The 144,179-nt window shown below is 37.3% G+C and overlaps 2 long non-coding RNA genes across 10 annotated transcripts; both read left to right on the forward strand.

Moving 5' to 3' along the window:
• The first annotated feature begins 22,456 nt into the window (after positions 1-22,456).
• On the forward strand, positions 22,457-114,740 carry LOC147996159 (uncharacterized). Of its 9 annotated transcripts, none has more exons than XR_015671262.1 (6): positions 22,457-22,608; positions 29,195-29,329; positions 34,664-34,716; positions 77,186-77,281; positions 79,683-79,945; positions 114,120-114,740. It is a non-coding gene; the product is annotated as an uncharacterized LOC147996159 (long non-coding RNA). The 9 variants fall into 9 exon arrangements; XR_015671264.1 differs by having other exon boundaries at positions 114,318-114,740; XR_015671268.1 differs by lacking the exon at positions 22,457-22,608 and adding an exon at positions 23,726-23,904.
• A 10,158-nt stretch (positions 114,741-124,898) lies between these two features.
• LOC147996160 (uncharacterized) lies at positions 124,899-128,396 on the forward strand. The gene is made up of 2 exons (XR_015671275.1): positions 124,899-125,732; positions 126,433-128,396. It is a non-coding gene; the product is annotated as an uncharacterized LOC147996160 (long non-coding RNA).
• Positions 128,397-144,179: the final 15,783 nt, after the last annotated feature.

The following is a 144,179-nucleotide window of genomic DNA, read 5'->3' on the forward strand; positions in this document are numbered from 1 at the left end:
TCTTTTTGTTCTAGATCTTTTAGGTGTGCTGTCAAGCTGCTGACATATGCTCTTTCCTGTTTCTTTCTGCAGGCACTCAGCGCTATGACTTTTCCTCTTAGCTCAGCTTTCATTGTGTCCCATAAGTTTGGGTATGTTGTAACTTCATTTTCATAAATTCTAAAAAGTTTTAATTTCTTTCTTTATTTCATCCTTGACCAGGTTATCATTGAGTAGAGCATTGTTCAATTTCCACGTATATGTGGGCATTCTTCCCTTATTGTTATTGAAGACCAGTTTTAGGCCGTGGTGGTCTGATAGCACGCATGGGATTATTTCTATTTTTCTGTACCAGTTGAGGCCCGTTTTTTGACCAATTATATGGTCAATTTTGGAGAAAGTACCAGGAGGAGCTGAGAGGAAGGTATATCCTTTTGCTTTAGGATAGAATGTTCTATAAATATCTGTTAAGTCCATTTGGCTCATGACTTCTCTTAGTCTGTCTACATCTCTGTTTAATTTCTGTTTCCATGATCTGTCCATTGATGCGAGTGGGGTGTTGAAAGCTCCTACTATTATTTTGTGAGGTGCAATGTGTGTTTTGAGCTTTAGTAACGTTTCTTTTTCGTATGTAGGTGCCCTTGTATTTGGGGCATAGATATTTAGGATTGAGAGTTCATCTTGGTGGATTTTTCCTTTGATGAATATGAAGTGTCCTTCCTTATCTTTTTTGATGACTTTTAGTTGAAAATTGATTTTATCTGATATTAGAATGGCTACTCCAGCTTGCTTCTTCTGACCATTTGTTGGAAAGTTCTTTTCCAGCCTTTCACTCTGAGGTAGTGTCTGTCTTTGTCTCTGAGGTGTGTTTCCTGTAGGCAGCAGAATGTAGGGTCCTCATTGTGTATCCAGTTTGTTAATCTATGTCTTTTTATTGGGGAGTTGAGGCCATTGATGTTGAGAGATATTAAGGAATAGTGATGATTGCTTCCTGTTATATTCATATTTGGATATGAGTTTATGTTTGTGTGCTTTTCTTCTCTTTGTTTTGTTGCCAAGATGATTAGTTTTTTGCTTCTTCTAGGGTATAGCTTGCCTCCTTATGTTGGGCTTTACCATTTATTATCCTTTGTAGTGCTGGATTTGTAGAAAGATATTGTGTTAATTTGGTTTTGTCATGGAATATCTTGGTTACTCCATCTATGTTAATTGAGAGTTTTGCAGGATACATTAACCTGGGCTGGCATTTGTGTTCTCTTAGTGTCTCTATGACATTCGTCCAGGACCTTCTGGCCTTCATAGTTTCTGGCGAAAAGTCTGGTGTGATTCTGATAGGTCTGCCTTTATATGTTACTTGACCTTTTTCCCTTACTGCTTTTAATATTCTTTCTTTATTTTGTGCGTTTGGTGTTTTGACTATTATGCGACGGGAGGAGTTTCTTTTCTGGTCCAATCTATTTGGAGTTCTGTAGGCTTCTTGTATGCCTATGGGTATCTCTTTTTTTAGGTTAGGGAAGTTTTCTTGTATGATTTTGTTGAAGATATTTACTGGTCCTTTGAGCTGGGAACAAAATACTCACAGGAGGAAATATGGAGACCAAGTGTAGAGCAGAGACTGAAGGAAAGGCCGTCCAGAGACTGCCCCACCTTGGGATTCACCCCCTATACAGTCACCAAACCCACTCACTATTGGAGATGACAAGAGGTGCATGCTGACAGGAGCCTGATAGCTGCCTCCTGAGAGGCTCTGTCAGAGTCTGACAAATACAGAGGTGAATACTCACAGCCAACCATTGTACTGAGAAATGGGTCCCCAATGGAGGAGTTAGAGAAAGGACTGAGGTAACTGAGGGGTTTGGCAGCCACATAGGAAGAACAACATTATCAACAAATCAGACACCCCAGAGATTCCAGGGACTAAACCACAAATCAGTGTACACGTGGAGCAACCCATGGCTCCAGCCACATATACAGCCGAGGATGGGTCTTGTTGGGCATTAATGGGAGAGGAGGCCCTTAGTCCTATAGTGGCTCAATGCCCCAGTATAGGAGAATGCCAAGGTCGGGAGGCAGGGAGGTGGAGATGCAGGAAGGAATAGGTGGATGGGTCAGGGAGCACCCTCATGGCTACAGGGTGTGGGGGATGGAATGCAGATGTTCTGGAGGGGAAACCTGGGAAAGGGATAACATTTGAAATGTAAGTTAAGAAAAAATATATATCGAGAGACATGGTTAGGTTTGATAATTTGATATACAAATGGAGATTACTCCCAAATACATATTATATATTTGGTACTTTTTAAAGAAGAAAATAGAGGAGCTGTAGAAATGCAGTGTGTGTGTGTGTGTGTGTGTGTGTGTGTGTGTGTGTGTGTGTGTGTGTGTTAATAGCACTTACAACTCTTATGGACTTGAGTTCAGTTCTCTACTCTCTTATATTGGCTCACAGCCTTGTGAAGCTCCAGTACCAGGACTCTAACACCTTCTTTTACCTTTGTGACCACTGCACACAGACAGTGTACACATTTGCAATGAGGTATAGGCTCACACACGCATACACACACACACACATACCCTTACACACACACTTAATAAAATATGTAGATATATTTAAACAATAAAAAAATGAAGTGAATTGCATGGGGCAACTCATTCAAAAATCTTCCAGAAATAACAATAACTACAACTAAAAATAAATGTTGAGTTACAAATATCGTTTACTCAGTGTTTTGACTGAACTCTTTTGTTTTGTGATAGTATCTATAGCATCATTTCAAACTCCAACACTTGCTAGACTTTACTTACTCACAGTTAGTTAATTAATCCTGGTTACTTACATATGCACAGGAATACCTGCCTTACTACCTATGCTAATCAGATGTGGTGGGTACTGTTAATCCTTCAAATGGACCTGGTCAGGAATAACCTTGTCAAGCCTTCAGGTATATTCAAGAGGAATTATTTGGCCTTTGGTAATGTTTGTGAAGGATGTTGTTAATTGTGCTAAAACCATCATTATTTGTGATTGATTTAGCCCTGTGAACTGTCAGCCACAAGGATTCTTTTCCTCATTTGGGATTTTGGTCAGGGTATTCTATCATAGCAATAAAAAAAGAAACTAAGATACTAACCAAGTATCTCAGAATAAAAATCCCATTAACTTTCAGTCACCCCAGCAAGCATTGTTATACTGCAGATTTAGGAATAACTTGGGGCTTAAGTTCAATAGATATGTGTTTGCAGATAATTATAGAGCACAAATATTAGACTCTTACTTTTTTTTTATTAACTTGAGTATTTCTTATATACATTTCAACAAGTGTTATTCCCTTTCCCGGTATCCGGGCAAACATCCCCCTCCCCCCTCCCCTTCCTTATGGGTGTTCCCCTCCCAACCCTCCCCCCATTGCCGCCCTCCCCCCACCAGTCTAGTTCACTGGGGGTTCAGTCTTAGCAGGACCCAGGGCTTCCCCTTCCACTGGTGCTCTTACTAGGATATGCATTGCTACCTATGAGGTCAGAGTCCAGGGTCAGTCCATGTATAGTCTTTGGGTAGGGGCTTAGCCCTGGAAGCTCTGGTTGCTTGGCATTGTTGTACATATGGAGTCTCGAGCCCCTTCAAGCTCTTCCAGTTCTTTCTCTGATTCCTTCAACGGGGGTCCTATTCTCAGTTCAGTGGTTTGCTGCTGGAATTCGCCTCTGTATTTGCTGTATTCTGGCTGTGTCTCTCAGGAGCGATCTACATCCGGCTCCTGTCGGTCTGCTCTTCTTTGCTTCATCCATCTTGTCTAATTGGGTGGCTCTATATGTATGGGCCACCTGTGGGGCAGACTCTGAATGGGTGTTCCTTCAGTCTCTGTTTTAATCTTTGCCTCTCTCTTCCCTGCCAAGGGTATTCTTGTTCCCCTTTTAAAGAAGGAGTGAAGCATTCACATTTTGATCATCCGTCTTGAGTTTCATTTGCTCTAGGCATCTAGGGTAATTCAAGCATTTGGGCTAATAGCCACTTATCAATGAGTGCATACCATGTATGTCTTTCTGTGATTGGGTTAGCTCACTCAGGATGATGTTTTCCAGTTCCAACCATTTGCCTACGAATTTCATAAACTCGTTGTTTTTGATAGCTGAGTAATATTCCATTGTGTAGATGTACCACATTTTCTGTATCCATTCCTCTGTTGAAGGGCATCTGGGTTCTTTCCAGCTTCTGGCTATTATAAATAAGGCTGCAATGAACATAGTGGAGCACGTGTCTTTTTTATATGTTGGGGCATCTTTTGGGTATATGCCCAAGAGAGGTATAGCTGGATCCTCAGGCACTTCAATGTCCAATTTTCTGAGGAACCTCCAGACTGATTTCCAGAATGGTTGTACCAGTTTGCAATCCCACCAACAATGGAGGAGTGTTCCTCTTCCTCCACATCCTCGCCAGCATCTGTTGTCCCCTGAGTTTTTGATCTTAGCCATTCTCACTGGTGTGAGGTGAAATCTCAGGGTTGTTTTGATTTGCATTTCCCTTATGACTAAAGATGTTGAACATTTCTTTAGGTGTTTCTCAGCCATTTGTCATTCCTCAGGTGTGAATTCTTTGTTTAGCTCTGAACCCCATTTTTTAATAGGGTTATTTGTTTCCCTGCAGTCTAACTTCTTGAGTTCTTTGTATATTTTGGATATAAGGCCTCTATCTGTTATAGGATTGGTAAAGATCTTTTCCCAATCTGTTGGTTGCTGTTTTGTCCTAACCACAGTGTCCTTTGCCTTACAGAAGCTTTGCAGTTTTATGAGATCCCATTTGTCGATTCTTGATCTTAGAGCATAAGCCATTGGTGTTTTGTTTAGGAAATTTTTTCCAGTGCCCATGTGTTCCAGATGCTTCCCTATAGACTCTTACTTTTAATCTACGTGAGAATATAGGATCGATATATGAGTTTCCAAGTTTCTTAACCATGATTATTATTTGCCATTTCTGATTTATCATTTTTATTTTCAAAACTCTTCAATTTTACCTTCCCTTTGTACATTCTTCAAAGCTATACATTCAAGATGTACAAATGAACATTTGACTACAATTTTAGTCTTTTCTATATTTCTATATTTCTATATTTCTAATATTTTTCTTTCTCATTACATTTTAGTTAGTTTCACTTTGGTAATTTTCATCTCTGGATAATTATTTGAGAAGTACTGTGTATTGAGGAGAGTTCCCTTGAACTCTCCTTGAAGGTGCCTTGAACATAGCTCCTGGTCCAATTTGTCTTTAGAACTGTGTGTGTGATGACCTCCCCTTTCATTTTGGTCTTCCTTTCAGATGTTCTCTTCCTTACTAGCAGTGAGGAATTTACCTTCCAGTGTCACAGGTTCTTCTCAGAGAATAGTAAGAGTGCAATGGCAACTCTTCCCTCTTTCTTCCTTAGAGACTAGGGAAGATGAGGTATGGTGCTACAGTGAACCTTGGCTAGTTTTGCTTTTCTTTTTTCTTTTCTTTTAACAGAATGACAGCACTTGTCTACTCTCAAAGCTATTACTGAATCTAGTAACATATAATTTTTATACTTGCTTAAGGAAGTGACTATCAACTGAGTACTTGAGAATGTTGTACAATGTATAACACAAAAAAATCCAGTGCTGAAAGAAAATTAAGAATAAATATCTTTTTGTGGGTTCTCCATGAATTGAGCACTGAATTTATAGTGTGATTGCTGTCCATTTTCCTGGCTAAGATAATTTAGAACCAATCCTTCAAAGAGCTAATGTTTAAGCCATTTTTCATGTAGGTAACTTATGATGAATTTCATTGTAAGACTTTGGATAAAAGATCCATTAATCACTGACTGATGGCTTCTTCTAAACAGTAGTGATTCCTTGGCAATTCCAGCTGATTGACATGAGGACAAAGAGGGTCAAGTAGTCAAAGAAAGGTCTTGGTCAAAGTCACAAATGTTTGCTCTTAGAAACAAGTGAGTCTTGTTGCAAAGGAGGGTTACAAGCCAAGGGCAATGAATAGTTCATGCTCAGACAATAACATAATAGTAAAGGAAAAGAAAAAAACATATATAAACAAACTAAGCAAACAACAAAAAATGACTAGAAGCTTCGAATAATCACAACAGGTTTCAAAAATGTTAGTTCTAAAAAAAATTCTCTACTTTATGAATAAAATTCAATTTATTTGGTTTCTGTATAAATATTCTTCATTTTTATTAATGTACATAGAAGTATTAATAATTAATTTAAATACAAATATCCTTGCCTATTTAAAGTACACAATGAAAAATGATGTTTCATAGTGTTTTTTAAGATAATAACTATAAAACAATATTCTGACAATTGTTATCAATGTTCTATCACTTCTTTCTATATCAGTATCCTGTAATTACTATGTATTTTTTGAAGATTCTGAATTTGCTTATTGTATTTGCTGTAGTCAGTTTAGAAATTTGAGATAAACTACTTCCAAAAGTTGAAAAGCTACCCAAGGTTTGGGGCTGAAGTGATGTTTCTGTGGTTTAATGTTTTCTTGTTTCTCCAGAGGACTGAGTTGGTTCCCTACACTCATATTGGGCATACAGCACTCCAGAATTCAAATTGCAGGGGATCTGACACACTTTCTTGGGCTCCATGGGCACCATATCGCATGTTAGAAATACATAGACACATGCATACATACAGTAATCAACATAGTCTCATAATGTATAATATCATGGGAGACATATTTAAGGCTGTGAGCATCTTTGGACATATCCTCAGTTCATGATCCTTCCGAATGAAATCATCTTGAAATAATCTTTATACCTCACAACATCTAAGCCTAGTGGAGTGACATATGCATTTTCTATATTTGATTAGAGAACAGTGTGGTCAAACCAATCTGTATATTACAGTTAGATCTCCTGGTCATATATCCAGATGATGCTCCAACATTTAACAGGAACACATGCTCCATTATGTTAATAACAGTCTTATTTATAATAACCAGAAGCTGGGAACAATCCAGAAGTCCCTCAACAGAGGAATGGATACAGAAAATGTGGTACATTTACACAGTGGAGTACTACTCAGCTATTAAAAGCAATGATTTCATGAAATTCTTAGGCAATGGATGGAATTACAAAATATTGTCTTGAATGAGGTAACCCAGTCCCAAAGAGCACTCATGGTATACACTCACTGGCAAGTGTTTAATAGCCCAAAAGCTCAGAATACCCAAGATATAATTCACAGACCACATGAAGTTCAAGAAAAAGGAAGGCAAGAACTTGGGTGCTTCAGACCTTTTTAGAAGGGGGCCACAAATACTCAAGGGAGGAAATATGGAGCAAAGTGTGGAGCAAAGACTGAAGGAATGGCCATCCAAAGACTGCCACACATGGGAATCTATCCCATATACAGACACCAAACCCAGACACTATTGATGATGCCAAGAGGTGCTTGCTGACAGGAACCTGATATAGCTATCGCCTGAGAGGCTTTGTCAGAGCCTGACAAATACAGATGCAGATGCTCTCAGCCAACCATTAGACTGAGCATAGGAATCAAAAAGGAAGAATGAGGAAAAGAACTGAAGGAGCTGAAGGGGTTAGCAACCCCATAGGAAGAACAACAATATCAACCAATTAGACTCCTCAGAGCTCCCAGGGACTAAACCATCAACCAAAGAGTATACGCGGAGGGACACATGGTTTTAGCTGCATGTGCAGCAGAGGATTGCTTATTTGGTATCAATGGGAGGAGAGGCCCTTGGTACTGTCAAGGCTAGATGCCCCAATGTAGGGAAATGCCAGGGCTGGGAGGTGGAAGTGGTTGGGTGGGAGGGCACTCTCATAGAATCAGTGAGAGGGGGATGAGATACGGGGTTTCCAAAGGGGAAACAGGGAAATAGGATAACATTTGACATGTAAATATATAAAATATTCAATAAAAATAGTTTTGAAAAAATACTTGAACTTATCTTTAAAAAGAACTATTATACCATTCCAGTATTTCCTACCTTTAGTACCAGAACTCAGGAGGCTGAAGTTGGCCACAACCTGAGATACCTAGCAAGACTCTGTCCTTAAGAAAACAAAAAATAATTGAGAGACATGACAAATAAGCATCACGGAGGCTTCTCACGAGCTTCCAAGTCTGATTTTTCTTGGTTTGATCTTTGGGACCAACTATGTAAAAGCAGAGAAAATTATCCTATAAGATGTGCTCTAACTACCACACATGAGCTACAGCATCCCCCAAACTAACAAGTAATTTAAAAGACACACAGAGAATTGTTGGTTGGAAAGTTAACTCTAAAAACCAATCCATATGTGTCATTTGCTTTGCCTTCTGGAACAAAGTTATAAAATGAAGAATGTAGTTTATATGACAGACTACTAACAGAATGAAGGCAGGAGCTGATAATATTGAGAATCCCATTTTATCCTTGCACATTATAAACAAATGATTCTTTTCAGAAAATGCCTACTGCTATTCATTTTGGTGATACACCATGTAAAGCTATCTTGTTAATCCCATAGCTCCTAGGTTTAGTAGTCAAATCTAGAGTAAAAGTAAACAAAAGGATGTTTCTAGGTACTTTCTGATTTTAAAAATATTTAATTATTTTTGTTCTATGCATGTGGGTGTTGAGTTAAGCCTGCAAGTGTGTTTGCTCACCACATGTACGTAGTGCATAAAGGTCAGAAGAGAGTGACAGATGCTCGGGAACTGGAGTTACTTGTGCTTGTTGGCTGCCATGTGGGCTCTTGGAACTGAATCCTGGCCCCAATAAGAGAAACAACTGTTTTTAACTATAAAGCCAACTCTTTAAACTATACTGTCATTTTTTATATACATCCATTATACTCTTTATCTGTTTTCGTATTTTAAAGATCGGTACATTTTATTTATATATTTTCATACACATTCATATGTGTGTATATAATGCTAATAACTATGGAAAGACATGTTTCACCTTGAGAGTAGGTGGGATATAGAAAACATTGGAGGGAGAGTACCTAGGAGGATCTGGAGGAATGAAAAGAAGATAAGGCTATCTTATATGTACTTATATTTAAACTAAAAACATTTAAAAATAATAACAAATATATATAAATTGTATGTATATGTGACAGTGCACATGACTGCAATCACCTCTGGAGGCCAGAGAGAGTGTCAGTTAGCTCATCGTGGAGTTACAAAGGATATGAACCTCCTTATATGAGCAAGCAACCAATGTAGGGCTGTGGAAAGAATTAAATGCTTTTAACTACAGGGATATCTCTCCAGCCCATAATCATCTCCATATTTATCAATAAATAACCCTACTAGAGTAATAAGGTTCTCATAAGTATCACTGAACAGCAAAATTGTAGGAAGTGTATTTTCCAGGATTTTTTTTTTTATTAACTTGAGTATTTCTTATATACATTTCGAGTGTTATTCCCTTTCCCGGTTTCCGGGCAAACATCCCTCTAATCCCTCCCCCACCCCTTCTTTATGGCTGTTCCCCTCCCCATCCTCCCCCCATTGCCGCCCTCCCCCCAAAAATCTAGTTCACTGGGGGTTCAGTCTTAGCAGGACCAAGGGCTTCCCCTTCCACTGGTGATCTTACTAGAATATTCATTGCTACCTACGAGGTCAGAGTCCAGGGTCAGTCCATGTATAGTCCTTAGGCAGTGGTTTAGTCCCTGGAAGCTCTGGTTGCTTAGCATTGTTGTACATATGGAGTCTCGAGCCCCTTCAAGCTCTTCCAGTTCTTTCTCTGATTCCTTCAACGGGGGTCTTATTCTCAGTTCAGTGGTTTGCTGCTGGAATTCGCCTCTGTATTTGCTGTATTGTGGCTGTGTCTCTCAGGAGCGATCTACATCCGGCTCCTGTCGGCCTGCACTTCTTTGCTTCATCTATCTTGTCTAATTGGATGGCTGTATATGTGTGGGCCACATGTGGGTCAGGCTCTGAATGGGTGTTCCTTCTGTGTCTGTTTTAATCTTTGCCTCTCTATTCCCTGCCAATGGTATTCTTGTTCCCCTTTTAAAGAAGGAGTGAAGCATTTACATTTTGATCATCCGTCTTGAGTTTCATGTGTTCTAGGCATCTAGGGTAATTGAAGCATTTGGGCTAATAGCCACTTATCAATGAATGCATACCATGTGTGTTTTTCTGTGATTGGGTTAACTCACTTAGGATGATATTTTCCAGTTCCAACCATTTGCCTACGAATTTCATAAAGTCATTGTTTTTGATAGCTGAGTAATATTCCATTGTGTAGATGTACCACATTTTCTGTATCCATTCCTCTGTTGAAAGGCATCTGGGTTCTTTCCAGCTTCTGGCTATTATAAATAAGGCTGCGATGAACATAGTGGAGCACATGTCTTTTTTATATGTTGGGGCATTGGTGTTTTGTTCAGGAAATTTTTTCCAGTGCCCATGTGTTCCAGATGCTTCCCTAGTTTTTCTTCTATTAGTTTGAGTGTGTCTGGTTTGATGTGGAGGTCCTTGATCCACTTGGACTTAAGCTTTGTACAGGGTGATAAGCATGGATCGATCTGCATTCTTCTACATGTTGCCCTACAGTTGAACCAGCACCATTTGCTGAAAATGCTATCTTTTTTCCATTGGATGGTTTTGGCTCCTTTGTCAATTCAAGTGCCCATAGGTGTGTGGGTTCATTTCTGGGTGTTCAATTCTGTTTCATTGGTCTATCTGTCTGTCTCTGTACCAATACCATGCAGTTTTTATCACTATTGCTCTGTAATACTGCTTGAGTTCAGGGATAGTGATTCCCCCTGAAGTCCTTTTATTGTTGAGGATAGTTTTAGCTATCCTGGGTTTTTTGTTATTCCAGATGAATTTGCAAATTGTTCTGTCTAGCTCTTTGAAGAATTGGATTGGTATTTTGATGGGGATTGCATTGAATCTGTAGATTGCTTTTGGTAAAATGGCCATTTTTACTATATTAATCCTGCCAATCCATGAGCATGGGAGATCTTTCCATCTTCTGAGGTCTTCTTCAATTTCTTTCTTCAGAGTCTTGAAGTTCTTATTGTACAAATCTTTTACTTGCTTGTTTAAAGTCACACCGAGATACTTTATATTATTTGGGTCTATTATGAAGGGTGTCGTTTCCCTAATTTCTTTCTCGGCTTGTTTCTCTTTTGTGTAGAGGAAGGCTACTAATTTATTTGAGTTAATTTTATACCCAGCCACTTTGCTGAAGTTGTTTATCAGCTTTAGTAGTTCTCTGGTGGAACTTTTGGGATCACTTAAATATACAATCATATCATCTGCAAATAGTGATATTTTGACTTCTTCTTTTCCGATCTGTATCCCCTTGACCTCCTTTTGTTGTCTGATTGCTCTGGCTAGAACTTCAAAAACTATATTGAATAAGTAGGGAGAGAGTGGGCAGCCTTGTCTAGTCCCTGATTTTAGTGGGATTGCTTCAAGTTTCTCTCCATTTAGTTTAATATTAGCTACTCGTTTGCTGTATATTGCTTTTATTATATTTAGGTATGGGCCTTGGATTCCTGAACTTTTCAAGTGTTTTAACATGAGGGAAGGTTGAATTTTGTCAAATGGTGTTTTGACTATTATGTGACGGGAGGAGTTTCTTTTCTGGTCCAATCTATTTGGAGTTCTGTATGCTTCTTGTATGCTTATGGGTATCTCTTTCTTTAGGTTAGGGAAGTTTTCTTCTATGATTTTTGTTGAAGATATTTACTGGTCCTTTGAGCTGGGAGTCTTCACTCTCTTCTATACCTATTATCCTTAGGTTTGATCTTCTCATTGAGTCCAGATTTCCTGTTTGTTTTGGACCAGTAACTTTTTCTGCTTTACATTATCTTTGACAGTTGAGTCAATGATTTCTATGGAATCTTCTGCTCCTGGGATTCTCTCTTCCATCTCTTGTATTCTGTTGGTGAAGCTTGTATCTACAGCTCCTTGTCTCTTCTTTTGGTTTTCTATATCCAGGGTTGTTTCCATGTGTTCTTTCTTGATTGCTTCTATTTCCATTTTTAATTCCTTCAGCTGTTTGATTGTGTTTTCCTGGAATTCTTTCAGGGATTTTTGTGACTCCTCTCTATGGGCTTCTACATGTTTATTTATGTTTTCCTGGAATTCTTTCAGGGATTTTTGTGACTCCTCTCTATGGGGTTCTACATGTTTATTTATGTTTTCCTGGAATTCTTTCAGGGATTTTTGCGATTCTTCTCTGCAGGCTTCTACTTGTTCTCTAAGGGAGTTCTTCACGTCTTTCTTAAAGTCCTCCAGCATCATGATCAAATATGATTTTGAAACTAGATCTTGCTTTTCTGGTGTGTTTAGATATTCCGTGTTTGCTTTGGTGGGAGAATTGGGCTCTGATGATGCCATGTAGTCTCGGTTTCTGTTGCTTAGGTTCCTGCGCTTGCCTCTCGCCATCAGATTATCTCTAGTGTTACTTTGTTCTGCTATTTCTGACAGTGGCTAGACTGTCCTATAAGCCTATGTGTCAGGAGTGCTGTAGAGCTGTTTACCTGTTTTCTTTCAGCCAGTTGTGGGGACAGAGTGTTCTGCTTTCGGGCGTGTAGTTTTTCCTCTCTACAGGTCTTCAGCTGTTCCTGTGGGCCTCTGTCTTGAGTTCACCAGGCAGGTCGCTTGCAGCAGAAAAGTTGTCTTACCTGTGGTCCCGAGGCTCAAGTTTGCTCAGGATTTTTATAGAAACAATATTCTTTCTATAAGAATATAGCAATGTTACCTGTGTATTTGATTTTTATTCAAATATGAACAGAATAGTTGATAAATACTATTTTTCACTAGTATTAGATTTATAAATTTCAAATTAATTATGCTTGAGATATATAATTGACTAGTAATTTATTGGTTCTTGATAATTTGTTACTCCTGATTTATACTCTATAGTTGATCAAAACATAGAAACAAATTAAGCCCTAATCATCAGGGATCAAAGCATATACTGCAACTTAGGGTGTATTATGATTTCTTTTTCTGAGAAATTTGCATGTACTTCTTTAGTGCAATTTTAATATACATAAAAACATTTTTCAAAAAGTATTGTTAATTATCTAGCTCTAAAACTTACACTGTTTATGTAGGCTAGTTGTTCACATTCTTACTTTGACAGCATAAAATTGCATTATATTTGAGAAATAACTTAAGGTTTTCAAGAGTTTGAACATTTGTAAAAGCAAACTAAAGAGTTTAACAAACTGAGTCAGTCTAAATGTAAGCTCATTGAGAGTGAAATAAGTGGAAAACACAATAATGGCCAAGTCTATAAGGTGAATACAATGTGTGTATGTGTGTGTGGGCCACATGTATATATAGTCACAATGAGGTTGAAGATAATATGCTTCTCATTAACAGAATTTGACCTCACATCTATACTGTCCTTACACTGGTGACTCAACTCAGTGACTGGGGAGGGGTAGGGTGGTAAACTAATGCAATTCCTACCACATTTGTACCCACTAGTATACTGTGTAGAATTATGATTGTAGCAATGTGATTTACCTTCAGTTCAAGGCACAGAAGGGTCAAGAAAAAATTGCCTCAGAGAATTGTATTGCATTTGATGAGCAATGAAAAAAAGCATTTCATTGAAACTGAATCGACTGTTTAAATGAATTACCCATTTATTAGTGACTCTACTCTGATGCCTAAAAACATCTATGTAGCTCTATGCCTAATAGGTCCAAAAATGATTCTGATGAAATTGAATTTGTGGATTAAAAGATATATGTGCATTTTCTTATGTGTGTTTATTACTATAGTAGACATAGCATGCTACATAAACACTCACTCTGCCGTGGATGACCTATCTATTTATTTATTTCAGAATGAGATGAAACATTATTGAAAATCAGTTTTCAAAATTCCTCTATCTTTGCTTTTAAAGAATAAAGGGTAACATATGTAAAATGTTAAACTTAGTAAATATCCAATCTTTAACATAAAGGTTTTAGAAACTAATATTTTTTAAAATTTCAAAATACTATCTCATAAATAATTAAGTAAATCTGATTCTATTTACTTTATATGCAATGATCTATATGCATTTACTAATCAACCTACACAGTGATTAAATATATAACATTCACTTGTTAATCAAGCTATAAAATTCATCTTTCTGCAAAATAAGGCTGAGAGAGCTCATAGCCTGTGATGAAATTGATGTTCTCAAAACTTGTATCTCTAGGAACCTGACAAGCTTCTTAATTTTTGTTTACAGATTTGCTTTACTTTTAAAAATTCATTGTTTTTAATATTATCCCATGAAATTAAAATATTTTGAAATATTTTACATGCATATATTACGTGAGGAACTTTTTAACAATGAAATTTCATGCTATGTGTTTTCCTTCTCTGTAGGATTTCACTTGGTAGTTTTCAAGCATGTATTAGCAGATTGCTGTAAAAAAGAGTAAGAAACAAATAAAACCACTTACTTTTTCCATTTCGTAAGCATTAGATTTTAATTAAAATTTATTACGAGTTTGATTTTAATAATAATCTTCACATGATATGAGGGTTGCTATTTATTCTTGACAGAATTTTTGACGATCATTAAATACGTTAGGGTAATTTTTCTTTGGTAAATATGAACCTTATATATGCAACATACTGTGAAAACAATCACTAATCTATCTATGTAAACATTTGTTTCTCTACTGAATGCATTTTGTATTTATTTTCAATAATGAGTACTTGAAAAGTAATAACAGAAATTAATTATACAGCATTCATTGTACGTATTTATTAAATTCAAATATTTTTGAGATCCAGAGAATAATTTCCTTACCTTAGGCAGAATGTTTCACCCTTGATTTCTGTAATAAAATGAAAAAAGCTTTAAAAATATAAAAATTTTATTCAAATATTAGTATGTCAGTAATGCCTTTTTGTATAAACATACATCTCCATTGTTCAGTCTTTAGGACAATTTCAGACATTACAAATTGCTGTAAAAGTCACATAATACAAACTAATCACCACACTTCAACAAAAGAGTTCTTTGCAAATGTCTTTTCTTTGAAGTATGGCCCTGTCCTAGCTGAATGATGACAGGTAGGGTTGTACTAGATGAGGAGCAATAACAGAGAATCACTAACATTATATAAGGATCAAAATGTACTGTTTCTCGTTTTTCTCAAATACAGGCAAAAACTATATGTGATAGTTACTGAAAATTACATCATTTTGAATATGTATACTCAAATTTTGTTTAAAATATAAAGTATCTGTTATATTTGTGATAGACAGGATTATTTTTCTATTCAAAAATCATGCCTGGAATAAAGGACATTCATGCTGTACCTCCTCCTCCTCCTCCTCCTCCTCCTCCTCCACCTCCTCCTCCTCCTCCTCCTCTTCCTCCTCCTCCTCCGTTATACAAAATAGAAAGCTAGGATTTAATGAAAATACACTATGCTAAGTAATAGCTATTAGAGAAGAGGGCAGAATCAGAGTAACTGTACAATGCTCTATGCAAATTCATTGTCCATAGAGGTGTATTTGTACAATAATATTTTTGTTCATTAGTTTATTTATTCATTTTGCATCTTAATCACAGCCCTCCCAGTACCATCCTCCCATTGCCCTTCTCCCATTCCACCCTCCCCTTTTCTCCAGAGACTCCTAGCTAGAGACACCTCCGCTCCAGTTGTTGGGGGAACCCACATGAAGTCCAAGATACTCATCTGTTACCTATGCATAGGGCGTCTGGATCCAATCCATGCCTGCTCTTTGGTTTGTGGTGCAGGTTCTGTGAGCCTTCATTGACCTAGGTTAAATGGCTTTACATGTAAGTCTTCTGGTGGTGTCCTTGACCCCTTAGACTCCCTCAATCCTCACCCCTGCCCCAACTCTTCTACAGGATTCCTCAAGCTCCTAATTTTGGTTGTGGGTCTCTGAATCTGTTTCTGTCAGTTGCTGCATAAAGCCTCTCAGACTTGCTAGGCTCCTGTCTGCAAGAATAACAGAATATCATTAATAATGTCAGTAGTCAGCTCTCTCCTATAGCATGAGTCTCAAGTTGGGCACACCATTCCCTCAGTTTCTGCTCCATCTCTATTCCTGCACATCTTGAAGGCGGTACAAATTTCCAATCGAAGGTTTTGTGGGTGAGTTAGTGTCCCTCTTCCTCCACTGGAAGTTCTCTCTGGCAACCAGAGGTTTCGACTTCAGGCTCCGCATCCCCTCAGCTAGGGTCATCCCCATATCCTTCAAGGAGCCTCTGCAGTCTCAGGTATCCAGCTTGTCCTACAGATGCCCCCACTCCCACCAATTTCACTTCAGCTCTCTGAGCCCTCTCACCTTTACTCCTCTCTCCACAACAGATCCTGCCTCTCTTCCAAAACCCTCTCCCACCAAGTTCCCTCTCCCCATCTACTTCTGATCTCTGTTTTATTTCCCCTTCTAAGTGAGATTCAAGCATTCTCCCCTGGGTCCTCCTTATTTGTTAGCTTTTACTGGCTGCTTAGTTTAGTATAGTTATCCTGTAGTTTATGGCTAATATCCTCTTCTAAGTGAGGATTATTTCACTCAGGATCATATATCCTAGTTCCATCCTTTTGTGGGAAATTTTCATGATAACCTTATGTTTTTTCTCCATCTTTATTAACTTGGGTATTTCTTATTTACATTTCAATTGTTATTCATTTTCCCGGTTTCCTGGCCAACATCCCCCTAACTCCTCCCCCTCCCCTTCTATATGAGTGTTTCCCTCCCCATCCTCCCCCCATTACTGCCCTCCTCCCAACTATCACGTTCACTGGGGGTTCAGTCTTGGCAGGACCCAGGGCTTCCCCTTCCACTGGTGCTCTTACTAGGCTATTCATCGCTACCTATGCAGTTGGAGCCCAGGGTCAGTCCATGTATAATCTTTGGGTAGTGGCTTAGTCCCTGGAAGCTGTGGTTGGTTGGCATTGTTGATAACCTTATTTTTAATAGCTGAGTAGCATCCCATGTGTATATATGAACTACATTTCCTTTATCCATTCTTCAGTTGAGGAACATCTGGATTGTTTCCAGTTTCCAGCTATTATAAATAAAGCTTTATGAACATAGTTGAGTCCTTGTTGTATTGTGGAGCATCATATATAATATATATATTCATATATATATATATATATATATATATATATATGCCTCAGAGTGGTCTAGCTGTGTTTTGAAGTAGAACTCTTCCAAATTTTCTGAGAAACTGACAAATCGATTTCTAAAGTATTTATATAAATTTGTACTCCCACTAGTAACGGTGCAATGTTCCTCTTTCTCCACATCCTTGCCAGCATCTGCTGTCACCTGAGTTTTTGATCTTAGTCATTCTGATTGGTGTATGGTGATATCTCAGGGTCGTTTTGACTTGCATTTCCATGATGATTGAGGATATTGAACATTTCTCTAAGTGCTTCTCTGCCATTAGAGATTTCCCCTTTTGAGGATTCTATGTTTAGCTCTATACCGCATTTTTGTAATTAGGTATTTGGCTTTTTGGTGTTTGACTTCTTTAGTTCTTTATATATTTTTGATATTACCTCTCTCAGAGGCAGGGTTTCTGAAGATATTTTCCCATTCTGCAGGCTTCCATTTTGTCCTATTGGCAGTATCCTTTGCCTTACAGAAGCTTTCCAGTTTCATGAGGTCCCAATTATTTATTGTTGATTAGATTTAAGTGTTGTTTATATTGAGATCTTTGATTCACTTGAATTTGTGTACTTTTCTTGCTTCTCCCAGACAAGAGGTTTCCTGGTGTTTTACCTGCTCTGGATTAGGGGCTTGGTCTAACTCTTGCTTCCTGCCAAACACTATATTTAAAACGTGTTCACGAGGACCATGCATTCTACAGAACTGTGCATCTCATCAGAGTGCATCTATTTCACTGTGGGCAGCTAGTTTCTTTTTTATTGTTCTTCCCTTGCAGAATATCCAGCTGATACAGGATGGAGAAAACACACAGTTCTGTCTGCTCCATGCAGCTTACATCATGTCTCTTCTCAGAAATTCCTCTCCAGCTTTGAAGATACTTTTAATTTTCTCAGTTTCCAGTTTGGTCCTTGTCATCCTCTTTGCCACCTTTTCTGAATCTTTGTTAATATTCAATTTGGGTGTCAATCTCTTCTGTGTCCTGGTTTGATAGATTTGTAGACTTACTTTGGGCTCCTTGTCTCCTCTTCTCATTTCTCCTCTTTTCTTCTGGCTTCCATTCCTTGCCTCCTTATGTTGGCACTGAGCTATTCCGCATGCAGCTCACATCCATCCATCTGGCTCCTGTGTGGATAGCATGCTTTCACTCTAAGTAAAGCAATGTGATTGTCTAAAGGACATCCTGTGTAGAAAATAATGCTGGGTTTCACACAGACAGTTCTACACATTTTCAATAATTCTCTTTGGAAATTTTGTTTCTTTGTGTCTTACAATTTTTTAGTCATACAAAGGAAAATAAAGGAGGCCTTAGTTCCAGTGGATCTGGAAGTCAGGGTGAATTGGTAGTACTTGTGAAGCAGGTTTCCAGTTTCTTTAATTGAGCTCATACTTGTTTCTAGATTGTTCTCTGTTGTAGCCTGATAGCTTTCATCCTAACTGTTTTGTTTCTTCCCCGTTCTCATTTATAGTGTCAACTTACATTTAGGGTGGTGAGAGTTAACTTGCACAGTGTGACATGGCAATCAATTAATCACCTTTAGATTTCCTTTCTGCATTCCTATTGGCCAGATTATAATTGAGCTATTGGCAAAAGGCATTTCCAGCCACTGCCTGACAGCTTGTTCAGCAGTTAATTTATTAGTTTGTTAAGACGACCTTTTCACAGTAACATCTGATCAAAAACACCTAGTTTCACATACAGTGAGATTACTTAGAAATATACATCTGGATTCTACATGGCCAGAAATAATGGGCAGAGAGTTGTTTTGGGGGAACTAGAAATAGAAACATAGAATGAAGTCACATGATCACCAAAATCCAGGACAATTATTGATAAAGACCATAATATATGAGGCTGGTGGTCCCTAAGTACATCAAAGAAAGAAATATGTTTTATCCTTGCTTACAATAGGACAACTGTTGATGAAGACCATAATGTATGAGGCTTGTGGTCTCTAAATACATCAAAAAAAGGAAATATGTTTTATCTTAGCCTACAACTTTATTATATGATCTCAAAATACCAAACTATGGGTATTTAAGGTTTTTATAATACTCAAGTTAATAAAGATGGAAAAAAGTTTTTTATTAAAGCACTATATTTTGTGCAGAATTTCATCTTTGTACTTTATGGTGTTTAATAACTAGTGGAATTATCCTGTTTCTCTCTTCTTATATAACCAAATCACCATTTTGGCAAAATGCCTCATTTTCTTAAACTTTAAAGAAATAATATGAATCTCTTCTATGATAATGGTTTCTTTTACTGGACAGTGGGGATCCATGTGTCCTTAGGGAAACATCTCCAACACTCTAGTGGTTCACTACCACTCCACATAGATCTGCTTTTTGCCAGTACAGCCACAGAACGGGATGGGAGAGCATTCTCTCAGATATAGGCTGACATTTCCCTTTCAGAAAGTGTGATTGTCCTGTTTGTATATGAATGTAAACTCTATTTGTTTTACACACTCGGTGTACAATCAAAGAAAAGGCTTATTTTTAATGTTCATGTGCCTTTGTAAAAACTGTGCTAAGATTCACTTTGTACTAGTCTTCGGACACCCATCTTGGTAAGCTGCTCTTTTCATACCAAGGAAGCATTCCTACAAGAGAATGGTGATCTGTGGAGAAAATGGTCACTCCATCATTTTCCCACTTTGAATTATCCTTTTCATCCTGTCTCCCTTCACTTTTGTGGTACAAACTGCTGGCAGAAGGCTTCTGCTGATGGCACCTGCCTTGGATACAAAGAACATACTCATTATGGTCCTACATCTCTGGAAATATCCAACAAAATGGTCTATATTTTCTTGATATTAAGCAGGTACTTTTAAGTCATATTACATGCGTACTTTCTGGACATGAGATATAAATATTTTCTTCATATTTTTATTCACATTATATCATATTAACTTGGTCGCAAAGAAGTGGGCTTTTGGAAATTATTGTGGGAAAACACTAAAGCAACCAGTGTTACCCTAAAGTGGTCTACAATAACAATTATGGTTTGTCAGTCTAAGGCCATCATATATACCTATTGTTTAATTTCTCATTGTGCATAGGATTGTCCCTGCAAGTCTCCTATTTAATTTAAATCTTTTTGGGTTAAAAAAAAGTTTTGTTGTTATCTCCAATTCTTTTTATACCTTATTCTAATGACTTTGGAACAATTAACTTTTGCATGAAATTATCTCTAATATTCTACAATGTTGATTTCTTTGATTATGTATCTGTAGACAGCAAATGTTCTCTGACATCTTCCAAAAGGAAGTCCATTACTTTTATCTATTAATATAATTTTCTAAACAGTTTATTCCCATATGCTACTTCATGGTGCAGGATGCTTCAAATGATTTATATTTAAGATAAATTTTCTCAAGTCAAAGGCTTGAATTTTTCTTCTCTTTTATTAGTAATTACACGAAACAATTCATGCATTTGCTTCTTAGCAAATATGAGCAGCGACTGAAGAAATTTTGCTTAAAGTATTTCATAAATGCCCCATTTACATGGTTTTTATTTAATTTCATATTCAACTGTATCTTCTATAGATAGTATGCTTCATTTTATTCCATTCTATGATTTTATACATGCTTAGAACTCACATCTATCTTGGAAGTCAGCATTGTGTTATCCCATTTCAAGCACAGGGAACTTGAGGTAAGACTACTCCACTCACCTGATTATTCCCAGGACCATGAGACCCTGTAACACAGCATCTTCTGCATTTCTGTGATTCTTTGCATTAAGAACAGCTTAGTCCTCAGTGCATGCCTTACTCCCTGTCATCACAGCTGTCCTCCAGAGAAAATTGCCGGCTTTTTTGAACTCAAATGCAAGAATATATTTAGTCAAACTCATTAATAACTTGTCAAACTGGCTTAGCATAATGTCTGTGTTTTCAGGTTTTCATTGTTCACCAGCTATGCTTGGAAGGAAGATGGGTGTCTGCCTACTGAGGTGTGGTATACTAAAAGACCATTTTCTGAATTAAAGAAAAACAGAACACCACCACCAAGAAAAGACAAGGTCAATGGAAATAGAATACAGTTTAACATACATTGAAATAATATGTTGTTATGTTTATGTCCAACTTCTTTCCACAAAGGGGTTTTCTTGCCTTTTCATGTACATAGAACACAGCTTTTTCTGACATTACAAAAGTCATAAACAGGCCATTCCTTTTGGTAGAAGCAGTGAGAATTACATATGAATTCTGTCTGTTTGGAATAACCTACTTAACGTTTCCTCTGTGGATCTTAACATAAAAGAGAGGTTCACTCTTAGATGTCACAAAATTAGTATATGGATACAGCTGACTCACAGCAGTTCTCAAAAGTTGCTGGATATTAGCATCACTCTTTTACTGTATCACTCCCCCTGCCAGTAAAACTCAGTGAGCTCTGGTGTATGCATTTTCAATTTTCTTGAACTTGTTGAATTTCCCTTTCCTTATATTAAAGGCAAGAGATAATTCTATTATAAATTTATTACATTGCTATATGTATTAAATAAATATTTAAATTTTACTGAGGTGTTGGTATACAAAGTGAATGTTTGTATATTTTCCCCAAAAGTCCACAGCAGACAAACACACACACACACACACACACACACACACACACACACACACACACACACACACACGTGTATGTGTTTAGACTTAAGGTTAGGTACTCTTGTAAGCAATGAATTATAAAATGAATAAAAAAATAAACACAATCAAAGATGTTCACTGGATTTTAGTGTTATTCCTTTTTTCTTAGCTAAATTCTTTTTTCATTTTTTGACAAAGTATGTTTTTATGGCAATTTAAATAAAGCCTGGTTTCCTTCTGTGTAATTCTTGACTATATAACTTATAAATACATTACATGCCTCACTGAATAAATATACATCATACAAACAAATGCATTCAAGCACCTGGAGAATTCTAGGAAAACGAAGTAATAAATGGAAGGTGAAGCAGAAAGGAAGTCTGCAAGCTGCCCTGTGAAACTGTGGGTGCACAAAGCTTGCTTTTGAATAGGGAGGCAGTTCTCACACTCTCTGCAGTTGAAACTTAATCCACCATTATGATTCAAACCCAAGGTCTAACAAGAGGGAAGAGGGGCTGAGCAGTGTTAGGGTGTTATTCTTTCAATAACACACAAATAACAGACAGGAACTATAATGCAATTATTTGGAGAATTCCAGCCACAATAAACAAAGGCTCTTCCTCAAGTATGCCTCAATGTGAAGGTAATATCTTCACTTTCTGTTCTCAGCTTTTCAAATTGATTTCTCTTACTCCTACATTTTCTTAAGCAAACAACTGCATTAAAAGAAGTCCTTTCAGCTGCTGAGCACTTAGAACAGCATCTGCCTGTTTTCAGAGGCAGAACAAGGTTAATGCAGGCAGATTGGCACCCTAATGATTCCTGACAAGGTAAGCAAGCGCTCCTTAGGAACAGTCAGGAGAAAGGGGCCACATTGGATGGTATAACCTAGCAAGGAGCCAAAGGTATGTTAAGTAAACAGTCTTTTGTACTTCAAATGTAAAAATGATAAATAAGATCAAAGCCTTTAAAGGTAATGGTGTTGTCAAAATTATTCATAGTATTAACCTACAAACAAACTATAAGTGGCTTTCAAATTAAAATGCACTCAACAACAATGTTAGGCTGAATGTGTTAAATCCTGAGCCTGTGGGACATGTTTAAAATGTTAAATGCCTTTCATTTAATAGAATGATATAAGTAACAGGTGTTCTTTACTTTCTAAAATGTGTAATAATACAATAGTAATAATAATAACGTGTAACTGTTAATTTTGTTATTTCTGTGAGTGTGTCTCAGAGACAGAGAGAGAGAGACAGCGACAGAGACAGAGGCAGAGAGAGAGAGAGACAGAGAGAGACAGAGACAGAAACAGAGACAGAGAGAGACAGAGCGAGCATATGTGTCACAAGACTTCATGTGAAGGTCAGAGGACAACCTTTGAAATCTGGTTTCTCCCTTCTACCATAGCTTGCAAGGATCATACTTAGGTAGTCAGTATTGCACAGCACACATTTTTCCTACTAAGCCACATTGCTGACCCTATTTTTTTTATTTTTAATCACGATTTAGTATATTAGGAAATGAAAATAATGCAGTTATCCACAAAGTCTGACCAACATGGCAATGGGAAAGAATATTTTAAACTCACAGTTTCATTCTTAAATCATAATTTGATAAACTGATTTTTTTCTAAATAGAAACTTTAGATTTTGCTAAGAACACTTCTAAATTATATACATATTTTAGAAGTCCTGTGACAAACTCACTTGCAGATTATTTTGAACTTGTCATATAAAATATTTTAATAACTTTTGAGCTCTCAGCATTTCATGTTAAGGTCAGTCTTAAATGGTTGATAGACTTCTCAAGGAGCTACAGTATTGCAACATTATAAAAGAATAATTATAAATTTGGGCTTGTTAAATCCTGCAATTCACCAGAAAAACTAACTCCACTATTATGCTCCAAGTTTGAAGCAAGTACTTCTTAAATATTAAATACTGACCAAAAGATGGACTTTGGTCAGAACCATTTTGTAGCTGAGAATGCCTTCAAGCTAGGTGTTGCAGGGACTTAGGAGAGCCTACAGGCCACTGTACTTTCTCATGACTTGTTTTTCTTGTTATTTCCCTGGAACTACAATTCCTAGTATTCTAGAAGCGATGTGATTCCTGGGCAGGGCAATGGATGTTAAATTTCTGTTCTTATACAGCTCATGGGGGTTTTGTTTTCTTCAATGCTCTTATTGAACAGCATTTGTAAGTAAAATTCTTTATTTCTTTAGCATATAGGGTACAAGCTGATAACCCTAACCCTTATTTGTTTGAATCATTTATAAGCCTGCACCACATGCATTAAAAGAACAATAGTGTTCTGCCCTTGTTGCAGCAGATCCACTGAGGACTTTGCAGAATTCAAGTCTAAATTCCAAATGTAGTTACAAAGTATGGCATGCTATATTGAAATGCTACATACTTTTGACACGTACTGTCACCAAATTAGACTATAGGTAAGTGGCATCCTATAATAAGCAATGTAATATTAGCTTGAACAAAGTCGATTTGGCTGCCAAATAATGTATCATGAACACTGAACAATGACAGGTTTAACCTTCACTAGGAAGCAGGTGCTCCATCACAGTTCCCTGTCTTACTTACAGGATGAGTCTTCATCTCCTAACGATGCACCTGTGTTGCTGTTGTTGGCGTGTTTGTGTTTTTGTCAATAAGCTTTTACTCTGTATTGTGCTGTACAGTTAATATTTGAGTATTTATTCAATATTCTTTACTACATTGGTACCTACATTGATACCTACATTGATACCTTCCCCTGTGTTCTGGAATTGCTCCTGATTTTGACGTTTTGACAATAAGATTTAAAGTATTATGCTTTATTCTAAAGTCTTTTTTTTTCATCCTTGGATCTTTTGCATTTCATGAGTACTTTCTTCTGCTTCCTCATAACTCATTCACATTAAATGAAGAGTATGTTCTCTCCTTAGTACACCTTATTGAGTGTTTCAGCATAATGTACTCTTTTATTCTACAGTTAATAATCATTGAGAACTGCTTAAGTTTTAATCAATTGAAATTTGATATGTATGCATATGTTCTGAAAATTTTATTTCATGCTACATATTTCATTTCATTTTGTAGATAAATAAGAGTAGAATTTCTTGTTCATGATGCATACTATTGTGCAGTTTTATTATATGACATTAACAAATATTTTCTAAACATCTACTATTTTACATTGATATTACTAAAATATGGGAAATATAACCACGCTATAGCCGGTGCTTTGGATGAATTTTGGCCATCCTATTGATACTATGTATCGACTCACTAAACTTCTAACTTGATGTTGACTAATGATGTTGAGCAAAATTTTGATAGTCATGTATTTATTTTCTTGGTAGTTATGTGTGTATTGTTTATATTCTATAAAGCATGCCCTATTATAGCTTGGTAAATTTTTATTTCAATAAATTTGTTATTTAATTGTAAAATTATTATAAGAAGAATTTTATACCATTAATAGCCTCTTTTTATAACATTTAACTAGTGAGAATGAACTCTAGGGCAAACAACTTGATAACCTTTAAACAGTTTCTTTTTGTATAATCCTAGATTTAAAAAATCCTATATAATTCAGTTAAACCTATGTATTTTATTCAATTTTATTTCATAATAAAAGCTTCCATAGTATCATGAGATAAAAAAATAAATAAGATCGACACCTATACCATCTAAAATATTTATATTTTATGCATTTTTGTAAAATGTCAATTTGTGTAGTCAATTTTTACATATCCATATTTTTAAATAATGGTGTCACCTTTTTTCTTTTAATATTGTTAGCCAGTAATTAGTTTGTCTATCAACCCTGCCCCTTGTAACATTCTTGGTAAATATTGAACAGCAGTTTTATTCTTTTATTAGTCTATATTAAGTCCACAAAATAGAGTCTCATTAGAACTTTAATCATAATTTGGTCCTGTTCATTCCTTGCATTCTTGTCACTTATATTTCCTCTATTCCCTTAATATTGTGTTTGCACGTGCACATGTGTGTGTATGCATGAGATTATGGGTGTTGCTCTTGAACTTTGGATCTTTCTGCCTTCATCTCTATTCCTAAGTGGCTATACAATTTTTATGTTGAATATTTTCCTTAAAAAAAGTTTAGTTGTATACAATCTTGCCTTTTTAAAAATTTACTTTGCAATATATTATTTATGTAAATTATCTGTTGTACCTTCAAGTATTATTATATTTCTTTGCAAAAAAAATCCATTTTCTAATAGATGGAGATGCCTCTGTTGTATCTGCCAGCTTCTTTCATTGTGGAGGAGCCACTTTTGCTACCCAGTGCCATTAACCTTGCTTTCTGATCCTTGAGGGTAGCGACCAATTTCCTAATACTCTTTCCCTCTTCACATGGCTGAACAGTGATTATCAGAAAAGTAAAGAGTATCTTTGTTGGCAAAAAGTGGTGTGTTAGATTTTCCATAGCCATTTTCCTTTCATGTACTTCTGAGACCACAGTTTTATAATTTTTGAAGTTACAAGGTATCGTGGAAAGCTCTGATCTTCCTCCTTTTTCTATGGAATGGAGAATCATCTTGTGCGTTGGTAAAACGCATATATTTCTAGAGCCACCTGACTCAGAACTTAAACGCTCCAGTCATAAATGTACTAGCATTGAGAACCCTATAAAAATTACTTGGAAAAAGTGGGGAAATACTGCACACTGTCTTTGAGATGGATTTCCCAGGTTTCTATGCTGTTATGCCAAGGAGCATGTGATGATCTAAATATTAAATACCAGTTTACTTTCTCTTTGATCCATTCATTAAAAGTTGTATCTACATCAGGGTTGTTTCTGGCTTCTGACTATTATAAATAAGGCTACTATAAAGATAGTGGAGCATGTGTCCTTGTTATATGTTGGAGCCTCTTTGGGTATATGCCCAGTAGTGGTATAGCTAGGTCTTCAGGCAGAACTACTTCCAATTTTCTGAGGAACCACTGGACTGATTTCCAGAGTGGTTGTACCAGCTTGCAATCCCACCAGAAATCAAGGAATGTTCATCTTTCTCCACATCCTCGCCAGCATCTGTTGCACCTGAATTTTTGATCTTAGCCATTCTGACTGGTATGAGGTGAAATCTTGGGGTCATTTTGATTTCTATTTCCCTGATGACTAAGGATGTTTCTAAATCTTTAAGTACTTCTCAGCCATGTGAGATTCCTCAGTTGAGAATTCTCTGATTAGCTCTGTATCCCATTTTTAATAGGGTTATTTAGCTCTCTGGAGTTTAACTTCTTAAGTTCTTTCTATTTTTTGGATATTAGCCCTCTATCTGGTCTTGGTAAAGATTTTTTCCAATCTGTCAGTTGCCATTTCATTCTATGGACTGTGTCTTTTGCCTTATAGATGCTTTTCAATTTTATGAGGTCCCATTTGTCAAATTTTGATTTTAGAGCATAAGCCATTGGTGTTTTTTTTCAAAAAATTTTCTCCTGTGCCCATGTGGTTGAGGTCCTTCCCCACTGTCTCTTGTATTAAATTAAGTGTATCTGATTTTACACGGAGGGTCTTGATCTTGGACTTGAGCTTTGTGCAAGGATATAAAAATAGGTCAACTTGCATTCCTCTACATGCAGACTGCCAGTTGAACCAGCACCATTTGTTGAAAATGCTGTCTTTTTTCCACTGGATGGTTTTGGCTCCTTTGTCCGAATCAAGGGACCATTGGTGTGTGTGTTCATTTCTGGGTCTTCAATTCTAGTTCATTGATCTACCTTCTTGTCTTTGTACCACACACTATTGTTTTATAGTACAGCTCTATAGTACACTTGCTGTATAGTACAGCTTGAGGTCAAGGTAGGGTTTTTCCCGGAAGTACTTATATGGTTGAGAATAGTTTTCACAACCTTGGGATTTTTGTTATTCCAAATAAAATTTCAAATTGGTCTATTTAGATATTAAAAATAATGACTTTATGAAATTTGCAGATAAGTGGATGGAACTATAAAATATCATCCTATGTCAGGTAAACCAGTCACAAAAGAACACATACAGTTCGTACTCACTAATAAGTTGATATTCATACAAAAAACTCACAATGCCCTGGATACAACTGACACAGATCACATGGAGCTTAGGAAGAAGGAAGACCAGGGTGTGGATGCTTCTATCCTGCACTGTGGGGGGAACAGGATGATAGCAGGAGGTGGAGGAGGGACTTGGAAGGGAGAGAGGAGGGGGAGGAAATAGACGGGACAGTGTGAGGTACTAAAGTAGACATGGAGAGTTACAGAAGGACAGGAAATTGAATAAAAATATGTAACGCTGAGGGATGAGGAAATGGGGATAGCCACTGGAGAGTCCCAGATGCTAGGGAAATGGGAGGCTCCCAGGACCAAATAGGGATGTTATTAACAGAGAAGTGAAGATAGAACCTTTAGGCACCACCTCCAGTAGATAGGCATAGCCCCTGGTGGAGGAATGGGGCTGCACACCCATCTCAAAGTTTTTAACCGAGAAATGTTTCTGTCCAATGGAAGGTTGGGGGTGGGGGGAAGGAGCAGAGACTAAAGAAAAGGTCATCTGCACCACCTGGAGATTCATCCTGTTTTCATACACCAAACCTGACAATGTTGCAGTTGCCAAGAGGCACTTGCTGACAGGAATCATGTATGAGTGCTCCTTCGGAGGTGCAGCCAGCAAATGAACAATGCAGATGTGGATGCTTGGAGCCAACCATCAGACTGAGCTCAGGAACCCCAGTGGGGTAGCTGGTGGAAGAACTGGAAGAGCTGAGGGGGATTGCAACCCCATAGGAAAAACGTCAGCTGGCTGGGCCACCCAGGGCTCCCAGGTGTTAGAACACCAACTAAGGAGTGTATAGGGCTACAGATATATTTGTAGCAGAGGATGCCCTTGTCTGACATCAATGGGAAGGGAGGTTCTAGGTCCTGTGGAAGTTTGAGGCTCCAGTGTAGGGAGATGCTGGAGGGATGGAAGAGGAGCAGGTCGGTGGGTGTAGTGAGCGCCTTCATTGAGGCAAATGGGAGGTAGGAGAGGGAGGTTGTGGAATGTGGGGCTTGTTGAGAGGTAACTGTGAAGTGGGATATAATTTGATATGTACGTGAATGGGATGATTAATAAAAAAATTTTAAAAATCTAAAAAATGTTAGATTCATTATAGCAAACTTGTGAAAATATCATACAAGAAAAAGACATCTGTGTTCTTTTGCTAGAAAGATAGAAAGGATGCATTAATCTTTATAACTTCATGTCCACATATATATTTGCTCATTCAGTCCTTGGAGTTACTAATAATTCTCCAAAGCATTGGTGTCTTAGCCTCCCCATCAATTAAGCCTGTCAATTAGTAGCTGCTGCCTACCTTGTTGCTCAGAATGTGGGTTTTGTCTTTTGCTTATCCTTACTTTAGGCTATTGAAGCCTTTTTAAATTTAAATTGATTTTAGTCCTTAAGCCATGTAAACTATGCTTCTGTGCTTTTTCCTTCACCTCAGGCTCTCGAAAACAAATCAGAACCTGCCAAACCATGTACAGCACTGTGCTGGCCTTCAAGTCTACATGAATCTCCCGACACATGTCTTCTTTTAGAATGCTGTAAACTACACTCAACGATTGTTTTCTAGAAAAGTGTGAGTAGTAGATTCTCTAATGACCTTTGCTACATCTTACTCTCTATGTTTTTGGTAGTTCCATTGAGGATGCTTCATGTAGCTGTTCAAACTATTAATTTCATTTTAGGCTGAACTCTAGTTTGCTCTTTTACGTCAACAGCAATCATAGCAGACATTAACTCAGCAGCACTACTCATTTCCTCCACTTAAGATAGTTAGATGAAGAACAAAAACAAAATTAGGCAACAGTTATTTTAACTATTGATTCACCCTTTATTCTTTCCTTGACAAGCTGTATCATATGACTTTATATCTCTCCTCCTAAGTATCCAGCAGTTTTTCAAATTAAAGCAACTATCACCAATGAAAGCTACAGCATGTCTGTCTATCTCTGTTTCTGTTTTCTACTTACTGGAAGAATAGAGTGCTAATAAAAGGATTCAGGTTCATGTGTCCCTAATGAATCCCAGAGTTATGTGTATTATGCTACTTATGTGAATGTATGTTTCTTATTCTAAAAGGTAAAGACAGCAGCCTTAAAAGGGGTATAATTACATAATCCAGGTAGCGCAGTCCCAGATAGGAAGCAGTGCAGGAACTAATACAGCCTGACTAGCAGTCTCCAAGTATTTCCTGACTTCACATCACATCCTTTCTCAGGTTAATATGTTCATACAACCAGAACAGATGGAGGCAGGCCCTAGGGGAGGCCAGTGCCCTGAAGGTGAATGAAGGAAGGGTGAATGAGACCAGATTGCAGTTTCCATGACCTACGATAGCCAGCAGAAAGGAAGAGAGATAGCCTATAGCCGAGATGAAAATGCGAATGGACATGCACCAAAGAAAATTAACTATGAGACCACATCACAAGAATTATGTCTGACATAATTTTTAATAGTATAATTTATAGCTCCAGTAAGAATCAGATATAGCACATTAATTTTTCTCAAATTCCTTCCTTTCTCCAAAACCAAATTTGTGAAATTTTCTATCTGCAAAAAAGAAAAATAAAAAATTAATAGCTATACTCCCAAGAATTTCTCTAATCTTATTCTCTTTCTCTGTCACATACCTATTCAACTCACTACCATTTAATTAGCACAGTATTTTTGAAAACCATTTATCAGGAATAAACATATAACCTTACATATATTCATATATGAATAAACACATGTGTTTCTGCAATAAACACACGATAGGTAATTACTAGATTTTGTAAACCAAGGAATATTTATATTTAAATAGAAATAATTTTTCAACTCTAGGTCAAGTGTTTGATGCATACTTCATGCTCAATAAATGTTAATTTCATTTAATCTCATGGCCTTTAGAATAGAGATATAAAAAGAACTCAGAGTATTCATTTATCAAGCAAGTTGCAAAAATAATATGCCCTGTAAATACATCAGGAATAGACATATTGACAAAAATATATTCATGAAAATCTAACATATCTAACTGATAATTTTTCCTGAAGCCTGAATATAATTTTTAAAATCAGAACAAATGTCAGAAAAATGTTATAATTTCAAATTACCACTAAATAAAAATACATTTCTTTTTTTTTTTCTACTAAGAATTCTTTAAAAGGGGAACAAGAATACCCTTGGGAGGGAATAGGGAGGCAAAGTTTAGAACAAAGGCAGAAGGAACACCCATTCAGAGCTTGCCCCACATGTGGCCCATACATATACAGTCACCAAACTAGATAAGATGGATGAAGCAAAGTAGTGCAGGCTGACAGGAACCGGATGTAGATCTGTCCTGAGAGACACAGCCAGAATACAGCAAACACATAAGCGAATACCATCATTAAACCACTGAATTGAGAACAGGACCCCATTGAAGGAATCAGAGAAAGAACTGAAAGAGCTTGAAGGGGCTTGAGACCCCATATAAACAACAATGCCAACCAACCAGGGATTCCAGGGACTAAGCCACTACCCAAAGACTATACATGGACTGACCCTGGGCTCCAACCTTATAGGTAGCAATGAATAGCCTAGTAAGAGCATCAGTGGAAGGGGAAGCCCTTGGTCCTGCCAAGACTGAACCCCCAGTGAATGTGATTGTTGGGGGAAGGGCGGTAATGAAGGGAGGATGGGAAAGGGAGGGTGATAGGGGGATGTTGACCGGAAAGGTAAGGGGATAACAATCGAAATGTAAATAAGAAATACCCAAGTCAATAAAGATGAAAAAAAGGAAAGAAAGAATTAATAATGTGAAAGGTTAACATGTACTTCTTTGCATAGCCACAAAAGCCAACCTGGCAAGACCTCAAAATCAATACAGGCACTGGAAAAAAGTTACAGCTCATGGCCACAAGCCAAAGCTGGGCCATAACACCAAATTGTGCCATCTGGGCAAAGAAGAGGGGAGAACCAAAGTGAAGGGTAGCTTAGAACCTTGCATGCACACAACTTCACAGAAACATTTATTGAAAACTTGCTATTATCCATGTCATTATATTTGTCATTCCCATCCTAAGCACATGTGATATTTTTAAAAAAACCTCAATTAAGTTCTAAAATGTCAAATTTTAATTTTTTCAGGTTTATCATTAGCCATCTTGGATAATATTAAACTTTTAACATTTTCATATGATTATTATAAAAACTTCTTTATCTGTGCATAGGGCACAATTACTTGCTAGTCTCTCTCCCTCCCTCTCTCTCTCTCTCTCACTCACACACACACACACACACACAAACACACACACACACGCACGCACACACACACACACAAATACACACAGGGAGAGAGAGAGAGAAAAGAGAGAGAGAGAGAGAGAGAGAGAGAGAGAGAGAGAGAGAGAGAGGTTATTAAGGAGTATATGCAGAACCTTCTAAATGATATGAGATCTCTTTTACTTAGAAACAGCTTAATGCCCCGTCCCATTTTTGTCTTTCAGGAATGTATTAATATGCAACTGTGTTCATGGCGTGTATCACTGTGTGTATGAGAATGAATATTGCTTCATTAAGGAGAATGATTTCTGTTGTACCACAACACCATTCTCTCTCTTAAACAAACAAACCAACTAAAAAGGCAGTTAGTTCATGGATTCATCTTACATTATTCTGAAAACTTTCTACACTCCACCTGTTAACTGTTTTTCATAATTCTGAGATTTAAAAAGATGAATCTGATCATTGATCACTTATGAATAAACAATAAATAAAAACTGCATTTTTGACATTTTAATCATTAAAATACTGTATTTAATTTTCATTTGTGATTATAGTATGTTTGGATCCAAACTATCTGATTCCTTCACTCTTTCAATTCTTTCTCTTTTCTTCCTTCCCCTCTCTTTCTGTTTTTAACTTAATGGATTTTTTTGTCCACTTAGTGCTCCCTTTATGAGCATAGATGTAGGACCAGCTACCAGAGCATAGTATTTGCCACTCTGGGCAAACAGCCAAGAAGAAAAGTGACTCTACCTTCCTCACGAGGTCTCTAGCATAGTACTTCTCACAAAGTAGAGGGATTTGATTAACCCTACCCTATTTGTATTTGGATTATCATTGGCTTGATCTTGTTCAAAGCTTGTGCATGTGTTTTCTGCCCTTGTGAGTTCACATGTGCATCTGTGCCAACACTTCATATGTAGTGAATAAGAGATTGATATGTTCTCATCTTTAAATGGAATATCTCCATCACATTTCTCTATAGAAGTCTCAGGGTCCATCATGGAAGAGGAAATAGAAAGAAAAAAACCCAAGGGATTAGATGTCTATAGAAAATACAATCTAAAAGGTAGAGTTTCTGAAAGGTGACTTTAGAGTATACTGATTAATATTTGGTTAGAATATTCCATCGAAAATAAAAGTAAGCCATTCAGCATTTAGCATATCAAGAATTTACCACACATAATGAAGTATTTATAAGCACACTAATGAATATTTGTACTTGGGAACACATGAATAAATAAAAGGATGGCTTAGTGAATAAAATGTATACTAAATCATGGGAAATTAGATTTTTAATTTTATTTTTTCATTTGAGTGACTTTAAATTTGACATATGTAAAGCTGACTCTATTGCTATGATTAAGAGCTATCTTATACCTTTTCATTAGATATAAATATGAGTAAAATTTACACTAAAAGAATAAAGGGCTCTTAAATAAATGATTTACACTAAAATTAGAGAAAATAACAAAACATTCAGTTAAAAATGTAAAAGATCACAGGGACCATTCCAGTCTCCATCTGCACCCAGAGCTAAGACTGTACCACAGCCCTCTGGACCCAAAACCTGCCTGGAGAGAACTGATCTCCCAGGAGTACTCTCACTCTTAAGATCAAAAGCTCAGAGGCCCACAGGAGGGCCAAGCTCCAGTCAGAAACAGTAAGATCAACTAACATCAGGGATAACCAGATGGTGAGAGGCAAGCACAAGAAACTAAGCAACAGAAACCAAGACTACTTGACATCATCAGAACCCAGTTCTCCCACAACAGGAAGTTCTGGATATCCCAACTCACCATAAAAGAAAGATTTGTATTTAAAAGACATCTCAAGATGATGACAGAGAAATCTGAGAAGGACATAAATAACTCCCTTAAAGAAATACAAAACACAGGTAAACAAGTAGACGCCCTTAAAGAGGAAACACTAAAATACCTTAAAGAATTACAGAAAAACACAACTAAATGAGTGAAGGAATTGAACAAAACCATTCATGATCTAAAACTGGAAATAGAAACAATGAAAAGAATACAGAAATCAAAAAGAGAGATAACCCCTGGAGATAGAAAACCTAGGAAAGAGAACAGGAGTCCTAGATGCAAGCATCACCAACAGAATACAAGAGACTGAAGAGAGAATCTCAGGGGCAGAAGATACCATAGAAAACATCGACACAACAGTCAAAGAAAATGCAAAAAGCAAGCATCTCCTCACCCAAAACTTCCAGGAAATCTGGGACACAATGAGAAGACCAACCCTAAGCATAGTAAATGTAGAAGAGAGCAATAATTCCCAACTCAAAGGGCCAGTGAATATCTTCAACAAAATTTTAGAAGAAACTTACCTAATCTAAAGAATGAGATGCCCCTGAACATTCTAGAAATCTACAGAACTCAAAATAGGTTGGACCATAAAAAAATTACTACCATCACATAATAGTCAAAATACAAAATCCATAAAAAAAGAAAGGATAGTAAGAGCAGTAAGGGGGAAGGACCAAGTAATACATAAAGGCAGACCTATCAGAATTTTTTGTTGCTGTTGTCATCATCATTGTAGTTAAATGGGAACCACACTCTACATTTTATTTCATGTGTGTTTTTTGTTTTTGTTTTTGTTTTTGTTTTTGTTTTTGTTTTTGTTTTTGTTTTTTAAACAGGAAGATTCACCTACATTGTTAGGAGTCCTAGAAGTTCAGGAATTGCTATTGGTGTAAGTATAAAATGAATTCTACTTAGTCTTGGTAAACATACATGTTGTGTACCTACTGGCTAATATGTATGATACTGCTCAAATGTTTCATTATATTCAAGTATGGCCATCATGTATGTTTACAGGTACAAGAAAAGTTTTCTGGGCCACAGGATATCTGGAATCCAGTTGGAGAAACAATCTTCTTCAGTTGTTTCAGTTTATTATATCACTTCTTATTGTACAAGTCATTCCATGACTTATGAACATTTAAAACACTGATAAATTTTTCTCTCTTTTTCTCTCTGATTGAGGAATAATAATATCTCATGATGGATTTGTCTCTTACTTATTGGATAGCTAAAGAACTCTATAACATTTTCTTATTTCATCACTTGACTCTTTTCTCTTTTCGAGATAGTTAAAGTTGTAGTGGTTGAGAATTTCATATGTTGTTTTTGCTCATATTCATTCTTACCTCCCAGTTTCTCTCAGACCAACTCCCCTTCCTACTCACCCAAATTGTGTTCCCTTTCATTTTATGTAATGACAGTTTAAAATATCTCTTTCCTATTTCATTGAGAGTTTCAGAGTTTACATTTGTTTTTAAAAGTTACAACTTTTTCCGTAAAGTTTAAACATATGAATTATGTGCATAAAAGAGAGCTGCATATATTCTTCATTATAAACATTAAGAAATACACCCATTATAGATGTAATTTTTATAGATCCCACTATTATGGGTTTAGGGAATGGTTTTATATTTGTAATTGAAAAAGAAATTTATATGATACATTCTGATTGTGGTTTGACCTTCTGCAACTTCTCTCAAATGCTTCCTGCCTACCACCTACCTATATCCATTCCTTTTATTTCTCATTTTAGAAACCAAACAGACATGAAAGTAACAACACTAAAATCAATTAAAGGATAATTAAAAAACAGAAAATGCACAACACACACCACGCATGCACACACACACACACACACACACACACACACACACACACGATAAAAACAAAAAATCAAACATAAAACACAAAAGAATAAGACTAATAAAACAAAAATACAATAATAAATGAACCATCATGAGACAAGAAGTCCACAAAAATATTACTGAGTTCATTTTGTGCTGACCGTCTAGCAGTTGTCATGGTTGATGGTTTAAACTTACCTAAGTCCTCTCCTAAGAGTGACCTTTTAGGTCACCTGTTGTTCTTTTTCAATTTTTATTTTTGTGGTTCTCAAAAGAGTTCTCCTCTCTAAGAATCACTCCTGCATTATCTTGAAGCCTGTAATACAAACTAAATAAATAGATGGTTAAGAAGTGATAGCCAACATCAGCAGTCTTATGGAAGACTGGAAAATAAAATAATATACAAAAATACATGCATTTTCAAAGCACACAACCAGTTAAGATTCATGCTGTTATAGTTGGTATCTATTCATATTCTCATACAATTCTATGTTAAGTATCTTACTAATAATTATTCTATCTGAAAATAAAGTATAAGATGATTATTAAGTAAACTTATCAAAATTAGTTGAGGTACACACTTCATATTCTCTTTATTCTATTTTAAACACTGAAAATTTAATTTAAACAAGAAAAAGGATTACTAAATTGGAGTAATGTGGAGTTTAGTTTGGAATATTTTGTGTAATTAAAGTATAAGCATATAAACAGGTTTAATTATGAAACAGAAAACTATGTTTTTAAGAGATATATTAGGAAAATTAATTGACTTTATCACTAAGCTTCGTGGATGTACTGAAAGTTAAACAGTAATAAACTTTTAATGAATGTTTTCTATAATTCAGAGGTCTAATGTATGCACATTTATGTAGATGTGGTCTTGAATTAAGGAGGGACATCAGAGGTTATTTGTCTTACTTTGATGACTTAAGATCCAGTTGCCTGGCCTCTGTATATTATCTGTATAACTTAAAGAAAGGTATATGACCATTTGCAAATAAAATTATGAAACTTTTAAAATCTTGTAGGATCAAAAACTACATTTCAGAATCTGTATGTCATTGAGATTTCAACACCCCACTCTCATCGATGGACAAATCATGGAAACAGAAACTAAACAGAGACACAGTGGAACTAAGAGAAATCATGAACCAAATAGATTTACCAGACATTAATAGAACATCTCATCCTAAAACAAAAGAAACGCATGCTACTGTTTCAAAAATTGAGCATATAATTCATCAGAACATAGGCCTCAATAGATAAAATGAGATTGAAATAATTCCATGCAATCTAACAGATTACCATGGACTAAGGGTGGTCTTAAATAACAACAAAAACATCAGAAAGCCCACAAACATATGGAAGCTGAACAACACTTTACTCCATGACAACTTGGTCTAGGAAGGAATAAAGAAATAAAAGACTTTTTAGAATTTAATGAAAATGAAGGCACAGCGTACCCCAAATTACAGACACAAGAAAGCTGTGCCAAAAGGAAAAGTAAGAGCTCTGAGTGCCTCCAAAAAGAAATTGGAGAGAGAAGATACACTAACAGCTTGACCGCACACCTGAAAGCTCTAGATGAAAAAGATGTAAGTTCACCCAAAAGGAGTAGAGAGCAGGAAATAATCAAACTCAGAGCTGAAATCAACCAAGTAGAAACAAAAAGGGCTATACAAAAAATCAACAAAACCAAGAGCTGGTTCTTTGAGGATATCAACAAAATAGATAAACCCTTATTCAGAGTAAACAGAGAGCACAGAAACAGTATCCAAATTAACAAAGTCAGAAATTAAAAGGGAGACATAACAACAGAATCTGAATAAATTCAAACTATCATCAGATTCTACTACAAAAGCCTATATACAACAAAACTGAAAACTCTAGATGAAATGGACAATATTTTAAGCAGATACTAGGTACCAAATTAAAATCAGGATCATATAAACCAACTAAACAGTCCCATAAGCCCTAAAGAAATTGAAGCAGTAAATAAAAGTCTCCCAAAAATAAATAAATAAATAAATAAATAAATAAATAAATAAATAAATAACCAGGACCAGATTGGTCTAGTGCAGAATTCTATCATACCTTCAAAAAAGACCTAAGAGCAATACTCTTCAAACTACTCCACAAAATATAAACAGAAGGAACACTACCCAATTCATTCTTTGAAATTATAATTATGCTTATACTTAAACCACATAAATACTGAACATAGAAATAGAACTTCAGACCAATTTTCCTCATGAATAGTGATGCAAAAATACTCAATAAAATTCTCACAAACAAATTCAAGAACATATCAAAATTATCACTCACTATGATCAAGTAAGCTTCAACCCAAAGATGTAGGGATGATTCAATACATGGAAATCTATCAATGTTATCCACTATATAGAGAAACTCAAACACAAGAAAAAATGATCATCTCATTAGATTCTGAGAAAGCATTTGACAAGATTCAACACACCTCCATAATAAAATTCTTGTAAAAATCAGAACTTCAAAGCCCTTTGGAAAACATAGTAAGAACAATATCCATCAAATCAGTAGCCAACATCAAACTAAATGGAGATAAACTTCAAGCAATCCCACTAAAATAAGGGACTAAGCAAGGCTTACCATTCTTTCCCGACCTATTTAATATACTAATAGTATAGTACTAGTATAGTATAGTCCTAGCCAGAGCTATTAGACAATGAAAAGAGGTCAACAGGATACAAATTGGAAAGGAAGAAGTCAAAATATCACTATTTGCAGATGGTACGATAGTGTACTTAAGTGACCCCAAAAATTCCACCAGAGAACTCCTATAGCTGACACACAACTTCAGCGAAGTGGCTAGATTGAAAATTAACTGAAACAGATAAGTAGCCTTCCTCTACTCAAAGGATATCTGGGCTGAGAAAGAAATTAGAGAAATGATACCTTTTATACTAGTCACAAATAATATAAAAAACCTTGGTGTAACTCTAACAAAGCAAGTGAAAGATCTGTATAACAAAAATTTTAAGTCTCTGAAGAAAGAAATAGATGAAGATCTCAGAAAATGGAAAGATCTTCCAAGCTCATGGATTGGCAAGATTAATATAGAAAAAATTGCCATCTTGCCAAATAATCTACAGATAAAATGTAATCCACATCTAAATTCCAACTCAATTCTTCCTAGAGTTAGGAACAGCAATTTTCAAATTCATTTGGAATAACAAAAAGGGTTGGATAGTGAGGACTATTTGAACAATAAAAGAACTTCTGGGGGAATCAACATCTCTGTTCTCAAGCAGTATTACAGAGCAATCATGATAAGAACTGCATAGTATTGGTAAACACACAGGCAGGTAGATCAATGGAATGGAATTGAAGACCCAGAAATGAACCCACACACATCTATGGTCAATTGATCTTTGAGGAAGGATTTAAAACCATCCAGTAGGAAAAGGACAGTGTATTCAAAAATTGGTGCTGGTTCAACAGAATGTCACCATGTAGAATGCAAATCTACCCATTCTTATCTCCTTGTACAAAGCTCAAGTCCACATGGATCAAGAACCTGTCATGTTATGTCTAGTGGGGAAATAATAAACACTTAAGACTCATTATCATGCTGCTGATAAATGTGGGGTTCTATTTTTAAGTAGTGAACCCATAATTCAACATGGCCTTCACTTATTAACTGAATGAAATTTCTTGTTCACTGCTTTGATGAAGAAACATGAGAAATAGAAAGCAATATTTTAGCACAATAATACTACAGAGGAAGAAAGGTATTTATGTTTCCCAGAAAAATTTATTTTTAAAAATTAACATGACAAAAATGGAGATTAGAAGATGTATTCATCATATACATATATGTGATGCATACATATCATGTATATACATATGATACATCCCTACTCCTTCATCTCTAGGAGTCCCAACAGTTTATCTTCTTTTAACCCATTTGATGCATCTGTATCCTTCAACTCAAGCAAACTCTCCCTGGGAACCCACAAGCTACTTTGATCATGAGAGCAAGTAGGCTAACTGCAGATCTGCACCCCTCCGTCCATTCCTCCAAGTCCAATCCCTCACTCTCATCCCAGCTCTATAATAGACCTTCTGCTGAGACTTCTCCTCGCTGTCCCCATTCCTTGACAAATACTTAAGCAACAGATGCTGGTGGAACACCTCACTTTTCACCCATGTGTGAAAGCACATATTCATTCCTATATCCCAATAACCAGAAACATATTTTACCTGGAATCCCCAGGGCCCACACCTATCAGGATCTCAGAAGATTTTCCTATAGACAACATATAAGAACTACACTCACCTAAGAAGCAGAGAGGAAACACAAATCAAGAAATAAAACACCCACCGAAAAAAGAAAAGGCAAATATTAGTGCCTAGAATTACAATCTCTAAAAATGCTTAACCTAAATAAGGAGATTCATATCTGAGCACAAGCAGCATATAGAATACCAAATAGATTGCACCAGAAAAAATTTTTTTCCCTTGGCACATAATTTTCAAATAGTATAATACTAAAAGGAAAGAATTTTTGAAGCTATAAGGAAAAAAGACTATGTAACATGCAGCGGCAGACCTGAATCCTCAATGAAAATTCTAAAAGCCAGAAAGGTGTGGACAGAGGTCCTGTAGAATCTAAGAGACCACAAATGCTTGCCTCCAGCCCAGACTACTATATCCAGCAAAACTTTCAATCACCATAGATGCAGAAAATACAACATTCCATGACAAAATTGAATGTAAGCAATATCTATCTGCGAATTTACCCCATCTCTTGCGTTCTTTTTCTTCTCTTGGCTTACTTTTTCCAAATTAGCTGTGATAGGTTTCTGTGTTCTGTTATATTTTGTTTTGTTGTGCTATTTCTTAGAGAGTGTCTTTTTTACTGAAAGACAGAAAAGGAGTCGATCTGAAGGGGAGCGTGAGAGAGGTAAGCAAGGAATGGGAGAAGTAGAGGAAGACGAAACTGTAATTATGAGATTTTGGATGAGAAAACTCTATTTTCTGACTAACCTCCAAATTGATTTCCAGAGTGGTTGTAACAGTTTGCAACCCCACCAACTATGGAGGAGTGTTCCTCTTTCTCCATATCCTCTGCAACATGTGTTGTCACATGTTAAGTTTTGTTCTTAGCCATTCTGATTGTGTAAGGTAGAATCACAGGTTTGCTTGATTTGCATTTCTCTGATCACTGAGGAATTTGAACATTTTTTTTAGGTGCTTCTCTGCCATTTGAGATTCCTCTCTTTTGAATAGTTGGTTTAGTTCCATACCCCATGTTTTGATTGAATTGTTTGGGTTGTTTGGTGGTTTGTTTCTAGAGTTCTTTATTTATTTTCAATATTATCCCTATATCAGATGTGGGATTTTCACAATTTGTAGGATGCCATTTTTTCTTATTGAGTATGTCCTTTGCCTTACAGAAGCTTTCCAGTTTCATGAGATCCCATGTATCAATTCTTGGTCTTAGAGCCTGCGCCACTGGAGTTTTGTTTAGGAAATTCCCCCTGTGCCAATGAGTTCAAGGCTCTTTCCCACTTTAGCTTCTATTAGATTTAGTGTATCGGTTTTATTGAGGTCCTTGATCCACTTGTACTTGAGCTTTGTTCATGTTGAAAATATGGCTATTTTTTTGCCATTGGATGGTTTTAACTCCTTTGTCAAAAACCAAGTAACCATAGGTGTGTGGGTCCATTTTTGGATTTTCAATTCTATTCCACTGGTCTATCTGCCTGTTTCTGTACCAATACCGTACAGTTTTCATCACTATTGCTCTGTAATTCTGCTTAAGTTCAGGGATAGTTATTCCCCCGGAAGTCCTTTTATTGTTGAAGATAATTTTAGCTCTCCTGGGCTGTGTTATTCCAGATAAATTTGCAATTTTTTTTTGTCTAACTTTATGAAGAATTGGATTGGAATTTTGATGGGGATTGCATGTGAACCTATAGATCGCTTTTGGTAAAATGACCATTATTCCTATATTAATCCTGCCAATACACAAGCATGGGAGATCTTTCCATCTTCTGAGATCTTTTTCAATTTCTTTCTTCAGAGAATAGAAGTTATGATCATACAGATCTTTCACTTGCTTGGTTAAAGTAACACCAAGGTATTGTACAATGCTTGGTACTATTATGAAGGGTGTCATTTCCCTAATTTCTTTATCTAGCTGTTTATCGTTTGTGTAGAGGAAGGCTACTGATTTGATTGAGTTAATTTTACACCCAGCCACTTGCTGAAGTTGTTAATCACGCTTAGTAGCTCTCAGGTGGAACTTTTGGAGTCACTTAAGTATACTATCGTATCATCTGCGAATAGAGATATTTTGACTACTTCCTTTCCAATTCGTATCCCTTTGACCTTCTTTCATTGTCTGATTGCTGTGGCTAGGACTTAAAGAACTATATTGAAAAAATAAGGAGAGAATGGGCAGCCTTATCTAGTTCCCGATTTTAATGGGATTGCATCAAGTTTCTCTTCATTTAGTTTAATGTTAGCTACTGGTTTGTTTTATATGGATTTATTATGTTTAGGTATGGGCCTTGAACTACTGATCTTTCCAGGACATTTATTGTGAAGCGGTGTTGAATTTTTTCAAGTGCTTTTTCAGCATGTAATGAAATGATCATGTGGTTTTTATATTTCGGTTTGTTTATATAGTGGATTACATTGATGGTTTTCCATATATTGAAGCATCCCTGCATACCTGGGATAAAGCCTACTTGATCATGATGGATGATCTTTGATGCGGTCTAGAAATTCAGTTTGCAAGAATTTTTTTTTTTTTTTTTGGTTCTTTTTTTCGGAGCTGGGGACCGAACCCAGGGCCTTGCGCTTCCTAGGCAAGCGCTCTACCACTGAGCTAAATCCCCAACCCCAATTTGCAAGAATTTTATTGAGTATTTTTGCGTCAATATTCATAAGGGATATTGGTCTGAAGTTCTCTTTGTTTGTTGGGTCTTTGTGTGGTTTAGGTATAAGAGTAATTATGGCTTCATAGAAGGAATTCAGTAGTGCTATGTTTGTTTCAGTTGTGTGGAATAGTTTGGACAGTATTGGTATGAGGTCTTCTCTGAAGGTCTTATAAAATTCTGCCCTAATCTCATCTGTTCCTGGGCTCTTTTTGGTTGGGAGACTTTTAATGACTGCTTCTATTTCTTTAGGTGTTATAGGGTTGTTTAGATTGTTTATCTGTTCCTGATTTAACTTTGGTACCTGATTTTTGTCTAGAAAATTTTCTATTTCTTCCATATTTTCAAGTTTTGTTGAATATAGACTTTTATAGGAGGATCTGATGATATTTTAATTTCCTTTGATTCTGTTGTTATGTCTCTCTTTTCATTTCTGATTTTGTAAATTTGGACACACATTCTGTGCCCTCTGAGTGGCATGGCTAAGGGTTTATCTATCTTGTTGATTTTCTCAAAGAACCAGATTTTGATTCTATTGATTCTTTGTATAGTCCTTTTTAATTCTACTTGGTACATTTGAGCCCTGAGTTTGATTATTTCCTGCCTTCGACTCCTCCTGGGTGTTTTTGATTCTTTTTGTTCTAGAGCTTTTAGGTGTGTTGTCAAGCTGCTGATATATGCTCCCTCCCATTTCTTTCTGCAGGCACTCAGAGCTATGAGTTTTCCTCTTACCACAGCTTTCATTGTGTCCCATAAGTTTGGGTATGTTGTACCTTCATTTTCATTAAATTCTAAGAAGTCTTTAATTTCTTTTGTTATTTCTTCCTTGACCATTTATCATTGATTAGAACATTGTTCAACTTCCATGTATATGCGGGTGTTCTTTCCTTATTGTTGTTATTGAAGGCCATCTTTAGCCTGTGGTGGTCTGATAGGACACATGGGATTATTTCTCTCTTTCTGTATCTGTTGAGGTCTCTTTTGTGCCTGATTATATGGTCAGTTTTGGAGAATATATGATGAGGTGATGAGAAGAAGGTATATCCTTTTGTTTTAGGATAGAATGTTCTATAAATATATGTTAAGTCCCTTTGGTTCATGACTTCTCTTAGTCTGTCTATGTCTCTGTTTAATTTCTGTTTCCTTGATCTGTCCATTGATGAGAGTGGGGTGTTGAAATATCCTACTATTATTGTGTGAGGTGCAGTACTTTGAGCTTTAATAAGGTTTCTTTTATGTACATAGGTGCCCTTGTATTTGGAGCATAGATATTTAGGATTGAGAGTTCATCTTGGTGGATTTTTCCTTTGATGATTATGAAGTGTCCTTCCTTATTTTTTTGATGACTTTTGGTTGAAAATCGATTTTATTTGATATTAGAATGGCGACTCCAGCTTGATTCCTCAGACCTTTTGCTTGGAAAGTTGTTTTCCAGCCTTTCATTCTGAGGTAGTGTCTGTCTTTGTCTCTGAGGTGTGTTTCCTGTAGGCAGCAGAATGCAGGGTCCTCATTGTGTATCCAGTTTGTTAATCTATGTCTTTTTATTGGGGAATTAAGTCCATTGATGTTGAGAGATATTAAGGAATAGTGATTGTTTCTTCCTGTTATATTCATATTTGGATGTGAGATTATGTTTGTGCAATTTTCTTCTCTTTGTTTTGTTGCTAAGATGATTAGTTTCTTGCTTTTTCTAGGGTGTAGCTTGCCTCCTTTTTTTTTTTTTTTTTTTTTATTAACTTGAGTATTTCTTATATACATTTCGAGTGTTATTCCCTTTCCCGGTTTCCGGGCAAACATCCCCCTCCCCCCTCCCCTTCCTTATGGGTGTTCCCCTCCCAACACTCCCCCCATTGCCGCCCTCCCCCCATAGACTAGTTCACTGTGGGTTCAGTCTTAGCAGGACCCAGGGCTTCCCCTTCCACTGGTGCTCTTACTAGGATATTCATTGCTACCTATGGGGTCAGAGTCCAGGGTCAGTCCATGTATAGTCTTTAGGTAGTGGCTTAGTCCCTGGAAGCTCTGGTTGCTTGGCATTGTTGTACTTTTGGGGTCGCAGGCCCCTTCAAGCTCTTCCACTTCTTTCTCTGATTCCTTCAATAGGGGACCTATTCTCAGTTCAGTGGTTTGCTGCTGGCATTCGCCTCTATATTTGCTGTATTCTGGCTGTGTCTCTCAGGAGCGATCTACATCCGGCTCCTGTCGGTCTGCACTTCTTTGCTTCATCCATCTTGTCTAATTGGGTGGCTGTATATGTATGGGCCACATGTGGGGCAGGCTCTGAATGGGTGTTCCTTCAGTCTCTGTTTTAATCTTTGCCTCTCCCTTCCCTGCCAAGGGTATTCTTTTTCCTCATTTAAAGAAGGAGTGAAGCATTCACATTTTGATCATCCGTCTTGAGTTTCCTTTGTTCTAGGGATCTAGGGTAATTCAAGCATTTGGGCTAATAGCCACTTATCAATGAGTGCATACCATGTATGTCTTTCTGTGATTGGGTTAGCTCACTCAGGATGATATTTTCCAGTTCCAACCATTTGCCTACGAATTTCATAAACTCGTTGTTTTTGATAGCTGAGTAATATTCCATTGTGTAGATGTACCACATTTTCTGTATCCATTCCTCTGTTGAAGGGCATCTGGGTTCTTTCCATTTTCTGGCTATTATAAATAAGGCTGCGATGAACATAGTGGAGCACGTGTCTCTTTTATATGTTGAGGCATCTTTTGGGTATATGCCCAAGAGAGGTATAGCTGGATCATCAGGCAGTTCAATGTCCAATTTTCTGAGGATCCTCCAGACTGATTTCCAGAATGGTTTTACCAGTCTGCAATCCCACCAACAATGGAGGAGTGTTCCTCTTTCTCCACATCCTCGCCAGCATCTGCTGTCACCTGAGTTTTTGATCTTAGCCAATCGCACTGGTGTGAGGTGAAATCTCAGGGTTGTTTTGATTTGCATTTCCCTTATGACTAAAGATGTTGAACATTTCTTTAGGTGTTTCTCAGCCATTCGGCATTCCTCAGCTGTGAATTCTTTGTTTAGCTCTGAACCCCATTTTTTAATAGGGTTATTTGTTTCCCTGCGGTCTAACTTCTTGAGTTCTTTGTATATTTTGGAAATAAGGCCTCTATCTGTTGTAGGATTGGTAAAGATCTTTTCCCAATCTATTGGTTGCCGTTTTGTCCTAACCACAGTGTCCTTTGCCTTACAGAAGCTTTGCAGTTTTATGAGATCCCATTTGTCGATTCTTGATCTTAGAGCATAAGCCATTGGTGTTTTGTTCAGGAAATTTTTTCCAGTGCCCATGTGTTCCAGATGCTTCCCTAGTTTTTCTTCTATTAGTTTGAGTGTGTCTGGTTTGATGTGGAGGTCCTTGATCCACTTGGACTTAAGCTTTGTACAGGGTGATAAGGATGGATCGATCTGCATTCTTCTACATGTTGCCCTCCAGTTGAACCAGCACCATTTGCTGAAAATACTATCTTTTTTCCATTGGATGGTTTTGGCTCCTTTGTCAAAAATCAAGTGACCATAGGTGTGTGGGTTCATTTCTGGGTCTTCAATTCTATTCCATTGGTCTATCTGTCTGTCTCTGTACCAATACCATGCAGTTTTTATCACTATTGCTCTGTAATACTGCTTGAGTTCAGGGATAGTGATTCCCCCTGAAGTCCTTTTATTGTTGAGGATAGCTTTAGCTATCCTGGGTTTCTTGTTATTCCAGATGAATTTGCAAATTGTTCTGTCTAACTCTTTGAAGAATTGGATTGGTATTTTGATGGGGATTGCATTGAATCTGTAGATTGCTTTTGGTAAAATGGCCATTTTTACCATATTAATCCTGCCAATCCATGAGCATGGGAGATCTTTCCATCTTCTGAGGTCTTCTTCAATTTCTTTCCTCAGTGTCTTGAAGTTCTTATTGTACAGATCTTTTACTTGCTTGGTTAAAGTCACACCGAGGTACTTTATATTATTTGGGTCTATTATGAAGGGTGTCGTTTCCCTAATATCTTTCTCGGCTTGTTTCTCTTTTGTATAGAGGAAGGCAACTGATTTATTTGAGTTAATTTTATACCCAGCCACTTTGCTGAAGTTGTTTATCAGCTTTAGTAGTTCTCTGGTGGAACTTTTGGGATCACTTAAATATACTATCATGTCATCTGCAAATAGTGATATTTTGACCTCTTCTTTTCCGATCTGTATCCCTTTGATCTCCTTTTGTTGTCTGATTGCTCTAGCTAGAACTTCAAGAACTATATTGAATAAGTAGGGAGAGAGTGGGCAGCCTTGTCTAGTACCTGATTTTAGTGGGATTGCTTCAAGTTTCTCTCCATTTAGTTTAATGTTAGCAACTGGTTTGCTGTATATGGTTTTTACTATGTTTAGGTATGGGCCTTGAATTCCTATTCTTTCCAGGACTTTTATCATGAAGGGGTGTTGAATTTTGTCAAATGCTTTCTCAGCATCTAATGAAATGATCATGTGGTTCTGTTCTTTCAGTTTGTTTATATAATGGATCACGTTGATGGTTTTCCGTATATTAAACCATCCCTGCATGCCTGGGATGAAGCCTACTTGATCATGGTGGATGATTGTTTTGATGTGCTCTTGAATTCGGTTTGCCAGAATTTTATTGAGTATTTTTGCGTCGATATTCATAAGGGAAATTGGTCTGAAGTTCTCTTTCTTTGTTGTGTCTTTGTGTGGTTTAGGTATAAGAGTAATTGTGGCTTCATAGAAGGAATTCGGTAGGGCTCCATCTGTTTCAATTTTGTGGAATAGTTTGGATAATATTGGTATGAGGTCTTCTATGAAGGTTTGATAGAATTCTGCACTAAACCCGTCTGGACCTGGGCTCTTTTTGGTTGGGAGACCTTTAATGACTGCTTCTATTTCCTTAGGAGTTATGGGGTTGTTTAACTGGTTTATCTGTTCCTGATTTAACTTCGATACCTGGTATCTGTCTAGGAAATTGTCCATTTCCTGAAGATTTTCAAATTTTGTTGAATATAGGTTTTTATAGTAAGATCTGATGATTTTTTGAATTTCCTCCGAATCTGTAGTTATGTCTCCCTTTTCATTTCTGATTTTGTTAATTTGGACACACTCTCTGTGTCCTCTCGTTAGTCTGGCTAAGGGTTTATCTATCTTGTTGATTTTCTCAAAGAACCAACTTTTGGTTCTGTTGATTCTTTCTATGGTCCTTTTTGTTTCTACTTGGTTGATTTCAGCTCTGAGTTTGATTATTTCCTGCCTTCTACTCCTCCTGGGTGTATTTGCTTCTTTTTGTTCTAGAGCTTTTAGGTGTGCTGTCAAGCTGCTGACATATGCTCTTTCCTGTTTCTTTCTGCAGGCACTCAGCGCTATGAGTTTTCCTCTTAGCACAGCTTTCATTGTGTCCCATAAGTTTGAGTATGTTGTATCTTCATTTTCATTAAATTCTAAAAAGTTTTTAATTTCTTTCTTTATTTCTTCCTTGACCAGGTTATCATTGAGTAGAGCATTGTTCAATTTCCACGTATATGTGGGCATTCTTCCCTTATTGTTATTGAAGACCAGTTTTAGGCCGTGGTGGTCCGATAGCACGCATGGGATTATTTCTATCTTTCTGTACCTGTTGAGGCCCGTTTTTTGACCAATTATATGGTCAATTTTGGAGAAAGTACCATGAGGAGCTGAGAAGAAGGTATATCCTTTTGCTTTAGGATAGAATGTTCTATAAATATCCGTTAAGTCCATTTGGCTCATGACTTCTCTTAGTCTGTCTACATCACTGTTTAATTTCTGTTTCCATGATCTGTCCATTGATGAGAGAGGGGTGTTGAAATCTCCCACTATTATTGTGTGAGGTGCAATGTGTGTTTTGAACTTTAGTAAGGTTTCTTTTACGTATGTAGGTGCCCTTGTATTTGGGGCATAGATATTTAGGATTGAGAGTTCATCTTGGTGGATTTTTCCTTTGATGAATATGAAGTGTCCTTCCTTATCTTTTTTGATGACTTTTAGTTGAAAATTGATTTTATTTGATATTAGAATGGCTACTCCAGCTTGCTTCTTCTGACCATTTGCTTGGAAAGTTGTTTTCCAGCCTTTCACTCTGAGGTAGTGTCTGTCTTTGTCTCTGAGGTGTGTTTCCTGTAGGCAGCAGAATGCAGGGTCCTCGTTGCGTATCCAGTTTGTTAATCTATGTCTTTTTATTGGGGAGTTGAGGCCATTGATATTGAGAGATATTAAGGAATAGTGATTATTGATTCCCGTTATATTCATATTTGATGTGAGGTTATGTTTGTGTGCTTTCATTCTCTTTGTTTTGTTGCCAAGACGATTAGTTTCTTGCTTCTTCTAGGGTATAGCTTGCCTCCTTATGTTGGGCTTTACCATTTATTATCCTTTGTAGTGCTGGATTTGTAGAAAGATATTGTGTAAATTTGTTTTTGTCATGGAATATCTTGGTTTCTCCATCAATGTTAATTGAGAGTTTTGCTGGATACAGTAATCTGGGCTGGCATTTGTGTTCTCTTAGGGTCTGTATAACATCAGTCCAGGATCTTCTGGCCTTCATAGTTTCTGGCGAGAAGTCTGGTGTGATTCTGATAGGTCTCCCTTTATATGTTACTTGACCTTTTTCCCTTACTGCTTTTAATATTCTTTCTTTATTTTGTGCGTTTGGTGTTTTGACAATTATGTGATGGGAGGTGTTTCTTTTCTGGTCCAATCTATTTGGAGTTCTGTAGGCTTCCTGTATGTCTATGGGTATCTCTTTTTTTAGGTTAGGGAAGTTTTCTTCTATGATTTTGTTGAAGATATTTACTGGTCCTTTGAGCTGGGAGTCTTCACTCTCTTCTATACCTATTATCCTTAGGTTTGATCTTCTCATTGAGTCCTGGATTTCCTGTATGTTTTGGACCAGTAGCTTTTTCCGCTTTACATTATCTTTGACAGTTGAGTCAATGATTTCTATGGAATCTTCTGCTCCTGAGATTCTCTCTTCCATCTCTTGTATTCTGTTGGTGAAGCTTGTATCTACAGCTCCTTGTCTCTTCTTTTGGTTTTCTATATCCAGGGTTGTTTCCATGTGTTCTTTCTTGATTGCTTCTATTTCCATTTTTAATTCCTTCAACTGTTTGATTGTGTTTTCCTGGAATTCTTTCAGGGATTTTTGCGATTCCTCTCTGTAGGCTTTTACTTGTTTATTAATGTTTTCCTGTGCTTCCCTAAGTGTGTTCAGGTCTTTCCTGAAGTCCTCCAGCATCATGATCAAATATGATTTTGAAACTAGATCTTGCTTTTCTGGTGTGTTTGGATATTCCATGTTTGTTTTGGTGGGAGAATTGGGCTCCGATGATGGCATGTAGTCTTGGTTTCTGTTGCTTGGTTTCCTGCGCTTGCCTCTCGCCATCAGATTATCTCTAGTGTTACTTTGTTCTGCTATTTCTGACAGTGGCTAGACTGTCCTATAAGCCTGTGTGTCAGGAGTGCTGTAGACCTGTTTTCCTCTCTTTCAGTCAGTTATGGGGACAGAGTGTTCTGCTTTCGGGCGTGTAGTTTTTCCTCTCTACAGGTCTTCAGCTGTTCCTGTGGGCCTGTGTCTTGAGTTCACCAGGCAGCTTTCTTGCAGCAGAAAATTTGGTCTTACCTGTGGTCCCGAGGCTCAGGTTTGCTCGTGGGGTGCTGTCCAGGGGCTCTCTGCAGCGGCAGCAACCAGGAAGACCTGTGCCGCCCCTTCCGGGAGCTTCAGTGCACCAGGGTTCCAGATGGTCTTTGGCTTTTTCCTCTGGCGTCCGAGATGTGTGTGCAGGCAGCAGTCTCTTCTGGTTTCCCAGGCCTGTCTGCCTCTCTGAAGGTTTAGCTCTCCCTCCCACAGGATTTGGGTGCAGAGAACTGTTTATCTGGTCTGTTTCCTTCAGGGTCCGGCGGTGTCTCCGGCAGGGGTCCTGCCGCTCCTGGGCCCTCCCCCACGGGAGCCCAGAGGCCTTATACAGTTTCCTCTTGGGCCAGGGATGTGGGCAGGGGTGAGCAGTGTTGGTGGTCTCTTCCGCTCTGCAGCCTCAGGAGTGCCCACCTGACCAGGCGGTTGGGTCTCTCTCTCACCAGGTCTGGGAGCAGAGAGCTGCTGCGGGCCGGGATCCGCGGGTGTGGGACTTCCGGTAAACACAGAACGTGCCCGGTTCTAGAGAAATTCTGCTTCTGTGTGTCCCAAGCTCACCAGGCAGCTTTCTTGCAGCAGAAAATTTGGTCTTACCTGTGGTCCCGAGGCTCAAGTTCGCTCGTGGGGTGCTGCCCAGGGGCTCTCTGCAGCGGCAGCAACCAGGAAGACCTGTGCCGCCCCTTCCGGGAGCTTCAGTGCCGTAGCTTGCCTCCTTATGTTGGGCTTTACTATTTATTATCCTTTGTAGTGCTGGATTTGTAGAAAGATATTGTGTAAATTTGGTTTTGTCATGGAATATATTGGCTTCTCTATCTATGTTAATTGAGAGTTTTGCAGGATACAGTAACCTGGGCTGGCATTTGTGTTCTCTTAGGGTCTGTATGACATCTGTCCAGGATCTTCTAGCTTTCATAGTCTGTGGTGAGAAGTCTGGTATGATTCTGATAGGTCTACCTTTATATGTTACTTGACCTTTTTCCCTTACTGCTTTTAATATCCTTTCTTTATTTTGTGCATTTGGTGTTTTGACTATTATGTGACAGGAGGAGTTTCTTTTCTGGTCCAATCTATTTGGAGTTCTGTAGGCTTCTTGTATGTTTATGGGCATCTCTTTCTTTAGGTTAGGGAAGTTTTCTTCTACGATTTTGTTGAAGATATTTACTGGTCCTTTGAGTTGGGAGTCTTCACTCTCTTCTATACATTTTATCCTTAGGTTTGATCTTCTCATTGTGTCCTGGATTTCCTGTGTGTTTTGCGCCTGTAGGTTTTTCCATTCTGCATTATCTTTGACAGTTTTATCAATGATTTCTATGGAATCTTCTGCTCCTGAGATTCTCTCTTCTATCTCTTGTATTCTGTTGGTGATGCTCGCATCTGTGACTCCTGATCTCTTTCCTAGGTTTTCTATCTCCAGGGTCGTCTCCCTTTGTGCTTTTTTTTACTGTTTCTATTTCCATTTTTAACTCCTGGATGTATTTGTTCATTTTGTTCTCCTGTTTTGTTGTTTTATCCAGTAGTTCTTTAAGAGGTTTTTGTGTTTCCTCTTTAAGGGCTTCTAGTTGTTTACTTGTGTTGTCCTGTATTTCTTTAAGGGAGGTTTTTATGACCTTAAGGTCCTCCATCACCATGATAAAAATATGATTTTAAATCTAGATCTTGCTTTTCTGGTGTGTTTGGATATCCAGTGTTTGCTTTGGTGGGAAAATTGTGCTCTGATGATGCCAAGTAGTGTTGATTTCTGTTGCTTGGGTTCCTGTACTTGCCTCTCATCATCAGGTTGTGTCTGGTGTTAGCTTGTCTCACTGTTTCTGATGGTGGCTTGACTCTCCTGTTGGCCTGTCTGTCAGCACTGCTGTAGACCTGTTTTCCTGTTTTCTTTCAGCCGGTTATGAGAGCTGAGTGTTCTGCTCTCAAGATTGTTGTTGTTCCTGTTGGCTGGCTTTCAGCTCTCTGTGGTGGCAGTAACCAGAAGGGCCCTGCTCCTACTTCTCCTAGGTCCCTGTGCACAGTGGGCACTGATGGCACAATGCGTTTTCCTCTTGAGTTGGGAATGTGAGTGGAGAATAGTCTCCTCTGGTTTTAAAAGAGTCTCTGTCCCTCTGATGGTCTAGCTCCACACACACCCCCAGTGGGATTTGGGTGCAGGGAGCTATTTGAGCAGTTCAGTTCAGATTTGGGTGCAGTCTGGACTGCTGGGCTCCTTCAGGTTGACTGCTCCTATATTACTGTGTCCAGAGGCACTATGCAATTTCCTCTTGGGCGAAGGATGTGGGCAAAGGTGGGCAGAATTGGCAGTATCTCCTGCCCTGGAGTCTCAGGATTGCCTGCACTTCTGGGTGTTCAGCTCGCTCTCTCCACAGGATTTAGGAACAGGGATCTGTGGGCAGGGATCAGAGAGGTTTGGCCTCAGTTAGAAACCAGAAATGCCCGGTCCCAGAGGTATGCTCCCTTTGTGTATCCTGAATCCACCAGGCAGGTCACTTGGAGCAGAAAAGTTGGTCTTACCTCTGCTATCAGGCACGTATGTAGTCGCTCCTTGTGGCTGACTTTCATCTCTCCCTCAGGGCAGCAACCAGAGGGTTCCTGCCACTACTGATCCTAGGTCCCTATGCGCAGGAGGCCCAGATTGCACTAGGCATTTTCCTCCTGAGTCTGGAATGTGAGCAGAGTTCTCCCTCTGATGGTATAGCTCCTTCCCCTTCCCCCCAGGATTTGGGTGTAGGGAGCTGTTTGACCAGGTCAGTTCAGATCAGGGCAGAGTCTGGACCATGGCCTCCTACAACTTGACTGCTCCTTTGTTCCTGTGTCCAGAGGCATTATGCAGTTTCCTCTGGGCCTGGGAGGTAGGCAAATGAGGGCAGAAGTGGCAGTCTCTCCTACCCTGCAGTCTCCGAATTGCCTGCATTTCTGGATGTTCAGTTCTCTCTCCCATGGGATTTGGGAGCAGGGAGCTATGGGCTGGGATTAGAGAGGTTTTGGGCCCCAGCTAGTGGATGCTCATTTTTACTGTGCTACTTCTGCCAATCTATGAGCATGGGAGATCTTTTCATTTTCTGAGATCTTCTTTGATTTCTTTCTTGTGAGATTGAAGTTCTTAGCATACAGATCTTTCACTTGATTGATTTCAGTTACCCCAAGATATTTTATATTATCTGTGGCTAAATAAAAGGGAGTTGTTTCCTTAATTTCTTTCTCAGCCTTTTTTTCATGTGTACAATGGAAGGCTACTCATTTATTTGAATGAATTTTATATCCAGCCACTTGGCTGAAGCTGTTTGTCAGCTGAAGAAGTTAACTGGTAGAATTTTTGTAGTCGCTTATGTATACTAGCATACCATCTGCAAATAGTGATAATTTAATTTTTCTTTGACAATTTGTTTCCCCTTTATCTCTTTGTCATTTTATTGTTCTGGCTAGCACTTCAATTACTATATTGAATAGGTATAGGGAAAGTGGGCATCCTTGTCTTGTCCCTGATTTTAGTGGAATTCCTCCTACTATCTCTCCACTTATTGCTACATATTGGCTGTTGGTATGCAGTAAATTGCTTTCATTATGTTCAGGTATGAGCCTTGAATTCCTGATCCTGGTGATATTTAAACATGAAAAGGTGCTATATTTTGTCAAATGCTTTCTCTGCATCTCAGGGGATGGTTATCTGATTTTTTTTCTTTGAGTTTGTTTATATGGTGGATTAGGTTAATGGATTTTCACATGTTGGACTACTCTTTCATCCCTGGGATGAAGTCTACTTGATCATGATGATTGATGGTTTGATGGTTCTTGAATTCAGTTCGTAAAAACTGTATTGAGTATATTTGCACCGATATTCCTAAGCAAGGTTGGTCTGAAATTCTCTTTTGTGGTAGAGTCCATGTGTGTTTTAGGTATCAAAGTAACTGTGGCTTCACAGAATGAATTAGGTAGTGTCACTTCTGTTTTTATTTTATGGAATCATTTGAGTTATATTAGATATATTAGTATCAGGTCTTCTTTGAAGGTCTGGTAGAATTCTTAACTAAATTTAATTGGCCCTGGCCTTTTATTGGTTGGGAGGATTTTAATGATTTCTTCTATTTCCTTATTGGATATGGGCCCAGTTAGAAAGTTTGCCTGCTCTTGATTTAACTTTGATATGTGGCATTTCTCTAGAAAACTATCCACTTCATCTAAATTTATCCAGTTTTGTTGAGTATAGGCTTTTGTACTAGGATCTGATAATTTTTTGAATTTTCTCCATTTCTGTTTCTATGTCTCAATTTTCATTTCTGATTTTGTTCATTTGGTTATAGCCTCTGGGCCCTTTAGTTAGTTTGGCTATGAGTTTATCTATCTTGTTGATTCTCTCAAACAACCAACTTTTGGTTTTGCTGATTCTTTGTATCATTCTCTTTGTTTCTATTTGGTTGATTTCATCCCTGAGTTTGGGTCTACTCCTTTTAAGTGAGTTTGCTTCTTTTTTGTTCTAGAGCTCTCAGGTGTACTATTAATTTGATATATAAGATATCTCGTTTCTTTACCAGTATACTTAGTGCTATGAATTTTCTTCTTAGCATTGTTTTCATGCTTCTGTCTCATAAGTTTGAATATGATGTGTCAACATTTTCATTAAATTTTAGAAAGTCTCTAATTTCTTTATTTCATCTGTGACCAAATTATCATTGAGCATATAGTTGTTAAGGTTCCACATGTATAGGGATTTTCTGTTGCTTTTGCTGTTATTGAAGTCCAGTTTTAGGTCATGGGTCTGATAGGATGCATATGGTTATTTCAATCTGCTTGTATCCACCAAGGCCTATTTTGTGGCTTATTATAAGATTAATTTTGGAGAAAGTATCATGAGATGCTGAAAAGAAGGTATATTCTTTTGTTTAATGATGAAATGTTCTGCAGATATCTGTTAAATTCATTTGGTTCATAACCTATATTAGTTTCAATTTATGTCTGTTTAATTTCTGTTTCAATGACCTGTCTATTGGTGAGAGAGGGATGTTGAAATCTCCCACTATTATTGTGTGAGTTTCAATATGTGTTTTTGAACTTTAGTAAAGTTTCTTTTGCAAATGTGGGTGCCCTTGCATTTGGGGCATAGATGTTCAGAATTGAAACTTTCTCTTGGTAGATTTTCCCTTTGATGAATATGAAGTGTCCTTCCTCATCATGCATGATAACTTTTGGTTGAAAGTCTATTTTATTGGACATTACTATAGCAACTTCAGGTTGTTTCTTGGGACCATTTGCTTGGAAAAATTTTCCATCTTTTTACTCTGAGATAATACCTGTCTTTGTTATTGAGGTGTGTTTCTTGTATGCAACATCATGCTGGATGTTGTTTGCATATCCGATCTGCTAGCTTATGCCTTTGATAAGTAAGTTGAATCCATTAATATTGAGAGGTATTAAAGACAGATGACTGTTGGTTCCTGTTATATTTGTTTTTATAGGGAGTTTTATGTGCTTGTGGTTCTCTCCATTTTGCTTTGTTGTGACATGCTTAATATCTTATCTTTTCTTTGGTGTAGGTATCTTCCTTGCATTTGAGAGTCCCTTATACTATCCTCTGTAGGGCTGGATTGGTAGATAGATATGGTTTGGTTGTGGTGTCAGATGCCCTGGTGTCAGATTCTGTTGGGCTCCCTTAGTGTTTTCCCCTTGGTGAGCCTTGCTGACACATGTGGAAACTTTTGTTTTTAAGAAAAGAACATTGGCCTTTGCTCTTTGGCTGATGAGCAGTAACACCGCTGAGTCAGTTCCTGTTTTTATCCTGAGAACGTAAACTTGTTTTTGTCATTTCCATGTTCCTCTTTTTTTTTTTTTACTGAGTAGGTAAACTTGTTTTTCCATTATGCTTCCAGAGTTTTTCCACTCTGTGGACTTGGTGTATACATTCTGTGAACCTCAGTAAATCTTTGACATTCTCATAGCAAGAATGACCCAAGTATCTGTCTTTTGTTAAATTGTTAAATGTCCCAGATAGTGTGGCAGCATTAGTACCATCACCCTAGATGTAGCAGTTCTCCTCGGATGCCTCAGGGTGTGGTATCAAATGTTCTGAGTGCAGCAGATTCTCTGGTATGCTTCAGAATATAGCATCTTCTGAAAAGAAGACTAGATAGCAGTCTGTCCCAGCAGAAAGGACCAAGCAGATGGGGATTGGTATTCAGCAGGTGGAGGGTTTTGGGAAATGGTGGCTCCCAGAGTCCACTGGCTCTCAGCAAGAGCTGGAAGACTTTGAGAGTTAGGATCTTACCAAATGTTTAGTGCAGCGAATCCTCTGGTATGCCTAAGAATACTATAGCTTTTTCCAGGGAGCATACTAGCTAGCAGTCTCCTGAAATGTTTTGTTTATTTTTTATATTGTTTTCTTTTGTTTAGTGGGGAGGTAGAAAATTCAGAGGGCATATATGAAGGAATGGGAAAATGAGTAGAATTGTAATACATGATGTCAATTTCATAAAGTACCAATAAAAATAACAAAATACAGTTTAAAAAGTGAACACAATAAAAATCAACTTAGGCAATGTGTCACCACCAGTGACCAGCTATCATACTACAGCAAGCACTAAATTTTGCTATACACATGGAGCACAAACAGATCTTAAAACCAACTTTATGATGCTAATAGAGGTCCTTAAAGAAGTGATTAAATCTTTTAAAGCAATCAAGGAAGCAACAAACAAAAAGTTGAAGGAGATGCAACGAAAATAGTCCAAGTAGTCTATATAAAGTAAGATCTAGTAGAATTAAACCAGATTTCTCAATGGAGACTCTAAAAGACAGAAGGGCCTAGACAAATTTCCATCTGATTAGAGGCAACAGATCTCAGCCCATAAATATATACCCAGCAACACTTTCAATCAACAAAAGAAGGGAAAACAAAATATTTTATGATAAAGTCATATTTAAATAATATTTATCTATTTATCCAGCCCTACAGAAGATATGAGAAAGAAAACTCAAAAAAAGAAAACCGCAACAGAAAATATATAATTTCACACCAGAGCGAGAGAGAGAGAGAGAGAGAGAGAGAGAGACATGCACAGAGAAAGACACAAAAACTCCCAGAGAGAGACAGAGACAGAGACAGAGAGACAGAGAGAGAGCATTACCACAACCAACAACACAAGAAATTAACAATCATTGATATCTTTGAATCTCAATAGACTCAATTACCCAGTAAAAAGACATATCTTAACAGAATGAATGCAAAACCAGGATTCATCCTTCTGCTGTACACAAGATACACATCTCAACATCAAAGATTAACATTATTTGAAAGTAAGAGCTTCGAAAAAAACATTTTTAAGCAAATACACATAGGAAGCAAGCTTCTGTAGTCATTCAATCTCACAAAATAAACTTTGAACCAAAATGAATCAAAAGAGACAGAGTAGCGCTTCCTGCTTGCTGCTGGCACGGAGAGCTCGTAAGCAGCACCCCATGAGGAAACTTGAGCCTCGGGACCACAGGTAAGACCAACTTTTCTGCTGCAAGCGACCTGCCTAGTGAACTCCGGACACACAGAGGCAAAATTCCTCTAGGACCGGGCACTTCTGGTATTTAGCGGGGGAAGGGGGGGGGGCGGAGAGGGAGTCCCAAACCCACGGATCCCTGCCTGCAGCAGCTCCCTGCTCCCAAACCCCATGGGAGAGAGACCTCACCGCCTGGTCAGGTGGGCACTCCTGAGGCTGCAGAGCGGAAGAGACCACCAACACTGCTCACCCCTGCTCACATCCCTGGCCCAAGAGGAAACTGTATACGGCCTCTAGGTCCCCTTGGAGGAGGGCCCAGGAGCAGCAGATCCACTGCGTCTGAGACACCACCAGAACCTGAAGGGACCAACCAGATAAACAGTTCTCTGCACCCAAATCCCGTGGGAGGGAGAGCTAAACCTTCAGAGAGGCAGACACGCCTGGGAAACCAGAAGAGACTGCACTCTGCACACATCTCTGACGCCAGAGGAAAACACCAAACGCCATGTGGAACCCTGGTGCACAGAAGCTCCTGGAAAGGGTGGCGCAGATCTTCCTGGTTGCTGCCGCCACGGAGAGCTCTTAGGCAGCACCCCACGAGCAAACTTGAACCTCGGGACCACAGGTAAGACCAAATTTTCTGCTGCAAGCAACCTGCCTGGTGAACTCAAGACACAGGCCACAGGAACAGCTGAAGACCTGTAGATAGGAAAAACTACACGCCCGAAAGCAGAACACTCTGTCTTCATAACTGGCTGAAAGAAAACAGGAAAACAGGTCTAAACCACGCCTGACACACAGGCTTATAGGACAGTCTAGCCACTGTCAGAAATAGAAGAACAAAGTAACACTAGAGATAATCTGATGGCGAGAGGCAAGCGCAGGAACCCAAGCAAGAGAAACCAAGACTACATGGCATCATCGAAGCCCAATACTCCCACCAAAGCAAACACGGAATATCCTAACACACCAGAAAAGCAAGATCTAGTTTCAAAATCATATTTGATCATGATGGTGGAGGATTTCAAGAAAGACATGAAGAACTCCCTTAGAGAAACACAGGAAAACATTAATAAACAAGTAGAAGCCTGCAGAGAAGAATCGCAAAAATCCCTGAAAGAATTCCAGGAAAACACAATCAAACACTTGAAGGAATTAAAAATGGAAATAGAAACAATCAAGAAAGAACATATGGAAACAACCCTGGATATAGAAAACCAAAAGAAGAGAGAAGGAGCTGTAGATACGAGCTTCACCAACAGAATACAAGAGATGGAAGAGAGAATCTCAGGAGCAGAAGATTCCATAGAAATCATTGACTCAACTGTCAAAGATAATGAAAAGCAGAAAAAGCTACTGGTCCAAAACATACAGGAAATCCAGCACTCAATGAGAAGATCAACCTAAGGATAATAGGTATAGAAGAGAGTGAAGACTCCCACTCAAAGGACCAGTAAATATCTTCAACAAAATCATAGAAGAAAACTTCCCTAACCTAAAGAACGAGATACCCATAAGCATACAGGTAGCCTACAGAACTCCAAATAGATTGGACCAGAAAAGGAACTCCTCATGTCACATAATAGTCAAACCACCAAACACACAAAATAAAGAAAGAATATTAAAAGCAGTAAGGGAAAATGGTCAAGTAACATATAAAGGTAGACCTATCAGAATCACACCAGACTTTTCGCCAGAAACTATGAAAGCCAGAAGATCCTGGACAGATGTCATACAGACCCTAAGAGAACACAAATGCCAGCCCAGGTTACTGTATCCTGCAAAACTCTCAATTAACATAGATGGAGAAACCAAGATATTCCATGACAACACCAAATTTACACAATATAATTCTACAAATCCAGCACTACAAAGGATAATAAATGGTAAAGCCCAACATAAGGAGGCAAGCTATACCCTAGAAGAAGAAAGAAACTAATCGTCTTGGCAACAAAACAAAGAGAACAAAAGCACACAAACACAATCTCACATACAAATATGAATATAACAGGAAGCAATCATCACTATTCCTTAATATCTCTCAATATCAATGGCCTCAACTCCCCAATAAAAAGACATAGATTAACAAACTGGATACAGAACGAGGACCCTGCATTCTGCTGCCTACCGGAAACACAACTCAGAGACAAAGACAGACACGACCTCAGAGTAAAAGGCTGGAAAACAACTTTCCAAGCAAATGGTCGGAAGAAGCAAGCTGGAGTACCCATTCTAATATCAAATAAAATCAATTTTCAACTAAAAGTCATCAAAAAAGATAAGGAAGGACACTTCATATTCATCAAAGGAAAAATCCACCAAGATGAACTCTCAATCCTAAATATCTATGCTCCAAGTACAAGGGCACCCACATACGTAAAAGAAACCTTACTAAAGTTCAAAACACACATTGCACCTCACACAAAAATAGTAGGAGATTTCAACACCCGACTCTCATCAATGGACAGATCATGGAAACAGAAATTAAACAGAGACGTAGACAGACTAAGAGAAGTCATGAGCCAAATGGACTTAACAGATATTTATAGAACATTCTATCCTAAAGCAAAAGGATATACCTTCTTCTCAGCTCCTCATGGTACTTTCTCCAAAATTGACCATATAATTGGTCAAAAAACGGGGCACAACAGGTACAGAAAGATAGAAATAATCCCATGCGTGCTATCAGACCACCACAGCCTAAAGATGGTCTTCAATAACAATAAGGGAAGAATGCCCACATATACGTGGAAATTGAACAATGCTCTACTCAATGATAACCTGGTCAAGGATGAAATAAAGAAAGAAATTAAAACTTTTTAGAATTTATGAAAATGAAGATACAACATACCCAAATTTATGGGACACAATGAAAGCTGAGCTAAGAGGAAAAGTCATAGCGCTGAGTGCCTGCAGAAAGAAACAGGAAAGAGCATATGTCACCTGCTTGACAACACACCTAAAAACTCTAGGACAAAAAGAAGCAAACACACCCAGGAGGAGTAGAAGGCAGGAAATAATTAAACTCAGAGCTGAAATCAACCAAGTAGAAACAAAAAGGACCATAGGAAGAATCTACAGAACCAAAAGTTGGTTCTTTGAGAAAATCAGCAAGATAGATAAACCCTTAGCCAGACTAACGAGAGGACCCAGAGAGTGTGTCCAAATTAACAAAATCAGAAGTGAAAAGGGAGACATATCTCCAGATTCAGAGGAAATTCAAAAAATCATCAGATCTTACTATAAAAGCCGATATTCAACAAAACTTGAAAGTCTGCAGGAAATGGACAATTTCCTAGACAGATACCAGGTACCAAAGTTAAATCAGGAACAGATAATCCAGGTAAACAACCCCATAACTCCTAAGGAAATAGAAGCAGTCATTAAAGGTCTCCCAACCAAAAAGCGCCCAGGTCCAGACGGGTTTAGTGCAGAATTCTATCAGACCTTCATAGAAGACCTCATACCAATATTATCCAAACTATTCCACAAAATTGAAACAGATGGAGCACTACCGAATTCCTTTTATGAAGCCACAATCACTCTTATACCTAAACCACAGAAAGACCCAACAAAGAAAGAGAACTTCAGACCAATTTCCCTTCTGAATATCGACGCAGAAATACTCAATAAAATTCTGGCAAACCTAATAAAAGAGCACATCAAAACAATCATTCCCCATGATCAAGTAGGCTTCATCCCACGCAGGCAGGGATGGTTTAATATACGGAAAACCATCAACGTGCTCCATTATATGAACAAACTGAAAGAACAAAACCACATGATCATTTCATTAGATGCTGAGAAAGCATTTGACAAAATTCAACACTGCTTCATGATAAAAGTCCTGGAAAGAATAGGAATTCAAGGCCCATACCTAAACATAGTAAAAGCCATATACATCAAACCAGTTGCTAACATTAAACTAAATGGAGAGAAACTTGCAGGAATCCAACTAAAATCAGGGACCAGACAAGGCTGCCCACTCTCTCCCTACTTATTCAATATAGTTCTTGAAGTTCTAGCCAGAGCAATCAGACAACAAAAGGAGGTCAAAAGGATACAGATCGGAAAAGAAGAGGTCAAAATATCACTATTTGCAGATGATATGATAGTATATTTAAGTGATCCCAAAAGCTCCACCAGAGAACTACTAAAGCTGATAAACAACTTCAGCAAAGTGGCTGGGTATAAAATTAACTCAAATAAATCAGTAGCCTTCCTCTACACAAAAGAGAAACAAGCCGAGAAAGAAATTAGGGAAACGACACCCTTCATAATAGACCCAAATAATATAAAGTACCTCGGTGTGACTTTAACCAAGCAAGTAAAAGATCTATAAAATAAGTACTTCAAGACACTGAAGAAAGAAATTGAAGAAGACCTCAGAAGATGGAAAGATCTCCCATGCTCATGAATTGGCAGGATTAATATAGTAAAAATGGCCATTTTACCAAAAGCGATCTGCATATTCAATGCAATCCCCATCAAAATACCAATCCAATTATTCAAAAGCTAGACAGAACAATTTGCAAATTCATCTGGAATAACAAAAAACCCAAGATAGCTAAAACTATCCTCAACAATAAAAGGACTTCAGGGGGAATCACTATCCCTGAACTCAAGCAATATTACAGAGAAATAGTGATAAAAACTGCATGGTATTGGTACAGAGACAGACAGATAGACCAATGGAACAGAGTTGAAGACCCAGAAATGAACCCACACACCTATGGTCACTTGATTTTTGACAAAGGAGCCAAAACCATCAAATGGAAAAAAGACAGCATTTTCAGCAAATGGTGCTGGTTCAACTGGAGGTCAACTTGTAGAAGAATGCAGATCGATCCATGTTTATCACCCTGTACAAAGCTTAGGTCCAAGTGGATCAAGGACCTCCACATCAAACCAGATACACTCAAAGTAATAGAAGAAAAACTAGGGAAGCATCTGGAACACATGGGCACTGGAAAAAATTTCCTGAACAAAACACCAATGGCTTATGCTCTAAGATCAAGAATTTACAAATGGGATCTCATAAAACTGCAAAGCTTCTGTAAGGCAAAGGACACTGTGGTTAGGACAAAACGGCAACCAACAGATTGGGAAAAGATCTTTACCATTTCTACAACAGATAGAGGCCTTATATCCAAAATATACCAAGAACTCAAGAAGTTAGACTGCACGGAGACAAATAACCCTATTAAAAATGGGGTTCAGAGCTAAACAAAGAATTCACAGCTGAGGAATGCTGAGTGGCTGAGAAACACCTAAAGAAATGTTCAACATCTTTAGTCATAAGGGAAATGCAAATCAAAACAACCATGAGATTTCACCTCACACCAGTGAGAATGGCTAAGATCAAAAACTCAGATGACAGCAGATGCTGGCGAGGATGCGGAGAAAGAGGAACACTCCTCCATTGTTGATGGTATTGCAGACTGGTACAACCATTCTGGAAATCAGTCTGGAGGTTCCTCAGAAAATTGGATATTGAACTGCCTGAGGATCCAGCTATACCTCTCTTGGGCATATACCCACAAGATGCCCCAACATATAAATAAGACACGTGCTCCACTATGTTCATCGCAGCCTTATTTATAATAGCCAGAAGCTGAAAGAACCCAGATGCCCTTCAACAGAGGAATGGATATAGAAAATGTGGTACATCTACACAATGGAATATTACTCAGCTATCAAAAACAAAGACTTTATGAAATTCGTAGCCAAATGGTTGGAACTGGAAAATATCATCCTAAGTGAGGTAACCCAATCACAGAAAAACACACATGGTATGCACTCATTGATAAGTGGCTAACTTCAGGCAGAGCTCCACACCAGAGGAAGAGGAAGCATTGTAGAATCCAGAGGGTCAAGAAAACCAGAAGAACATGTCCTACAAAATCATCTAAGCAGTGTACATGAAGCAGCAATCAGAAAGCCTATGTGGGTCTGCATTAGCTCCTCTACATATATGCTGCAGTTTCCTAGTTTGAGGTTTTTATGGAATTTCTAATAATTTGAGTGGTAGTATCTCTGATTCTTTTGCCTGCTCATGGCACCTATTTCCTCTTACTGGGTTGCCTTGACAAGGCTTGTTATGAGAATATAGGCCTAAGCTTATTGTATCTTTTTTGTTATCATGAGTTCACTTGACACCTAAAGGCAAGCTATTTTCTGAAGGGAGACAAAGAAGCAGTATATCTGGGGGAGTTGGTAGGTGAGGAAGGATTGGGAGGGGAATAAGGAGGGATCCTGTGGTTGGGATTTATCATATGAGAGAAAAACATAAACAAGCAAACAAAAGGTAAAACCTGTATTCCCCCAATATTATTTTTATAAAGTCTAAAAGAAGTGGATAATTTTCTTTATATTCAAAATCTTCCAAAGCTAAATTAAGATCAGATAAGCACTTAAAAAAACCTATAACACCAGACATAAAAGTCACTGTAATTTTCCCAATGAAAGAATATGGGAAAGCATATGGTTTTAATATAAAACTCTACTAAATTTTCAAAACGATTTAATGCCAATATTCCTCAAATTATTTTAAAAAGCAGAAATAAAAGTAATAATGCCCAATTTATTTTCTGAGGCCATCCTTACCCTGATTTCTAAAACATAAAGACTTAAGAACAAATGAAAACTACATATCAGTCTATTTTATAAAAATGACTTCCAAAGTACTCAATAAAATACTTGTAAATCAAATCTAAGAAAACACCAAAAGATCATCCATCATGATCAAATAAACTTCACCCCAGAAATGCAGGGATAGCACAATGTATGAAAATCAATAAATATAATCTGCAATATAAACTCACTGAAAGTAAAAATTCAAATGATCATCTCCATAGATACAGAAAAGGACATTGACAAAAATCCAACACTACTTTATGGTAAAAGTCATAAAAACATTAAGGATACAAAGGACTTACCTAATTATAATAAAGGCAGTTTATAAACAGCCTATGGCCAACACCAAATTAAATCAGGGAAATTCAAGGCAATTTCATTAAAATCAGGAACAAGGCAAAGTTTTTCATTTTCAAGATATGTATTCAATATAGTACCTAAATTCTTAGCTAGAGACATACTACAACTGAAAGAGATAAGGGGATACTAATTGTAAAGGAAAAAGTTAAAGTTATCTTTCTTTGTAGATGACATGATAATGTATTTAAAATATCCTAAAAATTCCACCAAAACTACTATAGCTGATAAACATTTTTAACAAAGTAACTACAAAAAAATTAAGTCATAGAAATCACTAGCCCTCCTATACACAAATTACAGACTGAGAAAGAAATCATGGAAACAACGCCCTTCACAATAGCTTCAAATAATATAAAATGTAGGGTCATTCTAACCAAACAAGTGGAAGATCTTATGACAAACTTCAAGTATTTGAAGAAAGATACTGAAAAAGATAGCAAAAGATGAAAAGATCTTCTATGTTCATAGATCAGTAGGATTAAGAGTAAAAATATAATCTACAGATTCAATGAGGTCTCCATCAAAATACCAGCATAATTCTTCACATACCTGGAAAGGACAATTTTTACCTTTATTCAGTCACAGGAAAAAAATACCAGGACAGGTAAAATCCATGCATAAAACCATAAAAGAACTGCTGGAGATATGTCACAGAACTTTGAGAAGAACTACAAAACTGTCATAATAAAACCAGCATGGTATTTGCACAAAACCAACAAACACATTGATCAATGAAACTGAATTGAAGACCTAGACATAAATCCACATACCTATAGACACCTACTTTTTTAATCAAGACAAAATGGAAAACAGACATCATCTTCAACAAATGGTGCTGGGTAAAGTGAATATCTGCATGATGAAGATTTCAAACTCATTCATACTGATCACCTTATACAAAACTCAGCTTCAAATAGATCAAAGACCTTATCATACAACTAGATACAATGAACATGGTAGAAAAGAAAGTGGGGAATATTCTTGAACAAATTGTCCCAGGGAAAAGACTTTCTGCATGGGACTCCTTTAGCATAGGCACAAAGTCAACAATTAGTAAATGGTACTTCATTAAACTTAAAAGCTTCTGCATGGCAAAGTAGAGTGTCTTTAGACCAAACATCAGAGTTTGGGATGGAAGAGGTTTTTACAATCTGATGGAAGGCTAATAACTGAAATAAATAAAGTACTCAAAATTGCATACCAAATGGGAACCTCATAAAATTGAAATGCTTTTGTAAGTCAAAGGACACTGACAATAGGACAAAACGGGATCCTACAGACTGGAAAACGATCTTTACCAACCCTACATCCGATAGAGGGCTGATATCCAAAATATACAATGAACTCAAGAAGTTAGACTCCAGAGAACCAAATAACTCTATTAAAAAATGAGGTACAGAACTAAACAGAGAATTCTCAACGAGGACTCTCAAATGGCTGAGAAGCACTTGAAATGTTCAACATCCTTAGTCATCAGGGATATGCAAATCAAAACAATCCTAAGATTCTACCTCATACCAATCAGAATGGCTAAGTTCAAAAAAGCAGGTGACAGCAGATGCTGGTGAGGGTGTTGAGAAAGAGGAATACTCCTACATTACTGGTTGAACTTCAAGCTGGTAAAACCACTTAAGAAATCAATCTGTTGCTTCCTGAGAAAATCGGAAATAGCTCTACCTGAAGACTACACCACTATGTGGAATATACTCCAAAAAAAATGCTCCAACACAGGACATGTGCTCCACTACACTTATAGCAGACTTGTTTATAATAGCCAGAAGCTGGAAACAACCCAGATGACCCTCAATAGAAGAATGGATACAGAAAAACGTGGTATATATTTTACATAATAGATATTACTCACCTATTAAAAACAATGACTTCATGAAATTTACAGGCAAATGGATGGAATTGAGTGAGGTAACACAGACAGAAAAGAACAAAAATTGTATCTATTCACTGGTGAGTGCATATTAGCCAAAAAGCTCACAATGCCCATGATACCACCCACAGATAATATGGAACTTAAGGGAAGGAAGACTAAGGTTTTGTTTCAGTCCTACACTGTGGGTGAACAGGATGATAACAGGAGGTAGAGGGAGCAGGCATCTGGGAGAGAGGAGGGGGAGAAATTATGGAGGAGGGAGCAGTATCCAGCACTAGAGTAGACAGGAGAGAGATAAAGACAGTCAGGAAATCGAACAAAAACATGTAGCAGTGAGGGATGAGGAACTGCTGATAGACGTTGGAGGATCTCAGACTACAGGGAGGTGAGAGGCTCCCAGGAACCAACCAAGGTGACTTTAGCCAAAAGAACAGAGAAGGGGAGATAGAACCTGAAGAGACCATTTCCAGCAGAAAGTCATGGCCCCTGTTAAGGGATGAGGCCACCTACCCATTGCAAAGTTCTTAACTCATTAATGTTCTTATTCAAATAAACTCTGAAATAATTAAGATTAATATAAACTGCCTACCGAGATAAAACAAATTGTCCAAATCCATCCCTTATGAAATATTCATAACTACCTGTGGCCCTTTAAGGCCACACAGATCTGGGTGGTCCTTTTCCTCCTCCATCTTGGTTTTTCCTCTTCTTTCTCCTCTCTTCAAAACTTTGTGCCTTCCTTACTTTTCCACTGCACAATTACAGGCTTTGCCTCACCTTGTGCCTGCCTTCACCTGAACATACGCAACAATGCACATCTAAACAGGGAATTCTCAGAAGAGGAAACTCAAATGACTGGGAAACACTTAAAGAGATTATATATATATATATATATATATATATATATATATATATATATATATATATATATGTGTGTGTGTGTGTGTGTGTATACATATATATGTACATACATACATATATATATACATATATACATACATACATACATATATATATATATATATATATATATATATATATATATATATCCAGCAAGACAGGCCCTTGCCAACCAGATAAGTTGCTGTCCATAAACTGACACAAGGTCTCATTGCTAAAGACAACAAAGTGACTCTAGGCCAGGCCTCATGATCAGGACTAGTTGATCAACATATAATGAACTCCAATTCCTCTGTGTGTGTGTGTGTGTGTGTGTGTGTGTGTGTGTGTGTGTGTGTGTGTGCGCGGGTGCATGTGCGTGTGTGTGTGTGTGTGTGTGTGTGTGTGTCTGTGTGCTGTACTTTTATTTGGTTACAGTTATTTTTCTTTTTTCATGCTGTTTTATTTTTTACTAGGTCTGGAGGGGTTTCATTCATGCATTGTGGTTTTTTAACTCAAAGATAGGTGAGGTAGGGTGGGAAAAGAATCTGGAAATACATCTGTAGGGGAGACTATGATCAAAATATATTTAAATTTATTTTTTCAAATAACGTATGGTAAGAAGAAAATCAATTAAATGGATAAAATAAAAGTAGAAGAAACATTTATGAGTAGGAAATATACCATCGAGTTCTGTATTTTTGACATGAAAAATCAACATAGCTAAAACTTACTCAAAATAGAGTTAAATAGTTATATTTAAATGTATAAAACAAATTTTAATTATAAAGTAATTTGTAATGTTTCGACGTCAGTTAAGGTAGAGTGTTCTGGTACCAGATACCTTATAGATCATAGGAAACAGAAACTAAAACATGCTGTCCTGGGCTAGAGACTATCGCTTACCTGTTTTAATATTCATATAAGCGCTGAGGTAATTTAGTAATTTACTTTGTTCCTGACCAATCGTGTCATTCACGAAGACATTAGTTTCTTTTTGTGTGTGCATGTGTTGTGTGCACATTTGTGATATCTAGAAATCAATGTTTGTTGTAGTCCCACTTAACCTTTTATTTTTTGAGACAATTTTTCTTACTAAATATGAGGCTCATATGTCACTTATAGTTCCTGTCCAGCAGAACTCTAGGGTTCTCCTGTGTCCATTTCTGCTGTGTTGATGTCATAGACCTGTCCTGTCTTGCTCAAATTTTGTGTAGGTAGAGGAGATGAGCGTCAGTTTTCATGCTTGCACTGCAAGCACTCTAAAAACTGAGACTTCTTTCTAGCTTTAGTACATAACAAAGTTTTTAAAACATATAAATATATAGATTTGTTATACACAGAAAGGAAACCAAGAAAAGATTTTAACATGGTAGTTTAAATTTTGTGACCTAAGTTCATCAGAATAGCAAGAGGACATAAAACTTCAATTACATGTGAACAGATTCCATGAGTCTACTACAATGCCAAAATATCACTATAAATAACTACATCAAAATAAAAGTCACAACTTTTTTGGGTGATAAACACAGTAATTTAAATGGCTTTATTTTACATATTATATGAATTTCATTCTATGTGGAAAACAAAATAAAGCATAAAGGTAAATGTTGGTGTGGTAGTTCGAGTGTAATTGGCCCCCATAGGTTCATAGAGAGTAGCAGTATTAAGAGGAGTGGCCTTGTTGGAGTAGATGTAGTGTTATTGGTACATGATATCTCAGTTCACTTCCCGTTACCTACAGATTCAGATCTATAATTCTTAGCTCCTCCAGCACCATGTCTCCTTATAACCTGCCATATTTACCACCTTGATGATAATAGACTAAACCTCCAAAACTGTAAACCAGCCCCAATTAAATGTTGTTCTTTTAAAAGTTGCCATGGACATCACATCTATTCACAGCAAAAAAAAAAAAAAAATCCTAACTAAGTCAATTGGAAACAAGATGTGGAGTACAGAAGTAGATAGAGCAGAGAGTTCATAGTGAGTCTGCTTCAACCTCACTATACTGCCCTAACCTGATCAATTGACATGGTTAATAGTTGAATATTTCCAGTTAAACTTTCTTCATGAATGCTATTAAAATGGCATCATCTTCCAGATGAGAGCTTGAAGGGGCTCGAGACCCCATATGTACAACAATACCAAGCAACCAGAGCTTCCAGGGACTAAGCCACTACCTAAAGACTATACATGGACTGACCCTGGACTCTGACCTCATAGGTAGCATTGAATATCCTAGTAGGAGCACCAGTGGAAGGGGAAGCCCTGGGTCCTGCTAAGACTGAACCCCCAGTGAACTAGACTGTTGGGGGGAGGGCAGCAATGGGGGGAGGGTGGGGAGGGGAACACCCTTAAGGAAGGGGAGGGGGGAGGGGGATGTTTGCCCAGAAACCGGGAAAGGGAATAACACTCGAAATGTATATAAGAAATACTCAAGTTAATAAAAAATGGCATCATCTTATTTATTGAAAATCGAAATTTGTGTTGAAAGATCAACATCAGTTTATTAACAATGATGTTAATGTTCTTAAGAGATATTATAATGAGAACTATTACCAGTATTCAGTTTTAAGAAGAATTCTTGAGATATATGGGCAACACCCTCTAATGAAATGCTGTTCAGACATGTGAACCAGTGAAAAATTTTCTATTTCTGGAGTTCCAAATAATAGCAATTTATGAAGTTGCTGATTCTTTAGATTTACTTGGGTTTGTGTTAGTTGAGTACTGGTGGATCTGTGTAGCTCTATTAAGTCTAATCAGCAGAGAGACTCACAGGGAACAGTCTTCTCTCCAGATCACTATGACCTATCATTTATTGTCACGCTTTGTTATCTAGAACTCTTCATCATCAAACTTTGCTAAGAGGGAGAAGTTCTGTAATTTATTAAAACTAGATAAACCTAGTTATTAACCAGTGAATACTTCAAATGCAGCTTGTTTGTCTGGATATTAATTCTAACATAATTATATCTGAAAGAATTGTGGCTCAAGAAACAACACTAAATAGAATATACCTATGTGTTACAGTATGATAGAAAATAGAGATACTCAAAAAATCCATTTCCCTCCCTGCATCCATAGCTCTTAAAATTTGTCATTTCAACGTTGTCAGTAATCATGAAATTATCCACCTCTCCCTCTATTGAAATTGAAAGTTTGGTAAAATTTTCTGTGAAAGAATCTGAAAGAAATTTAGGACAGACCCTCTTTTAGAATCGGCCCATCCACTGAACTTGCTATTTATGTTTGGATGAGCAAAGAGGAGTGAAAGAGTATCAAGGACGTACAAGAGCCATGCCAGGCATGCTCGAACATCCAGCATGCTAATGTGTATCCTTTTGCATATTTAATAGATGTGAATTCCTAACTCTCAATGTGTACAAAGTATGCAACACCGCATTCATGGGATTTTACACCTTGTTATCGACATCATTAAAACTTGAGGAATGTGCCATCATTACACTTTATCGTGGCTTTTACTACTCACATCTTCCCCCAGACTACGTACTTCCACCGCACTTATGTGTAGTAAATACTGTTAAGTAAATTAAATAAAATCTAAAAATCAAGTAAGATATAAATTGGAGTAAAATGTATTATGAGATTTGCTAGCCAATTGGCTACATTACAATCAAAAATTTCAGAAGTAAACCAATAGACAGCTCCATCAGTAAAACTATTCAATAAAAACAAAAATAAAATAGGCTTGGAAAGTTAGGAACAGTTAGGAATGTCGGTAAATGAGTCATGTCTCATCTCCATGATCTAGAAGATTCAGTTTTTGAAATTTTCTGTGCTAGTTATTTTATATATAACAGGAACAATGCAGATAATCATACATATTAAATTATATAATTTAATATTGTAGAATTCTTAGGATTTTGAATACTTGGGTATTTAAACAAGTAATTGTAAGCTTTATAATAGATGTTCTTGTGTCCATTAATATGTGTTTAATTTTATGATGTCTTTGTTGATTTTAATAAAAATCCTTAATATTCAAGATTTATTAAAAGTTCAACTTCCATTTTATAGGTTCTCTCAAAGAAAGGATTTTTCCTGTTTATCTTCAATCTATTAATGTTTATAATAAAATCTTATATTGAGAGGTCCTGCTAAAATAAAATTATCATGCATGTCATAAAAATTATTCATGTTCTTATGTGAAATATATATAATTAAATCACTCTGTTTAGAAAAAATAGATGTTAAAATACAATATAACAACAACAGTCGTTTCTGGATTCTGTCCATTAGTTGGATGTAAATATCTACATTTGACTTTCTCTTCTATTTGTTGAACCTCTTAGAAGGCAGCCATGCTAGGCACCTGTCTGTTAGCACACCATAGTATCAGTAATAGTGTCATGCCCCCTTGAGCTGGATCCCAAATTGGGACTGGCACTTGGCCTCCTTTCCCTCAGGCTCTTCTTTTTTGTCCTTGCAGTTTTCTTAGGAACAAGTCTGGATCAGAGTTTTTAACTGGGGAATGATAATCCCATGCCTCTACATGATGCTCTGTCTTTCTACTGGAGATGAACTCTACAAATTCCCTCTCTTGACTGTTGGACCTTTCATCTAAGGTCTCTCCCTTTGAGTTCTGAGTTCCTTTTACCTCCTAGGTTTCTGGTACTTTCTAGACCCCCATCCCCACCTTCTACATCCTGAAATTGCCTGGTTCCATTCTTTGCTGGCCCTCAAGGCTTTACTCCTGTTTCTCACCAACCAATACCTGATCAAGTCCCCCTTTTCCCTTCCCTGTCCTCTCGCCAACCCCAGTCACCACCCACCTATTGCCTTCTTCTTCCTTCCAAAAAGGATTGAGGCATCCTTACTGGGGTCCTTCAGCTTGTTAACCTTCTTGAGTTCTGTGGATTGTATCCTGGATATTTTGTATCTATGCATGCCCTTTTGGGTCTGGGTTACCTCACTCAGGATGATATTTTCTACTTCCATCCATTAGCCTGCAAAACTCATGGTGTCCTCATTCTTAATAGATGAATAGTATTCCATTTTGTAAATGAATCACATTTTCTGCATCCATTCTTCCTTTGTGAGGGATCTGGGTTTTTTTCTAGCTTCTGGCTATCACAAATAGCACCACTATGAACATTGGAACATGAACCCCTGTGGAAAGGTGGGGAATCTTTTGTGTATTTGTCCAAGTGTGGTATAGCTGGGTCTTCAGGTAGATCCACTTCCAGTTTTCTGAGAAATCCCAAGATTTATTTCCAGAGTCTTTACAATCCCACCAGTAATGGTTCCTTTTTCTCCACATTATCAGCAACATGTGCTGTCACCTGAGATTTTGATCTTAGCCATTCTGATTGCTGTAAAGATTGGAGGATGGAGATGAGGGACAGTTGGAAAGTGGACTGGGAAGAGGATAATGACTGGATTAAAAACAAAAGATTAAAGAATAGCAACAGCAATAAATTGAATCAAGGAAACATCATGAAAAATAAGGAAAATCATTCTGGTAAAAATCTAAATCAGCTCTTGTTAGCAAATTCTATATTGATAAAAATAGACAAAATAATAAAATAAAATAGATAGTTAATAAAATATGAAAATACAAAGGAATAAAGCAATATATTCCCAAACAATATGCTGATTATAATGAATAATGTTAATACAGCTCAAGGCAAAAATTTCAAAGTAGAAAGTCCCTAGTCTAACCTCAGAAGACTAATTGATTTGTCCTTTACTTGCTGTTAGTATTCTTTGACCAGATTAAATATTTATATCAATCAAAAGATAAATGACAAACCATAACAAAGCAATAAAATAAAATGAAAATGAAAATGCAATCTATCATTCCAGGGAAATATTTGTCATTCCTAAGGAGACACTTGCTCTTCGAAGCTTTAAAAAAAAAAAAACAACTCTTTGCTGGTCTGTTCATTATGTCTCCTTAAAATGGTGGTGGATTTTTCATCCCAGAAAAGCACACTAATATGACAAATATGACTTCACCATCCTCACAGTGGTGGGCATGTTACCTTGATCTCAAAGGCTGAGCTCTTCCATTTGCACATGACTAGTTAGAGCTCATGTTCGCTGAATTCATGGACTGTTTGATGCCAATCGCTTTGGGAAAGTATCTTCAAATCACTCTGCCCTCATTTCTGGATGTTGCTATGTACCTATTCTACTGAAGCCATTACTTTCACTGGTCATGGGACCTGGCCTGGAGCCTATCCTGTGGGGTTCCAGAAATTCCTTTGCCCTGCTATCATAAGCGCTCTTAATCTCAAATCTTCCACAAAATCTTTTCAGAAGATATCTTGCTTAATTTGAAATTACTCCTATAAATAAGTATAAACTTCATTAAGGGGTGGGATAATTGTAATAAAATCTTCCTGTGGAGATAAGCGTATGTATGGAAACACATCCTATCTTGAAAGAGCACTATGCCTAAGAGATACCAGCTGGGTTAGTGGAACATAATGTTGATCTCCTCATACAGTTAGTGCTGCTCTATTTTCCTTAAGTCTTCACAACTATTTCTAAATTGAGAAGTCTATAAATGAGGAGTGAAGGAACTCAATAGAACTTTAAGGACTGTGGACACAGAAGGAGAAAGTAGGAGACAGGAGTTTAACACAATTCTTCAAAAGCCACTCTCCTCATTCCTATGTTTATTGTTAAAAGTATACTTTCAGTGTTTTGGTTCACTTCAGGCTACTAAAAAGATTAATACTTGTAATGAATGACTAGTAACTTCTTATCCTCTACTTGCTTTGGCAGCTGGTAGCTCTTATGATATAGGCAGAATTTTTAGTTAGGGCTCATGACATTTTTATTAAAGTATCATTACAATTATATTATTATTATTCTTTAGTTTAAAATAAAGATTGTTGGTTTCTCAAGAATGGCAAAATAATGTGGAGACAATATTGCTGTATGAAGTTCATTGGATTGCATTGTCTAAGTCTGAATAGTCATGGATATTTCTTACCCATATAAATAAATGATATGGAATTTGCTTAGGCAACAACAGTGTTATATCAGTCAGGGTCTTGGCCATGAGCAGACAACATACAGATTAGTAATTTGAGAAACTATTTACAGAGCCATAAACAGGGTTCAGGGCAAACAACAAATGAGTGCACTAAAGTGCATAGCCAGCAATAGCTGGAAATTGGTTTCACTTTAAAGCTCAAGCAGCAAGGAAATAGAACAATTACTGAAGTCAGAAAGGTAGCACACTGAGCCACACTGACCTAGTAAAGGTTTTGGCCTTAGGAATAGAAAGACAGCGTTCCAACATGAATCTATAGGGTGACAGCTCAGGAACACAGAGAGTGACCTTAGTCTCTTACTGGTCACTTGATTCACTACACTACATAGTTCCATTGGTCAAACAGATTGTAACAAAGAGGTCAGAGTACCCCCTGTTATCATGAAAAGTCTAGTTGCCAGGATGTAGATCAATCTGAAGGAGAGAGGGCTGACTATAGAGGGAACCAGAAAATCTCTCCAGTAACCGTAACCAGCTTATTGCCAACAAGAGTACAAAGTTGGAATAGGAAGCTGCCTCATGGAGAACTCTTATAACAGTTTCACAAGTCACATGGAGCCTCATGTTTACATGTGAGTCATTGTTCTTTACTCTTAAGGCATGTAAACTACTCTTGCATTCATATTTATGAGGTTATTTCAAAAGAATTAATTTTAAAGTTTGAATTAGTTTATTGCTGTTGTTTGTATGTACAGTGTATATGTAAATACATGTGTGGACAAGACACTTCACATCTGTGGAAGTCACAGAGCATGTGTACAAGTGGGCTTTCTCTTTCCACCTTGTAAATTCCAGGAGTCAATCTCAGTAATCAGTCATATTACCAAGAACCTTTATGCATTAAACCATCGCTCCTGTCCTCAAATTAATTGTTGGCTGATATTCTAGTATCCCTTTAAAGAATACCTTACATTTGAAACAATTTCAATTCTTCAAAGAATTCTTTACCTTGGTTTTGTTGGTTTGATCCTCTTAAAATTTATAATTAATAGGTCTTTTTTCACCCAAATCTTTAGCATTAACTCCTTACAAGGTTTTAAAGTCTTATCTTGAAATCCAGGATAGGATACCGATTTAATAAAATAAAAAAAAATATGCTTGAAAGCCAATTTATTTTAAAAGACACTTTGTATTTCTTCACATTAAGGGGAGCTGGTTTGGTAATTGCCTCTTTTATTTCATATTCTAACTTACAAATGACAAGATGCATTATCTCTTCAGAATAAAAAGACAGGCAAATTGCTCCAAAGTATATTGTACCAGATGTTTTGAGAAGAAATTATGATATAAAAATGTCATTGATTTGCTTTTCTGTTCACTATTTACTTAAATTTGATTATAAACAGTAGAGCACCTAGAAGAGTCACATGGCCCAGGAATGTGTTTTATACACACGTGCACTTTTTATAATGAAACATGAAAGCATTATGCACTTCGATCAACAAAAGGAAAAAAACTCCTTAACTTCTGTGTATCAATAGCTAAGGTGGGAATCACGTCAACTGTAACTGAAGCTGGGGGGAGGAGTGGTGTCTCCAAATCAGTATGAAGTTAGATTCTGTACACGGAAACAAGGTGGGTCAGAGGCAAACCAGCTAGATCCCAGGAAAACAACATTTCAGAAACTGTCCTTCATGTATGGCTGCTATTTCTATTTAAACCCCAGTGAATGTCCTGCCTTCCACAGAGCAACCACAAGGACATGAGAGATGTGCTTGTTGCACTGTCCTTGCCTGTTATCCAGATGTGTAATGGATGCTGCCTCCTCATAGTGGGTTTCCTCCTTAGTCTGTACATTAACCACTGTATATATAGAAAATGGATTTTACTGTCAGGAGCAAGTTGTTATGTGTAGGTTCACTGTGCCAGAAATATTGGTAAAATAAATACGGCTGACCTTCCACACCCCTTAGCTCTGCTTCTACAGATTCAACCAAGCACAGATAAAAATGCTTTAAAAAATAGTCACTGTGCTGAGCACAAGATATCACTTTCTTGTTATTACCTACACAATTAAGTGTAAGAACTTTTTTACATACAATTTTCGTTGAATTCGATACCATAAGCATAGCACAGTATGAAAAATAAATGTATAGATTGCTGCAGATTATATAAATACTGTTCCATTTCATATAAGACACTAAAGTTTCTGTGGATTGTGGTATCAGAACATAATCTGGTAGATGCCAGGGTACGACTCAAATCAAAGCATCTGGAAGAAAGATGTGTAATGGACACAGCATAACAATGTTTCACATCACAAAAACTTGCCTATCAAAAAGGAAAATCCACTGTGACTGCAATTACCAGAGAACCTTTAAAATAAACAGACAAAATTTCCAAATGTATTCTTTTATTTTTTAATATGATATCTAATACAGATTAGCTAAATGCCTTATGATATATTTATATACTATTATATAATGATGTATAAGATTAATGTGTTTATATGTTCATGAATTACAAATATGTTATTCAATTTATTTAAATGATTATGTCTCTAGTAATTGGATTTTATCTTCTGTCAGTAATAATACAAAGTAGAGATGTTAAGCTAATAGTATATTTATATCTAATGAATTATATTTTTATTTGTTAAAAATAGGAAAGTGGACAGTAAAGCTGAGCATTGCAATAGACTCATTTTGTTTATGCTGTTTCTCTTTTCCTCCAGGATTTGTCATGGTACAACTTACAAAGATCTGATTCATACTAAAGAAATATATTTAATGCATACTTTATGATTATATCTAACCCTCAAAAATATAAAGTAAGTCAAATTGAGTATTAAAATGTTACAACATATAACCACTTGGTACATGTGTGGTATGGAAAAAACTTTAATGCTATTATTACAAAATATAAAATGTGTATATGAAAGTTGATGACAGTGGCCTCCATAAGAAAATATGTTTTCATATTGGTAAGGATAATGTTGAAATTCTATGTATTAAAGTATGTCTTTTTAATAAACAAGTATGAAGACAGGATACCTAGGGGAAATTTTGGACTTGTCAGATTTTATTATTCATGCAAGACAAACCACAGTTTTCTATACTATATAAAGAAGAGCAGGGTAAACATGTTAGTTCCAGACAGGGTAAATTAGGATATTAAAGTAACATGACAGTAGTTAGATGCAATAAACAAAAATATCCCATATTAAATGAAAACTAAAATATCCAACTTGGAAATAGGCTTAGTGGGACATATCTGTAATCTTATAATTTAGAGGGTAGAGAAAAGATTAGCTCAAACTGAACTTGGGGTCAAGGAGTACATATAGTGAATTCAAAGGTAACCTAAACACCAAAATACTGGCTAGATGATGGTGGCACACACCTCTAATCTCAGCAATTGAGAGGCTGAGAGAGGCAGATCCCTGAGTTCAAGGCCAGCCTGGTACAGAGACTGTTACAGAATAACCAGGACTACACAGTTACGCTGTCTTAAAACCCCCCAAAACCAAGCAGAAGTTCTACTTTCAGTGCTCAAACCGCAGTTTTTATTCAAGTACAAATGTAGTGAAGAAAACATTTCAACCTCCTGACAAGTAGGTGTTAGTATTTGACATTTTTTGACATCTCACATTTTCTGTTCAAGAAGCCTACTGTATTTTTTCAGATTCCGAGACAGATGTGTGGGTGTTTTCACATTATACTATCCTAAATGTCTAGCATTTTGCCGCAATTAACTGAATCAGCGAATTTGTAATGATTAAAGAAAACTATGAGGCTATTCTATGTTAATATAATCTACGTAGATCTATAATGTGACAACTGCATAGAACTCAATTTGCACTCGAATTCATTCAACAATGTATTATCTATTCATTTAATGGAGATGGGGAGCTCATGCTAGAGTAATGAATGTGAGTGCAAACATGGATGAGATCTGTCTGCCTTAAGGAATAGATAGTTCCTCTTACAATAATTAACTTCCATTCTAGTCATTTGGAAATACAAAGAGCAATCACATAAGTAGATGTGGGCACATAATTCTTGGTATCAGCCATTTGGGAGACTCACTTTATAATTGTTTAGAGCTTGACATGTCTATACTGATACTGATGTAACATTTTAAGGACTCGACTTCACCTCCAGTTATAATGTTATTGCCTATACCGACGATGGCAAAAAGGGTATGTATACGCTTTTCCTGACCTGGGACCTACAAGCACGTTTTTAACTCATGTAACATTTGTAATTATTTGTTGTCCCATAATCGGGGTAACGATAAATTTAAGAGTGACAACATCTCATTCAGATGAACAGGTAGACTGAGCTGAAAACATTATCCATGCGAGTCTTTAGAGAACAGACTTGAAGGCAAAAGAGTGAGGTCAGGTTTAAAAGAAGAGTGAACATAAAAAGGTATGTTTTGATGAAAAAATATAAAAATATCTGTGAGACCATTGTTTTCTGTCACCTAGCTTCTACTCAAATGTGGAAATTATGGGTAATACTCACCTACCCATCACATCTACCTCTCTACTACATACACAGAGGGCTACTCCCAATTGAAACTATTTACTAGAATAGGGATTGAAATATCTCTAGTAAAGAAGTGAACCAATGTTACCGATCTTAAAATAAGTCTCCTGGATCCCTTCCTTCCTTCCTTCCTTCCTTCCTTCCTTCCTTCCTTCCTTCCTTCCTTCCTTCTCTCTTCCCTTTCTTCCTTCCTTCCTTCCTTCCCTCTTTTCTTCCTTCCCTCCTTCCTTTTTTCATTATTTTTTCATATAATATATTCCAAACAGTTTTCTGGCTCTCCTTCCTTCCTAGTCTCTCTCCACCCATCCACTCCATCTCTGTTTCTCTTCAGAAAAGGGCAGTTTTCCCATGCATATCAATCAATCATGGCATATCAAGTTACAGTAAGTTACCCTTTTATTAAGCTGGACACGAAGACACAACCAGAGTAAAATGATCCCAAAAGCAGACAAAGGTGTCAGAGACAGCAACTGCTACCACTGTTATGTGTCCATCCATAAAATCAAGCTACACAACTTTAACATATATGCAGGGACCTAACGCAGACCCACTCCGGATCCCTGATTGTTGTTCAGTCTCTTTGAGCCACTTTAAGGCCAGGTTAGTTGAGATACTGTTGATTGTTTGTAGTGTTCTTGACCCTACTACTTCCTGTGACCCTTTTCCTATCTCTTTCAGAGTATTCAGTGAGCTCTACCTAATGTTTGGCTGTGGGTGACTGCATCTCTTTCCATCAGTTGCTGCATGGAGACTCACTGATGACAATTATGATAATCTCCTGTCTAAGCGCATAGCAGAATATCATTAGGAATCTTTTCACAGACCTGTGCTTATTTTGGGCTACTCATCCTCTGGTTTCTGGAAGTCTAGGCAGTGGCATAAATGAACTCCTTCTCATGGTGTGGGTCTCAAGCTGGACACAACACTGCTATGTTATTCACGTAAGTTCTATACCATGTTTATCTGAGCATGTCTTGTAGAAAGGACAAATTGTAGGTCTAAGGTTTTGTGACTGGATTGGTATACTAACCCCTCCACTGGAAATCTTGTCTAGTTCAAGAGATGGCCAGCTCAGGATCTGTATTCTCCACTGATAGGAATCTTATAAAGGATCACCCTCAGAGTCCAAGAGGTTTCTAAGAACACTAGGTTCCAAGCTCATTGCCTAGATGCTCCCCAATTCCTGTTGTCTCTCCCAGGATTCTCTCCCGCCATCTGATCCCTCCTGTTTCCAATCCCACCTGCCCAGTGCCCTAACTCCCATGATATCTATTCTTTCCCCACTTCCCAGGGAGATTTATACACTTCTCCTTAAATGCTTTCTGTCACATAGCTTCTGTGGGTCTACAGACTGAAATATTGTTATACTTTACCCTAAAATGAATTTAGAAGTGAGTATATATAATGTTTCTGTTTCTGAGTCTGTTACCTCACTCAGGATGAATTTTTTTCTAGTTCCATCCAAATACCTTAAAATTTCATAATGATTGTTTTTGTTTGTTTGTTATAAATGTTAAATAATACATTGTGCAAATGTACCACATTTTAATTATCCATTCTTCAATTAGTGGCATCCAGGGTCTTTCTAATTTCTGGCTATTATGAATAAAGAAGAATAGTTGAGCATATATCCTAGTGGTATGATGGAACATCGTTTGGGTATATGCCCAGGAGTGGTATAACTTGGTCTTGAAGCAGATCTATTCCCTCACCCCTTTTTTTAGAAATTTCCATATTTGATTTCCAAAGTGGCTCTATAAGTTTTCACTCCAACTAAAAATTGCAGGAGTGTTTTTGGTACACACCCTTGCAAGCATTGGCTGTCACTTGTGTTTTTGATCTTAGCTATTCTAACATGTGTAAGTTAAAGTCTCAGAGTCATTTTGACTACCTTTTCCCTAATGGCTCAAAACATTGAACATTTCTTTAAGTGCTTCTTGGTCATGTGGGAATCCTCTGCTAAGAATTTTCTGTTTTTATCTGTATCCTATTTCATAAGTTGATTATTTGGTTTATTGATATCCAATTTCTTGATTTTTTAAAATATGTTTTGGATATTAGCCCACTATCAGATATGGAATCTGCAAAAATATTTTTCTATTCTGTAGGCTGCCATTTTGTATTATTAACAGTGCCCTTTGCCTTACAAAAGCTTTTCAGTTTCATGAGGTCCCATTCACTAATTGTTTATTTCAGTACCTGCAATATTGGTGTTCTGTTTGGGATGCTTTCTCCTATGCTAATGCAGTCAAAGCTAGTCCTCATTTTCTCTTCTTTGAGGATCAATGTACTTGGTTGAATTTCAAAGCCTGATACACTTGCACTTGACGTTTTTGCAGGGTGATAGATATAAATCTATTCACATTATTCTACATGCAAGCAGCCAATTAGATCATCACCATTTTTTAAAGATCCTTTTGATATTTGCGTTGTATTTACTATTTAATAAAAAATCAAGTATCTGATTGCATTTATGTCTGGCTCTTCAATTCGATTCCATTCATATCTCTCTCTCTCTCTCTCTCTCTCTCTCTCTTTCTCTCCCTCTCTTTCTCTCTCTCTCTCTCTCTCCTCTCTCTCTGTCCTCTCTGTCTCTCCTCTCTCTCTCTCTCTTATTGGATATATTTTTTTAAGATTTATTTATTTATTATATATAAGTACACTGTAGCTGTCTTCAGATACACCAGAAGAGGGCATCGGATCTCTTTACAGATGGTTGTGAGCCACCATGTGGTTGCTGGGAATTGAACTCATGACCTCTGGAAGAGCAGTCGGGTGTTCTTAACCGCTGAGCCATCTCTCCAGCCCTGGATATATTTTTATTTACGTTCTAATGTTATCCCCTTTCCCGGCTTCCCTTCCATAACCCCTATTCCACCCCCCTCCCCATGCTTCTATTAGGGTGTTCCCCCACCCACCCACCCCTTCCCACCTCCCCGTCCTGACATCCTCCTACACTAGGACTTCCAGCCTTGGCAGGACCAAGGGCTTCTCCTTTCATTGATGCCCATGGGCCTGTCTATATGTACTCTTTGGATGGCGGTTTAGTCCCTGAGAGATCTGGTAGGTTGATATTGTTGTTCTTATGAAGTTGAAAAACCCTTCAGCTCTTTCAATCCTTTCTCTAACTCCTCCATTGGGGATCCTACTTTCAGTTCAATGGTTGGCTGCAAGCATCAGCCTCTGTATTTGTCATGCTCTGGTGGAGGCTCTTAGGAGACAGCTATATCAGGCTCCTGTCAGCATACACTTCTTGGCACCAGCAGTATTATCTGGGTTTGGTGGCTGTATATGTGCTGGATTCTCAGGTGGGGCAGTCTCTGCATATCCTTTCCTTCAGTCTCTGCTCCAAACTCTGTCTCTGTATTTCTTCCTATGACTATTTTTGTTCCGGCTTCTGAGAAGGACTGAAGCATCCACACTTTGGTCATCCATTTTCTTCAGCTTCATGTGGTCTGTGGATTGTATCTTGGGCAATCAGAGCTTTTGGGGCTAATATCCACTTATCACTTATCAGTGAGTGCATAACCATGTGTGTGGGTTTTTTTTTTTTTTTTTTTTGTGGTTGGGTTACCTCACTCAGGATATTTTCTAGTTCATAATACATATACACAATTGAGTAATACTCAGCTGTTTCAAACAATGACTTCATGATATTCTTAGGCAGATCTGTTTCTCTTTATTCCATTATCATATTGTTTTTATTATTAAAGATCTGCAATAGAGCTTGAAATAGTATAATATCCAGAAGTTGTTTTATTGTACAGGATCATTTTTAACTATCTTGGGTTCATTTTTTTCCATATGACATTGAGTATTGTCTTTTCAAGGTATGTAAATAATTGTGCTGGAATTTTTATTGTAATTTCATTTAAGCTCTAGATCACATTTGGTAAAGTGGTTATATATTCTAAATTAATTCTCTGCATGAACATAGAAGATCTTTCCATTTTCTGATATCTTGCTCAATTTCTTTCATCAGAGACTTGAATTTCTTGTTATATATTTCTCTCATTTGCTTGATTGCACATGCCAAGATATTCTATATTATTTGTGGCTATTGAGAAGTGTGTAAGGGTATTGTGTCCCTAATATCAATCTCAGCTCATTTATCATTTGTATATAGGAGGACTACTGGGGGGTTGTTTGTTTTGTTTTGTGGTTTTGGTTTTTGGTGTTGTTTTGTGTTGTTTTGTTTTGAATTAATCTTGTATGCAGCCACTACTTTGAAGTTGTTAATCATCTGGGAGTCCTCTGGTAGAAGTATAGAGTCACTTATCTGTGAGAATTTTTTGTCATATCATCTGTGAATAGTGATACTTTGACTTCTTCCATTCCAACTTGTATCTTCTTGATATCCTATGGTTGTCTTATTGCTCTGGGATGAAGCCTACTTGATCATGGTGGATGATATTTTGCTGTGTTCTTGGATTTGGTTTGTGAGGATTTTATTGAATATTTTTGCATCAAAGTTTGTGAAAAATTGCTCTATAATTATCTTTCTTTGTTGATTCCTTGTGTGGTTTGTGTATCAGAATGACTCTCTAAGGAAATTCAGTAGAGTTCCTTCCATTTGTAGTTTGTGGAGGAATTTGAGGAGTATTCGTATTAGCTCTTCTGTAAAAGTTTGATAGAATTATACACTAAAACCATCACTCCCTGGAACCTTTTTGTTTGGGAGACTGTCGTCTTCCTCTATTTCCATAGTTGTTATAGGTCTACTTAAATTATTTATCTGCTATTAATATAACTTTAATAAGTAGTATTTAAAGAAAAAATTCTCCATTGCTTTTTAATGTTTTAAAAGTACGTTTACTTTAGAGATACAAAGAAAGGGAACCCAACAGGTAAGAAAAAAATGTAATATCACATATTGTTTGATATTAGAATGGCTACTCCAGCTTGCTTCTTCCGACCATTTGCTTGGAAAGTTGTTTTCCATCCTTTCACTCTGAGGTAGTGTCTGTCTTTGTCTCTGAGATGTGTTTCCTGTAGGCAGCAGAATGCAGGATCCTCATTGTGTATCCAGTTTGTTAATCTATGTCTTTTTATTGGGGAGTTGAGACCATTGATGTTGAGAGATATTAAGGAATAGTGATTATTGCTTCCTATTATATTCATATTTGGATGTGAGGTTATGTTTGTGTGCTTTTCTTCTCTTTGTTTTGTTGCCAAGACGATTAGTTTCTTGCTTTTTCTAGGGTGTAGCTTGCCTCCTTATGTTGGGCTTTACCATCTATTAACCTTTGAAGTGCTGGATTTGTAGAAAGATATTGTGTAAATTTGTTTTTGTCATGGAATATCTTGGTTTCTCCATCTATGATTATTGAGAGTTTTGCAGGATACAGTAACCTGGGCTGGCATTTGTGTTCTCTTAGGGTCTGTATGACATCTGTCCAGGATCTTCTGGCTATCATAGTCTCTGGCAAAAAGTCTGGTGTGATTCTGATAGGTCTGCCTTTATATGTTACTTGACCTTTTTCCCTTACTGCTTTTAATATTCTTTCTTTATTTTGTGCATTTGGTGTTTTGACTATTATGTGTTGGGAGGCATTTCTTTTCTGGTCTAATCTATTGGGAGTTCTGTAGGCTTCTTGTATGCCTATGGGCATCTCTTTTTTAGGTTAGGGAAGTATTCTTCTATGATTTTGTTGAAGATATTTACTGGTCCTTTGAGCTGGGAGTCTTCACTCTCTTCTATACCTATTATCCTTAGGTTTGATCTTCGCATTGAGTCCTGGACTTCCTGTATGTTTTGGATCAGTAGCTTTTTATGCTTTACATTATCTTCAGCTAAAAGTCATCAGAAAAGATAAGGAAGGACACTTCATATTCATCAAAGGAAAAATTCACTAAGATGAACTCTCAATCCTAAATATCTATGCCCCAAATACAAGGGCACGTACATACGTAAAAGAAACCTTACTAAAGCTTGAAACACACATTACACCTCACACAATAATAGTAGGAGATTTCAACACCCCACTCTCATCAATGGACAGATCATGGAAACAGAAATTAAACAGAGACGTAGACAGACTAAGAAAAATGAACCAAATGGACTTAACAGATATTTATAGAACATTCTATCCTAAAACGTTCTTCTCAGCTCCTCATGGTTCTTTCTCCAAAATTGACCATACAATTGGTCAAAAAACAGGCCTCAACAGGTACAGACAGATAGAAATAATCCCATGTGTGCTACCAGACCACCACAGCCTAAACTTGGTCTTCAATAACAATAAGGAAAGTACACCCACATATACGTGGAAGTTGAACAATGCTCTACTCAATGATAAACTGGTCAAGGAAGAAATAAAGAAAGAAATTAAAGACTTCTAAGAATTTAATGAAAATGAAGGTACAACATACCCAATCTTATGGGACACAATGAAAGCTGTGCTAAGAGGAAAACTCATAGCTCTGAGTGCCTGCAGAAAGAAACAAGAGAGAGCATATGTCAGCAGCTTGACTGCACACCTAAAAGCTCTAGAACAAAAAGAAGCAAATACAGCCAGGAGGAGTAGAAGACAGGAAATAATCAAACTCAGAGCTGAAATCAACCAAGTAGAAACAAAAAGGACCATAGAAAGAATCAACAGAACCAAAAGTTGGTTCTTTGAGAAAATCAGCAAGATAGATAAACCTTTAGCCAGACTAACGAGAGGACACAGAGAGTGCATCCAAATTAACAAAATCAGAAATGAAAGGGGAGACATAACTACAGATTCAGAGGAAATTCAAAAAATCATCAGATCTTATTATAAAAGCCTATATTCAACAAAACTTGAAAATCTGCAGGAAATGGACAATTTCCTAGACAGATACCAGGTACCGAAGTTAAATCAGGAACAGATAAACCAGTTAAACAACCCCATAACTCCTAAGGAAATAGAAGCAGTCATTAAAGGACTCCCAACCAAAAAGAGCCTAGATCCAGACGGGTTTAGTGCAGAATTCTATCAGACCTTCATAGAAGACCTCATACCAATATTATCCAAACTATTCCACAAAATTGAAACAGATGGAGCACTACCGAATTCCTTCTATGAAGCCACAATTACTCTTACACCTAAACCACACAAAGACCCAACAAAGAAAGAGAACTTCAGACCAATTTCCCTTATGAATATCGACGCAAAAATACTCAATAAAATTCTGGCAAACTGAATCCAAGAGCACATCAAAACAATCATCCACCATGATCAAGTAGGCTTCATCCCACACATGCAGAGATGGTTTAATATACGGAAAACTATCAACGTGATCCATTACATAAACAAACTGAAAGAACAAAACCACATGATCATTTCATTAGATGCTGAGAAAGCATTTGACAAAATTCAACACCCCTTCAAGATAAAAGTCCTGGAAAGAATAGAAATTCAAGGCCCATACCTAAACATAGTAAAACCTATATACACGAAACCAGTTGCTAACATTAAATTAAATGAAGAGAAACTTGAAGCAATCCCACTAAAATCAGGGAGTAAACAAGGCTGCCCACTCTCTCCCTACTTATTCAATAAAGTTCTTGAAGTTCTAGCCAGAGCAATCAGACAAGAAAAGGAAATCAAGGGGATACAGATTGGAAAGGAGAAGTCAAAATATCACTATTTGCATATGATATGATAGTATATTTAAGTGATCCCAAAAGTTCCACCAGAGAACTACTAACGCCGATAAACAACATCAGCAAAGTGGCTGGGTATAAAATTAACTCACATAAATCAGTTGCCTTCCTCTACACAAAAGAGAAACAAGCTGAGAATAAAATTAGGGAAATGACACCCTTCATAATAGACCCAAACAATATAAAATACCTCGGTGTGACTTTAACCAAGCAAGTAAAAGATCTGTACAATAAGAACTTCAAGACTCTGAAGAAAGAAATTAAAGAAGACCTCAGAAGATGGAAAGATCTCCCATGCTCATGGATTGGCAGAATTAATATAGTAAAAATGGCCATTCTCCCAGAAGAGATATACAGATTCAATGCAATCCCCATCAAAATACCAATTCAATTCTTCAAAGAGTTAGACAGAACAGTTTGCAAATTCATCTGGAATAACAAAAAAACCCAGGATTGCTAAAACTATTCTAAACAATAAAAGGACTTCAGGGGGAATCACTATCCCTGAACTCAAGCAGTATTACGGAGCAATACTGATAAACACTGCATGGTATTGGTACAGAGACAGACAGATAGACCAATGGAACAGAGTCGAAGACCCAGAAATGAACACACACACACCTATGGGCACTTGATTTTTGACAAAGGAGCCAAAAACATCCAATGGAAAAAAGATAGCATTTTCAGCAAATGATGCTGGTTCAACTGGAGGTCAACATGTAGAAGAATGTAAATCGATCCATGCTTATCACCCTGTACAAAGCTTAGGTCCAAGTGGATCAAGGACCTCCACATCAAATCAGATACACTCAAACTAATAGAAGAAAAACTAGGGCAGCATCTCGAACACATGGGCACTGGAAAAAATTTCCTGAAAAAAACACCAATGGCTTATGCTCTAAGATCAAGAATCAACAAATGGGATCTCATAAAACTGCAAAACTTCTGTAAGGCAAAGGAAGCACAAAACGGTAACCAACAGATTGGGAAAAGATCTTTACCAATCCTACAACAGATAGAGGCCTTATATCCAAAATATACAAAGAACTCAAGGAGTTAGACGGCAGGGAGACAAATAACCCTATTAAAAAATGGGGTTCAGAGCTAAACAAAGAATTCACAGGTGAGTAATGCCGAATGGCTGAGAAACACCTAAAGAAATGTTCAACATCTTTAGTCATAAGGGAAATGCAAATCAAAAGAACCCTGAGATTTCGCCTCACACCAGTTAGAATGGCAAAATCAAAAACTCAGGTGACAACAATTTCTGGCCCTGAGATTTCACCTCACACCAATTAGAATGGCAAAATCAAAAACTCAGGTGACAACAATTTCTGTTGAAGAGGTGGAGAAAGAGGAACACTCCTCCATTGTTGGTGGGATTGCAGACTGATATGAGCACTCTGGAAATCAGTCTGGAGGTTCCTCAGAATATTGGACATTGAACTACCTGAGGATCCAGCTATACCTCTCTTGGGCATATACCCAAAGATGCCCCAACATAAAGAAAAGACACATGCTCCACTATGTTCATAGCAGGCTTATTTATAATAGCCAGAAGCTGGAAAGAACTCAGATGCCCTTCAACAGAGGAATGGATACAGAAAATGTGGTACATCTACACAATGGAATATTACTCAGCTTTCAAAAACAATGTCTTTATGAAATTCATAGACAATGGTTGGAACTGGAAAATATCATCCTGAGTGAGGTATCCCAATCACAGAAAAACACACATGGTATGCACTCATTAATAATTGGCTATTAGCCAAATGCTTGAATTACCCTAGATGCCTAGAACACATGAAACTCAAGATGGATGATCAAAATGTGAATGCTTCACTCCTTCTTCAAAAGGGGAACAAGAATTCCCTTGGCCGGGAATAGCGAGTTAAAGATTAAAACAGACACAGAAGAAACACCCATTCAGAGCCTGCCCCACATGTGGCCCATACATATACAGCCACCCAATTAGACAATGGATGAAGCAAAGAAGTGCAGACCGACAGGGACCAGATGTAGATCTCTCCTGAGAGACACAGGAAATACAGAAGCGAATGCCAACAGCAAACCACTGAACTGAGAATAGGACCTCCATTGAAAGAATCAGAGAAAGAAGTGGAAGAGCTTGAAGGGGCTCGAGACCCCTTATGAACAACAATGCCAAGCAACCAGAGCTTCCAGGGACTAAGCCACTACCTAAAGACTATACATGGACTGACTCTGGACTCTGACCTCGTAGGTAGCATTGAATATTCTAGTAAGATCACCAGTGGAAGGGGAAGCCTTTGGTCCTGCTAAGACTGAACCCCCAGTGAACGTGATTGTTGGGGGGAGGGCGGCAATGGGGAGAGGATGGGGAGGGGAACACCCATAAAGAAGTGGAGGGGGAGAGATTAGGGGGATGTTTGCCCGGAAACCTGGAAAGGTTATAATACTCGAAATGTAAATAAGAAATACTCAAGTTAATAAAAAAAATCACATATTATACACTTCCTTCGAACATTTTTCTCTATTCATTTACAACTACTGCCAACATCATTATTAAATGTAGAAGAGAGTTATTTCACAAATGGTATTGAGGCAAACAAGCAACCAATAGCTATGATATGCTTTATAATGAATGTCATATGAAGGACTGATAATTGGACCCGAAAGTTTAATTAGTTAATTAATTAATCAATTTACCATGTAGCAACTTAAGAAAATAAGGATTTATTTTGACTTTGTGGATGGAGAGTACCTTTAATCATAATGTTGTGCCTTGTTTACGAGCTCCAAAAACTACCAAGGAGTTGATTTCAGTGCAATTGCACTAGGTTCTCTTGATTTCAAGCTCAAGCTAGGACCTGTCTCTGACACAACAGTGGGGGAGGGTGAAGCTCCTAGATCTGAGTGGGACAAGATTTTATAGAAAATGGTAAGCAAGCAAGGGGTTTTATAGCCTGACACATATCTGATTGTAGGTGGGGAGGGCTTTACAGAATTTTTGTTTGTCCTTTAACATAATTGACTGGTGCTAGAAACCAAAACATAAACTTAACTTCTACCCTCCTCCTGATATGTGGTTGGTAGGAACTGGAGGGTCTGGTGCAGTTATGTAACCTGCAAATGAAGGTTTGTTGGGGAGTAACCTAGAAACTAATGCTACATGCTGGCTTGTTGGGAAGTAAGCTGAAAACTGGTGCTTGGTACTGCCTTGTTAGTTAACTCAAGTTCAAACTTAGGTCAAGTTCTCTGGGATGAGTCTGAACCCAACAAAGATCTGGTCTCTCAGGAGAAACAAAGACATGGTAGCAAGTCTGGGATGTAGCTTCTCACATGTGGCTGAAGACAAATAGACATAAGACATAAATGGTGGTGATTTGCTTACTTTCTCCATTTTATTTTATTCTTTTGATACACAGGACTCACTAAGTGTTCTTGAACTTGTTAAGGGTTTTTATTTCCTCCTTAGTTAACCTTACTAGAATCATATTTAGAGACATGCCTACTGGTGTTTCCTAGGTAATTTGAAATCACATAAATTTGACCTTCGAGATTAAGTTCAATAAGGACATTCTTGTCAACACCCAAACATTATTTTAAAACAGTAATATTCCACTCCATTCCCATAACAGCTTAGGGCTATCTCATAATGCAAAATACACTAAGTCTACTTCCTGGATTCCTCTACCATTTATATGATTATTCAAAAGCCTGATGTCCCTTCTGGGCACAAAACTCTCTCCTACTTCTTAGAATCTCTAAATTCTAGAAACAAGTTGCACATTTCCAACACACTATGAAACAGAATAAGCATTCTCATTTAAAAAAGGAAGAAGAGGAGAAGGAAGAATGAGAGGCAGCGTTCCTTATATCCTAAAAGTTTATGTATGATGTGCCTTCATTTTCAGTAAGTTCTAAAATGTCTTTAACTGCTTCTTTATTTCTTCCTTAACCAAGGTGTCACTGAGTAAAGTGTTATTCAGCTTCCATGTATATGTGAGCTTTCTGTTGATTTTTGTTGTTATGAAGAGTAGCCTTGGTGATCTGATTGGATGCATGGGATGATTTCAATCTTCTTATATCTGTTCAGGCCTGTTTTGTGTCTGCTTATATGGTCAGTTTTGAAGAAGGTACCATGAGGTATTGAGAAGAAGGTATATTCTTTTGTTTTAGGATGAACCATTCTATAGATATCTGTTAAATTCATCTGGTTCATAACTTCTGTTAGTTTTACTGTATCTCTGAATACAAAGAATGCAGTGCTAAGAGGAGACTACATAGTTCTGAGTGCCTCCCAAAAGAAACTGGAGAGAGCATGCACTAACAGTTTGACAGCACACCTGAATCCTCTAGAACAAAAGAAATCAAATACACCAAGAGGTGTAGAGGGCAGGAAATAATCAAATTCAGAACTGAAATCAACCAAATGGAAACATAAAGAACTATATGAAGAGTCAACAAAACCAGGAGCTGTTTCTTTGAGAAAATCAAAAAGATAAATAAGGGAAGTCCCACACCCGCGGATCCCGGCCCGCAGCAGCTCTCTGCCCCCAGACCCTGTGAGAGAGAGACCCAACCGCCTGGTCAGGTGGGCACTCCTGAGGCTGCAGAGCGGAAGACACCACCAACACTGCTCACCCCTGCCCACATCCCTGGCCCAAGAGGAAACTGTATAAGGCCTCTGGGCTCCCGTGGGGGAGGGCCCAGGAGCGGCAGGACCCCTGCCTGAGACACCACCAGAACCTGAAGGAAACAGACCGGATAAACAGTTCTCTGCACCCAAATCCCGTGGGAGGGAGAGCTGAACCTTCAGAGAGGCAGACAAGCCTGGGAAACCAGAAGAGACTGCTCTCTGCACACACATCTCAGACGCCAGAGTGTGGGAGCTGTATTGGATTTGGGCCTGGTTGCTTTGTCACTGTGTGGCACAAGAAGTTTACATTCACAGAATGTTGTCAGCCTGAGCCAGACCCTTCTGGGTCTCCAGCAAGGTTTGACTCCTGCTGAGCCCTGCCCTTGCATGTGGAAGCCTTTTGTCCCCAACTGGGAACAGTCTGGCCAGGTACTTCTCACCTGAGTCAGAATTAGGCTGGCCTTCCTGGTTATTTCCCTAATTTATTCAGGCCACATAGTCGGTCCTTTGTTACCGAAGTCTCAGCCAGGGTTCCCCACTGTGCTTGACAGATACCTGCTAAGTGGTGTTCTTTGGATATATAGTTTGGTCAATAAAGAAACCAGAGGCTCTCTTCCTCTTCTGGCTTGACACGAATAACCTGTGTGTGTGTGCTTCTTTCATCCCACAGGCTTTCGCCCGATTCTCGGTACCGTGTCGGTGCTTGCGCCGACAAATGGAGGTCCCACCGAGATCGGAGAAGAAAGGAGTACTGTTGGGACGTCCCGGGAGCCCGGCCGGCATAGAAGCAGGGACGGATTGGGGTAAGATGGGCCAGAAAAGGCCTGGATGATTTGGGCTAGCCTGAGTAAAACTTGTCATATAAATGGGACAAGGTAATAGTAAAGCGTTTTTACATATGCGTTCTTTTAGAGTTATGTTTTAGTCTTTGGACCCCGACTAGAGATAGTTTACACCCTAGCATGAGAGAGAATGGGCTTAGAAAAACAGTCCTGCCGGACTCTTCGCAGATGCTTTGGATAAAGAGAAAAACTTTTCAGAGCTCTCCTGGGAACAGAAGAAAGGCAGGAGACGTCCTGCCTCTCTGCTGGCTCCTATTGGAGAAATGCTTATTTCTGGTTCTGGGTTCCATAGGTAGGATATGTGGGTCCCTTCGGAGGGACACCATCTAGAATTTTCCCTCTTTGTCTATTGTCTGTCCCTGGTGCACCAGGCTGTCCATGTCTGTCAGTTTATGTCTGTGGTTTTTGTTTCTCGTTGCTTAAATGTTTTATGTTTCGTGGTCAAAAGAAAAAAATGGTAAAAACTTTATCTGCCAGTCGTTCACACCTTGACTTGGTTTTAACTCGTTTCAAGAAGAGAACAATGAATAAAAAACAGTTTCAATTGGCTTTTAGAGCCTACATCTGTAGCTAGAAGCCTAAGTCTACTGGACAAGCTCCCCAGGGGCTGGCTAAATGTTTATACTAGCCTATCCTAAAGGCACTAGGAGCTTCACAGCTTCTATGATAATAAAACTGAAAAATCTTTGACTATGATTATTGGACTCAACAGGTGACATGGTGCTTGGTGTAAATATTAAAGACATGTGTAGCCACTTCAATTTTGTTTCTGATTGGTTTTAAATGTATAAATATGCTCTACACGCCTTGGCTATGTACTATTGGCTTTTAAGTTATTAGATATGGTTAAAAGGTGTAACATTGGTAAAAGAAAATTGGCTTAAAACTGTAATTTGGATGAAGTCATTCTAGATAACATGTGACATGGGCCAACCTAGGGAAACAGATCTAAATTGAGGTAATATTTTTATAGAATTCTTATTCTAGAAACCAGGCTTCTAAAAGATTTTAGGACAATGTCTCTTTGTTGAGGTATTTGAGACCGCACCATCGTGCGTTCATATGTAGGAATTGACAGTCATAGCCAAAGTTGTGGTTTGCCCTAAAGTTACTATATTTTGATGATAATTCCACTGCCCCAAGAACAGCTGCCTAGTCACATACTCAGAATTCAGGTGACTTTCCAAAGTTGTGGCTGTGCTCTGGTGTTACAAAGAGATCTTAAAGATTGTGATTAAAGATTGCCAGTGTTACGTTGACTAACTCAAACTTATTTATAATTTTTAAAAAAAAATCAAACAGGTAGAGATTGTTACAAGATTTATGAAAGATTGATGAGGTTTTAGAACTTGTGAGAACATTACAGCCAGTTTGCTTACTCCAACGGCCATTCCAAGATAGATTTAGAGGATTGATTTTATACAATTAGTTTACGTCCTGGTGATTGTGAGTTTTCATTTTGTGAGCTTGCTTATAATTTTAGAGAGCCCATAAAGTGATATCATTAAAATTTTTACTAAAGAATGGCTAATAGCCTTATATTATGAAATTTTGTCGCTTCTTCAATGTAAGAAGTTAGAACTTTAATCTTTAAGTGTATATGAAAATTTTTACTACAAACCTTTACAACTAGACATATTTCTGACTAGGTGAAATAGAAAGATTCACATATTGACATGATCCTGTTCAGGTATTTTTATGGGGAAGAGGGAATGTTTGTGTTTTTTCTACAGGATGCTACAAGAGTGTGCCAGCTGCCAGAGGTGGTTGCTGAGACTTGCTGATCCTGGTTACATGAAGATTCAGCTCTCGTGATTCGGGTCCCTGGAGTCATTCCTCTGCCCTGAGAGGAAGATAGAAGATCCCCCCTCATTCCCCTGGTGACTCTTGCTGCCTTAACTGGTGTGGTCATCTTACAGTCTATAGCTTCACAAGAATGCCATCTGCGTGAAGCTGCTATAGACTGGAGAACTCTGCCCTGTTTGTACAGATCTCAGACATGGTTCCCTTGCCTGCTGGTTGTTCAGAGAAGAATGGCTGATCCTGAACTGTCCTGGCTATACGTTATTTTCGCTGCTATTGTAGCAGCCATTTACTGCTGCAGACATTGTGTCTACAGTGTCTGAAGTTACCCTCCCCCCATTCTATTGTTAGGCAAACACAGTGGGTGAACTTTCTGGAGTAGTTGTTTACAATTGGGAATTCTAAATTTTATTACAGGTCTAAATTTTATTACAAGAGCCGCTCAACAACGGTCCTTGTGCTTCTTTTCACATGCTGAGGAGAACCAGTAAGACAATGTACTTGATTAGGTGCCCACTACTTATCAGGAGAGGCTCAACTTCCACAATCTCCTAAATTATTATCACCTGGCTCCTACTCTTTCGCCCCTGGGCTCAAGTAAGAGGAATGAGAAGATGACCTGATGTAGTTTTCCTCAGCGACGGGCAACTTCCTCTGACCCTTGACCAATCTAGACACGGACCCTTGAGGGCGACAAGGTGATCCTATGTCAGAGAGGCTGGGGTTCGAGAGGTCGATCCTAAGACAGAGGTGACTACGCCCCGTTTAAATGTACGGGCCGGTCAAATGCTCCTCTGCCCAGTTTCTCCCTCCTTAACCACACACACGGTTAGCCCAGAACGGTGTGTTACAACATAATTTCATTCCTAGCCATTAGGGTGCAGTCCTAACTGCAAGAGTGGCTCGCCATGGCCGAGCTGGGCACTCTGTGAGGCATGTCTGATCTCTCTCAGACCACTACTTCCACCTAATGGTCTTTTATAAAAGAAATACGGAGGAGTTGTGGGAGCTGTATTGGATTTGGGCCTGGTTGCTTTGTCACTGTGTGGCACAAGAAGTTTACATTCACAGAATGTTGTCAGCCTGAGCCAGACCCTTCTGGGTCTCCAGCAAGGTTTGACTCCTGCTGAGCCCTGCCCTTGCATGTGGAAGCCTTTTGTCCCCAACTGGGAACAGTCTGGCCAGGTACTTCTCACCTGAGTCAGAATTAGGCTGGCCTTCCTGGTTATTTCCCTAATTTATTCAGGCCACATAGTCGGTCCTTTGTTACCGAAGTCTCAGCCAGGGTTCCCCACTGTGCTTGACAGATACCTGCTAAGTGGTGTTCTTTGGATATATAGTTTGGTCAATAAAGAAACCAGAGGCTCTCTTCCTCTTCTGGCTTGACACGAATAACCTGTGTGTGTGTGCTTCTTTCATCCCACAGGCTTTCGCCCGATTCTCGGTACCGTGTCGGTGCTGGCGCCGACACCAGAGGAAAAAGCCAAAGACCATCTGGAACCCTAGTGCACTGAAGCTCCCGGAAACGGCGGCACAGGTCTTCTTGGTTGCTGCCGCTGCAGAGAGCCCGTGGGCAGCACCCCACGAGCGAACTTGAGCCCCGGGACCACAGGTAAGACCAACTTTTCTGCTGCAAGAAAGCTGTCTGGTGAGCTTGGGACACACGGAAGCAGAATTCCTGTAGGACCGGGCACATTCTGTGTTTACCAGAAGTCCCACACCCGCGGATCCCGGCCCGCAGCAGCTCTCTGCCCCCAGACCCTGTGAGAGAGAGACCCAACCGCCTGGTCAGGTGGGCACTCCTGAGGCTGCAGAGCGGAAGACACCACCAACACTGCTCACCCCTGCCCACATCCCTGGCCCAAGAGGAAACTGTATATGGCCTCTGGTCTCCCATGGGGGAGGGCCCAGGAGCGGCAGGACCCCTGTGCCTGAGACACCACCAGAACCAGAAGGAAACAGACCGGATAAACAGTTCTCTGCACCCAAATCCTGTGGGAGGGAGAGCTGAACCTTTAGAGAGGCAGACAAGCCTGGGAAACCAGAAGAGACTGCTCTCTGCACACACATCTCGGACGCCAGAGGAAAAAGCCAAAGACCATCTGGAACCCTGGTGCACTGAAGCTCCCGGAAACGGCGGCACAGGTCTTCCTGGTTGCTGCCGCTGCAGAGAGCCCCTGGGCAGCACCCCACGAGCAAACCTGAGCCTCGGGACCACAGGTAAGACCAACTTTTCTGCTGCAAGAAAGCTGCCTGGTGAACTCAAGACACAGGCCCACAGGAACAGCTGAAGACCTGTAGAGAGGAAAAACCACACGCCGGAAAGCAGAACACTCTGTCCCCATAACTGACTGAAAGAGATGAAAACAGGTCTACAGCACTCCTGACACACAGGCTTATCGGACAGTCTAGCCACTGTCAGAAATAGCAGAACAAAGTAACACTAGAGATAATCTGATGGCGAGAGGCAAGCGCAGGAACCCAAGCAACAGAAACCAAGACTACATGGCACCATCGGAGCCCAATTCTCCCATCAAAACAAACATGGAATATCCAAACACACCAGAAAAGCAAGATCTAGTTCCAAAATCATTTTTGATCATGATGCTGGAGGACTTCAAGAAAGACGTGAAGAACTCCCTTAGAGAACAAGTAGAAGCCTACAGAGAGGAATCACAAAAATGCCTGAAAGAATCGCAAAAATCCCTGAAAGAATTCCAGGAAAACATAAATAAATAAGTAGAAGCCCATAGAGAGGAGACACAAAAATCCCTGAAAGAATTCCAGGAAAACATAAATAAACAAGTAGAAGCCCATAGAGAGGAGACACAAAAATCCCTGAAAGAATTCCAGGAAAACACAATCAAACAGTTGAAGGAATTAAAAATGGAAATAGAAGCAATCAAGAAAGAACACATGGAAACAACCCTGGATATAAAACCAAAAGAAGAGACAATGAGCTGTAGATACAAGCTTCACCAACAGAATACAAGAGATGGAAGAGAGAATCTCAGGAGCAGAAGGTTCCATAGAAATCATTGACTCAACTGTCAAAGATAATGTAAAGCGGAAAAAGCTACTGGTCCAAAACATACAGGAAATCCAGGACTCAATGAGAAGATCAAACCTAAGGATAATAGGTATAGAAGAGAGTGAAGACTCCCAGCTCAAAGGACCAGTAAATATCTTCAACAAAATCATAGAAGAAAACTTCCCTAACCTAAAAAAAGAGATACCCATAGTCATACAAGAAGCCTACAGAACTCCAAATAGATTGGACCAGAAAAGAAACACCTCCCGTCACATAATTGTCAAAACACCAAACGCACAAAATAAAGAAAGAATATTAAAAGCAGTAAGGGAAAAAGGTCAAGTAACATATAAAGGGAGACCTATCAGAATCACACCAGACTTCTCGCCAGAAACTATGAAGGCCAGAAGATCCTGGACTGATGTCATACAGACCCTAAGAGAACACAAATGCCAGCCCAGGTTACTGTATCCAGCAAAACTCTCAATTAACATTGATGGAGAAACCAAGATACTCCATGACAAAACCAAATTTACACAATATCTTTCTACAAATCCAGCACTACAAAGGATAATAAATGGTAAAGCCCAACATAAGGAGGCAAGCTATACCCTAGAAGAAGCAAGAAACTAATCGTCTTGGCAACAAAACAAAGAGAATAAAAGCACACAAACATAACCTCACATCCAAATATGAATATAACGGGAAGCAATAATCACTATTCCTTAATATCTCTCAATATCAATGGCCTCAACTCCCCAATAAAAAGACATAGATTAACAAACTGGATACGCAACGAGGACCCTGCCTTCTGCTGCCTACAGGAAACACACCTCAGAGACAAAGACAGACACTACCTCAGAGTGAAAGGCTGGAAAACAACTTTCCAAGCAAATGGTCAGAAGAAGCAAGGTGGAGTAGCCATTCTAATATCAAATAAAATCAATTTCCAACTAAAAGTCATCAAAAAAGATAAGGAAGGACACTTCATATTCATCAAAGGAAAAATCCACCAAGATGAACTCTCAATCCTAAATATCTATGCCCCAAATACAAGGGCACCTACATACGTAAAAGAAACCTTACTAAAGCTCAAAGCACACATGCACCTCACACAATAATAGTGGGAGATTTCAACACACCACTCTCATCAATGGACAGATCATGGAAACAGAAATTAAACAGTGATGTCGACAGACTAAGAGAAGTCATGAGCCAAATGGACTTAACGGATATTTATAGAAAATTCTATCCTAAAGCAAAAGGATATACCTTCTTCTCAGCTCCTCATGGTACTTTCTCCAAAATTGACCATATAATTGGTCAAAAAACGGGCCTCAACAGGTACAGAAAGATAGAAATAATCCCATGCGTGCTATCGGACCACCACGGCCTAAAACTGGTCTTCAATAACAATAAGGGAAGAATGCCCACATATACGTGGAAATTGAACAATGCTCTACTCAATGATAACCTGGTCAAGGAAGAAATAAAGAAAGAAATTAAAAACTTTTTAGAATTTAATGAAAATGAAGATACAACATACCCAAACTTATGGGACACAATGAAAGCTGTGCTAAGAGGAAAACTCATAGCGCTGAGTGCCTGCAGAAAGAAACAGGAAAGAGCATATGTCAGCAGCTTGACAGCACACCTAAAAGCTCTAGAACAAAAAGAAGCAAATACACCCAGGAGGAGTAGAGGGCAGGAAATAATCAAACTCAATGCTGAAATCAACCAAGTAGAAACAAAAAGGACCATAGAAAGAATCAACAGAACCAAAAGTTGGTTCTTTGAGAAAATCAACAAGATAGATAAACCCTTAGCCAGACTAACGAGAGGACACAGAGAGTGCGTCCAAATTAACAAAATCAGAAATGAAAAGGGAGACATAACTACAGATTCAGAGGAAATTCAAAAAATCATCAGATCTTACTATAAAAACCTATATTCAACAAAACTTGAAAATCTTCAGGAAATGGACAATTTCCTAGATAGATACCAGGTATCGAAATCAGGAACAGATAAACCAGTTAAACAACCCCATAACTCCTAAGGAAATAGAAGCAGTCATTAAAGGTCTCCCAACCAAAAAGAGCCCAGGTCCAGACGGGTTTCGTTCAGAACTCTATCAAACCTTCATAGAAGACCTCATACCAATATTATCCAAACTATTCCACAAAATTGAAACAGATGGAGCACTACCGAATTCCTTCTACGAAGCCACAATTACTCTTATACCTAAACCACACAAAGACACAACAAAGAAAGAGAACTTCAGACCAATTTCCCTTATGAATATCGATGCAAAAATACTCAATAAAATTCTGGCAAACCGAATTCAAGAGCACATCAAAACAATCATCCACCATGATCAAGTAGGCTTCATCCCAGGCATGCAGGGATGGTTTAATATACGGAAAACCATCAACGTGATCCATTATATAAACAAACTGTAAGAACAGAACCACATGATCATATCATTAGATGCTGAGAAAGTATTTGACAAAATTCAACACCCCTTCATGATAAACGTCCTGGAAAGAATAGGAATTCAAGGCCCATACCTAAACATAGTAAAAGCCATATAAAGCAAACCAGTTGCTAACATTAAACTAAATGGAGAGAAACTTGAAGCAATCCCACTAAAATCAGGGACTAGACAAGGCTGCCCACTCTCTCCCTACTTATTCAATATAGTTCTTGAAGTTCTAGCCAGAGCAATCAGACAACAAAAGGAGATCAAAGGGATACAGATCGGAAAAGAAGAGGTCAAAATATCACTATTTGCAGATGACATGATAGTATATTTAAGTGATCCCAAAAGTTCCACCAGAGAACTACTAAAGCTGATAAACAACTTCAGCAAAGTGGCTGGGTATAAAATTAACTCAAATAAATCAGTTGCCTTCCTCTATACAAAAGAGAAACAAGCCGAGAAAGAAATTAGGGAAACGACACCCTTCATAATAGACCCAAATAATATAAACTACCTCGGTGTGACTTTAACCAAGTAAGTAAAAGATCTGTACAATAAGAACTTCAAGACACTGAAGAAAGAAATTGAAGAAGACCTCAGAAGATGGAAAGATCTCCCATGCTCATGGATTGACAGATTTAATTTAGTAAAAATGGCCATTTTACCAAAACCAATCTACAGATTCAATGCAATCCCCATCAAAATACCAATCCAATTCTTCAAAGAGTTAGACAGGACAATTTGCAAATTCATCTGGAATAACAAAAAACCCAGGATAGCTAAAGCTATCCTCAACAATAAAAGGACTTCAGGGGGAATCACTATCCCTGAACTCAAGCAGTATTACAGAACAATAGTGATAAAAACTGCATGGTATTGGTACAGAGACAGACAGATAGACCAATGGAATAGAATTGAAGACCCAGAAATGAACCCACACACCTATGGTCACTTGATTTTTGACAAAGGAGCCAAAACCATCAAATGGCAAAAAGATAGCATTTTCAGCAAATGGTGCTGGTTCATCTGTAGGGCAACATGTAGAAGAATGCAGATCGATCCATGCTTATCACCCTGTACAAAGCTTAAGTCCAAGTGGATCAAGGACCTCCACATCAAACCAGACACACTCAAACTAATAGAAGAAAAACTAGGGAAGCATCTGGAACACATGGGCACTGGAAAAAATTTCCTGAACAAAACACCAATGGCTTATGCTCTAAGATCAAGAATCGACAAATGGGATCTCATAAAACTGCAAAGCTTCTGTAAGGCAAAGGACACTGTGGTTAGGACAAAACGGCAACCAACAGATTGGGAAAAGATCTTTAATAATCCTACAACAGATAGAGGCCTTATATCCAAAATATACAAAGAACTCAAGAAGTTAGACCACAGGGAAACAAATAACCCTATTAAAAAATGGGGTTCAGAGCTAAACAAAGAATTCACAGCTGAGGAATGCCGAATGGCTGAGAAACACCTAAAGAAATGTTCAACATCTTTAGTCATAAGGGAAATGCAAATCAAAACAACCCTGAGATTTCACCTCACACCAGTGAGAATGGCTAAGATCAAAAACTCAGGTGACAGCAGATGCTGGCGAGGATGTGGAGAAAGAGGAACACTCCTCCATTGTTGGTGGGATTGCAGACTGGTAAAACCATTCTGGAAATCAGTCTGGAGGTTCCTCAGAAAATTGGACATTGAACTGCCTAAGGATCCAGCTATACCTCTCTTGGGCATATACCCAAAAGATGCCTCAACATATAAAAGAGACACGTGCTCCACTATGTTCATCGCAGCCTTATTTATAATAGCCAGAAAATGGAAAGAACCCAGATGCCCTTCAACAGAGGAATGGATACAGAAAATGTGGTACATCTACACAATGGAATATTACTCAGCTATCAAAAACAACGAGTTTATGAAATTTGTATGCAAATGGTTGGAACTGGAAAATATCATCCTGAGTGAGCTAACCCAATCACAGAAAGACATACATGGTATGCACTCATTGATAAGTGGCTATTAGCCCAAATGCTTGAATTACCCTAGGTCCCTAGAACAAACGAAACTCAAGACGGATGATCAAAATGTGAATGCTTCACTCCTTCTTTAAATGAGGAAAAAGAATACCCTTGGCTGGGAAGGGAGAGGCAAAGATTAAAACAGAGACTGAAGGAACACCCATTCAGAGCCTGCCCCACAGGTGGCCCATACATATACAGCCACCCAATTGGACAAGATGGATGAAGCAAAGAAGTGCAGACCGACAGGAGCCGGATGTAGATCGCTCCTGAGAGACACAGCCAGAATACAGCAAATACAGAGGCGAATGCCAGCAGCAAACCACTGAACTGAGAATAGGTCCCCCGTTGAAGGAATCAGAGAAAGAACTGGAAGAGCTTGAAGGGACTCGAGACCCCAAAAGTACAACAATGTCAAGCAACCAGAGCTTCCAGGGACTAAGCCACTACCTAAATACTATACATGGACTGACCCTGGACTCTGACCCCATAGGTAGCAATGAACATCCTAGTAAGAGCACCAGTGGAAGGGGAAGCCCTAGGTCCTGCTAAGACTGAACCCCCAGTGAACTAGACTATGGGGGGAGGGCGGCAATGGGGGGAGGGTTGGGAGGGTGACACCCATAAGGAAGGGGAGGGGGGAGGGGGATGTTTGCCCGGAAACCGGGAAAGGGAATAACACTTGAAATGTATATAAGAAATACTCAAGTTAATAAAAATAATAATAATAATAAAAAGATAAATAAGTCACTAGCCAGACTAACCAGAAGGTACAGGGACACCACGGTATTCCAAAAAAAAAAAAAAAAAAAAAAAAAAAACAGAAATGGAAGAGAGACATAACAACAGAAACTGAATAAATAATTAAAAAAATTCAATTCTCAGATCCTACTACAAAACCCTATACTCAACAAAACAGGAAAATTTGGAGAAAATGGACAACTTTCTATACAGATACCAGGAACCAAAGCCAAAGTTAAATCAGGATCAGATAAACCATCTAAACAGTCCCATAACCCCTAGAGAAATAGAAACGCTTATTAAAAGTCTCTCAACCGAAAAAGCCCAGGACCAGATGGATTTAGTGGAGAATTCGGTCAGACTTTCATAGAAGACCTCATACCAACACTGTCCAAACTATTCCACAAAACGGAAACAAAAAAAAAAAAACACAACCTAATTCCTTCTTTGAAGTCACAATTACACATACACCTAAACCACACAAAAAATGTACAAAGAGAACTTAAGAGCAATTTCTCTCAGGAATATCCATGCAAAAGTATACAATAAAATTCTAACAAATTGAATCCAAGAGCACATCAAAACTATCATTCACCATGATCAAGTGCACTTCATGCCAGAGATGTCTGGATGGTTCAATAGTCATAAATCCATCAATGTAATCCACTATATAAACAAACTCAAAGGAAAGAAAATAGTTTTCGTCTCAGTAGATACTAAGGGAGTATTTAACAAAATTCAAAATTCTCCTCCATGGTAAAAGTCTTGGAAACATCAGGAATTCTAATAAAAGCAATATCTAGCAAGCCAATAGATAGGATCAAACTAAATGCAGAGAAACTTGAAGCAATCCCACTAAAATCAAGGACTAGACAAGGCTGCCCACTCTCTCACTACCTATTTAATATAGTACTTGAAGAATAAGACAGAGCAATTAAGCAACAAAAAAGGTCAAAGGGATACAAATTGGAAAGAAAGAAGTCAAAATATCACTACTTGCAGATGATACGGTTGTATATTAAGTGACCCCCATAATTTCCACCAGAGAAATCCTACAGCTGAGAAACAACATCAGCAAACTGCCTGGATATAAAATTAAGTCAAACAAATCAGTAGCCTGCCTCTACTCAAAGAATAAACAGGCTGAGAAAGAAATAGCTCCCTTCATAACACCCACAAATAATATAAAATATTTTGGTGTGACTCTAACTGAAAGATCTGTTTGACAAGAAATTTAAGTCTCTGAAGAAAGAAACTGAAGATCTCAGAAGATGGAAAGATCTTGCATGATCATGGATTGGCAGGATTCATATAGTAAAAATGGCCATCTTTCCAAAAGCAATCTACAGATTCTTTGTGATCGCCATCAAAATGCTAAGTCAACTCTGCCTAGAGTTAGAAAGAGCAATTTGCAAATTTGTTTGGAATAACAAAGAACCCAGGATAACAAAAACTATTCTCAACAATAAAAGAAATTCTGGGGGAAATAACCATCCCTGACCTCAAGCAGTATTTCAGAACAAACGTGATAACAATTGTGTGGTATTGTTACAGAGAAAGGCAGGTAGATCAATGGAACAGAATTGAAGACCCAGAAATGAACCCACATACCTATGGTCACTTGACTCTTGACAACATAGCTAAAAACTTCCAGCATTTTCAACAAATAGGGCTGTTTCAATTGTAAGTCAGCATATAAAAGAATGCATATTGGCTCATTCTTATCTCCTTGTACAAAGCTCAAGTCAAGTGGATCAAAGACATACATATAAAACCAGATACTTTGAAACTTATAGAAGAGAAAGTGGGGAAGAGCCTCGAATACATAGGCACAGGGAAAATTTTCCTGAACAGAATACCAATGGCTTATGCTCTAAGATCAAGAATTGACAAATGGATCCTTATAAATTGCAAAACTTCTATAAGGCAAAGGACATTTTCAGTAGGACAAGATAGCAGCCAAGAGATTGAGAAAGATATTTACCAATCCTACATCCAATAGAGGGCTAATATCTAATATATAGAAAGAACTCAAGAAGTTAGGCTCCAGAGAACCAAATAATCCGATTACAAAATGGGGTACAGAGCTAAACAAAGAATTCTCAACTGAGAAATATGGAGTGGCCAAGAAGCACCTAAAGAAATGTTCAACATCCTTATTCATCAGGGAAATGCAAATCAATACAACCCTGAGATTCTACCTCACACCAGTCAGAATGGCTAAGATCCAAATTCAGGTGACAGAAGATGCTGATGAGAATGTGGAGAAATAGAAACCCTCCTCCATGTTGGTGCATTGCAAGCTAGTAAAACCACTCTGGAAATCAGCCTGGTGGTTCCTCAGAAAATTGGACATAGTAATACCTGCGGGACCCAGCTATTCAACTCCTGGGCATATACCCAAATGATGCTTCAACATATAACAAGGACACATGCTCCACTATGTTCCTAGCAGCCTTATTGATAATAGCCAGAAGTTGGAAACAACCCAGATGCCCCTCAACAGAAGAATGGATACTCACAATGTGGTACATTTACACAATGGAGTACTACCCAGTTATTAAAAACAAAAACTTCATGAAATTCTTATGCAAATTGATGGAACCAGAAAATATCATCATGAGTGTGGTCACCCAGTCACAAAAAGAACACACATGGCATCCTCTCACTGATAAGTGTATATTCGTCCAAAAGCTTAGGATACTGAAGCAGCAATTCACAGACCATATGAAGCTCAAGAAAAAGGAAGACCAAAATTTGGATGCTTCAGTATTTCATAGAAGGGAGAACAATATACTCTCTGAAGGAAATACAGGGACAAGAAGAGTTTAGCAGGGACTGAAGAAAAATATCCAGAGATTTCTCCACCTGGATATCCACTTCATATGAAGCCATCAAACCCAGTCACTATTGCTGATCACAAGAAGTACCTGATGACAGGAGCCTGATATGGATGTCTCTTGAGAGGCTCTGCCAGAGCCTTACTGATACAGATGAGGATGCTTGCAGCTAACTATTGGGCTGAGCATAAAGACCTCATTGGAGGAGTTAGAGAAAGGCCTGAAGGAGTCTTAGGAGTTTGCAATCCCATAGGAAGAACAACAGTATCAACCAACTATATCCCCCAGAGCTTCCAGTGTCTAAACCACCAACCAATATGTACACATAGAGGGACCCATGGCTCCAGACACATGTGTAGCAGAGGATGGCATTGTCTGACATCAATAAAAGGAGAAGCCCTTGGTCTTGTGAAGGGTTGTTTCCCCATTGTAGGAGAATACCAGGGCATTGAGGGGGGGTTGGGTGGGTGATAGTGGGAGCATCTTCATAAAAGCAGGGGGATGGCAGAGAGTGGAAAGTGGATAACATTTGAAACGTAAGTACATAATATATCCAATAAAAAATAGTGTAATGTAATAAAAATGAGAGATTATACCAAACCAAGACATAAACTCAGAAAAACAACATCGAAACCTGAATATTTATGTGTGATATTTGGAGTTGTTTTAAATTTTTATCACTGTAATAAAATTATTAACAAAAGTAATTAATTTCAGCATGGTAAGATTTTTTTTTTTGTTCATTGAATGGTAATAGTTGTTCCCAGGGGTGCCTCTTTATTATCAGAGAAATATCATGAAGCAAATGAGTACTTACTTCACTCCAGGATGCAGGAAGAGAGAGAGAGAGAGAGAGAGAGAGAGAGAGAGAGAGAGAGAGAGACCTGGTAATCATGTGGCTTTTTTTCTCTTCTTTTACAGTTTTTATTAATCTAGCATCCACATCTAGGAGATGTGCTATCTACATTCACAGTAGGGCTTCTTCCCACAATTGAAACTGTTTGGTAGCACATGAACAAGCATACCAAGAATTCAGTCACTTAAGTCATTCTAATTCTAGTCAATCAAGTTGACAGCAAAGATCAACCACTACATATGACAAGGATTCAAAAGCAGCAGTCAGACAAATAACTAAGTCAAGATTGCTTCTGCTCTAAGGAGGAAAGTCATAAGTATAAAAAATGTCAGAGGAGATTTCTCAAAGTACTTATTCTTGTTGTCATTTAGCCAAGAATGAGCTAACATTTGAATCTTCTACTTCATTCTCCCTGTGTCTGTTAGCATCCATTTCCATATGGTACTTAAGTCTGAGCCTATCCTTACCCGAATGCTGCCTTATTTGTCTCTTCCCATCTTTGACTGTCCGAGTGTTCCTATCAAATGATGTTTTGTTTCTTTCATTGAACAGCACAGAAAGAACCACACAGATAATCCGTGAAGGTTAATTTACAAAGTCTTTAACAGAGTTTTACAAGGGGTAACGTCCAACCGATCTTACCTGACCCATAGAGCAAATAGTGCTAAGAATAGAATTTATGAAACACTATCTTAACTCTAGTTTTAATATTTATGGTGAACATTCATTTTACAAGATTGTTTTCAGTATAAAATTTGTTGTTTTTCACAGGTGGTTACCATAACAGAGAGAAACACACATGTATTGCTCACGTGTCAGGAACATGAATGAGTAAATAAGGATTGAGAGTAAACCTCTGCATTAGGGTGGGTTGGAAATCTTTATTATATGAAAAATCCAAGGCAAGTAAGGTTGTTTGTTTGTTACACATTTATTCTGAAGCAGATTGAAAAAGACAGGATGAGTGCAGGGTAAGAGACAGTCTTGGGTATCCCCAAACTATATTCTTAACTTAGGATACATGGTCTTGAAAAAGTTACAGTATTTTCAAATGCAAGATATATTTTTGTAATATGGCACTGCCACAGTAGGTAAAGTAGGTGTATATAGTTTAATCTTAGTTTAAATAGTATTTAACAAACAGTTTTACATTTAGAGTATTAATATAGTTTTCTTTATTTATTGCGTATATGTGTTTTTGAGATGCACTTGTAATGTGGTCACGGGGAAACCACAAGAGCTGTTTTTGTTCTCCAATACGTGGATTCTGATGATTGAACTTGGAGTGTTAAGCTTGTAAGTAAATGCCTTAAAAGCCCAGACCTCTTCTCACCCTATTAATAAAATTTTAATAATTAATAAAGTGAATTAATAGTAATGTAGTAAAATAATAGTCTTTGGTTTTATTATGTAGCACAAGTTTTTTCTTAAAATAATCTGTATTTTAGTTTACTTAAACTTTAAATATTTTTTCACTGAAATTTTTGAAGAAATTATTGTTAGGTAGTATGCTCATGTTTATCATTTCATTGAAAATTATAACTATTTCTTTTGTATTTTGCCATTATATTTATAGGCTTAGTGAGCAGAGCAGGAAATTTAACATTTTTATTGACAAACGTAATGGATTTGATGGGCTCTACTGAAGAAGTAATAGATATTTGCTCATTAAGTACAGTCATGGTATTTATTTTAAAAAACTATGGTGATTTTCTTTTTCACCATTTAAAACATGATGATGTTTTTAGACCTGGTATTACTGAGTAGCTTAGCCCGGCCATTAGCCTATGACCATCCTTCTGCTCATGTTCTATAATGACTGGTGTCCTCCACGTTTCCATCTTTCTGATTTCTTCAGAGAAAACATAAACTGAAGCTATCAACATCAATTTTTTTATGCCACCAGAGAAATAATTAGGAAAAAAATTGAACGTCAATGTAATAAATTAATTATATAATTGTAAATCTGAGAACCAGAATTCTCTCCATGCTTGGAGAGAATTTGGAATTCAACTTTTGCTTTAGTCAAAAAAAAATGGAGCAGATGACATAATTCATGTAATGTGCTCTAGACAGCAGCAAGCAAGCTCTCAGTCTTTTCAGCACTGCACCTTGAGAACTGAGGCTTTACTCAAATGAAATCACACATCTCTGCTATTTGTATTGCGTTAAGTTCATAAAGATTTTCATTGTATATCACACCATAGTTGTGAAGAATAGATCAACATTCCAACAATACAAGATAATTAACAAAACTTTAACTTACCTCATTAAGTGGAAATCTCAGACTTCTGATTAAATTTGTGCCAATTCCCTCATAGAGGCAAATGACGGATGTAATAATAAAATCAACACGGATGGTTTATGTTTCTGCATGCTTTTTATTTTAATATTTAAAATAGCTTGTATGCATTACACAGGTTTACATATAGAAAAGACACTTGCATTATGATAGCCCAAAATATTTTTCATTTTCTATACAGCCTTATTTGATTTTTAAAATCAATTTCAATTTTAAAATAAAATCAGCAAATTTACTGTAAACATGATATTATACATTAGGTGCAGAACACAATTTTTTCTATTTATAACATTTTCTATTCCAGTTAAATATTCACATAAATAAAATAAGTTTCCAGATTTATAGTCATGCTTCTTTCCTACAACATGAGCTAAAATATGTAGGCCCAAGCACATATAAGATGAGATATATAAAATTTTGCAGTCTAATCCATATGCCAATGAGTAGCTAGGTCAGCTGATAGTTATTTCATGTGATATTGATTGGGCTTTTATGAAGTCAACTCCATAACACATTTTCTTTAGGATATATCCACCGTGTTGCTTATGGTAACAAAGATGAGCCCATAAGATGCACAAATGAAAGCTCAGAGATAATTAAGCACAAAGGAATACACATGAGCAAAATAAACTTTGTGGAATGTGAGTCCGAAATGCAGAATTAAGCTTAACTGTATAGTTTCAGAAGAAAGTGAATGACACTTATTTTGGCAAGAGAATTTTTCAGGCTGATACTTTTCCTAAAAAGAGAATTCTTTTTATCTCTCTATTACTATTTGTGCTTTGAGGAGTCCTAATCTCATGCAATTTTCTGATAAATACTTTTATGGAATTGAGAACTATATGTTGGTTGAGTAACTGTGAATGGAGATAAAAATTTAATTCAGGGTTAAGGATGAAACTCAGTGATGGGACACTGCAGGTATGCACATGAACCTGTGTAGAGTTCCAGCACTACTGCAGAATTAAATATAAGGATTAATCAACACTCAAATGAAAAGGCTAATCTTACTCTTAAAACAAAGTTCCCATTATTTCTAGACCTATACAAACTTACTTTTTAAAAGATTTTGGTTGCGTGTGTGTGCACACACGTGCACACACGCATGGGCACATGTGTGAATTACGTGTGCTTGTGTGCGTATGTGTTCATCTGTATTTTCACGCACTTGTTTGTATCGGGAGTTGCCACAGGTCATCTTTAGGTGTCTTCCACTGTCATTTTGTGCCATTTGCTTTAAACCAGAGCTTCTCATTGAAAATGGAGCATAAGGCATCTGCTCGTTTTTCTATTACCAGCTTTGGGAGTAGACACATGTTCCACCAGGCCTCATTTTAAGTTATGATTGGATATGGGAAATTACATAGAAGAAACTTATTGTTTGAGCTATCTCCCCAGTTCTTGATTATAAATATTTTGGTATAAATGATGGAGTATAAATTTTTTGCAAATAAATAAATAATTTTTTGCAAATTATATCTAAGATATTGCAGATTTATGTACTTGTCTGTAAAAACAGTTTCTAGTTTTTATTTTTGTTTGTAAACTGAGGTATAAGTAAAGTCTTTAATTGCACACATATCCTTCTTTGGTTTTTTTGCTTGAACAATAGCTACAACTTGAAAAGTATTGTATATATCCATTTCAAATGAAAAGTATTTGGTTTTTATATTGATGTCCTAGTAGTACATAATACTTATCAAATTCTCTTTGTAATACTCTTTATGTGGAAGTAACAGGAATAAGCCAGGAAACTGTGCTATTTGAAAGCTGGTTAGGTCATAAAGAGATGATCGATGCAATTTTCCAATTGATACATTTGTTATAGTCATGAACCTTAACTCTAAGCATAAAATGACTTCTCCTATATTTATGTTGCCATTACAGTGAATTATATATTTAAGATTGCCTTTTGTGAGTAGATGCTGAAATAAGATCTGACTGATTTATATTTCTAGACCTTTTAAATTTAGCTTCAGTAAGTGAGTTAACTTAACATCATTTAATTCACCTTTGTAATGCAAGTAATAATCCCTACTTTAAATAATCTTATAACAATGTATTTTAAATCCCTATTATGTACATGATTTCAATATTCATGTTAGTTCTTTATAATACCATGTAAGTGCAGTAATTTATAAATATGGGTAACAACATAGATGTGAATTGTGACCAAGTGTTATGAATGTGATCACATGGTTTCTAGAAAATTGTGCTGAGGACATTTTAGATAAGAAAACCTGAAACCACATGTTATTAAGCATATGTGTGCTGGTAAGTTTTCTTCTAACTTGATACAAACTAGAATCATCTCAGAAGATAAAAGAACATCAATTTAAAAAGTAAGGTTTATTTTCTAGTTCCCTCTATTTGCCTGCAAAACTCCTGATGCCCTAGTATTAATAGCTAAATAGCATTCCGCTAACACTTTCTGTATCCATTCTTCTATTTTGGGAGGAGCCGCTATGAACATTATAAAACAATTACCCTTGAGCATGGTGGGGCATCTATGGGGTGTATGCCCAAGATTGGTAGAGCTGGATCTTCACATAGATCTACTTCCAATTTTAGGAGAAACCTCCAGATTGTTTTCCAGAGTGGTTGTAACAGTTTTTAATCCCACAGCAATGGAGGAGTTTTCCTCTTATACCACACCCTCTACAACACATGCTGTCACCTGAGTTTTTGTTTTGGCCATTCTGATTGGTCTAAGGTAGAATTTCAGAGTCATTTAGATTTGTGTTTCCCTGATGACTAAGGACTTTAAACATGTCTGTGTTTCTGGATCATCTGGGATTCCTCTGTTCTGAATTCTCTGTTTACTTTTTATCCCATTTTTATTAGGTTGTATGATATTTTGAAGGTTAACTTCTTGAGTTTTTTATTTTATTTTTTATTTTTGGATATTAGCCCTTTATCAAATGTGGGGTTAATGAATATTTTTTGCCAATTGGTTGGATGCTGCGTTGTCCTATTGATTATGTCATTTTCTTTACAGAAGCTTTTCTGTTTCAGGAGGTCTACTTTATCAATTCTTGATCTTAGAACCTGAGCCATTGGAGTTCAGTTTAGGAAATCAACCCCCCACCCCACCACTACCACATTTGTTCAAAGATCCTTTCCATGTTCTCCTCTTTAAGATTCAGTATATCTGATTTTATGTGGAGGTATTGTCAGGGGCCAGCCCGGATTGGGGGGGAGGCTTCTTTCTTGTCTGTTCTTCTTGAGACAGGATAGAGGGAAGAGCATTTGTGGAGGGTAAGACTTGGTCTTACGAGATATGGGGTGAGACTATGTCTTAGGAGATATTTAGGCTTGCTGTATAATAAAAAGTTTACTTATTTAAGTCAAAGTTACCTTGCTACTGTGGCTGATCTGCCTTCTGTGATCCTCCAAGGCCAGAAACTGCAGTCTCTGGCATTTAGAACCTCATACTAAAACAGCAGGAGATAAAGTAAAGGATTAATTGGTAGAGCCTTTTCCCTTTTCTCCAGATGCCTCTTACATTGACATGTAAGAGGCTAGGGGCATGTTTGGAGCTATAATCTTCTATTGAACCAAAAGAAGAGAATAGCTCTTGCAGAAGGAAAAAAAATTTGCATAGTCAGATATGCATAAATTCACATAAATTCATATACCGATTCACTAATGTGCATTTATGGGCCCAACTTGCTTGCATTCTTACAACTACATTCTTATGCACACACATGCATACATTCTCACAATTACATACTTACACACACATATTCATACTTATATATGCTTTTGTAGCAAAAGACCAAGCACCGGTGCAGAAAGAACTCGCTCATTCTGAAGAAAAATGAGCTCCAGTCTTTATTGCATAGAGAAAGAAAAAGTTTTTATCCTTTTAATGGTAAATGAATTAAACCCAAGTATTTAAAAAAATAAGTTTTGCTTCTTTTAATAAGAATGATTATGCCTTGTTAATAACAAAGGACCTGTTCTGTCCTACGGTAAGGAGAAGCCTGCCTGCTCCTTCTGCTCTCTACAGCTTCCTTTTTCCTAGTTCCTTCTACATGCTGCACATTGCTCTCTTAGTTGTGTGTGTGTGTGTATGTGTGTGTGCATTTTTATTACACTCTGCATTCCAATCTTGCTCTCTCCTCTTGCTCTGATGTCCCAATAATGCTCTTACACTCAATGCATTTTCTCCCAATGCTATGCCTATACTTCTAAGTTCTCGAGTTCGGTTCTGTCTAAAAGGTCTTCTTTCCAAAATTTCTTCTCAGCCCATTTCCCTTTCTCAGCTCTGTTCTCAGCTCCATTCTGACTCTTTTTCCTTAGCACTTAAACATCTTTCACAATACATAATCGCATGTTAAAAAGTTCATCACAATGTCACACACACACAAAAAAACTTGCATAAATTGAAGTAGAAGTTTAAAACAGAGAATTTTAACATACATATCCATTAGGAGTGGCTAAACATAGATCTCCTGTCACAGGTTCACTGAAGGTTTAAAACCACACTAAGTTATTAGTGAAGTTTGGTTTAGATAAACCCAGTCAATATTTTGTCTTCTTCCATAGCAACTATAATAAATCATTAGTCCCATTTTAAGACCTTTGGCTAACTGCTTTACAACGTCTTGGAGTGTACTCTGAGTAGGAGAAAGTCTGGCTTCTGTCTAAGATCAATTAACTGGTGACACTTGGAAGAGTGGCAGAGTTCTCATTGCAGTATTGACTATATCAGAAAAGGAACTAATAGCAGTCACGGTGTAAAAGAACTTAATAATCATTGGTATAATTATAAAAATTCTTATAGGATCATCACTAAGACTTGAGAAGTCATCTATTTATCTATATAGCATCTATACTAGACAGTACATTTCTGAATATCTGCAGAGATCCATTCCAAAGGGACGGGCTATTAGTTAGTGATTGTTATATATGTTTAATAATAACAGGAAAAGCATATTAATAGCAGGAATCTTTCCTAAAATTAATTCCCTTATGGCCTTTCCAATAAGAGCAACCTGTCATATATTATATAGTAATCTGAAGCAGGACATCTCAGGAAGATCACAGCTACTTATTAGCTTGTCCCATTATGGCTCCCGATACACTTTGATTTGAGTTTTGTGCAAAGTGACTAATATGGTTCTGTTTTGATTTTTCTACATACTGTCTACAAGTCAGACCAGCACCATTTATTGAAGATGCTTTCTTTTTTCCATTGTGTATTTTTGGCTTCTTTCTCAAAGATCAATTTTCCATATTCCTGGCTCTTCAATTCTATTCCACTGAACAACCTGTCTATCTCTGTACCAATATCATGCAGTTTTTATCACTATTGCTCTGTAGTATAGCTTGAGATCAGGAATGATGATCCCTCCAGGAGTTCTTTTATTGTTAAGAATTGTTTTTGCTATCCTGGTTATTTGTTTTTCCTGAGTGAGGTAACTCAGACCCAAAGAGGCATGCATGATATGTACTCACTAATCCATAGATACTATCCAAAAGCGTACAGAATACCCAGAATAAAATCTACAGAATTCAGGAAGGTTAAAAAGTCAAAGGGTCCAAGTGAGGATGCTTCAATCCCACTTGGGAGGGAGAAAAAAGTAATCATGGGGGAAAGAGGGAGGGACATCGGTGGGTGAGAGGACAGGGAGTGAAAAAGGAGAATATGATCATGTATTGGGGGAGATGAGTGAAGTCCTGAGGACAGAAGAAAAAGCTGGAAAAGGCAACCTTGGTAGGTAGGAGGTGGGGGGACCCTCTAGAATCTACCAGAGACCTGGGAAATAAGATTTGGTCAGGACTCAAAGGAAGGGACCTTAGATGAAGTGCCCAACAGTGTGGAGAGGGAATAAATAGAGTCCATCTCCAGTAGAAAGACAGGACATCAAGTGGAGGGATGAAGTTGCTGTCCCAGTCAAAAACTGACCCAGAATTGTTTCTGTCTAAAAGAACTGTAGGAAAAAAATGAAGAAGCAACTGAGAGAAAAGAGGTCCAGTGACCAGCCTAAATTGGGATCCATCTCAGGGAAAGTCTCTAATGCCTGACACTATTTCTGACGTGATAGTGTGCTTACAGACAGAAACCTAGCATGGCTGTCCTTGGAGAGACCCAGTAAGCAACTGAAAGAGCCAGATCCTTCTTTCCAGCCACTGGATGGAAGCTGGGGACTCCTGCTGTTGAGTAGGGAAAGGCCAGAAGGAGCTGAGGAGAGCGACCCCAAAGAAGATCAACAGTCTCACCTAACCTGTACCCCTGGGATCTCTCAGACTCTTAGCCACCAGCCAGACAGCATACACCAGCTGATATGATACCCTGCACATATACAACATAGGACTGCCTGATCTGCCTTCAGGGAGAGAAGATGCATTTAACCCTTGAGAGACTTTAGGCCCCAGGAAATGTGGAGGTCTGGTGGTATGAGCAAGGTGGAGACATCCTCTTGGAGACAGGAAAGTAGGAATGGGATGAGGAACTGTCAGTGGGCAGACTGCTTACTGGGGTGGTGGGCAGCAACTGTACTTTAAAGAATATTAAAGGTAACTAAAATAAATAAATAAAATAAATTTTGAGATTGTGTTTCCATGTGATTGACCTGCAGGTAAATCTGTGGAGAACAGTCTTAAGAACTGGTCTAGGAGAGCATAGCCCAGAGTAGGCCTTGGTAGCCTGTCTCAGGTTGTTCTCACAAGTATAGGGAAGGTTGAGCTTGAGGACCCACCAAACCCAGTCACTATTGTTGATACCAAGGAGTGCTTGCTGACAGGAGCTGGATATGAATGTCTTCTGAGAGAATCTGCCAGACCCAAACTGATACAGATGAGGATGCTTGCAGCTAACCATTAGACTGAGAACGGGGACCCTAATGGAGAAGTTAGGTAGTGAACTGAAGGAGGTGAAGGGCTTTGCAACCCCATAGGAAGAACAACAATATCAAGCAACCAGACCCCCCCCCCCCGGGGCTCCCAGGGACTAAACAACCTACCAAAGAAGTCACATGAAAAGATTCATAACTCCAGTTGCATATGAACCAGAAGATGACCTTTTCTAGTATCAAAGGGAGGGGAGCCCCTTGGTCCTGTGAAGGGTTAATGCACAAGCATAGGGAAATGCTGAAGTTGGTGGGTACGTGGGGGAGCATCCTTGTGAAGGTTGGTGGAGGAGGGTAGGTTGAGGGGTTTTCAGAGAGGAAACTGGGAAGTGGGATAATATTTGAAATGTAAATAAACGAATAACAAATAATTTTTAAAAGCAATATAAAAATTGCTTTTGGTCATGCAGATCATCATAGAGAGATGATGCAAGTTAAGACTATCTGCATAGAAATGTAGTATCCCCAGGGAATCAAATAATCGATTCTTACTCACAGATACTAGTCCATATCTGACTTCAATATAATCTGCTATCCAGAAGAACATGGAAGACTGACCCATATAATAAATTTCTGACTGGGTGAATGGAGGTCTTATACTAGGTTATATATATCACAAGAAGGGAGAAAGAAGAATTTCTTCTAGAGAGGACAAGAAAAAGGGATAGCTGTGTAGCACACATATTTGCTTCCCTCCAAAAAGGTGTGTGTGAAGCAGAGTGTGTGAAGTGGAAAATAGATTAGAGATCACAAGAGTATCCAAGGCTTATGTCAGGAAGATTTAGGCTTGAGCATGGTTGAGTCCAGTTTGTAGTTTAACAATGTAGACAATGTGAAACACTTGAGCTAATCTTTGAAACTGAATGTTACACTATCTCATGATATGTAACAAGAGTAATTTAAATATAAAATGGACATCCAATGAGTTCTAAAATCAAAGTCATTATTTTTATTTCATTGAATAGTTTGAGGTGAATATTGAAAGTAGACAAAGATTTGAACAGTTGGCTAGGGTACAATGCCAACACAAAATATAGGTGAAAGTAGTTAACAGAGGAAAATACATTTTTGGACCTTTTTTGGGGAATTATGAATGAACATTGAAATTATTTTTGTTTAAATTTGAATTTGAAACATATTATCTTAAATGCTCCCTTTCATGTTTACTTTACTCATAGAATTATTCTTTTAAGTAACAAAGGTTTCTAACTCAAAAGAATTAAGCAGATTGTTGATGGAAAAGAATACAGACTTCAGTAACAGAAGAGCTTCCAGCTAATGCTTTTTTTATTCCTTGTTACTAGGCTTTTAATCACTTTCTAAGTTGAGCTTAATGAAAATGAATTTCTCTATTATGTTCCACTCTGACAATACATGATTGAAATGACTTTGACTCAAGACAACTAAATTAAAAAAAAACTAATAAGAAATACAAGCATCATGCCACAGATACTGTAATTTCTTTTAAAATGAAACATGGAAATTTCTTGGAAATTATATATTTTGGCATAACTTTCCACATCTTTTCCTTGAAAATTAAATTATTTCACTTCTACATCTGAAGTTCTTGGGAGAAATAAATCCCAAAACCAGACAGGAGAGACTTCTTACTCTCATTGCCTGTAAAGTGTCCCAAAGATGAGAGGAAAATGAATCTAAATGGTAAGATAAAATTTCAGGCAGTTTATCACTTCTCATGATGCAGTATGTAAAAAATTCATGTGAAACTTACTGAAATGTATGTTTACCACTAACTTCCTATTAAAATATCAACTTAAAAAGCTTCCACTGCCTTTCACTTTATTTTCCCGTTCAGATGAGATAGATTAGCTGGATGGGAAAGTCATCTGTGGATCTATAAACATGGATGTCAGTAGTGTCAGCTTCTTGATTCTTCAAGCACTCTGTGGTTCTACATCAAGAAAACCACCTGTTAATTTTCTGACCATTGTCACTGAAAATACAAAAGTAAAAAGTAACTCATTCAATTAAACTCAAAGGAGTAATAGCATTGTATATAAATTGTTTCGAGAGTTCATTGTTATTAAAACAAATAGTGACAGAATTGTCTATAACTTAAGAGTTATCAAATGTGAATAAACAATAAGAGACACTCATTCAGAGTTCTCTCCACATTTGACCTCTCAAATTATATTGAATATCAGTCCACAGAATTGCTCATAGACAACAATAAGAAAATGATGTAGCCACATAGAATAAAAAAGCCATTGTGTCTCTCTCCAAACAGCATCTGATAATGAACTATGTTAGTTCATCTACTGACATAGTTTTAACCTTTCTTCAGAGTGACAATAGTGATTACAAATAAATGGATCACTGACTTGATTTATAGAGAGTTGTTATAGAATAAAACATAGAAGAATAGATGAAGAAATCTGAACTCTCAGTATGTTGAAGCAGGAGGTAATCATGTTTTCAAGGCCAGTCAGTACCACTAAATAATTTCTTATAGTTTGTTATAAATTTCTTATAATTTGTTATAGTGAAAACTCACATTACAAGAAAAGGTGGAGAAACAAATTCCTAAGAAGAAATGGTGAAGAATAAAAGAACACTGCTTTCTGAAAATGCAGAGTCAAATAATGATGCCACTTCACTTCTGACATATATAAAATGTTAGGAAATTTTTCAACAGAACAATTCAGTACTAAGAATACAGACTTTTATTACTTGAAGATATTTGTTTGTTTACATCTTTTGAAAGTTAGTTAGGAACAAAGTCAAGTAAAAAATTAAGGTAGAAATAAAAGAATTTGGACCTGAGTTAGAATATTATTAAACAGAAATGAGAACTAGACAAAAAACTGAGATAATGAGAAAATAGGGGATTTAAGTAAAGACACTTTTAGGGAGAAAACCTCAGTCATTAAAGTCTGCATATCTTTTAAATAAAGTTTTATTTAGTAAATATTTTCTATTTTGTTAGACTTTTAGAAAATAGTACAATAATGTATGCTCATTGAAAAATGTAGGGGCTGGGGATTTAGCTCAGTGGTAGAGCGCTTACCTAGGAAGCGCAAGGCCCTGGGTTCGGTCCCCAGCTCCGAAAAAAAAGAACCAAAAAAAAAAAAAAAAAGAAAAGAAAAGAAAAATGTAAACACTACAAGAATGTTCAGGGTTTGTGCAAATGAAAAACATACGTTTTATAAGTTTTACATGTTGGTAGTTTTTGCATGTTTAACATTAAACCAATTTATTCACTGACCCAATTATTAGCACAATTATTAACTGGACTTCTTTGGATATGTGTGAGTATATGTAGCTTAGTTTTTAGCTAAATTTAACTATAAAAATTAATAATTAGGTTTTTTACCAGTGCAAAAGTAGAACATTCAAATGCCAGTCAAAGAATATATGTCCCAGCATCAAAGTTAAAAGAGATTTTCACCAACATAGGACATGAAACACCAGTCTTCTTAAGAAGGCAGCCATACTGTCATGAAATGTGATTCAAAATAAAATGAATTCATACAACGCCTATCAGGATCTTTACAACTTACTGTGATCTAAGGCTCAATTAAAAATGCATTAGAAAAATGTCAGCACGTTTGTTCATGCACCATTTTGTTCTCTATTTCAGAATTACTCTAAGGACATTTGAAATGTTTAGTACATAAAACTAAGAATTCTGTAGTTAAATTATGATTGGCAAAAACATAGAAAGATGAGGAAGCAAATTTCTTAGGAGTCTCAACATGTTTTTTTTTTCCAGCCACATCTTTATGACTTGCAACAGAGGTCAGTTCTGGCCTGGCTATAATTATAGAATTTATATTTCACTAACAGCCTACTCTAAGTAGTAACAGGAAGGAAGGGGGTGGTCTTACAAATATGGCTGTAGGTCACTGAGCACAGATAAGCAATGAGCAAATTAAACACTTTAGTAAGCAAGCTGTAATGGGTATAACTACAGAGGTTATGTAGAGAATAAAAGATTAGGAGTTGAGGAAGTTTCCCTAGGACAAGGAATAAGAATAAAGAATTATAGATGGACAGAAGTATGAGGGGAGACTGAAATGGGAGGGTCAAATGGGAGAAGGAAGTTGAAAATCAAAGGGCAGACTATGGGTAGAGACCACTAAAATTAAGGGCCATTTAAGGGTTCATATGGAAACAGCACAGTAGAAGTTTCCTAAAATATGTACATATAAGATGATATAAAATAACTGACGAATAACAGAGGAGACTGAGCCCCAACTGAACATCCCTCCTCACAAATGATGCTTACACAATATTGGAAATTGTTTACATCTAATTGCATTATTGGCCAAAGGAGTCCCATGGGATCCAATGAACAATCTAGGCTATTGGCAGCTCTCCACAAACTGAAGAATAATGCTGAAGACAATACCCAAATGACTCATTGACCATTGAGAAGTCATGCTTGTGCCTACATAGAGCCATCACTTTATGGACTAGCATTTATAATACTCGAAGGTACTCAGCACACTTCAAAAAATAAACATAAATAAAACCTGCAAACTCTTCTTCTGCTGGTACAACAATAGTATAAGTCTTCTGTGAGTAACCAAATATCTGATTTGACCAAAGGCCTACTCTATCAGAACGAACCCAAACCCAACACTGCACGGGTGGCCTAAAACCTGAGACTAGGTAGCCCATGGACCAAGGAGAAAACCAACTACTATCTGACCTTCTAAAGGGAAGTTGCAATAAAATGGCCCAGAAAGACAGACTGCTATATTCTTAGATCAATGTCTTGCTTAGCCACCTTCATTTACTTCTGCAGCAAATGGGAACAAATACAGAGACCCACAGTCAGATTCATACACACTTGCACACAAACACATACACACATTACACATAAAGAGAGTTAAGGGAGGGAGAAAGGGAAGAGAGAGAGAGAGAGAGAGAGAGAGAGAGAGAGAGAGAGAGAGAGAGAGAGAGAGAGAAAGAGAGAGAGAGAGAGAGAGAGAGAGAGAGAGAGAGAGAGAGAGAGAGAGAGAGAGTTTGAACATTCAGTCCTAAATGAAGTCTCTCCATCAAATCCCTTACTCCAGAACTCAGGAATCGCTGTATAAGAGGAGGCAGTATAATGGTAAGAGCCAAAGAACATGTTAGAGGCCAAGGAATCTTGACCTGACAGGGGTGGCATACGTATGAACTCACAGAGAGTGGGGCACTATGCACAGGGCAAGCATGCATCTGAGCCAGAGATGATCTTAGAGGTGAATGGAAAATCGGCCACATATCCTCATCCCAGAAGGTACGTTCAATTGATATCCACCTGAAAATAAGAAATTGATTTTTTCCAGTGGAGTTTCATTGCAGAAACAAACCATTCTTAAAGGAAAGCCCTATGCCCAGAAGTACATGGTCAGCATAAAACAAACTCAACTCATTTTTGGAGGTTCTTTGACTCATAATTAAGACAGAGTATTATAGTTAGGGAAGCTTTGTTTCTGCTTTAAACCCTACAGATCATTTTAGTATATCATGGCTTTATATCTTGTTTGTTTGTTTGTTTGTTTGCTTGCTTGCTTGCTTGTTTTTATGTGATTCCTGTGCATGCAAATGTATATGACTCTGTATCTACATGTATTCCCAGTGCTTTTTCTTTGGCTATTTTTTATAATAAGCTGTTTTTTTCTATTGAGATTTGGTTTTGTTTCATCTTTCTGTATTTTATTTATTATTATTCTCTGATTCAAATCTGTTTAATAAGGAGAGACAGATAGGGTGTAGATCTGAATGCAAGAGGCGATGTAGTTTTCAGAGCAGTAGGGTGAGAGGAAAGCATATTCGGATTATATTGTATGAAAAAATCTATTTTCAATAAAAGAAATAAAATCGCCAAAACTAAATGAAGGTTTTATTGTTCTTGAGTTAAAATTTGAATCTGAAACATAAATATATTTTGAACTTGAGAGGAATAAATAATAAATAAATAAATAAATAAATAAATAAACAAATAAATAAAAATTCAAGTACTGGTCTGTGTTTATCAATGTAGTTGGTTCAGGATCCACTTACTGTATAAAAAAAATCGCTAAGGAATGCATATCTTAAATAGAACTTCAAAAACATAAGAAAAGAATCAAAATAATTAGAAGGTAATATGGACATATCTTCATGTTTTTTGAAGACAAACGTTCCCTGCCTAGTAATAAATAAAGCAAGTTGCAAGAAATTCAGAGTGGGAGAGATGATGGCTCCGCGGTTATGAGCACTGATTGCTCTTCCAAACGTCCTGAGTTCAATTAAGAGAACAGATTGCTCTTCCAAAAGTTCTGAGTTCAAATCCCAGCAACCACATGGTGGCTCACAACCATCTGTAATGAGATCTGATGCCCTCTTCTGGTGTGTCTGAGGACAGTGACAGTGAGTGTACTTATATATAATAAATAAATAAATCTTTTAAAAAAACAACAACAACCAAAAAAAAAAGGAACTAGGAGTGGCATCTATCTGACAAAATAAATCTCCTAACATATACAGATGGCTTCAATCCTAAAAACGTCCACATGTGTTATAAAATAAAGTTATATTCAACCAGGATTATGATAGTATGAGCCATAATAAACGTCTGTAATAATCAAGAATCCATTTAACGTATGTTCTTTTAGGAACTGCAGCGGAACGTAATATATATCAGAATCACGAATAGATATGGAAAATATCAACTGTTTACAAACAAAACACAGATGTATGTAACTAAGATAATGTTACTGAAAATTAAAAATTACTTGCAACAGGATGAAAATGAACCATATAAAAATGTGAGATACAGACAGGCCAGATATGCATCAGAAGTTAAGGATACTGGCTGCTCTTGCAAAAGATAAGGTTTTAGTTCCCACATTCACGTGGCAGCTAGCAATCACGTATAAGTTCAGTTCTTAGAGATCTAATGAATGTTCTGGTCTCAATGGGTACCAGACACGCATACAAATTACTCATTCACTTAAAAAGTAAACCTTTAAGTCAAAGAATGTAAAAGACAAAAATATGCAATACTAAGAGGAAATTTGTAATGTTAGTGGAAACTTAGGCTAAGATTTTTCTCAAATCAGTAATTAAATATATCTCAATTGCTAGAATAAGAACTGAATACAGTAACACACATGTACACATTTATCCCGAAATTCAGGAGGCTGAGTCAAAGGGAGCACCATGAATTCATAGATACCCACCTAGGGTACATTGTCGATCTAAGGTCAGCATGTATCTGGGATGTAGAATGAGATTCTATATAAAAATAACAAAAATCTGTGTAGAGTAAAAACAAGAAAAGGAAAGGAAAAAGACAAAGTGTACCATATCAAAAAATATGTATACCTTTAACCACAGGTGTGGATCAATTGGCAATTGTTATCTACTAGGAAAATATCTAATATTATATGTTATGTTCAGTAGATCATGGAAGACCACACAACCAAGAACATTCTGAGGGGCACAGATTAACCTGGAAGACTTATAAAATGAACACAAAATTAGAATGATAAGCAAAATCAGGAGGCTCTTGGAAAACATGTGGGGATGAATGTGATCAAAACATACTGTATAAAACTTGAGATTTAAAAACTAAAGTTAAATTTGAAACTTTATCCACCATGATTAAATCTACCCCATTCCAGAGATATAGGTGAGGTTCAGTTTATTTGAACCAATAAATGTGTACTTACCAACTGCAAATGAGTCATCTAAGTCACACCCTTTTCACTCTAAGCTCAGTGATTATTGGAAGAAGGAGGTGCAGAAAGACTGTTAGAACTAGAGTTAGTGGACATCTGAAATGAACAGTGCTTAGTAGATATGGCAGAGCCACTGCACACAAGAGACCACAACTTCTGGGACTGTATGGTCAAAACCTGCACTAGATCAGGCCAATCCAATACCCAGCATAGATGGGGAATGTCCTTCTGAAATCCCTCCAGCTGAGAAGCTATTACAACTGATGGCTACTGGGTGGAGAGTCAGTTATCTTTGAGATTGTGGCAATTAATGAGGTTACTAATTTTCCAGGGGATAATCCCATACCCATGCACACTTACACAGCAATAAGTGATATCAATAGATTTAAAAGATTAAGACAAGAGAACAAATCATGTTGGGAGAGAGAAGTGGCAGTCGGTGGATAAAGGCTAAGTGGAGGAAAAGAAATGGGGTTGGTAATGATCAAAACACATTATTTGCACATAAGGAATGTCAAAGAACAAAAATAATAAATTTATAGAAATAATTGTGTATATATATATATATATGCACATTTGATCTTATGTGTCAATATCTATATATGTGTATAGATACATTAACAAACCAAAAGCAAAATTTGAAGAAACAAATGAATAAACTTGATAAATGTCAGACAAGACTGACAAGTGAAAAAGAAAAGAGAAATCCACATAGCAATGACCATAGTTGATAATACTTTACTAGTATCAATATGAACTGCAGACTTGGCGCAAGTTTCAATTATTTTATTAAACATACTCGCTGAAAAGTTACATAATATTAACAGTGATAAATTTATTAAAGTTAAAATTTTTTTTATACCTATCCACCAAAGAAGGCTCCAGGCCCATAAGATTTTTATGGAATTTTTCAGTTATGAAACAAATATTTGTCCAGGCACTGGTGACAACATGCCTTTAATTCCAACATTTGAAAGACAGAGACCAGTTCAAAAACAGCCAAGACAACAAATAGAAACTCTGTTTCGAAGAAAAAAAAAGAAAAGAAAGAGAATGCTAAGCTGCATTTCCCACAAAATACAAAAACTGAATATATTCTAACACATTCTTTTTATTTAATTTTTCTAGGTTTTTAATTTAAATACGACTATTTTGCTTGTATATATGTCTTTGCACCATATGCACACATGCATGGTGACGGAGAAGGTCAAAAGAAGCAACCAAATATCCAAGGACTGAGTGATGGACAGTATAACACTGCATTTTGTTCTCTGGAATGACAGCAAATGTTCTTAAACACTGAAAAATTCTCCAGAACTCCCTACATATTTGCTGGACAAATTTATCTATCATAAAATCTGGAAAATGAAAGTACAGTCTAGCATCACTCATTAAACATACACACACCCGAACACATGTGAACACACGTACACACACACACACACACACACACACACACACACACACACAAAAAACCTTCTCCTACAACACACATATACAAAGAATATATGTATATCTTATCTGCAGGTATATAATACCTGTATATATACAAAGATACTTTTTTTTTCTGCACTAGCTGTTTTATTGGCAGGGATATGAGTGGCAGCTGTTTGCAAACCTGCCCCTGCCTTTCCTACAAAAGCAAAGGAAGAGGAAATAAGACTCCCTTGCAAACTCCAGCCAATGGTCCTGGGTGTTCAGAAGCATCAATCTCTAGGCCACAGATACAAGCATCCTCAGAAAAAGGACAGGAAGTCTTCTTCCCCAAAAGCAAGGTTCTCATAAGTGGCTGAAGAGACTGAAGGGGTCAAGGATGACAAGAAACTGTCACAAGAGCAGTCTGGAACCTAAAAATGATTCAGCAATCATTTATATAAATTCATACAAAAGTTCATAAAATGTCTGGGAGTTGGCTTCAAGATGAAAGTACTTGGCACACAAGCATTAGGACCTGAATGTAATCTGCAGCTCACCGTATAAAGCCAACTATGAGGCATATACTTGTAAATACAAAAGAGGTCAAGGCAAGAAGATCCTTCAGGCTCACTCACCAGCATAACTAACTGAATGGGTAAAGCCACAACCCTGTTAAAGTTGCTATCTCACAAACAAAGTGGAAACTCCTGAGGACACTGTAGTTGCATACATGTGCTTTGCATATGCTAGCACACATCCACATCCACACACACACATAAGTATATAATACACATAATATATATATATATAAATACACAATATATATGCACATATATATACATACACAGTCGCATACACACACCACACACGCACACACATACATATATTTATCCTCATATGCATAAGTGTGTGTGTGCATACACACACATTCAAATGAGTAGAGCAAAAATTAATCTTCCTATAATTGCCAGTATAATTATCTAACTATAAAATCCCTAAAATATCTCACTTTGCATAGTAGAACTTAATTTAGCAAGCTAACATGATAAATACAATGCAAAAATTTAATTACATTTCCATATACTAGCCTAAAAAACAAAAGAAACACACCATTTACAGTGAAGTACTTAAATATAAGGATAACAATTTAATGGATAGAATATCTGCATATTGTTTAGAAAAACATTCAGAAAAGTGTACATTCTTCTCCTACGTATAACACATTCTGTATAAAGTGTCAAACTAACTCTAAAACCGCTTTATAAATGAACATATTTTAATCAATATACATTTTTCAACTTTAAGTACAAAGGCAAGAAAGTTAAAGTTACCACAGAAAAATGGAGAGCTGAATAATTTAAATAATTCAGAATACTAATCTTGCCTTATAATAAATAATAGCTATTTACCAAAAGTGAAATTATAAACACACATGCCAATAGAGTAGAGTCCTTGATTCAGTGAACATATAACAATCTCAAAAGATAGTCATGTGATTAGATGATATTTCTATGTGAAAATTTAAGCCTTGACTCAGGACTCACAAGATTATTTCAAGGTGGATCAAGAACTATTTACAAAGTCACATAAAATTACTCCAGGTGAGTCATAATTCTTTTTTTTTTTTATTAACTTGAGTATTTCTTATATACATTTCGAGTGTTATTCCCTTTCCCAGTTTCCGGGCAAACATCCCCCTCCCCCCTCCCCTTTCTTTCTTTATTTTTTAAATTTTATTTGATCTTTTATTACAGTCCAGGTTTTAACCCCCTCCCAGTCCACCCTGTTCCACATGCCCTCCCGTTCTGTAACCCTCCCCCCCAACCAGACCTCCTTACTCCCTGGGGCCTCTAGTCTCCTGTGGGTTAGGAACATCTTCCCTGGCTGAGTCCAGACTTGGCAGTCCTATGATGTATATGTGTTGGGGGCCTCATCTCAGCTGGTGTATGCTGCCTGGTTGGTAGCCCAATGTCTGAGAGATCTCAGGCATCCAGGTTAGTTAAGACTGCTGGTCCTCCTACAGGGTCACCCTCCACCTCAGCTTCTAGCTTTTCCCTAATTCAACCACAGGAGTCAGCAGCTTTTGTCCATTGGTTGGATATAAATATCTGCATCTGACTCTTTCAGCTTCTTGTTAGATCTTTCAGAGGACAGTCATGATAGGTCCCTTTTTGTGAACACACCATAGTCTCAAAAATAGTGTCAGTCAGACCTTGGGGCCTCCCCTTGAGCTGGATCATAATTTGGCCCTGTTGCTGAACCTCCTTTTCCTCAGGCTCTTCTCCATTTTTGTCCCTACAGGTCATGCAGACACGAAGAATTATGGGTCAGAATTTTGAATGTCGGATAGCAACCCCATCCCTCACTTGATGCTCTGTCTTTCTGCTGCAGGTGAACTCTACAAGTTCCCTCTCCCCACCACAGGGTATTTCATCTAACAGCCTTCCCTTTGTGTCTTGAGTGTCTCACCTCCCGGGTCTCTGGTACATTCTGGAGCCCCCCCCCCACCTCCTTGCCTATTCCACACTCCTCCATTCCTGCTGGGATGGCAAGCTGGTACAACTACTCTGGAAATAACTCTGGAGATTCCTCAGAAAACTGGAAATAGATCTACCTGAAGATGCAGCCATACCACCCAGAAGATGCCTCACCATGTCACAGGGCCACGTGTTTCATTATGTTTATAGCAGTTTTATTTGTGATAGCCAAAATCTGGAAACAACCCTGATCTCCCACAACAGAAGAATGGAATGAGAATCTGTGGTTCGTTTACACAATGGAATACTATTCAGTTAGTATTATAAGAACTAGGACATCCTGAGTTTGACAGGCAAATGGATGGAGCTAGAAAATATTATCCTGAGTGAGGTAACTCAGGCCCAAAAGGACACGCATGGTATGCACTCACTAATAAGTGGATATTAGCCAAAAAAGTACAGAATACCCAGCATATAATCCATAGAACTGGAAAAAGTTAACAAGCCAAAGGGCCCAACTGAGGATGCCTCAAACTCATTTGGGCATGAGAAGACAGCAATCACAGGGGAGGGGAAGGAGGGAAGGACCTGGGTAAAAAAGGGAACAAGGAGGGGAAAATGGGAACATGATAAGGAATTGGGTGGGGAGAACAGGACTGAAGCCCTGAGGATCAGCAGAAAGAAAAGAAACAAAGTAACAATTCTTTAATGACATTGAGATTCAGGTACTGCGTATTGTGTCATTTTCTCCATATGGCATCTAAAATGAACAAAATCTGAGAGACTGAAAGAAAGACTGAGCCCTGAACTTGTGCAGGAGTACAAATTAAGCAGTTGAGTCAATGGCAGTGAGCTATACCATTATGATGGTGAACATATTTAGATGAGTATTGGTCAAGCTCTGTCAAACTGTACCACGTGAAGTTTACATTTTGGTTTTGTATATAAAATGTTAGTGACAATATGATGTCTCTTTTTCAATAGTGTGCTTGTGTCAATAGGAAGTCTATCAAACTTGTATTTTTGTTTTACCAAAAGAAAGCAAGGAATCCAAGACATCCATGCTATATATCTGAGTTATCGATCAAGTGCCTGTGTCTCACGTTATCCTTACTCATTCAGATATTTCAGCTAGGTAGCTTGCTTTGGAAAACCTGTTTCCGAGCACTAAGAGTACACGCATGCAGTAAACTGTTAATTATTTTGAGAGTTGGCTCTCAAATGTATATCATTTAAGTTTTGAATTGTATTTTCATCATATTATATCAACAAAGCAAGCCATATTATAAAAGTAGGTTATAGTATAATCGCTAAATTTTTTCTCTATATTTTAATTACATACAGAATACTTATTAATTTGCTAGACCTTAATTGTATTTTTTCTTTTGCAGAATAGAAGAAGCAGTTTATGAACTATTGGTTCCACAGTTTTTTGTTTTAACACATATTTTAGAATGCACAACACATATTTTTAGGTAAATGTTAAATTATTTACCAGAGTGCAATAGTCGAATGCCTTTTACTGTATTATTAAAAGTTGTTTCCATCATGATGATGTTATGTTTAATCATTTAGAGGGCAAGCCAGGGAAAGCATTTTTCTTTCTAGAAAATTTAAATATTTAATGCAATGCCATATTAAAAATAAATCAATGTTTTTCTCATTTCTACTTTGTAATTTATACAATTTAACTACCTGAACCATATCTAATTTTTAACCTGCAGTATTTTGTCTTATTCACCTAATCTTTGTCACATAAATCTCAATATAAGACATTCATAAATTTAATAATATTTCTAAGTTATTGTAATGGCTTGATAGTTCAAGTTAAGAAGTTAACTAGGATGGAATAACATTTTAAATTCAATCTAAAGACATGCACTTCAAATATATATCTTTTAAAAATTACAGACAATAAATCTCAGTATTTCTGAGAGTATTAGCCCTATCTTTCCATGCCATCTTTTGGGGTGTGTGTGTGTGTGTGTGTGTGTGTGTGTGTGTGTGTGTGTGTGTGTGAAATTTGTTCTTAAAAGTTGTTCTATGTTTTTATAAATTTTCACCTTATTACCTCTTTATGATTAGTTTCAGAAATACTTAAACAATGATCACAACATGTAGGATAGGATTCTGAAATGGTGTCCCTACACATATGCAAAAACCTACTTTGTGGTATGTCAATAGAGACAGTTAAAATTAATTTCTGAGTTTCAAATTAAAAGAATGATATCTACAACAAAAATAATATTCAATATTTGATATTATAATTTCTTTTTAATCACTAAGTATCCAGATGAAATCATGATAATATCCTGATAATTTAGAGAAAAAACCAGAAGAGGTTAGTCTTGGAATCCTGAAGGCTAGCATCAGGAAATACTAAAAGCATGCAGGATGATTTTGGAAGTGTACATTTTATTATTAAAGAGATCTATGATCATTTTTTATCACTGTAGACACTAACAATAAATTTTCTTAACATAATTTCAAGACACAGTAGTTGAAACTTCTTGAAATTGACTGAGAAATAGAAGAAACAAGAGTGTTTTTCCTTCCCTAGCAGTCGGGAAGGTTTGCAACACAAGCTCTATAAATATTAAGGGTGGTGGTCCAGCAGAGGATAATGGCTCATTCTCAGCATTCACATTCCATCATGTAGAGTCATATTTAGGTGCAGTACCATCGCAAGTTATGGTTTGGGGCGGCCTTTAGCCTCCAGCTCCTTGACACAAAAGACAGTTACAGTGTATTTATAGCCTTTACAGTCACTGATCATGGTTATGATGGAGCATTATGCTTTCTGAATGAGTCTGTTGTTGGAGCTATTGGCGGATGAAGAGTCTCTCCTACACTGCCACATGTGCGTTGAGTGCAACTGCCCAGTAACACTGCAAGTGTAGCGAGGACCTTTTCTGCTTATCCGTGCTGGAGGTACTCTGGCTGTTAGGAAGCTGCTTCTGTGACACTGTCATGCTTGGGCCTGAAGATAATTTAGGACTGTTTGCCACCTTTCCTATTCATGATCTGCATGGTTATCTGATTTTCTTGTGACAAGTTATTATATGTTTATAAGCCTGAACATTTTAATTTTGACTTTCAGTGCTAATTGTTCATTTTTCTCACATTATGTTTTCTTTAAGAGGTCTCACTTTTGTGAGAAAACAGTAAAATAAAGGATAATTTCAACACAGTTTTGTTGTTAAGCTTCTGTCAGAGTAATTGTCCCTGAAGTGTGGTTATTCCACACTAATATTTTTCTTCCCTGCATTTTAACAGTTTCTTCTTCGAGAAAACTCAGATCTTGGTAACTGAAGGAAAAATGCTGTAGAGTTTCCAAATAAGTTCCTCCAAGTTTGTAAAACATAAAAATGTGGTACCTAAAATAAAATTCCTAAGAAATTTACAAATGTGAAATTGGCACTCTTGCATACAGTCATGAACAGGAATTTAATTTTACAATGTCCGTTTTCTGTTCTGTAATTCATACTAGCATTCGATATACTCATAGTTTTCATGTGTCAATGTTTTCTTTTAAGATATTACTCTTATTTTTAATTATTCCATCTTTTGATATGTGTGTGTGAAATTTTTTCTTAAAAGTTGTTCTATGTTTTTATAAATTTACACCTTATTACTTCTTATGTGTATTTGGGATGTAGATTTGTACATATGAGTGAAGTGTTTTCAAAGGCAAGAAAAATACATTGCAGGCAGGCAACTATCTCCACTCTTATATACTTTCTGGGAAAGAAACTTGTGTCACTAACCAGTGGATCATCATTTAATTACACAATCTTGCATTTAATAAACAGAGCGCTTTACTTTTTTACTCCCTGTAGTTATGTAACAGCTTCCTGCTGGTGAGACACAATTACTCTCTGTCAATTCCGTGCACATATAGACTGAATTTTCACCCTCCCTTGTTCTCTATCATCCTCATACTTTCTGGCTGAAACCCTTCTTTTTCCTAGCAACTCCTCCTCCAAATCGTCTTTGGTTTGAATGTTTGTTTTCCCATAGAGTTTAATCATGGATACTTATATGAGCAGGGGAAGCTGCTCATTCCTGAGTAGGAATTCCAATGAAGAAAATGACAGGCTCCCATAGACCACAGTGTCCTTCTTAGCACATTGTTTCATGGGTCACCTGATGTCATTTACACAGTGTCCAAATTATCCATTTGCTCCAACTAGCCTTGCCATTATACTTACCACACGCTGGAAGGAATGCTTTTAACACTATGCAAGTGTTGGGTTTCCTGTCAGACTTCCTCCTTCTCAGTCCTGCTTATAGTAGTTTTGTATGTAGTAGAGTAGATATTTCCTCTCACTCCTACATTTTTATCGTAAAATCACTTCAAAGTAAATATTTGTTTTAACATTGACTATAGGACTAATTTTTGTTTAGTCTTGTTAGCTTTTACTTTCTTTCTTTCTTTTTTTTTCTTTTTTTTCAGAGCTGGGGACTGAACCCAGGGCCTTGCACTTGCTAGGCAAGTGCTCTACCACTGAGCTAAATCCCCAACCCCTTTGAGCTAAATCCCCAACCCCTTTGAGCTAAATCCCCAACCCCACTTTCTTTCTTTAAATTATGGACTACTAGATGAGTGAATGGTAGGAGTTATAATGCCAAGTACTAATTTTTTTTCAAGTTATTACAATTGAAAGAATGACATAAATGCAGTTTGTCTCCATTTAAGGAACAGGCCTGATTTTTAAAAGGCCACAAGGTATCAGCTCCAGGAACAGATCATTTAAGTCCCAGGAACTAGGTCATATTGGCACGAGCTCCAGAAACAGATCATAAGTGCAGAAACAAAGTCATAAAAACCCCTCCCAAAGAACAGGATGGGAAAAATCAAAAGACTGGAAAATACCTTATCTCAGAGTGGCAATCTGTACTGGGAAGCCCGATGTTATCCTCTGGTTAAATGTATACGACATAGGAATGCTGATCACTGACTACCTGTAACTACCTAGCACTAGCCAATGAAATTTTAGATTACCTAATCCTTCTAAAGAGTTTCCTATAAGAAGACCTGGGCACCTTTGTCTGGGGTCGCCATTTCCAAAAAGTGGCTGCACTCCTCAAGCTGGTGGTTTCTGCAGACTATATGCTCTTTGTTTCTGCATTATCTGAGTTTAGCATCTTTCTTCAGAAATTTTCTGACACTTATAGAGGTTTTGAGACTCTAATATTAGTTTTGGTTTATTTGTGATGTTTATACTTTCAAGTGTCTTCCAGTATGTATTTTCTGCCATTATATTTTCAAATCAGTTTTCTATTTCCCTACCTACCTAACCAAACACCAGTTAGTTTTCTAAGAAATATTGGTGCTTTTTATTGGAAAGTTGTATTGAGAAAAGATGCACTTGATATTAAATATACTTAATGCTAATGTGTGCCAGTGCCTCTATTTAGTGTGTGTGTGTGTAATTGTGTGTGTGTGTGTGTGAGAGAGAGAGAGAGAGAGAGAGAGAGTGTGTGTGTGTGTGTGTGTGTGTGTGTGTGTGTGTGTGTGAGAGAGAGAGAGAGAGAGTGTGTGTGTGTGTGTATGGAGGGGACAGAGAGAACTTTCATTTTTGGTGGTTTATTATTTTATTAATTTTGGCTTCTATTTTCCCTGTTTTTATAGGAAAGCAAGGAAGTCATTCATACTGTCATTAACAACTCTACATTAAAGAATCTACCAGAGAACTTTAAAAAATTGATACTTTCAGCAATGTAGCAGGATACAAAATTAAGACCCAAAAATCAGTATCCTTTATGTAGAAAGTGACAAATAAACCAAGAAAGAAATCAAGGAAATATATTTTACAATAGCCTCAAAACATATCTTGAGATAACTCAAGCAAGTGAAAGAATTTATAACATTTTAAGACATTGAAAATACATTAAAGTAGATAAGAAAATACGGAAAAAACTTTCATGCTTATAGATAACTACAATTAATATTGTAAAAATGGCATCCTGCTCAAAGCAATCTACAAATTCAATGCAGTCTCCATCTATATTCCCATATAATTATTAACAGACATCTTAAAAACTGTATTAAAACAAATAAGAAAACACAAAATACAGGATTGCCCAAAGAATCCAGAAAAATGAAATAATTGCTGGAAATATTAGCATCCCTTCAAGTTTTACTTCACAGCTGCAGTAATAAAAACAGCCAGTTATGGGCATATAAAGAGATACATTGACTAACGGAATATAGTTGAAGATTCAGCCATAATGCCACATACCTAGGAAAACCTGATTGTGGATGAGGTCCAAATTACATGCAGGAAAAAAAGACACTATATTCAATGAGTTGTGCTGGTTAAAACTGGATAACTGCATGTAGAAGAATGATATTACAGTTGTTGCCTTCATTTATTTTATCTTGATTTATTACATTTGGCTACTGTGTCTTAGAGTCCTGTTCTTTTCCAAAGAGGAAAGTAATGAGCAGTGCATCTGGAGAAGAGGGATAAAAGGGAGGACTAGGGAAGAGTGGGAAAATGAAACCAAGATCAGGATGTACACTTTGAGAGAAAAATCCATTTTCAATTCAAAAAAGGAAATAGAGTTAAAAATATATCTGTCACTCTGTACAGTCATTTCCAAAAGTAGCACGAGATTAAAAGAATACCAAATACCTTAAATAATACTAAAATATTACCAAATATTCTCAAGAGAACCCTGATGACACAAGACATCGAGACCCACAATTTTAATTAGACCTCATTACAAAATTTGTTCACACAAAATGAGCATCATCATTCAAACAAAGTGTCTGTCTTCCTATAGAATGGGGAAAATCTTACATATAACAGATGGAGAGTATCTACAATAGACAATGAACAAATAAAAATATCAAGTAAGCATATAAAATTTACAAATGTCATATGGAACTAAACATTTCTCAAAAGATGAAATTAATAAATTCGACGCACTTAAAAAATATTCGATACACTCTGCAACCAAGGAAATGAAACTAGAACTACCTTGAGATTTCATCTAACCCCAGTCAGAACAGCCAAAATAGGTAAAATAAATGACAGCACACGCTGGAGAGGATTGTGAGAAGGAGAACACTTTATTAATAGCTGGTTGGAATTCAAACTGATACAGTCACTAGGGAAATCAGTACAAAGATTCCTTGGGAGGCTGAGAATTGATCAACTTCAAGATCCAGCTCTATCACTCGTAGGCATATACCAAAAGACTGAATCTTACTACAAAGATAGCTTCTTATCCTTGCCCATTGTGGCTCTGTTCATAATAGCCAGGCATCACAAAAAGGCTGAATGGATAATAAAAATGTGATACATTTATACAATGGAATATTTTTCAGCTGTTAAGAAAAAAATGAAACTTACAGGTAAATGAATGAAGGTAGTATCTGAAGGAAGATAAACTCATATTAGAAAGATAAACATTGGCTGTTTTCCTTTATATGTAAAATGATGCTTTTAAGCTTTACTGTACTTATTTATAGATCCACATAGGTTATGAATCTGAAAGGAGCAACCGGAAGAAGGAGATCTTCTAAAGAAAGAAGAAATAGAGCACAGTATTATAAAAAGATGAATGGGAAGTTGGTACAGGGAGAATAAATGGGAAGTGAAATGGGAGAAAAATGTTGAAAGGGAATATTTGGAGGTATAAATAACACTAATTCCTTTTGAAAAGTCATATGGAAATGTATTATTATAAAAGATCCCTATATTAATATACCCATAAAAAGTTTAAAAAAGTTACTATGTAATACAGGCAATAATATATCAACTAGACATCACATGTTATTAAATTAAAAAGAAGTACCAAAAATAAATTATATCTTTCACAATTGTTGAACAAAAGAATCTTACAGACTTTTTCAAACAATACAAACTATTAACAGTTCTATGAGTCTGATCCATAGTCTGATGTAAGACTACTTGCTGAAGACATCATATACTTATTTCATCAAATGGGAAGAAATTAAGCTGGTGCTCAACTTTACAGTTCATCCACATAGGCTTGTGTGTGTGTGTGTGTGTGTGTGTGTGTGTGTGTGTGTGTGTGCATGTGTGTGTGTGTGTGTGTGTGTGTCTGTACAGTAGTGATATAAATGAGACTAACTGACCACATTTTTGTAATCTTTTCCATGTTTTATTAAATCAGAGGAGGACTACCCTAAACTCATATATGCTGCAACATCTCTTTTTATTTACTTCCTAAATGCTGCCCTTCCTTCTGGTCCCCACCTCACAGTGTCCCTTCCCCATCCTCTTCTTCTCTAAGAGTTTATCCCTCAACCATAGAGAATCAAACATCTGTAGGACTAGGATAATCTGTAGGATTAGGTGGATCATCTCCCACTGAGGCCAGAAAAAGCATCCCTGTTGGGGGATGGATTCTACAGTCACGCTACAGCTTTAGGGACAATCCCAGCTCCATTTGCTGAGGGACCCACCTGGAGATTGAGCTGCGCATCTGCTACATACCTGCCGGGGGCCTCGGTTCAGTCCATGTATGCTCTTTAGTTGGTGCCTCAGTCTCTAAGAGCTCCAAAGGGCCCAGGTTAGCTGACTCTGTTTGCTTTCCTGGGGAGTTCATATCCCTTTCAGGGCCTTCAATCCTGTGGCCTCTATCTAATGTTTGGCAGTGATACCAAAATCTAATATTGTATTTGTTATGAGTCCTAAAGGAAAACCTATCATTATAATCCTGCTAAATGAAGACAGAAAAGGTTACTGTTACTGACATATTGCTGCGTGCATAGTCAAGTGCATCTTTCAACTGTAATCTTCAGAGGGACTGATTGTTGAAGTCAAGGAAATTAACTTAGAGACCCATAACTGGACTATGTGCAGACGAAGACACTTTGGAGCCTTCATCCCTAAGGAGAGTGTCTTTATCAACCCTCGACATACCTTTCAAGGCTCAAGGTTAGATGCAGAGGAGTTAGAACGAATGCAAGGTCCATCAGTGGTAGAGGACTCTATGGACGCTGGAATGTCGAGACAGTAGGGTCAATGTCCATATAAGTTCACAGAGAATCAAATAGTATACGCACAATACATGCACAAATTCAAGCCAGAAGAAATAGCGGAAAAGACCATGTAGCATACAGAGTGGTGGGCCTATGAGTTGTCAATTCCAGCTGAAAAGCTAGTTGCCATTCATACCTAATGAGAGTGAGAAAATCAGGTTTCTTCGATATAGTGACACAGGGTATATCAACCAGACCTAGGACAGAACTTGAACTAAGGAATAGGCATCTAACACATATTGGAAATCTTGCCTTTTATTTTATGTCCATTTTTGTTCTTTTGCTTTGGCCTAGATTTCAGTTTCTATAAACAAAAGGGCAAATGTTGGTTGTGGGGGAGGAATCTGTGGGGAAGGAAAATAATAGGACCGAATTATTATAAGAAATCAAAATATTGTTGAAATGCTTAAATTAATATAGAAAGAGTAAAATTGAACCATTTGTATTTCAGCATTGCACAATGTTCACTTGAATAATTTTTTTCAACAAAATTTTGATTCAGGATTAAAAAAACATCAAAGAAGTTTTTATTTATTTAAACTTTAAGAACTGAGAAAAGACAAATAATTACAACTCAATGAGGATTAACTGAGTAGGACACTGATCTGTCTTTTATTTCTGAATGTCTTTAAATGTGTTTACAATAAAGATTTTTAATGTTATTTTATTAAATTTTATTTTGCTATTAATTTTGATTGTGTGATATGTACATATTATACAATATGTGTCAAGCTCCAAAAACAATGCTGTCATGTATATTCTCTGTGTTCATGTATTCTTTCTGTCTGACTCAGATTATCAAGTTTGTAATGGGAATGAGTTTACCTGTCTCACTTTTAGACCCTACTGCAAGTTTTCAAAGCATTTTCATATTCAATATATCAGTTATCTACATACTTTTATTATCTACTATAATAGTGCTTGTTCTGGTCACTGTTCTTTAAGTCCTTTAAACAAATTACATGATTTTTATAAACCAATGCTCCAGTAAAAAAAAATCACATGTAGATATTTTGCTGTTCAGAGCCATTCTCTAGTTGTCACACAAGGGAATCATAGAATCTCTAACTGTCAAATCAAAAGGTCCTCAAAGCTAATACCCAAAAAGATTCTGTCTCATTGCAGTGCTCTCTACATGGCCCTATTAATTTGTCTGAGGGTCAAACAGATTAACAGGTAAATCTATGCCTTCAGCTTGATCAAAGAATACTTTACTTAGAAATATGACTTCGTTCAACCCAGAACATTTTCAGATAGAAAATTTTGTACTCACAGAGAATCAGATGATATATGCCAGCATTTACTACCTTAGTTAACCTGGTTCCTTTATATTTTCTCTACATTCTGTTAGATGAGAGAAAAAGTCTTCTTTTGCACATTTCTTATCTGTTTTATGTACCTTAGCTAAAATAATCAAATAAAGCTCCTAGATTTCAAAAATATACTCAGTATTAATCATTTATTCATAAAGCATATTTTCTGGTCCTTGCATTATCACTGAAGACAATATTATTAAGGCACACACATACCACGATTTAGTAGATTTTGGATTTTGTCTTCTGCTCCTAATTCTTTTTATCTTCACTTTTCTGTAAGGTTTCAACAGTCACACAGAATCTAGTCAGGCTTTGAATTTTCTCATCCTAATTTCCCGGAGGAAACTGCTTGTCTAAATCTAAGACTGTATCACCTATCTTAAACTATTGTTATGTAAATTATTCATTCTTACTACTGAATGCTATTCACTATAACCATTGCACACAGTCACATTTCAAAACATAGTTCTTCCTGACAATTTCTTTGTTTCACAAAGTCTATGAATTAGGGCCATGGGCAGCAATAACTGAGGGCTTAATTCTGTTTTAAAATAGTTTTTTCTGAAGTTCCAAGACATTATCATGCATATTTTTAATGTTATCAAAAGTTTTAATGGTTATTTGTACACATACACAAACATACACACACACACATATGAATATATACACATGCAAAGCAAAACATCCAAATTCATCCTACATGTGAAATTCTCAAAGAAATTAATGAAAATTAAATGTAGAACAAAGGATATGGTAAGGAGGCTAGAGTCAGATGCAATGACAACTAAATGTTAATATGTGGTCACTATAGCCTGGTGATTTTTACATAATTAAGCCTCTGAAATGGTTTTATATTAAGACATAGTTGTACAAATCTACACTGTATGGCAGAAGTAAAATGCCTGTTCTCATAAACGTAGGCATATGTTTAACCTATACACCTTGAAAACAAATTGAATTAATACAAATATAACACTCAGATTTATAAAAGTAAGAGGAGGAAGTCAAGTGAAAAGAAACAAAAACATAAAGTATAAATTAATAAATATAAGGGGTTCGGGACTTAGCTCAGTGGTAGAGCGCTTGCCTAGCAAGCGCGAGGCCCTGGGTTCGGTCCCCAGCTCCGAAAAAAAAGAAAAAAGAAAAAAATTAATAAATATAAAACAAGAGAAGTATACTGAATAGATGAAAAACAATTTTAAGACAAATTATCAATATTTTGTTATAACGTAGAAGGAAATAAAAATTTGAGAAAATACAGGATCACACAGAGCAAAATTTAGATTTAGAATCACTTCTCATGATGATGATGATAGAGACTTTAACAAGTACATAAATAATTCCCTTAAAGAAATGTAGGGCAACACAGTTAGACAAGTAGAAACCCTTAAAGAAGAGACAAAAATGCCTTAAAGAATGCAGACCCTAAGAGAACACAAATGCCAGACCAGGTTGCTATATCCAGGGAAATTCTCAATTCACATACATGGAGAAACCAAGATATTTCATGACAAAACAAAATTTACACAATATCTTTTCATAAACCCAGCCCTACAAAGGATAATAAATAGAAAACTCCAATACAAGGAGGGAAACTGCACCCTACAAAAAGCAAGTAAATAATCTTCTTGCAACAAACCCAAAAGAAGAGAGATACAGAAACATACTTCCACCTCTAACATCAAAAATAACAGGAAACAAAAATCACTATTCCTTAATATGTCTTAACATCAATGTACTCAATTCCCCAATTAAAAAAAAAAAACATAGACTAAGAGACTGGATATGTAGAGGACACAGCATTTTGCTGCACACACAAAACACACCTCAGTGCAAGGACAGACACTACCTAAGAATAAAAGGCTGGAAAAAAATTTTCCAAGCAAATGTACCCAAGAAACAAGCTGGAGTAGCCATTCTAATATCAGAAAAATAAATACTTTCAACCAGAAGTTATCAAAAATAATAAAGAAGGACATTTCATACTCATCAAAAGAAAAATCTGCCAAGATGAACTTGCAATTCCAGACATCTATGCTCCAAATGCAAGAGCAACCACATTCATGAAAGCAACTTAACTAAAGCTCAAAGCACACATTGCACCACACACAATAGTAATAGAACACTTTAACACCCCACTCTCATCAATGGACAGGTCATGGAAACAGAAACTAAACAGAGACACAGTGAAACTAACAGAAGTTATTAACCAAATGGATTTAATGGACATCTATAGAGTATTTCATCCTAAAACAAAAGAATATACCTTCTTCTCAGCTCCTAAAGGTACCTTTCCAAAATTGACCATATAACTGGTCACAAAACAGGCCTCAATAGATAAAAGGAGATAGAAATAATCCCATGCATCCTATCAGATCACCATGAACTAAGGCTAGTATTTCATAACAACAAAAACAACAGAAAGCCCACACATACGTGGAAGCTGAACAACACTCTACTCAATGACAACTTGGTCAAGGAAGAAATAAAGAAAGAAATTAAAGACTTTCTAGAATTTAAGGAAAATGAAGGCACAACATATCCAAACTTTTAGGTTACAATGAAACAAGTGCTAAGAGGAAAACTCATAGCTCTGAGTGCCTCCAAAAAGAAATTGGAGAGAGCATACACAAACAGCTTGACAGCACACCTGAAAGCTCTAGAACAAGAAGAAACAAATTCACCTAAGAAGGTTAGACAGTGGAAAATAATCAAACTCAGAGCTGAAATCAACCAAGAAGAAACAAAAAGAACTACACAAAGAATCAAAAAATAAACAAAAACAAACAAACCAAAAACCAAAAAAAAAAAAAAAACAAAAAAACAAAAACAGAAAACAGAAGCTGGTTCTTTGAGAAAATTAACAAGATAGACAAATCCTGACTCAAACTAACCAGAGGGCAGAAAGATAGTATCCAAATTAACAAAGTCAAAAATGACAAGGGAGACATAACAACAGAAATTGAGGAAATAGAAAAAAATTATCAAATTCTACAAAAGCCTATACTCAACAAAACTGGAAAATCTGGATGTAATTGATAATTTTTTCACCACGCACCAAAATTAAATCACGATCAGATGATCCATCTACATAGTCCTATAACCCTTAAAGAAATCAAAGCAGTTATTAAAAGTCCAGGACCAGATGGGTTTGGAAAGAAGACCTGATACCAATACTTTTCAAACTATCCACAAAATAAAAACAGAAGGCCACAATTATGCTTATTCCTAAACCATGCAAAGACCCAACAAAGAAAGAGAACTTCAGACTTATTTCCCTCACGATTATCAATGCAAAAATACTCAATAAAATTCTCTAATACCAAATCAAAGAATACATCTAAACAATCATTCACCATGATCAAGTAGGCTTCATCTCAGGGATGCAAAGGTGGTTCAATAAGTGGAAATCCATCAACGTTATCCACTATAAACCAACTCAAGGAAAGAAAACTATACAATCATTTCATTAGATGCGGAGAAAGCATTTGACAAAATTCAACAGCCCTTCATGATGAGTCTTGGAAAAATCAGAAATTCAAAGTCGATACTTAAACATAGTAAAAGTAATATACAGCAAACCAATATTGGACATCAAACTAAATGGGGAGAAACTTGAAGCAATCCCACTAAAATCAGGGTCTTGACAAGCCTACTCATGTTCTCCCTACCTGTGCAACTACCACCAAAAGAGTACACATAGAGCGACTAATGGCTCCAGCTGCATATGTAGCAGTAGATGGTCTTGTTGGGCATCAATGAGAGAAGAGGCCCTTTGTCTGAGAAGACTTCATACCCCAACGTAGAAAATGCTAGGGAGGGAAGGAGGGATGGAGTGGTTGGTCGTGTAGGGGTGCACCCTCATAGAGGCGGGGGGTGTGATTGGATGGGGGTTTCTGAAGGGGTAACCAAGAAAGGGGTAACTTTTAAAATGTAAATAAAAATATCCAATAAAAGAAAAAGTGTTTATGAAAAAAAGAAAAAAGAAAAAGACATTTTAAACAATGTGTCAAAAGTCCAATTTACACCTAAAGATAAGCAAAACTTTTATGAGCAGTTAACTAAAGCAGACAGACCTAAAAAATACCTGCAAGTCATTTGTATAATTATAATCAATCAATACAAACATAAAATACAGGAAAGACAAGTATTTAAAGCAGAAAAGCTTGGACAGTTTTAAGATAAAATTCAGTCAAGACATGTTATTAATAGACTAAAAATCCTGTCATCCAATTAAATCTGAGAACAGTTATCTGTCGGAATATAAATTGTCTTCTGTTTAAAAGAATAAGTCAAGTGTGGGATTTCTTGGTAAGAGAAGTAATTTGATAAAGTCTAAATGAAGGAAAGCAGAGCTGGGACAAATCAAAGATAATCTGTAGGAGATACTATGTTTAATTGGATGTGAATTTCAGACAGTATTCATTGTTTCACAATGACATATGACAAAGTTGTCAGGTTAGCCTGTAGAAATGTATTTCCTATAATACTTTTGGCTGAAGATATAGGATCAGGTGTTGGCCTGCTTAGTTTATTAGGATTGCCCTCCTTGATAATTGACTACTTTCTTACTGTGTTTCTATATGGGAAAGGGAAGAGAATAAGAGAAAGATCAAGCAAGAACAGGAGTGGAAAGCATTTGTCAGTTTTGTCTTATAAAGCATTGGTTCCATCATGGGAGTCTCACCACTGTGGCCTCATCTAGATCTAGCCCATAAATGTTGTATTTGGAAAGAACTACAAAATCAGGAATGAGAACACCAATAAAGAATTTAACACAACAGAATTCAGGTCAGAGCCAAGAGCTAGCTTGCTGATAGGTGACAAAGTTCTTTGCCTAGTTATTAATTCATTTTCATGCTTTCATCTATGAGAGGTGGACATGAAACCATCTGCATTACAGAAGAAACTAGCATACCTGCCTAATAAAAGCTCTCTAGCCTTGACCGGGCTGGGCAACATTCCTTCAGAATAGCACTTCAGTCAGTGTTTTAACATTATACCTTTGTTTAAGAATATACACTTTGGAGAAATGTGTAAAAACAACAATACAAGACAACTCTGAAAAGAACTAGTAACAAGTGCAGTTAGCACTTATCCTCCACATCTTATGCCCAAGCTGATTGTACCAAAGCATTAAGAACATCTGGGGGTGTATAATGCATAATCATTTACTCTCAGGAAAGAGCTGATTCTGTTATTTGCATTTACACCACGAAATTACCAAGAAATCCATTAATTTTTTTCTATCCAGTTTTCTATCTTGACACTTTAAATAACACCTCAGTATATTAAATTTCGTAATTTACGTGCTTCACTTAATATGTGTGATTTTAAGTGCCCCTAAGCCTAGTCCCAGTAGCTAGCTGGTTTCTTTAATCATGTCATTAGTCTGCTTTTCTACTGTAGATTTACCTTTCTGCTATTTACCAGGCATCTTGATTTAAATTTGCATTCATTATGTGGTAAGTGCCTTAAGAAGGACTTACAGGACTCAGAATTTTTACTTATATGAACACATTATAAGGTGTGTAAGAAAATGATCTGAATTCAGTAAGTACTGGTTTCTTTTAGTTGCAGTTCCAGGACGTCACAGACAAATTTAAACCCCAGTTCCTGGAGTGCCTTGAATCTCCAAACCAGTGTTATCTCCTCATGTAGGTTCATTGTAGCAGGCTGGCCACAGTTTACCAGCTTCAATGGTAGAAATACTCTAAGCTTTATCAAAACCAAGTAAAAATTGAAATATTACCTAACAATACTGGCAATACACTGCATCCTGCTTCTATTACATGACATGAGTTTATGAAAATAGAACATTATTTGCCTCTAGTTACATTGTCTATGGCCCTGTTCTGTCCTGCTGTAATATATACATCAAGTAGAATTTGAGAATACCAAGGGATTTCAGCATTTGAATGTGCCTAATTCTGAGTCTATACTTGTTTCTTATTACTTTCTATGGCTCTTTTTCTCCAGGTCATTTGTCTCATCATCTTCTAGATTGTTCATATTTATCATTTTTCATAAATATATTTATTTTTTATTTTCATTTTTACACTCCAGATCCACCATCCCATAATTCCTCCATGCCTCCCCTCCCTGCATCCATGAGATGTCCCTATCCCACCCACCCCACCAGACCTCTAAACTTCCTGGGGTCTCCAGTCTCTTGAGGGTTAGGTGCATCTTCTCTCACCAAACCCAGACCCAAGAGTACTCTGCTGTCTATGTTTTAGAAGCTCATCTCAGCTGGTGTGTGCTGCCTGGTTGGTCATCCAGTGTCTGAGAGATCTCAGGGGTCCCAGTTAACTGAGACCGCTGGCCCTCCTACAGGGTTGCCTTCTGCCTCAGCTTCCTCCAGCTTTTCTCTAATTACCTCCATCTGACTCTCTCAGCTGCTTGTTGGTTTTTTTGGAGGACAGTCACAACAGGTCCCCTTTTGTGAACGCCCTGTAGCCTTAGTAATGGTATCACATCTTGGGGCCTCCCTTTGAGTTGGATCCCATTTTGGGCCTTCTTTTCCTCAGGCTCTTCTCCATTTCCATCCCTAAAGTTCTTACAGACAGGAAGAAATATGGGTCTGAGCTTTGAATGTGAGATGGCTACCCCATCCCACACTTTGTGCTCTGTCTTTCTGCTGGTGGTAGGTTCAATAATTTCCCTCTCCCCACTGTAGGGCATTTCATCTAGGGTCCCCCCAGCTTTGAATCCTGAAAGTCTCTTACTTCCTAGGTATCTGGTACGTTCTAGAGGGTTCTCCAAACCTCCTTCTTCCAGAGGTTGCCTGTTTCCATTCTTTTTGCTATCCCTCAGGGCTTCAGTCCTTTTCCCCAACCCAATACCAGATCATGTTCCCCTTTTCCCCTATCCCCATACCCCTTTCCTCCTCTGTCCATTCTTCCCTTCCTCCTTGTGGTTGCTTTCCTTTCTCTCCCAAGTGGGACTTACTTGGGCCCTTCAGCTTGTTGACCTTTTTGAGTTTTATGGACTGTATCTTGGGTATTCTGTACTTTTTTTTCTAATATCCACTTATTAGTGAGAACATAACCACTCATGTCCTTTTGGGTCTGAGTTAACTCACTCAGAATGCTATCTTCTAGCTCCATCCATTTGCCTGCAAAACTCAGAATATCCTCATTCTTAATAGCTGAGTAGTATTCCATTGTGTAAATGAACCACATTTTCTGTATCCATTCTTCTGTCATGGGACATCTGGGTTGTTTCCAGCTT

Source organism: Rattus norvegicus, chromosome 2 (assembly GCF_021556685.1).
Source record: "Rattus norvegicus strain SHRSP/BbbUtx chromosome 2, alternate assembly SHRSP_T2T, whole genome shotgun sequence".
Classification (NCBI taxonomy): Eukaryota; Metazoa; Chordata; class Mammalia; order Rodentia; family Muridae; genus Rattus; species Rattus norvegicus.